The sequence below is a fragment of the Poecile atricapillus genome, chromosome 4 (assembly GCF_030490865.1).
Source record: "Poecile atricapillus isolate bPoeAtr1 chromosome 4, bPoeAtr1.hap1, whole genome shotgun sequence".
Classification (NCBI taxonomy): domain Eukaryota; kingdom Metazoa; phylum Chordata; class Aves; order Passeriformes; family Paridae; genus Poecile; species Poecile atricapillus.
Genome location: NC_081252.1, coordinates 8,221,343 through 8,365,521, shown reverse-complemented (window position 1 = coordinate 8,365,521; position 144,179 = coordinate 8,221,343). Strand labels below are relative to the sequence as shown.

General features: G+C 42.3%; 3 protein-coding genes across 3 annotated transcripts; 1 reads left to right on the top strand and 2 right to left on the bottom strand.

The window, feature by feature from the left end:
• Window positions 1-50,962: 50,962 nt before the first annotated feature.
• On the bottom strand, window positions 50,963-109,718 carry LOC131578682 (uncharacterized). Its single transcript, XM_058837707.1, has 6 exons — window positions 109,565-109,718; window positions 109,182-109,250; window positions 60,780-60,888; window positions 59,922-59,987; window positions 56,173-56,378; window positions 50,963-50,991 (listed from the first exon to the last, which is right to left on the bottom strand). The coding sequence occupies exons 1-6, from the start codon at window positions 109,716-109,718 to the stop codon at window positions 50,963-50,965; spliced, it is 633 nt and encodes a 210-aa protein (XP_058693690.1).
• Window positions 109,719-109,929: 211 nt separating this feature from the next.
• MAD2L1 (mitotic arrest deficient 2 like 1) lies at window positions 109,930-112,901 on the top strand. Its single transcript, XM_058838785.1, has 5 exons — window positions 109,930-110,031; window positions 110,226-110,372; window positions 110,460-110,580; window positions 110,912-111,015; window positions 111,482-112,901. Exons 1-5 carry the CDS (start codon window positions 109,947-109,949, stop codon window positions 111,652-111,654), a joined length of 630 nt encoding a protein of 209 aa, XP_058694768.1. The 5' UTR covers window positions 109,930-109,946; the 3' UTR covers window positions 111,655-112,901.
• A 153-nt stretch (window positions 112,902-113,054) lies between these two features.
• On the bottom strand, window positions 113,055-116,874 carry RPL7L1 (ribosomal protein L7 like 1). Its single transcript, XM_058838784.1, has 7 exons — window positions 116,720-116,874; window positions 116,428-116,536; window positions 114,679-114,842; window positions 114,380-114,517; window positions 114,029-114,138; window positions 113,655-113,867; window positions 113,055-113,395 (listed from the first exon to the last, which is right to left on the bottom strand). The coding sequence occupies exons 1-6, from the start codon at window positions 116,734-116,736 to the stop codon at window positions 113,659-113,661; spliced, it is 747 nt and encodes a 248-aa protein (XP_058694767.1). The 5' UTR covers window positions 116,737-116,874; the 3' UTR covers window positions 113,055-113,395; window positions 113,655-113,658.
• Window positions 116,875-144,179: the final 27,305 nt, after the last annotated feature.

Below are 144,179 nucleotides of genomic sequence, written 5' to 3'. Positions count from 1 at the left end.
TCACCTCTAACTGAATTATGAATTACCTTGGAACAGAAATGAAAAGTGAGTTTATGTTTTAACTTGGGGTTGGCTGCTAAAGTTTGTGCTTCCAGGTGGGAACTGTACATTACAGATTTGCTGTATTTTCCAAAGTTGTGTTTAAGGAAATAAAACAAACTGGTCATCTGGCAAATAAAAGACAAATGCAGGGTGGAGTAAGTTTATTATTTATTTTGTAGCTAAGCCTTTTTAAGGTCTTTTATTGAATCGCGTCATAAATTGTAAATTACAGAACAAAATTTCTTAACTTTGTTTGCTAAAATATGTGAGAAATTCATGAATCTTTGAAAGAGCTGAAGCTTGTAATTCTGAATGAGTTTGCTCTATTCAGTAATTGGAGCCATGTTTAAAGAAAAGGAAAATCCTTTATTTTACTGAAGAAAGGCTAAATAGAATTGAGTTGTAGCCACTACCCCCCAACCAGGCTGAGTGACTGAGAGAGTTGTTGTTTTACCTGTCTCTTCTAGGCAATGAATAAATCTTAAATAATAAATAAATCTTCTACATAATCTTCAATCACAGTCTGCCCAGGCATAGTTACAGAGTGCCAGGGCAGCCAGACAATGACCAATGCTGCTAATTATAAGTAAGCAGTTTGGTTAATTGGCAACTTCAGCACTGGTTTTGGTTTTTTCTTTTTGTCTTTTTTTTTTTTTAAATTTTATTATTTCAATTTATTTGCAGCCAATTTGCATTTCAGCTTCTTTGTTCAAGGAGTCCCCTTCCTAAGTTAGAAGCAATGACATTTGAACACTTAATTGCATAGTACCATAATACTTATACTTCATCTTTATTGAAAAAAACCAAAAACAATTCTAAGTAGAAAAATTCAACCAGTGCATTTTCTTTTCTTAGGTTTTCTTTCCAAGTGTTGCAAGGTAATGTCATAGAGAGAATTTGGTTCCTAGGCAGCCCTGTTATCAATGAGCAGGTAAGAAAATACATTAGGAACTTAGAGATATTAAATGCATCAGGAAGAAGAAAAAAAAAATTGATTATGATATTTCAACCAGAATTTTAATTCCTGGTTTTGATATTGCCAGGTAAGGTTGTAGTATTTGAAAGTTCTCTTTTGTTCTTTCCATGACTGTTTGTTTGTGTTGGACCTCACAGACTCCAAGCATTTTCATATTTCCCCCAAAACCATCAGAGCTTGTGGATATCCCGGTGGGATGGAAATTGCCTTGATGTCCCAGGGTCAAAAGCAGCGTGGCAGATGCAATGGCACATCCCCTTTGGAAAAGCAACAAGAAAGAAAAGCTGCAGGAGTTCAAGTCCCCTCAGAGCAAGCTGGTGATGGATTGGGAGCAATAGAGGAGGGATAATCCAGGGCAGTTTATTGAGACACAGGAAGGTTGGAGATGGATGACATCCCTACTTTTGCACAGTGCTCCTTCCACACATACTATTAAATCCAGACTGGAAAGGGAAGATAAAATACTGTAGGATGTGCTGAATGTGGCTTTGCACTTACTTCCAGTGCTGTCATCATGTCATTGCAGTATTGTTTTTAATTGCATCCTGTAAAAATGTTGTGTTGAAAAGATAAATCAAGTCCATCAGGTATGTGAATATGCAGGACTACTGCAGTTGGATTTGATAAAGCAATACTAAAGTTTCTCATTGTGCCAGCAAGTTGAAGACTGTCCTATTTCCACAAGAGAAAAAAAAAAGTTTCTAAAGAATGGGATGTCAAGAATAGTCTTTAAATAGTTTTCCAGTAAAAAAATATATGGATTTTACTTCTAGTCCAGAATAACATATAGTATCTGAAGAAATGGCTTGTTTTGTCAAAGATATCAAAAGAGTTTTTTGTTGCTGAGTTGTTGATTTGATTTTTCTTAGAGGTCATCCTGGCTGTTATATCCTCTCTCCCTGCTTTCCAGTCAGGTAATAATTGCATTCCACCTTCTACACAGGGTTTCCATTTCATGTCAAAATGGTGCACATTAGAATAAAAACCCTGGGAGAAGGGAGAAAGATGTAAGCTACAAACACTGAAGGTGATGCTGTCACAGAGTCAGGCCCAATATCCACTTCAGCCCTAACCTAAAACCACCAAGAGTTAAAAGTTGGGAAGAGTGTACATATTCCCAAGCAAATAGTGCTAAAAGAAAAGACTCCTAATGAAGTTCATTTGCAGTCTAGCCTCTCATGGTGGACATTACTTAAAAAGTAATAAAAATCACTTCATATTTGTAGAGAAGAGCAGAACTCATCAGCCACAGATTATTGTGCAAATTTATTTACAGTTTTAATTTCCTTCCATTTGCTAAAATAGTAGAATAATTAAGTAAAATCTTTTGAAAAAACAAATGAGAATTTTATTTTATTTTTTTTTCCCAAGGAGAAGGCATAGAGATATTGCTAATAAGGCTGCATTCCTTTGATGTCAGACCTCATGCTGCATAAACTTTATGGACCCGTCATTAGTCCTTGTCAACTCTTAGGGTCTTTTGGCTTGGGGCCAAACAATTGATATAGTGGAGAGCTTCCAGCTAAAATAACAGCCTCTGCATCTTTATCTTCCCATCCATCAGATTGTTGGTGGAAGATAGGGCTAATTTGTCACTCTACCCACTTGGAAAAGTTTGATAAATGGCTTAATTAGACTTTTTTTTTTTTTTTTTTTTTAAGAAATCACGTTTCTTGAGAACCGGAGTTTGGGAAAACAAGGGCTAAGGATTGAATTAGAAAAGGAAAATATTTTTTCTTCAGTACAGATCACAGGAAACAGAACCATTATACAATCTGGAGGAGAAGTGGAAAGAACACAGTTGTTTGGAAGGATTTTCAAGGACAAAAAAACCCAAACCACCCTAACACACAAATGTTCTGTGGGCTGTGCAGCTGCCCAAAGACTGTGGCAGACCAATCTCCACAAAAACATTCACTTGCAGAGTGCCTTTTTAAATATGTTGCCCCCCAAATTTCAATTCCTTTGTGTTCAGAGCTCTAGAAGAGATACCCAGGTACCCCTGTACCTAAAAGAACATCTGAGCAGAGAATTAACTAAGTCTGTGTGATGCTTTTCCTATCTTCCAGCAGGCCATCGACACCAAAGGGAGCTGTGCTTTCCAGGGGTGACTACACCACTCAAAGCCAGGACTTTGCTTCAAATCTCATCTCTCACTTTTGGGATAAAAAGGGGGCTGCTCCAAGGCCATGGATCAAGGACTGGGCAAGTCCAAGTCACAGTTTTGAATGTTCCTGCTCAGGACATGCTCATTTTCTTCTTTTCTTGAGGTAATTTTGTGTCTTATGAGTCAAACAACCTACATGGATTAAAATAATTGGTTGTGTTGTTTTTCAAACTTTAAGCCAGAAAAAGGGAGAGAGAAGCTGAGTAAAATTCTTCTCTTGATTGTTGTTTATCCACTGTGTTTGGATAATTATCCTTCTACTTTGCATAATTATGGCATGTATTCCTGCATGTGGATGTGTTGGTGACAGCTGCCAATCTTAACATGTTAGAGATGTCTGGGCTTTGTGTTTCTAAGCATCATTTTATGTAACTATTTCATTTGGGTCACCGAGGGAATATATTTCTCCTTTCTCTAGTCTGACATAAATTAGTAAAGCAAGAGACAAACTGCATCCTCCTTTTTTTGATAAACTGTCCAGAAATTGGATGTAATTCAGAAATAATTTTGAAACTCTTTAACCTCTGGGCAGAAATTTATAATAGTAAGGAAAAGAGAAACATTTTTCAATTAAAAAGATTTAGAATCCCTTTCTCCATAGAACACTAATCTGAAATGACACTGAGGGGTAATAGGCCTGGTATTAGTGCTTCCCCAAGGAAATGTCTTATCTTTTGTACTAAATTAATTGTGTCTTTCTCACACATCCTAAAGCTGTCATTTTGGGCAGTTCTGTGTAAGGAAGCTCATGATTTAAAGTTTCTGAGAAGAAAAGCAAAACAAAAGTGTTTAAACAATAATGACCTCTTATGCCCCGTTCTCCACAACCCGTTCTGAAGAGGATAGCCATTAACATTAAATCATTCCCATTCCTGGGAAAGTCATAGGGACAAGCTGTGGGAGCAGCCTCCGTGTGGGTCAAGTCCTGGAGGTGTGATGTGCAAGAGCACTGCAGCAAATGACAGGATAAAGTGGGGATGGGTTGGGATAACACAGAGGTCTGGCAAGGACAACATTGCAGAGTTCTGCTGTCCAGCCTTCCACTTACCAGCAGAAATGATTCCTCCTGACTCCTTGGTGGCCTCTCCAAGACCAAGTAATCTCAGTGCAAATACCACGTGGGAAGGGTGCTCTGTTCCTCCATGCCAAGGTCACAGAAACGGGACCTTGGTGACGCGGTGGCAGCTGGCGTGCCCCTGGCACAGCCTGCCAGGCTGGGTGGAGCCGGGGCTCTGGAAATGGCAGCCAGAGCTGGCAGGCCGTGCCAGGAACACGGGTTCTTGGAAACCTGAGTGCAGATACCTCACAAGCACTGGGACCTGGAGTTTGTACCTTCCCTGCAGCACTTCTTGTGAGTTGCTGACAAGTCCCCAGAAGGCTCATCTAGGCTGGCTTGGCTTGTTCTCCATTGCTGCCTTCACCCAGGCAGGAGGGCTGCCCTGGCCTCCAGCTCAGCAGGTGTTGTTTGCAGAGCCACTGTTGCCTTCTGTGCATCACCCTGCTGGTGGCATCAGCTGCCAAACGCCCTCTGTTGACTTTGGGAGATCAGAGCTCTAAGGTTGTGCTTGTCACTCTGGGGCATCTTTAATACAACAGGGAAAAAAGGATATACAAAAGCTTCCATGAGCTCTGTAATGGTGATGGCTGAACAGCTGTTCATGGACAGGATCTCCTCCCAAGACAGGAATTTCCCATATCCCTAATGAAGTGAAGATAAATTGTATTTACAGCTTTAGATCTTCACAAGGAAATCTGATTTATCTAATTGTAGAATCTAAAAGTTCAGCAAAGTGGCTGCACATTGGGGCATGAAAAGCGCACTTACAGGATTATTTTTTGCATTGAAGAGAAATCAAGCATTTTCTTCTGTATGAAGAAATGTCTTGGACATGAAGAAGAAAAGGAATATGTTAATCCCTGTGTTACTGATTTGCTATTTTAAAGTAAGTGAATATATCCAATATGTTTTACTTTATTTTAAAAGTAAGAACTGTCAGAAATAAAACTCTCTAAGTCTAGAGTAATTCTTTTTGATTTAGAGCCAGTTCTGGTTATTAATGTATTAAATGAATTCAATATGTTTTGAATTGCTTTGCCACTTGGTTTACTTGGAAACTAAAACCATTTGTAACAAAACAGACTGGTTCTAAGTCAGACCAGTGTAGAAGAGCATGTGAAACTAATGGTGCACTTCAGATCATCAAAAAACAATCTTCTGGATTAGATAAAGGACAATTATTAGAAACCAAACCTAAAACTCTTCAGGTACTTGGCGAAGAAAAATAGTTCTCTCTACACTTGCATCTTACCATTTGTAATTAAAAAAAAACCCATCTCAATTTAAAGGGAACTTAAGGGTCAGGATAAAATTCCTGCACATACTGAGCAGCCAGGAGAACTGACAAGAGTGGACTGGCACTACCTTGAGGTTTTGCATTAAGTCTGCTGTAAATCCAGATATATATAGAGTTTTCAGCCTGTCTAAGTGTGTGTGGTGGGTGATCTCACGAGGTGTTGCTTCATTTATGGGTTAGATGGTTCCCAAGAATTGAGGGAGATGAACTTGGTTTCTTCAAGCTGTCAGGTGTCCTTTTTTTTTCCCCAGTGGTTTACTACACCTAGAACAGGCTCAGATACTTTTTTAAAAGGACACTTTTAATACCTTTTGCAAAATGATTGTAAATCAGTGACTTTAGAAGAAGCTGTTACATGTAAGTAGAGATGAATAAATAGCTCCTTCCCTGTGCAAATCACTGTGCAGAAATCATCTCTTGCAGCTTCTCCTAAGATATGAAATGAAGCATGCTTTCAATACTTCACCTTACAGCAGGCTGAGTTTTATTCAAACCAAAGTCTTGAGAGTTTTATTTAGAGCCTGAGCTGAAATCTGTACTCTTAAACTCTTCATAAAATGCTTGGGAAAACTGAGTTTTCAATGCAGGTTTTCAAAATGATGCCTTCATTTTTATCCAGAGGAAAAGGTTAGACTAAACAGAAGCAAAGGGTCAGATGTATTGAAGTGTAAAAACCTGTACAAATGGATCCCAGGTGGAGTTCAGTCATGAGCAAGGGATTCAGGATTTGATCATAGGGATGACCTGTGGATGGCTTAGCCATGGACCAGGCTCACTTCTGGGAAGAATAGGTGGAATCTACCCTGAAATGGAAAAATTGCCAACCTTACACCCTCTCATGCCACGATGATGTTTGAATATCAGTTTTAGTTATGGGCAGCTCTAGAATTGGGATTTTTCAGTTAAATGGGAATTTTGTCTAAGTACATGTGTATTGTTAATGGTTTGATCATTGGGCTGTTGCCAGAGGGGAGGAAAACAACATAATGAGTATTCAAAAACTTCAGTGCTTCATCCCTCCAGTGAGGGTGACAGTAACAGATCTTATAGCTTCTCTGACCAATAGATAAAATTTCCACCTGAAATCTCTAGCCTGCTACATATTATTATAAATTAAATTAACTACATTTTCTTTTCAATACAGATTCCAGTTGTCCCTGGACTCACTAAGAATGTAAGAGGGAAACACAGTGATGAGGGGATATAAACCCAAGGGCCAGGACATAAAGCAGAGGATATGATACGTATGTACTCAAAATGGTTTATGTATGTTTGCTTTGATCTTTAAATGTAAACCTAATGCTTATCACAAGTTAGTGATTGCTTGCCAGAACCAGATTAGCCTTGCACTCTAGCATCAAACTTGAGGCAATGAGAGCAGCATGAAAAACAGCTTGGCAAAATGAAAAATAGCTTCCAAGTTGTTTAATGCCTTGGACTTTCTTGGCTTTTCTTTGCCTGTAGAACCAGAGGTGAACATATCATCCTTTCAAGTTGCTTTGATAAATCTCATTCCCTTAAGGATTAAACATCCCTGAACATTTTTATGCCTCATTGAGCTCTTTCAGAGAAACAAAAATTAATTCTTTAGCTCAACATTTATACTCATAAGACCTAATTTCCCTGGCCTGTAGTTACTGCAGCCATGGCCATTTGTGCAGTGACCACACTATTACTCTCCTGCCTGCTTTGTGCACTTAGATTTTTATGTACAGAGATTTTATGTGGCTCTGACCAGCGGGAAATGACTCAGCAGTGTCCTGCAGGGTTGACTTAGATGGGTAGACATTCAAACATGAATTTTGGATGCATTGGATGTGCGTTCTGTGTGTCCAAAATTAGGCTTAACCACTATTTACTTGACTTTGGGTATTTCAGCTGAATCCAGGCTAAGCTGCACACATAGAGACAAGAGTTAGCACCCCATAAATACTCACAAATATTTGCAAAGTCATTATTGGCACAGTTTGACTCAGCTCTCCTGAAGAAATTGGGGCTCCTGATTTATTCCTTTGGAGGGGACCTGGCAAAGGTGAACAGGGACACAGCAGATGGGGTTTTGAGTGGCTACCCTGTGGCTCCTTGGAAGGATATCTTGACCAGCCACAGTCCTTTTAGTTATCCAGCCCTCAGTCCCTGCAAAACAATTTTCTAAGGTGGCTGAGGTAAAAAAGTAAGAATTTTGTGAACAGCTCAGGTTTTATATGATGAGAGTTGCTGTGAGATGGCTGATCTGAAGCTATTCTCCATTATTCCTGTTTGCCTTTGTGACAGCCAGCTAAATCAAACCTGTATATTTACACAAGGAGCATCCCAATAAACAGTTCAGGTGCAGTATTCAGTATGTGTGTAGCAGCTTAGAGCAGGGAAACAGGTGACAAAGTTGTGAAGGTGATGCAGACTATGTAGAAGGTGACTTTTTGTCCCAGCAAACCTTTGTTAAAGAAATCACTGCTCAGGAGGAAGGAAGGAATGATCCATCCCAGCTCAGACAAAGCCTGAAGCACCTATAAATTAGTTTAATAATTCATCTTTTCCTGTGCAATCTTAAATTACATATCTTGGTAATGCTGCAGTTTGAAAGAGTGAGATGGCACAACAGGAAATCTGACCAAAAAAAAAACCAATCAAGTGAACAAGAAGAAAAGCACATTTTCTGCTTCAGATGATGACTGTTTTAGAATGAATAAGACTTGAAAAAAGGCTATCTCCTTTTTTCTTTCCTGTGTCACATAAACAGATGAGGAATTCTCTGCTTGAGGAAAAAGGCTTTCTATGTGATGCAGTACTGAGGTGCTGAGGTGCAACAAAGAGAGTCCACAGATGAGAGATACATCCCCTTTGCCTTTTATATCAGACCTGCTGTTTGACTGCCAAGCAGCCCTCCTGTGATCAGACAAATAAAATTACACCCTCATTTCCTTTAGTGACAGGGAAACTGCTAAAGGAGGTCTCTGCCACACTGAGGTTAATTGAGATGATCATCCAAATGTACAGATGTTTGTCCCAGTGTCCTCTAGTGAAGGAGGTGGGACTCTGTGATTGTGCTGTTGTGACATTTCCAGTACTCTGGACAGGGCAGGATCCATGCAAAAATGCTCTTCCTTGCACTGCAGAACTACCTCTGGCAAGGAGTGCAGAAGAGGTGGAAAATTAAAGTAGTCCGCATTTTTTATTTTTTTTTCCCAAGTTGCATGATTTGGGGATTAAAATAAGAAGTTTACATCATCTGCTATTCTGCTCAAATTAATATATGCATTTCTAACTTGTGTTATATTTTTGCATAGTATGGATCTAATTAATAATTTGCAAGCAGATAAATAATTCCAAATTAAGTTAGGCAGAGGTGACCCATAATACTCGAGTGCTTTCATATACTGGCTCCCTATTAGATTTCATGTAGTAATTTTAGAATTTAACAGTGCCAGTGACCTTATGTTTGTACTTAAGAGTTACTCCCTCCAACTTTAGAGTTATTTATTTTGACTAAAATTAATTCAATCACATTTCTTTTCCATCTATAATCAGCTCCATGTATTATATAGTAAAACTGACCTCCTAAACCTTCCCAGGTAAAAACCAGCTAACCAAAACAAACTAAGAGCAAGTAAAGGTGATTTCAATAATATAGTTTTCTGGCATTTTAATTCTTTTGCTTTCAGAATTATATTCTTGGTATTACTTAAAAAGATTGAACAAAATACTAACCAAGCTGAAAAAGTTCAGCAAAAGCAAGACTTAAGAGCAAACAGGCTGTTGAAAGCTCCATGTCTCAAATGGTTCAAGTGTCCTTTAAGAAACTTGGTTCTAGTGTTCACATACATTAGCCCCCCTATTATAACTGTATTTTGAGGGGGTGGAAAACCCACTAAATCACCATTTGGGAGCTGTATTTCCTCAGGTAACATTGGTAAGGCCCATAAAATTCCTCCTGCTTAAGCCAATGTAATCTTGTGAAATCTGTAGGCTACCATGAAGCATTTATGAAAATGTGGTGCCTGCATAGGCCTTTGTGTGGTGAATGCCAGGAGCACCACCATGTACAGGACATATTTTTAATACTGAGGAAAATGGAAAATAAACAAGCTCAGCCAGATTTGTGCCCCAGGCTTGGAATGTGAACACTGACAACCTCTCTTGGCTACATCCAGCAGTGGAGGTCAAGAAGTGCAGAGGCTGTCAGTGGCTCCTGTGTGCCCCTGGCTGCCCTCATGTCTGGCAGTCATCTTCCTGCCTCTTCTGTGTGGTAAGAAAGGATAAAATTCCAGTTTAACAGAGAAAACTGAGTTTCAGATAGACCAGCACTTCCCTCCCCCGTGGTGGAGGAGGCAGCACCAAGGAGTGAGTGATTCCACCCACAGCCCAGCCTTATCTGTCTGTTCCTCTCCCTCCCCACTGGAGGCTGAGGGAGGTGGGATGGGAGGTTAAACCAGGTGCTTCTTTTTTACATGCTTAAATTAGGAAAAATGAATCTACCTTAGCTGACTTCCCCAGCAACATGCACAATTAACAATTCCATCTGCTGGTACCCTAATTACAGATGCTGTAACAATGGCTTTTGTCCTGCTGTATGGCTATGGAAGGAAAAGACAAAGAAAATTAGGTTCAGCAGACACAAACAATAAGGGGGTGGGGTTTTGTGCTTAATTGTGGGGGTTTTTTTAACCTGTGTAAAAAAAGCAATGGGTTCCGCTTGTCCTGGAATGTTATTCTCAACCAAAGCCTAAGTTTTGAAAATTATAAGTTGTTTAGCTGTTTCTGTCTTCTAATTGCTTAATTTAGTTCAGTTGCAGCTCTAGAGTCCTTCATGAATTATATAAGGAAAAAGAAATCTTACAGCCCTGAATTGAAACCCCCTCCCTCAGTTCTGCTTCTCCTGTGGGCAGTGGTACCATTTGTACCAGAGAAATATAGTGATGAATGAAAATGTGATCCAGACTTCAGGACTGGTGACATCTCACACTGACAGTGCCCTGAGAGAACAATAGGATAGGCTGGCACATCTCCACTAACATATTAAATTAAAATAACCAGAATAAATAGCTAAAAATGCCACCACATATTAATAAGGTATCTCCAGTGAATGACTGCAATTCCCACCTCCTTGAAAAGGAGAGGTTTTGTAGCTGAGACACAATTAAATCATAGCTATCTTTTACACAGAATGAATTTTTACTGTTGAAATGACTGCCTGGGCTCCAGGCACACTGCCACCAAGGAACAGGCATTCCTTAGTTCTCTGCTGGTGCTTCAGCTCTGTCTGGCCTAACAGACAGGATGGAGTCTGGCCTGAAAAGTTATCATTATAATGTCAACATAAATAGAATTACATTTTCTCCAGCAATGGAATTAGTGCCACGAGGAAACAAAATCATTTCAGGTTTCTCCTGCTGTGTTTGCATGGGCTTGGGGTCTAACTGCCAACCAGGGAAATTCAGCCTTTGTGCTCAAATAATGCAATGCTGTGCTTTCCATTTCCAGATGAAATTACTGCTAGTGGGACTTGAGCCGTAGGAAAAGAATTTGTGTTGTTTTGGTAGTTGAGGCTGCTTTGTCTCACCACACAAAGATAGTTATTTTTACATGGCCATGCATACACAGATGCACAGCTAGAGCTTACGTGCATGTGTGTGTGTTTGTTTAGGATGTCTTTTTAGGAAGATTTGTGTGATGTGAATCATTATCATTTTTATGGAGAAGGATATGAGCCTCCAGGTACCTATTCCCTGAGTGCACTCATTTTCTAAGCTTCTGGAGGTGGGTGAGGGATCTCAGCAGTAGGCCCTGGGATGCTGCTGCCTCCATCTCCTTATTGCAGACCCAGGCAGGCCATGCTAAGGATTTCCCAACAGATCATGTGCCCACACTTTTCCTGGTGCAAGCAAGGACTGGATATAGGAAAGGGGAAGGACTTGGTTAACCGTAGACTTTTATTCTGTGTTTTAATGTACCAGTCAATAGGGGAATGGATGAATGAATCACTAGAGATTCCTGGAGCGTTTCTTGTGCATCAGGAGGTTGTTTTTTCCCTCAGCATCACAGAACACACAGGATTAGCTTAGAGTGATGGTGAGGAGCTAATTCTCCCTATAATTGTGCCTCCTGTGCCAATATCGCAGTCTTCCCAAAAATGGTCCCAAATGAGATAAAATCAACAAACTGAAGCCAATTTCTCTTACTCATAGCCTTAAGCCTTTTTTCAAAGAAATCTGAAATTATACTGCAGGATAAGTATTCCAGCTGCTGCTTCAGCAGTGTCCAACTGCAGTGATTTAGAGCACAGCCTCCATGAAAGCAATGGGAAATTTGTGCTCAGTCTCGCTTGGCCAGCTGGATTCCAAGTGCAAATCAAGCCCTGGTGCTGCCCTTATTCAGGGGTAACAGTATAAATAGGGTGAGGGTAGGCTGGAATTTTAGGTAAGATCAGAAGGGCCCTTCTGAAGCAAATTTCCTGATTTCTCCCACTTAACATGCTTTTTCCCTTTCACCTCAGGTCAGAGTGGAGGAACTGGGCTTTTGGATGAAACCAACACCAGAGAGGTACTCCAGGAGGAAGCTTCCTAAGCTCCAGGCAGTCAAGACTGGAAATTCAGCAGTCAAGATGGTAGAAAATTGAGCCACATGTATAGGGTGGATGTGGGGTTCCCACTACCAGCTGTGCTTCTGCTCCTGTTTAGCTTTCCAGTGTAGGTAGAGCCATCTGACACCCAGGTAAAATACCAGTGCATCACAGACTCTCATTTTGAGGAAACTGGAAATTTAAATAAGTAGTAGAAACCTTAAAATAATACAGTGCTCATCCCAAGTGAGGCTTTCAGCTCACCAGCAGTTTCTTTCTTCCCCTCCTCAGCTGAAGAAGCATCTCTGCTTTTGAGACTCTCCACTAACATATGCAGGCTTAAAAAAAGCCAAACCAACTCCTTTTCACTATGATTTACATTCCCAATTTGCTTATTTACTCCTAGGTAGAATTAATCTTCTCTTTAATTACTTTTATAGCAGTTAAATGCTTTTAATCTGTGGTTTAGTGATCTATTACTTACAGCTGCAGTGAACAAAATACACATAGGCTGGGGGAAACACATCCCTTGTGTAGGTGGCCACTGCAGGCCTTTTAAATTATACCCAGCCTCATTAGTTAAGGCCTAAATAGTTTTCAGGATTTGAACAAATGACATAATTGGCAACTCTTTATTGAAAGTGTAAAGAGTGTGAAGCCCAAAAAACTTGTGTCTGAAAGCTTAAGATCACAAACTTACAGGATTGTGTTTCAAACACACTCTACTGGTTTTAATCTTCCTCCTGTTTTTGTCTCATTGCAAGTGGGTCAGATTACTCAGGATAGAAGAAATTAATTCACAAACTTCTAAGATATCTGGATTTAAAGTTTTAGTTGGACCGACTTCTAGTGTGCAAAAGTGTACACTTGTATTGCTCTTCCCTCCTGAACATCTGAAGATGACAGCATTAAGGAATTCGTCCCCAGAGCATTATTATCCACTTCCAACTGATGGGGCACAAAGAGATTTGATGGCTTCTTCAATACACTGTGGTAAAGCTAGGAAAGGAATCCAGATGTCCTGGTTCCTCATCCTGTCCCTGAACCACAAACCACACGTCCCTGCCTTATTAGCGACAATCACAGCACATGAAAACAGACTATTTATATCTAAATATTTCATCTGTTCTCACTCATTATTCCCTAACTCACCAATGTAATTATGTTGGCAGGGCGACAATCTCTTTTTTCCCAGTAAGAGCAAACAGATTGTTAGGTTTTCTGCTGAGATACAAGCTGCACAAGAAGAACTCCCAAATAAATCAGATCAAAAGGACCATGTTTCCATCGAAACATCCTTGGTTAGGCAGCAGTGGGAGAGATTTCGTAACATCTTCCTTGGCTGACTCAAACAGCTGCATTAAAAGCACTGATTGAGAAAGGTTAACTTTGAAAAGAATATTAACCCAGAATAGGTTTAGCCAAAGAGAGGGAAAAAAAAAAAACAACCAAACAATAAAAAGGGGCTTTAGAAAGTTCTGGTTTTTGAATGTCATGCGATATTTAACAGTCCTCAGAGTTTGCCTAACAAGCAGCTTTGGATAGGAAAATAAGATGGTCTGTGCTAAATAAATCCAAGATTCACGATTCATAAATATCATTGCAGGTCACTTAGGTGATTACATATTCTCTGATTAGCAAAAATGATGCTTGTTCTGGTAAAACACTTGCTTCCATGTGTGGGGAATATCAGCACATCTTGGGCAGAACACAAAGCCCAAGGGAATTTCACTGCTGAAGTCAGTGACACCACGTTGCATCTGTAGAAGGCAAGCACCTCGCAGGTCTTGACAGTGCTTTTGGGCTGCCTCATGGTGAAGTGGCAGCTACACTCTGTGTCCCAGAAGCAGACATTATAGACAGATAATGTGCACAATCACAATCCTTTTCATTTCCCAGTGACATGCAGGAGCGAGGTTGTGTTTGTTAGCGTGCCCACAATACGTACACTAGTCCTGCTCAATAGGATACCACAGTTCGTTGCCACAAAGCTTCAGCTTCCTAATTCCAAGCAGACTTAGAGAAAAGGCTGAGAGCATAAAATTGATTCATAATGTTCAGGTTTCAAAAAACAATCACCAATTAACAGGAATGTTTTGGCTGGGATTTTTTCTCTGCTGACCACGTGCTCCCAAATGTAACCCTGAGAAATCTCCCCTGTAGTGGAACACGACCAGTGGTATCTGAGATCACTGGAGGGAGAAGGCAGCTAAAGAACACTGTGTTTTCTTCCCTTACTAAAAGTCAGAAACTCTCCACTGTGCATGTGCTCTTCTGTTTTCTGTTGGCCAGGGTTTGGTGACTCCCTACAGCCCCACTACGATTCTGAAACGCTCTGTTGTTTAACACCACGAGTGAAATGGGCACCATAACCTCTGTGTGGCCCTGGAGCTGCACAGGAATGATTTCCTGCTCCCTGCAAAGGAAGATGCCTTCAGATTCTGTTAAATGATAACAAATAAGGAAAAGGAGGCCTCCCCTAGTTCTAGCAATCCTATCCCTCCCACTGGGCTTTCCTAGAGGTGGCAGAGTTGAAACTCACAGGTTTTATTTTCAGAACATGGTCATTTCTCATTTTGGTATTTTAAAGTAAACAATCTTTGGTTCCCATGTATCATTCATGTAGAGAGAAGTGGGTATCCAGTGCACAGATAATCAAACATCCAGCCTGCACCAAACAACCTTCTCAAATCACTTGAGAAACTTCCCTGTTGCTGTTATCATTCTCCATCCACTTCCTCCAATTATCCAGCACTTCAAACATCATATCCCATGTTTTCCCCACAGCTGTGGGGTGAAGCAAGCAAGAGCTGTGTTCCTTCCCACTCCCCTAACAGTGCTTGCCCACAGGAGAAGAGAGGGAGCTGCACAGATGTTGCTGGTATCGCATTAATACCGAAATAACCTGTTGAAAGTAGATTTGTTTTCAAATCTTTCAGTGAGAAAAATATCAGTTTCAGACCGAAGAATTAGCAATTTTAACCTGCCTATCAAGCTCTTTCATTGTCAGCATCTGAAATCGCTATTTGTGTTTCAAGTTGCAAGTGGTAATGCTGAGGGTATTTTCACTGCTGCCAAAACATTTACATGAAACTGCTATTCAGATCAAATTATCTCGAAACTGCAAAGCGTGCGTGGATTCCAAATTATTCAACTTGGAGAGATTGTTGCATATTGAAATTACACGGTAGAAACCCACAAAATGCCACGATTGCTTCAGATTCACAGGGATGGCAAAAATAGCTCTTGAAAGAACTCTTCTCCTTAAATGCAGTACTGAAGCAGACACAGGCTTTGGCTATGTTTAAACCAGTATTCCACTACCAGAAAACCCCTTCTTTGAGGCAGGCTGGGTGGTTCTGGCTTTGGTTCCACCACCCTTCAGACACAGAGAGTTCAAAGAGAGAGGGGTGGAAGTGATGCAGCAGGAAGCTCAAGCACAGAGTGTGAAGAGCTGTGACCATTTGGGGAATGACAAACCAAAAATGTAAATTCCAAAAGTGCAGTAAACTCTCAGAAGTGCTCAGTGCTGGTAGGATCCTGTTAACTGTCTCACATTTATCTTGCAGGAATACACCAGTTGTAGAAAAGACTCCAGAATATCACCAAAAAGAGAATTGGGCAATTTGAAGTCTTTGATGAATCATCATTCCAGGTATTTTGATGCACTTTCCTTTGCATAATGTTCCAAACAAACTGCTGCTTTTCAGTCAGGATTCTGTGTTGCAATGAAAGAACAATCTGGCCACATTAAAGAGATCTCTAAGAAAAATGTGCTTCTCTCAAAGAGCCATAAAGGTAATTTTCCAAGAATCACAGGAAGGACTGTGTAATTAGCACCAGAGGTGAGGGGTCATTTCTCTCTAGCAGAGAGGGGATGGACAGATGAAAACGCTAAATTCAGAAAAATCTTAGAAATAAAACTAAAAACTCCTAGCTGCTGTCAGAAAAGAGTTGACAAAGAAAAGTGAGGGCTGTAGAAAGAGCCTCACCTGTGAGGAATATTGAGTGTGGCACTGGGGCAGGCTCCTTTGCCCTTTCAGTCACTGATAATTGGAGATTAACATCTAAAATTTGTGTGCTTTTCCCCTGCAAGTTTGTAGTTGATCTGTTCTCATTCCTTCAGTGAGATATCCTGAAAAGCAAAAAAAAAAAGCAGTAGGGTAAGACAGGTTTCCCAAATGTGGTGGGGACTGCTCAATGGGTGTTTGTCTGTAACAGGAAATAAGAGCCTGTGTGCTCTGCCACTGTGGTGTGTTTCATGGTGCCATAAAATCACAGTGATTCCAGCATTAGCCTGATCAGCAGATACTCTGCACTCGTGGCTGTCCTGTGCATAAATCAGAGATGAGGCATCCTGTTCAGAACAATCTGATACACTTCTCTGGGAAAGGGAAGAGGAATTAAAGAAAGAGCCAGATGAGGAGGAAAGAAATACTAATGATCTCTTCATCAGGGGCTGTGCTTTTTCCGCTTCTTTTAATGTGCAGGCAGTGACAGCTCTGTGAGTAAAATACCAGAAGAATGTCCGTGAGCTTCCACAGTGTACACATTTCAAAACAATTTTGTACCTGTTCTCTGTTGCATTCAGATGAAGTGGGTTTTTTCCTGAAAAGACCTAAGGATTGAGGTTTGCATGTCGTAGGAAAAAAACAGTTCTGCAATACTTCTGACATGGCACATCTGGCAGTGCTCTTCATGTCACCTGGGAGAAGAGGGGCACAAGGTTTCCCACATCATCTGCTTTCTTGCCAACCCTTGAGGCTTCCAGGAGGGAGCTATCTCTTTGTTCTCCACCTTAAAGAAAGAAAAAAAAAATCAGAATTAGTGGCTTTGGTTCAGTAGGGCATTTCAACACCTAGTTTAAAGCATCAGATGGGCTCCAGTGAGTACAGGAAGTGTGGGGGCAGTCAGAATGACACAAGCACATATGTAAATATTTTCCTGGATGAGGCTTCAAGTTGCATTTGGGAAAATATGAAGTTACATAAAGAAAAGAACACATTCATTCTTTTTTGTGTGGGGTTTTTTTTTTTGTTGTTGTTGTTCATTTGGTTGGTTTTTTTTGTTTTCCAACAGTATTTTACTGCATTTTTCTCCAAGTAGGGATGTGTGAAAAGCTGCATTATTGTAGATAAAATTTTATAAAATGGGGTAGATTAAAGATTTGGAAATTAATTTCTCAGGAGACCTTTTCCAGTCTAGACTCTCTTGACATATCCTGCCAATTTGTTTGTCTGGTCTCCCTGTGAACATAACATTTGATACTGTAGGCCATGCACAGATCTCTGATAAGCTTGCTGCTTCCTGCATCACTGTGTTCACAATTAACTTCTCAAACACAACTTTCAGTTTTTCTGTGTCACCCCCATTCTGTATTTTTCTCTCCACATGCTTTCTCCTTTTTTGCACCCTGTGCCTTCATCCCATGGGGGACCATTCTCAGCTTCCAAATCTCCTGTGAGGATGAGGATCTCTGAGCTCACACCTCCTCACCCAGTTCACCCTCTGCCTGCTGGATGCACACTGCAGAACTGGTAGGATTTGATTGTCATCTTGCTTGTTCCCTGTCCTCACCCTCTGCTAGTTTGTACTCAGGTAGGAGCCTCTGCAGGGAAAGGTGAACCTGAGGAATCAAGGGGGCTTCCACCAGAAAGATTCCAGACACAAAACTGATCTTCAGGGGGTGATGCTGACTCATTAATGGTACTTCTTGCAGTGCCTTTACTTCTTTGTAGTTAAGCACACAATGCAGCTCTGTAATTAAGCTACAGGCATAATATGAGACAAAAGTCACATATGGCCTTTTTTCCTGTTTTTAATTTTCTTTCTTGTAGTTATTACTGAGCCCACTAGATGTGAAGAACAGTTGTGCTTGAATTTTGCTATTTTACATTAATCCATAAAACTCGTGGTGTTTCCTGAAAATTTTATCTTTATTGCAAGTTAGATAAAACATTTTTTTCTGAATGCCTTCTTTAGTCCAGATATTTTGTATTGGAAAAAAAAAGCAGGAATATTTGGAATTCAAATGTAAAAATGACCTGGGAATAGGAGAAATCTACAAGCCTTGAAATTTAGGGAGACCAGGCCAGTCATCCACAAGGCAAGCTATCTCTGTTTGGAAAAGTGTCTTTACACCCTCATCTCTAAGTAGTGAATGAAGTTGAGCTCCAAGTCAATCTCCAGGCTTGCTTGGGTTGACTTTTTGTGAAGAACCTATTACAGGATGCCAGTAAACATCCATAGGGCTACTTTAATTTTCATCATTCGAATAGGCCAGCATTAAGAAACACCCTGCACATGCTTTGTCATCTCTGCCCCTCAACATCCCTGAAATGCTGTGTTCAGTCCTGGTGTTCAACCACCTGAGCACCCAAAAAAGGAAGAGCAGCTGGAATAAGCTCTGTGCCTTGGTGCTGCAGAATCAACTGGCTGGTTGAAATTTATTAGGATTCACTTTTTTGCCACAGAGGCAATAAAGCATGATTCTGTCAGGCTCAGAGAGGCTCAGAGATCTGCCTCTTACAGAAGCTGGCACTGGTCTGAAAACAAAATCCCAAAGCCCCAGAGAAAGGCATTCTTTTAGGAATAAGTGTTTCTGTACCTTGAGTTCACCAAGGGGTAGAAATGTTCACATTTTCTTTAGCAAGGATGCAATGTAGCTTGCTAGGAATTAACCTTTATGTATCCTTGTGTGCATCTAACAAGAACAAACGCTTCCCACCTTCCAGATTTCCTCTGAGAAGCTTGCTTCCTCTGGCTGCTAGCAAGTTCACAGTAAAATCAGTTTGTACTACAGATGCAGAGGAGTCTTTGTCAGGAAGAAATTCCTCCCAAACCATGGATAATCATTATCCACTCTGAATTACCTAATTATCTTTTGGGGGTTTTATTTATTGTGTGGAAAAAGGAACAAGGAGTTTTCTTGCCAGCTCCCTCAGAAGTGGCCTAAATGCCCACTGTCTGAGGGAGATCACAGGCTCAGGCCGCTGTCCCATTGTCCAGCTGGGTGCCTGCAATAGCCTGGCCCCATAAAACAGACATTTAGCTGAACAGAAGCAATTAGCCCTCCATCGTGGCCCCTGCTCACAATAGCAAAACCAGCTGATGTTCCCTTAACTTGAAACAATGGGAGGACAGGCACGGGCTGTGGAACTCTTACAAGCACAGTAACTCCTTCCAGAGGGGGACCGTGAGAAAGTGGAGCCTGTAAAGAGCCTTTCAGTGGATGAACTCCTGAACAGTCTTTTATCCGGTGAACTCATCAGTCAGCTGTCTGTGGGTGCAGCTCTCTTTAGAAAACCCCAGTTCAGCTGCAACATGCCAGTTTGTAGTGATAAACCTTCCTGCTGAATGATATTCTGTCTCAGCGCTGTGTTCACCCTGGTATGGATTTATTCAGCAGCATCTTTTCCCTCCAGCCCTCTTTCACATTCCTTACTGTGCTTGTTCCTCTTCCTAATGACCTGGGAATAGCAGTGACCACCAATGAGAGCATGGCAAGAACTGAATGTTGCTCCTAACAATGGCAGTGAGGCTTCACTTAAGATTCAGATGCTGAGAAAATTCCAGCAAAGAAGCTGGTGAGCTCAGAAATTCAGCCCTTCCATATGAATCCAGTAATTGACTTCCTTTTGACTACCTTCTCCTCCACTTTTGCCACCATCCCTAGTCACTGGATACCCAGAACTCAACTCCTGCTAGCAATAAGGCTGTGGTCAATACAACTGCTCTTTAAAGCTGTGTACAGCACTGTGCCCCTTCCCATCTGGAATGTTTTCCAAGCACCTTCAGGCAGTTGTTCATCGCTTGCAAGTACAAAACTCTTAGAAAACACAAAGCCTTTGCTAGTGGCAAGGCAAAGATACCATTAACTTTGTGAAAACAGTCCACAGTAAATAGAACCATCTACTTCATTCTGCACCTTTGGCAACAGTCCAGTGATTTGGTTTCCAGCTGATGCTGTGAATTTTCTGTAGGCACACTTTGCTTATGAGCATCGTTTCTGCTTCCCCTTGTGCTAAATTTCCCTGTAGTTTAGCAGCTTGGATACCACAGCCCCAGAGTTCTGACTTCTGCCTGGGCAGGCCTCCTGCCAGCCAGCTGCAAATGGATATTCTGTTGCTTTTGGAATCTCCTTCCTAAAACCTAATCAAATTAATTATTTAGTGATTGAGTAAGAATTTTCAGTGAATACCACAGAATGGTTTGGGTTGGAAGGGATATTTAAAGACCACCTAGTCCAGCCTCCAAGATGTGCCACTTCTGTTGCTGTTAGCATGGTTTGCATTAAAAAACTCCTTTTCTTTGTTCAGCCCCATCGTGGATCTCTTTCCACATCATGTCTACTCATGAAATCTTTTGCAAGAACTAACAGAGAAGCCATCCCTGTACAGGATACTGAGAAGACTGGCAGGACTTTTTGGTCATTGAAATGTAACTATGACATCTATCCAAAAGTGCCACTGGAGGAATGAGGAGTGAAATAGAACAAAAGCCACTACATTTATGAACAAGCAGATGGTACTTGGGTAAAACAACCAAACAGATTAACTGGTTTTATGGGTATTCTTCTTTTGCTCACCGGTAGATGGGAGCAGAGATTTCTCTACTCATGAAATTTTCAGGCTACAGAGCTTGCAGTTTTTTGTACACTGCAAGGGGCAAAAAAATAAAACCAAACAATGTCTGTATAGCTCATTCATGTGTCCACAGGGAGAAGGATATTGTTTGGTTTAGTAGCATACAGATGAGGTTTGTAATGGGAGTCAAATAGAAACCAGGAGTCAGTACTCGTATTCTTTAACATTGGAATTCTCTGGTTTGGTATCTAGAACTGGTCAGAGGGTATTGAATAAATTTACAACCCCTCATTGTTATTTCCCAGATTTTAAGTGTGTTTTGCTTGGATCCAAGCCTTTATGAAAGCAATTAAATGTGTCCTAAACTTCCATTCATTCTTCTTACAAGATCAAAGAAGAGAAGCTGTCCAGATGTAAATAGCTAAGCCTCTAACGAGATGATCAGTGAATTGTTTCTCTCTTGTGTTAGAAGCTTTTAAATTACAATATTGCACTTAGGGCACTCTGCACTTCTGACTTGTGTAGCAGGATCCCAGCATCTAACACAAGCCAGACAAATAACTTGAGCAATTAGCTTTCAGCATAGGTCCCTGCCCTCTGACCTCTGCTGTTCATCAGAGGCGAGCCAAATGCTTTGTTAAACAATATTAATCGGGCCTGGCACTCCTCTAGGGCCAGGCACATCACAAACAGTTTCTAGAAGCAAGGAGCTGTTTGCAAGAAGCAAAATCTCATGTATTTTCTGCTCAACAGGAGCCTGACTTAGCCATACTGGAGGGCAAGTGAAGCCTGATCTGTGGAAAGCTGGGAGTGGCAGTGCAGCACCTGCTCAGGTGCCACCTGTGTGACACTGTCAGGAGTCTTCCAAGCTGCCAGCGAGGGAGAGGAGGATCAGTTTGCATAGCCTGAGGTTGGTTTGGGGTTTTTTGTTAATTCTCTCTATTTCTGCATATTTGGTGCAAGCATAGTAGGAATATAAATTTAAGTGCAAGGGTTGGTGGGACAGAGTAAAGAAAACTTCTCTCCTGCCCAGTTTTGGGACATGGGCTGGTGTTTACAGCATGTCAGTACAAGCTGGAGGTGAGCTCAGTGTGAGGTGGTGCCAAGGAATACCAGAGATGTCTGCAGAGGTGGAACATGGTGCTGGGGCAGGAAGAGGGGATTTCCTCTCTGCTGCCCCTCACCCTCAACAGGTTTGGGCATCCCCTCTGTTGGGTAGCAGTGGGATGTCACCAGGGAGATGCTTTGCCTGAGCTTCTGCCTGGTCCTCAGTCAAGCCCTTTATTCCTTATTTGTTTTTCTTTCACTGATGTTCACTACCATGTTCATAATTTAGAGCTGAAACTTCCAGAGACAAGCAGGAGGTTTCATGAGAGAGGCATCCCAGCTCCTGAAGAGAGTCTCAAAAAAATGTACTTGCCTAAAGTCATTCAATCTTCTTTTGGAAGAGATTTCTACTTTATATTAAAAGTGAGTTTACCACCCTTCCTTTGAACCCAGCCTTCCAAGACATAGAAACCTTCCAAAGTCTTGATCTTGTCCCAGGGTGTGATGTTGGCTTTGAACAGCATTTCTCAGTTTTGTTTCATGTCATTTGCTTTACTCAAAGGAAAGATCTCTCCAGCTCTCTTTCATGACAAGGCTTCTCTGAAGCAAGGGTCTAAAGTGATGATTTTTAAAAAAAATTCTGGCAGTAATCCTGCAGATACCACTACTCTTAACTTGCACAGCTAGAGTAGAAGTTGTCAAAGCTCTGAAAAAAATAAATTAAAAATAAATTAAAAATAAAGAGGAAAACAAAGGCAGCTGACTGCATGCCAACTTTGGAAGTTAAAAACTCTGATTTGTAGTTTGGGTGTGTTCCAAATCTATCAAAGCCATGCCTTCATTCTATTAATAAGCTCCACTGAAAAACAATCTCCTCTATGTAAAACTGACTTTTGACTTCCTAATTTAACAGTAACAGCAGCCTTTCTGAAATGATTGTTTCTGTTAGTGATGAGTTCAAAATTAAAATTCAGACCTTATCCTGCAAGAGGGAGAAGCTTCACACACTTTTTAGACTGCTTATGGTAACCTGGAGGAGGAATACTGCTAAATCACCCAACAAAACATCAGATGAAGATGCCCTAGTGATTCAAAATTTCAGGATGCCAGTGCACCCTACCTTGTGTGCCCCTTCTGATCTGGAAGCCAGCAAAAGCCCTTGTGAAACTCGAGTGCAGAAGCTCCAGGCCCAGCCTGGGTGTTGCACTCAGGATATTGGGCTTTGACAGCCCTGTGGCATTTTGGTTTTACATAATCAGCTCTTTTTGTTATAAGCTGTGGGCTTCACATAACAGCAGTGAAAAACAATTTCAAGTGCAAGCAGCACCCTGGGTACAGACTGAGGCAGGAAACAGTCAGGAAAATCAAATATTTCTTGTAATCACCTGTGTTACAGCAATCAAGTGTTGACTGGTGTTTGCTGACAACTTGCTTTGCAGGAAAAACAAAGTGAAAGAGACAGGAAGAGAGGGGTTTTCTGTATTTCTGATAAACCTGTAGTTACAGCCCTTCAGTGACAGGTTTGCCAACAGCAAAGAGTGAGACAAATATCTGCAATCTGAAGTGTCTGGAAGCAAATTCACACATGCCTTCACTGTACTGCTTTTGTTTGCAGAACCTTTCCATCTGGATGAGTAGCAGGAACAGGAAAGCATTTGAAGCTAGGAAAACCACCATACTGCTGTCTATAAAGCACTGATAGGATTTTTATGTGGAGCCCTAAAAAGAATGACATACAGTGCTTTTCTTTTGGTTTTTGATTTTTTTTTTCTTTTTGCCAAGTCAGAGAGCTCAGATGTTTGCAAGCAAAACAAAATAAACTCAGGCATTGAAACTCCCTGAAATGTGTCTGGTGGCTGATGCCATGGCACGTCCCCCAGCACATGCATTGTGCACCCTTGGGCTGTCCTGGACACTGCTGGGACACTGCTAATGGCACCCACGGCACAAAAAGGAAGGTAATTAGCAGAGAATGATTATTGCTGCAGCTAGAAAGTAGACAAGTAATCTTTTGGGTTTCAGTCCATTGCCTCAGTGTTTTCAAACCAGCACCTAATCTTCCCAGACCCCGCTCTGTGGCTGCTCCTTTCTTCCTTTCTTTCCTTTCCCCCCTTTTTGCAGGGACTGTGGCTTATTCTGATTCATTCCATTTCTTTCTTCTCAAACAGCCACAGGGCAGGCTTGCTGTTGCCAGGGATATGGTCAATGCATGTGACATCGTGCCACCAAAAACAATCCTGTTTATTTCTGGTGTGATGCTGCTGAAATCAGTGCAGCCAGGCTGGGAGCAGGACACCTCAGAAATTTTGTGAGAAGAATTTTCCTTAAAGGAAGTGTTCTTAAAAAATAGCTCTCAGGGAGAAATGTGCAGGTTTTGCTTGTAAAGTGGTTGTTGGCAAAGGTTTCCTTGCCAAAGTCCAGTCAGAGTATCAGTGAGGGATGGTAAACACATGCCATTTTGACAAGAAATTAGTAGGCTACATAGCACTGTGGAAAATATTAGACTTTCTTCTTCGCCTGACCTCAAAGAGCCTGTTAGGAGATTAAGAATCTCCAGCTCTCAAAGGTATAGCTGTTTGACCAGAATTCAATTAATGAAGAATAATATTTTGGGAACAAGAGAAAACACCTCTGTAGCATGTGGAGCACTAGGAATAGATGGAAAGTTGCCTGTATAAACAGTTGAGCAACTCTGGGATGAATTATAGGAGCATTTATATGCATGATTGCCCATCTGTGTAAAACAAGACATGCAGTCACACACAGGAATGATGTGCAGGGCAGACCTGTGGGGCTGTTATTAACTTGCTCCAGGACGAGACCTGTCCCATCACATCCGAGTGTGACCCAAGGAAGTTGAGATAAATCTATATAAGTAATAAATAGAGGAGGAGGCCTCACTGGGAGGAAGCTCAAGGTATGCTATCTACATCTGTGTTTCTGAGTTCAGGGTTTATTTAGATTCAAGTCAGATTTTGGACTGTTACTTCTCCATTTGAAGTTTTTTTGGCAGTTCCAGGAGGGCTGAAGGCTCAGATCCAGCGGGTTCCTTCCAGCTGCACGAGCCACGGGCACTGGCAGGGTGTGGGGAGCTGCAGGACTTCAAACCAGGGATGCTGTCAGGAGCTCTGCCTTGCACAGCTCCCCTCTCAAGGACCAGCTGCAAAATATCAACAGCACCTTGCTCAGAGAACACAATTAATTAAACGAGGCCTAATTAATTAGTGTCAGGGAAGCAGATGTAGCAATTATGGCAGAAGTAAACAAATGTACATATTGTAAATTGTTCTGCAAAGGATTTGTTCTGGAATCCCTGTGGGCCTTTCACTCCTCCCCACGATGCTATTGGGAAGGCCATCAGGGAAAATGTAGAGATAAACTGCGAATTGATGAGGAACTAATGTACTTTTATAAGTTTATATCTCAGGAAAACAATCAGCAAACAGACTCCTTTATTAACCCCTTGGGACTTGGGGGTGAAACACAATCCTTATATTTAATTTCCAGATCATGCAACATCATGTGCCACAAATAAGTCAATGAGTGTGGAAAAGCAAATGTGGAGCCACACCAATCTGGTGTTTGAGTGGAGCCTTTAGACTTTGTAGAGGATCTGCACTGAATGAAATCTCTCATACCTCGTAAATATGAGTATGATCCAAGCTCAATACAACAGACACTGGAATAGTGAAACACACTTGGAAAACTCAGGTAGAAAAATTTCTGAGTTGCCTTTCAGAATTCATTCAAGATGATAAACAGGACATACTAGGCTGGTTAGGACGTAGCTGTAGAAGCAAGTGGGACTGATGTACTGGAAGAAGCAGTCAATTTATTAAGAAACCAAGAGTACTGTGTGTGAAAGAAAATGCATTGCACAGCCAGTGCCATACTGAGGGGAACAGCCCCATAGGCAGCCAGGAACAATCACTTTCTAGATCTCAACAGAGATTTTTACCCTTCTCTCTTGTGCTTTTTTTTTCTCTGCAGGTAGTGATGGCTTTGGTGCAGAGAGGATGGGACGTGCTGGGATGTACCTTAGGGTGGAGTCAGCTGACTAATTCATACTGTGAAGAAGCTGTGAAGGTGGAAAATGGAAAGTACCTCCTTGCCTTGGTGAAGAATTAAAGAATTAAGGCAGGCAGCAGCAGCCTGTGGCCAGGGCGCCACAAGAGGGAAGTTGCAGTCAGAGGCTGCTGCTCTTCCCACCTGTGGTTCCCCTTTTCCCCCAGATGATGCTGCTACAAGTCAGAAAGAGAGGCCTCCACGGCCCACGCCAGGATATCTTCTTTATTTGTTCAGGTGACAGCATTTCCTGTGCAAAGGACTGCCAAGTAGCTGCTTATGAATGCTGCTCCAAGGCTGTGGGCTGCTCCCCAGCGTGGTGAGTGCGTTGCCCTGCTTGTGTGAGATATTTGTGGATTTTGGGTTGTGTGTTATGGGCTTTGTGCTTATGTGAGTTTCTCCTTGCTTTCAAAAGCCAGGATTTAAAGGTGAATACCTCTGTTTTATGATGGTGCAGTGAGTTGCCAACTTCCTGAAGGGAATGAGTTTGGGTTCTGTTCACAAACCTTCACTTCTTTAGTGCTTGTCTCAAACAATTTTTGTTCCAGTGAGTAAATGGGCAGTGAAACAAGTAACGAGAGGAGTGAAGGTGCAAACAGAGTAGCTAGAACAAAGCTGAAAAATCATTCCAAACAAACCTACCCATGGTAAGATGTGTGAGAAGAGGAGAGGCAGCCTGTTCCTGTGCCCAGCCATAGGATGGAGAATCTGTTCAGGCAGCTGACAAGGCAGATGGATAATTAGTGCCATGGGTTAGGACCTGGGCAGGCACTGCTGGTGACCTGGCAGTTGCTTTTGGCACTTCATTTGGAAATCTCTTCCTCCTGCTTTAGGTATTGGCAGAGCAGCACGAGAACATCTTGCATTAGGGACTAGGGCAGCAACAAGAGTGCTTGACTTATTTGAATCTTAAAAGGAAAACAAAACCTTTAAAAGAATGTTTGAAATCCCCCTTTTTAATTCTCTCTCAAAGTCTGAATTCTCCCCTTTTAAATGGGACACTGGGCTCTTTTTCTTCTTTTTCTCTTTCATTAAAAAAAATATTTTTTGGTGTGCATTCTAACGCATTTTAGAGTTTTTACAAGAAGGCTCTGCCAGCTGTCAGCTTCTAGCCACAGCTACTATGATCTGAGCACCTATTCAGGCAGTGGTAACTTTACATTAAATAGTCAATGACAGGTTTTCCACAAAGAGAAAATATAAATAATATCCAATATAATATAATACTTTAATGCGCTAAAAACCAGCCAGCTCTCTGAAACATCCCATCCTATTATTGTACCTTGTTTTGTATTTTAGACAACACAGAAGAGGCAGGTGGAGTAACTAAGGTAGCTGAATGAAATGCTCTGATAACAAAGAACATTTTCTTGTTTGTAAAAAGTCATTGGTCAAATCATACGACCTCTACCTATGCAGGAATTCTGAGAGGGAGTCCAGCACCATTACTGCATTTCAGAGCCCAGACACATTTGTGGACCTTGTACCAGAAGATGTCCACAGGCATCACCTTTCCTGCCTCTTCCATTTGCCTGTCCTCGTGCCGCACCCCCGGAGCGCTGCCAGTGCCTTTCCGAACCCCTGTTCTTTTTCAGCCATCAGTGAATGACAAGTCAAAAGCAAATGGGATCAAATCTGACCAGGCAGGGCCGTGTCAAAACGAGGCCCAGCAGGGTGGTGTGGCCGCAGCCTTTGCTACCTGCCTACAGCTGAACAGGTTCCATCCTCATATCCTGTACATTGGGCTTAATTTGGCTTAATTGGCCCTGCCCTTCCAAAGAGAGGCGGTGGCGCTGATTTACTGCACTGTATAAATGTGTTTATAGCTTGGCACCAGCACACTTAGGCTCACTATTTTCCAACATGGATTTCCAATAAGCCCTTTGCTCAAATGAGTCTATTAACTTTAAAGTGCCTGAAGGTGAAACTGAATTATGGGAGGCGAGCTTCGGGGGTTGAAGCCCAAAACAGCTGGGAAAGGCTCCTGGAGTCTTCTGTTAGTACCTGTTGTGGTTGATGTTTATATTAAGGAAAAATGATGTAGAAAGTAAAAGCAAACCTGGGACACACGTGGCCTCAGCCTGAGCTGACTTTCACTTCAGCTGGCGCTCAGACCCATCCCATTCCACAGGATTATTAGAGCAGCTCCTGATTTAAGCCAGTGTGCACTCAGAACAGAACCCATTCTTTCCTCTCCTTAGGAATTTAACTTCCAAGAGTCACATTTCCCTGTTTCTGCAGTGGGGCACCACAGCCTGGGGAGAAGCTCATCTCTGACCGTGCTCCCTTTGGCAGTGAATTTCACGGCTCTGTTTGGTCTCTGGTGTTCTGCAGAGCTGGGACACGCTTCCCTCTCCTCTCTCAGCCTGGGGGGCTGCACAGAACTGTTCTTGGAGCCTCTCAGTGCTTCCCTGCTTGTTGCCAAGGGGCAGGGGATATTTCCATGTGGAACACCAATTATCATCCCTGCAGGGACAGGAAATCAGGCAGAAAGTTTTAGCGGACCCCTAAGTGCAGTCCATAATTACCTACCTGTACCTGCTCAAAGTTCCATCTCTCCAGAGAAGGAATAAGACAGATTTCTAGTTGCTAATAGCTTGACTTTATCTGGAATAAGAAAGGAACTCCTTAACACCCATAGAGGGAAAAAAAAGATTGGTAGAGAATGGAATTAAATTAGGAAAAGTAGAATTTTGGATGAATGTCAGGGATGAATAAAACTGCCATAGTAATGTCTACTAAACTGCAGAATGATCTCCCAGGGTGAGTGAGTGATGGAGCCCCACAGTGTGAGGAATTAAAACAGCATCCAGGGAAAGCCTCAGGAAATCAGTGTCTGAGGAGGCAGCGTGGCAGTGCAGGGACTGTGCCTGTGTGGGAATGTCCATTGTCTGTACACTGAACCTGTTCTTGTCCTGTAAAATCTCCTGTATTGCTCAGGCAGGTGTGATCTGCAGGGCTTTAAATCCTGCCTGCATTTAAACTATTGGGAATTTTACAGGCTAATCCAGCAGCAAGCCTCAGAGGACACCAGTGACTCTGCCTGATGCTCCCCTGTCCCATCCTCAGCACGTGATACCTTAAAAATTCTTCAGACTCACATGAGGTAGAACATGGGTATTACTGGGCATTTCTGCTTCAAGAAAAAGAAGTCTCCTTTTGCTTTTACAGTTTTTTTATCCCAAATTATATGCTGATCTAAGGAAGTATGGCTGCTCTGTCAGCTGGGAACTGCTCCCTTTCCACTCCAGTTACTTTTTGTGCCAATAAAATGTTTGTGTGACAAGTTAAAAAAATCCCTGTGCACCAAGGTCAGGGTGCAGTGTCTCTGTCTCTCTCTCTGTGGAGATCAGCTTGCATTGCCTTGCTTCTGGATGACATCCACATGAAAGACCTGCAGACATAATGAGAGGATACAGTTTTAATTAAAAATTTTAATGTGCTGTTATCACATTATTAAACAAGTTGAATTTGTGAATTTTTGCAGAGTACCCAAATTTAGGAAATAATGTTTTTTTGGTGCAGTATTTCTTGGACCTGCTGTGATGAGTAAGTACTGGATTGCACAGACAGCCATTCAGGGTAGAGACAGTTGGATTAGATGAGGGAAAATTCATGAACTTGTTTTGTGTAACACTCAGACACCTCAGACTGTGTGAGAGATTTTACCATCCAAAACAAAGGTGTGGACACGTGCTAGTCATGACCCTTTTAGCTCTTCCCTGGAAATTCTTGTTTCTGCATAAAAGAGGAAACTGGAGCAGAGAAGCAGCCAGTGAGGAAATGTTCCCTCTCCAGTCTGTTTGGAATAAGTGTGGGAAGCTGGGGGTGAACAGGGCTGGCTGAACCTGACCTAGGGCTGTGCAAGCAAATCCATCTCCTGTGGCTTGCCTCCCCCTGCACCTGGGGAACAGAACCTCTGTAGGTAAGCAGGACTGCTTCAAAGATACATGTTGGCAATTCCAGTTTTCCTTTGTCACACAGAATATAACCCAGGATCCCCTGGATTTTCTCCAGCCACTCAGACCAAGGCATTCAGTCTTGAGCTCCCTGGCACCAGTCATGAAACAGTGCTGACAGACTCTTCAAAGTCTCGTGGTTTGGGTCTGTTCAGGGGAAAAAAAAATGCCTCTTGCCACTCACCAGTTATGTTGGAGGGCTCAAAAAATAGGCATGGAAAAGCAATGGCTGTGGCTACTGTCCTGGCTCTTCACAGATGTTTCCCATTCCTCAGGTTAAACTGCTGCTACATCACAGTGCACTTCATCTTCTGGAATGAGGTTGGTGCTATTTATTTGTCATCTGTATTTTTTTCTATATTTGTTGTGTTTTTTATAGTCTGGAAAGCTTATCCCCTATAATTTTTGGTTTTACTTGACTGATTTAGTTCACATGGTAACTCCCTCCCAATATTTCCCATCGTGGCTCAGAGTGGCCGGGGGCTGCGCCAGGTGGGAGAGACAGGATCTCAGTGGAGCTCTGCAGCACAGGTTCACCAGAGATATCTGATCCAGCAGAACTCTACATCAGCCTGGGATACGAGATAAATCATTGCAATGGAAACTGAATCTTTGTATTTTCTGCCCTTGCTTTGGGTTTGTTTTCTTCTCTTTTCTTCCCTTGCAATTGTCAAGGCAGTATCTGGGAGTTTTATGAAACAAGTGTTACCCATTAAAAGCCCATTGCTGCCTGCCAGAAAGGAGAATGGCATCTTACTGAAAACAATATGTAATGGTTATTGCTGTCTTGTTGCAAGTTGTGCCCTTGAAAAATGCTAGGGATTTGTAGCAACTGATGGTGAGGAAAAGCCCAACTAAAGAGAAAATTAACTGTTGCATTATCTTTTACACAGCTTCAAACACCATCATACAAATGCCTGGCTTGTTTGGTTCACAGCTGTGTTTACAGTTGCTTCAAGGACAAGGAACAACACTTTTCAGTGATGCTTTTGTTGCCTCAGTGTTGGAGTCACAAATAATTCCTGTCTGGTTTCACGTACCGGCCTTGGAGCAGCGGAGGAGACTCCAGTCCTGCCCAGGAGAGCACGACCCCAGCCATGTGAGTAAGAGAGCCCCTGCACACAGAGCACCCCTTGGGCACTGCCAGGGGGACACTGTGCCTCCAAGGACACTTTTTAACCTTAAGTTGGCACCCTCAGCACCTGCACTGCCAGGCCAAACTGCTGATTTGCTCACAGGCTGTTAATATTTTTTAATGTTTTTGTCTTAATCTATTTTGTATTGCCTTTTATTAATTTATTTATTTTTAATTTTACCTAGTGTTAAAATTAAGATTAATACATTAAAATTAATGGATTTTTACAAATCAGATTGGAATACACAGATCTTTCCTCTTGAAAACACAGCATTAATTTCTGCACACTGAAAAGCCCTTCTCTCAGCACAGCCTGGAAGCAAAACTGGTGGCAGAACTTGTCTTTCCTAAGACTGAGCTACCATGAACAGGGGAACTGTGACTGAGAGTAGTGGCCAAAATCCCTGAGAGCCTCAGGTGTGGCAGCAGTGGATCTCCACGTGCCTCCAGCGGGAATTGGGAACCTTGGCTGAGCACAGAGCGCTGAAGGGGCCGCAGACGGAGTCTCGAGACTTCTGTGCACACGTGAGCAGTGCCTGGGAAAAGCTTGGGGTTTGCACCTTCCCCAGAGCCCTGGCAGGAGGAATTGTGCCTGGTGTCAGGCACTTTGCAGATCCCATGTTCTCCGTGGGGATCAGTGTGCTCTGACAGGGGTGGACAGCGACACAGAGCAGCCGCCGCACAGCCAGAGGGCTCTGAAGTGCTGCCAGGCTGATGGGGAGCAGCCTTAGTGCCCCTCACAATCACATTTACACTCATTCTGCATGGATGGGGACTGGTGACAATTCCCTGAATTCCAGTTGGGAAGAGAGAGTTTTGTGTTAGAAGAGGATTGTAGGGTGGAGAAGCATGGAATAGATACCAAAGCTGCACCATGGGAATTGTGGTGGAAATTCCATGTGCAATTTGGAGGCAGTCATCAACATGACGGTAAATGAAAAATTAATAATTTCTGTATCACAAAAACCACAAGGAACATAAGTTAAGATGCCCAGGATTTTCCTCAAGCTCATTTCTGATTCTTTTTGGTAAGTGTTGGTGCCCCTCTCTGGCAGCTGGCCAGAGATCATCACTTAATCCAGCTTCATTTATTCATTTCACGTAATTATGACTGTGGGCTACGATGACTGCAGAGCTGAAAGCTGCTTCTGTTTGCTGTGATTTGTCTGTAGCGTCACTGAGATGTGTTCTCTCGGGCTGAGCTGGGCTAACAGGGTCACTGGGTGGTGTCAAGCTGCATTTAGCAACAGGGAAAAGGACTTTTTGCTTTTGTAAATACTGAGGAGCCGGTCTGCACACGGAAGTGGGAAAAAGGAAGAACCGGGAAACCTGGAATAGGAGAGGCAGTGGAAATCCCAGGCAGGGACACCCTCCCTGGCAGTGGAGGGGCACAGAGACATTTCTGGGCTGGGAATTCCAGGAGCAAAGCAGAACATGGCAGTGAGAGCAGGCACTGAGAGTGATCCATGGTGAGTTCCCATGGAGCTCTGGGAAAGGGATTATGTGTGTTTTAGGAGAAACAGGGATGCCCTTACTGTGGGGTTGGTAATGGCAGGAAGTGTTGGAGCCCTTCCCAAACTCCTGTCTGGCACCAGAGAGAGCCTGGCAGTGCATCCACCTCGAGCTGAGGCACCTCCATGGCTCCTTCAGTTCTGGGGCTCTCTGTGACCTCTTCTGCCAGACAAGGAGAGCTCTGAGCCCATAAACCCTGGTGATTCCATGGCAGGAATTGAACCTCACTTAGGGCTCAGCTTTGCTATTCCAGCTTCAATATTGCTCCTTGTTTTGGGGTGTGTGTCACCCACCTGGTGTTCAGCTGCGTTGTTCTCAGAGCAGGATCAATACTGGCTGGATCCTGTTCAGCAGAGCCAGGGCTGGCACTTCTGAGGGGATGGAGCAAACACAGACTTGTCCTTTTAGTCTGGAGAGTGAAAACAAGGCAAGTTTGCCTTTGGAATTGTGGGTTTCCTTGTGCTCCTGCAACTCCCTGTCCTTCAGTTGCTCCTTTTTATCTTTACACATAAAGCAGTGTTGCCTCGTGCTCCGCAGCACAGGAAACAGAGGAGGCTCCCTGGATAAAAGCTGGGTGTTTCCTGCTGCCTCCAGTCCCGTTCTGCAGTGGATTTTCTGTGCAAACCCTTCACAAGGGCACTGAACAGGCTGCTGGTGGGAGGGATCCTTCCTGTGCTGTCCGTGGTTTGCAAACCCCTCACTCCCACTCAGATCAGCAGCTTGACTCCTGTAATTAATGGCCCCAGACAGAATTCAGTGTTGGCCTAAAACTGTTATTAGCATCCAGCTACTGGTTAAATATGTAATTTTTCAATTTCATTCAGTTCTTTCTTTCCTGCTGGTATCAACCCTCTGACTGCAGAGATTTCCCCTTGGTTTGCTCAATCAGCTCCAATCCCGTGAAGTTGGACAGGGCTGCATCAGGCCCTGAATTTACATCCCATAATTTCTCCTGAGAAGGACCAGAGGCAGTTCAGGAGCTCTGGGCACCAGACTGGAGCAGCACCTTCCATCCTCCCCTCTGCTCCTTCCCGAGCCACAGCAGGGCCACTGTCAGTGCTGACAGACAGAGGGACAGGTGCCATGGTGGGCAAGGGAATGCTGCTTTTCCCCTTCCAGGAGGGAGCATTTCCCAGACAAAACCAGCAATTCTCCCCTGCTCCCCAGGGGCTACTGCAGCCTGGAGATGCAATGGCCACGGGCTGTGGCCTGCAGGAACATTCACCACTCTGGGCAGGATTAGTGTTGAGCAGGGCACTGCTGGACTCAGAGAGGTGGGGCTGTTTTAAAAGGGGCCCTTTCAGTTCCAGGAGAAATAGATTCTATCCACAGAACCTGAGGTGTGTTGAGCTCACGCAGCAAGCAGAGCTTTTCCGTGTCAGCTCTTGTAACCCACCTTACAAACTCAGCAAGGCACAGCAATCCTCAGTGCCAAGGCTGGAATCTTCCAAGGCTGAGGTGACAGAGCTGCAGAAGCTCAGGTCCTTTTGCCAGTGGAGAGGGCTTTGTCTGCACCACTCGCTGTTTTATTGTTTTATTGCTAAACCCACCACAGTGGTTTGAGTAAAGCGGGGATTCCTTGGTGTTTGCCACTGCTGTTTCTAGAGAATGGGGTCTCCTGGGGGGCATTAGGAGTGAACTCCCTCTCTCCAGTCTTGGAAATGTTGGATCACATCTACCTTGAGCTTCTGATTCATTTTGACACCACCTTCCATATTCCTGCCTTAAAGGTCAAAGCTGCTCCTTGGCAGCAACATCTGCCAACCGCGAGTGTCGGTGCTGAGAAGAGCGACAGGCGGGACAGGTTAATGTGCTCTTCATCAACTGAGCCTGAGAGATGCTCCTGAGAAGTGACCGAGCAGCAGAGGCGCAGATGGAGGCAGAGCAAGGCACCCTGCCGGGAACTGGGCAGCACCGACAGCCCGAAGGGAATTCCTGTCCTTGTCCAAGTCACTTCAAGTGGTTTGGGTGGGGCAATGAATTCCGAGTCCTCTTCTGTGCAGTCTGTCTCAGTTACTCACAGCCTGTGTTTCGTGCTGCTTACAGAGGTGCCAAAAGCTGAAACTGTGGGGAACAGACCTTAATCTGACTCTAGAAATGGCTTTAATAATCTCTCTCTCTTTTTTTTTTTTGTTTTTTTTGGTTTTTTTTTGTTTTTACAAAATCCTAATAGACTTTGGTTTTAAACAGCCAGAGTTAATCCAAAATATGTCTCTTCAGGCCACTTTCTAGCCTTGCAGAGATCATAACACACTTTTCTTCCCCTTTTAATCTTTCTCCTTGCTGGCAAGGAAATGAAAGGAGGGAGAGATGATGTGAGAGGAGCTCAGTGAAGGGCACTGGCAGAGTTCTTTTGAGCTCTCACCTTTGAGATGAGGAGGGGCAGCATTGCCCAGCAGGCAGGAGATGGAACTGGTGGGGATGCCTTTGTGAGGAAGGTGTAAGGAATGAAGAATATCTGTAGAGGCCAAGTGAGTGCTGAGGGTGGAACCTGGAGATGCACAAAAATTCTCCCAGCCACGGGAAGAAGCGGCTTCTCACATTCCTGGGGATATCAGGGTGGCTGTAGCTGCTGTTACCATTGGCACTCTCACCCCAGGGCTCAGGCCATGGCCAGCAGTGATTTCTGCCAGGTTATGGGGATTGCTGAATGTCTCCTTTGCTGCTCAGTGATGCTCAGCAGTCTCAGTTCAAATTGTTCTGTTCAAAACAATTTTGTAGTGGGAACTATGGCCAGGGATCCTGGGATTCAGGCAGCTCTTCCTGTCACACCAAAACCCTTCCCTAAAATCACAACTGTTTGTTCCCGTGAGATCAGATTGTTACAGTGCCCACACCTGGTGAGACAATGCCCGAACAATATTTCTATTCTCAAATCCTCCAGTTCATCATTCCTGCCAGCTGGACTGGTTGGGATGTGGGAAATTCCTTAGCGATGGAGGTAATCTGCCTGACCCGCCCGGCAGCCGGGCCGGAGCATCCCTCACTGGACAATCTGCCTTGCTCCCGACACATCCCAGGCATCAGCAGCGGCTGTGGAATAAAGGGAAGCGCTGCAGCTCCGGCAGAGGTTTGGGAGCCACGCCCGGGCTGCCGGGGGAGCTGTTCCTCAGTGCCGCAGGAGGCAGCTGGAGCTGCTCAGCCAGGCAGGAGTGGGCTCCTGATCCCAATTGGGCACAATCAGAGCCTTCCTCTGAGCTCAGCAGGCTCGGGGCAGGCGCTCAGCCGCCTTTCATTGCGGACCGAGGGAAGGGCTCGGGCCTGAAAGCGCCTCCCGGTGCCGCTGGATAATCGGAACCTGGCCCAGCTGAGCCGCAGCCGGGCTCCAGCTGAGTCTCCCGGCTCTGATCCCGGGGCTTTCCCTGCAGGTTGCGCAGGCGGGGGATGGCTTTGTGCAACGGGAGCGCAGCTTCCCGGGAGCGGCTGTGCCTGCTGCCAGGGATTCCAGCAGGCTCCGTGCCTGCAGGCTTGGCCTCATCCCTGCCTGGACATGAGGATGGGAACCGGCCTTTTCCTCCTCTCCTTCCACCTCTGCTCAGCTCAGCAGCTTTCTAAGCAACTCTTCCAGTTCTTACCTTGCACACAGCAAAGAGTTGTCTGGATTGTCCCACCAGCCTTTAAATATCCTCTGAATCCCGTGTGCCCTCCTGTCAGGTGGTGCAGGGAAGAGGCAATTCCCAGGGAGGTGCAGAGCAGGAAAGATCATACACACAGGTGGGGTTTGGCTCACCTCTGTTTTACCTCACTTTGCTTTGATCCCACTACTGAAAGATCAGGACTTATCAGAAAGATCTAAATTAGCACATAGGCTGATCCAAGAGCACTGAAAAGTGGGAATAAGACACTTGAACTCCAGGAAGGGCTCTTCCCTTGTGTGCTAAGGGCAAAGAGAGCTTCAGCAGTAATTTCTGCTTTGGTGGCATTTTACAAGGTGTGTTTTCTACAGGGGAAGACTGGAAAGAAGCAGCTCCATGTTTAGATCATGTTGAGAGCTACTCGTGAGTCCTATCACCTCATTTCAGAGCTCCAGCTCCCCCAGTCGTACTGGGGGAAAGAACAAGATGAAATTGGTTTTGCCATTATCTGTGTGACAACAAGGTGTGCCATGCAAATGTCAGGAGCAGAGATGACCTCAGGCTTTGGTGTGAGAAGCAGAACAGGCTGGATTTAGGGTATCCTAATGGGATTAGTGAGACAAAATATAATACGAGCAGAGGAGCACGTGGATCCATCTAGGGATTTCTGTAATGGAAAGCTAAATATGCAAAGATCGGGCATTGGATTTAATTTATCACTTTCATCTTCCTGCTTTGGAAACCCAGTCAGTGGCACGGTCTTGGCCAGAGTTTTAAGAAGAAAACGCCATCAGGTATTATTAATCCTACCTACATACAATTGCCCAAAAGAGGGAAAGGAAAACCACGTTGTTTATCTTTGTTTTGAAGCCTGCAGCCATCGCGGCTGTTTTGCCTCACGCCCATTGGTATCGGTGGATGGGACAGTCTGGGAAATGAATACGAGAAGCTTCTGGCCATCCCTCTCTGCAGCTCAAGGAGCACAGAGCGAGTTCTCTCCGCTGGGGACCGGCCCTGTCGGCTGCCAGCGCCAGGCACAGCCGGGCGCTCCCATCCCGCTCCTTCCTCCTCCCGGCGGGGCCGGAGCGGAGCCCGCGGGTCCCGAGCGCCCGTGGGGGCCGTCCCTGCGCCGCTGCCCCGCCCCGAGCGCCGGGCCCGGAGCTCCTCCTCCGAAAGAGAGGCCAGGGCAGCGCATGGAGCACGGGCATCCCCGGGCAGCTGCCTCAGCCCGAGCTCCGGACGCGGGAGGAGCCCCTGGATCATCCCCTGCTCGGGCCGGGGCATCTTCAGCCCTTCAGTTCCGCGGGGCCGAGGAGCTCCGGGGGTGTTCCCGGTGCCTCGGGAGCGGCCGGAGCCAGGAGCGGGGTCAGGCAGTGAGCTGGAGGCGGCAGCACAGAGCGGAGCTGGGATAACGGGATGGCGCATGGCTGGGATAATAAGGGAATGCGGATTGGCTACACGTGCCTTCACTCCAGGGGAGCCTTCCAGCCTTTTTATCCCACCTGTGTTTTTTTGCTGATCTGAAGCAGTTCTCAGGGCAGAATCAGATGGGTGAGAGCTCCGTTCCCTGTCAGCACCTGTGGGGATGTCCACAGTGAAATCCACAACCCTGTGAACTGAGATTAATAAATTGAGCATTTTTCTGGTCTCAGAACCGGACTCTTGAATCCTGTGTGTTTTTTTGGTGGGGGTGAAGGTGTGGAGGGCTCAGGGACCAAGTCGTGGGTGTGGCCGGGCCGAGGGCTGTGGAACAGCGCCTTGAGCCCCGTGTTCTGGGAGTGCAAAACGAGACTCGCCCGGGCCGTGAGCACGGAGCCCAAATGCTGCATTTTGGGGCTCAGGGACGGAGCCCAAATCCTGCGAGCGAGCGCTCGGAACACGGAGCCCCGGCCCGGCGCTGTCCGGGCTCGGCCCCGGGCTCGGGGGGCGGCTTCGGGGCTGAGAGCAGCGGCCGAGCTCCGGCTGAGGCTCCTCCCGCAGCGGGACACCCGTGGGGCCTCTCGGCGGGGCCCAAGCGCCGCAGGGTGCTTATGTTCTGTCCGCCTACAGCTTTCCCTGTTTCCCTATTATTTCCCAGTTTATTTCCCCGGTTATTTCCCTGGTTATTTCCCTCTTTATTTCCCTGGTTATTTCCCAGTTTATTTCCCTGTTTATTTCCCTGTTTATTTCACTGGTTATTTCCCTGGTTATTTCCCTGGTTATTCCCTGGTTATTTTCCTGGTTATTTCCCTGGTTATTCCCTGTTTATCTCCCTGGTTATTTCCCTCTTTATTTCCCTGGTTATTTCCCTGTTTCCGCAGCCGGGGGCGGGGCCGGGCAGGTGCTCGGGGTTTGGGGCGGGCGGGGCCGGGCTCAGGTGCGCGGGGCGGGGCCGGGCAGGTGCGCGGGGCCCCAGGGCGGCTGCGCGGGGCGGGGCCGAGGGGATTTAAGGCCCGGAAGTCGCTCCCGGCGCCATTTGCTCCCCAGCGCTCGGAGGTGCCGGCACGGGCCGGGCCGGGCTCCCCGGCGGGGCCCAGGTGAGGCGCGGGAGCCTCGGCTTCCCGCCCCTGCTTCTCTCTTCCCCTTCTTTCCTCCCTTCCTTTCTCCCGCTCACCTCCGTCTCCTCCCTCCTCTCCGCAAACCCCCCTTTCCTCTCCCCCGTTGCTCTTCTCTTCCTCCCCTGCACCTGGGTCCTGTCTCTCCTCCCTGCACAGCCCGACCCTCCAGTGTATCCCTCCTCCTCCTTCCCCCTCCTCCTCCCCTCCTGAGCTCCCCTTCCCTCCTCTCCCTGCCCCATCCTGCGCACCCCGACCGCCCCCGGCCCTCCTTCCTCCCCTCTCCTTTCCCCGGGCACCCAGCCCGAGCGCCCCCCATTCCCGCTCGGCCTTTCCCAGCTGCACCTCCCTCTCGTGCTTCCCTACAAACGCCGAGCCCGCTTCTGTTCCTCTTTCCCCTTCTCCCTCCGCTCTGTGCCCCCGCTGAGCTCCGCTCCTGCTCCCTTCTGCCTCCCTCCCTCCCTGTGCGCTGTCTCTCGGCCCTGTCCCTCTGTGTCCCCGTGTCCCCTTCTCCCCTTGGTCTCTGTTTGCCCTTTGCAGAGAAGCCGCGAGGTTCGGGGCGCCGGATAATAAAGCCCCGAGGGCCGGAGCCGGCGCCCCCGGCGGGAATCCCCACACGGGGCCGGAGCCCGCGGTGCGGGTCCCCCCACGCACAACACCGCCCCACACTGCCGGGTGTCCCCACATCACACTGGGGGCTGAGGGGGGCCGGGGCTGGGAGGGGGGCTCAGGGTGGGCCCCTCCTCCGGAGGGGTCTGGGGTGGGTTAGCGAGGGTTGGGGGCCGGGGGGGTTGGGAAGGGCCCCCTCGTTAGGAGGGGGTCCCGGGTGGGGGGTGGGTCGGGGGGGCCCCCTCCGGAGGAGGGGTCCCGGGGAGGGGCGGGGGGCGGGGCCCCCTCCGGAGGGGGGGGTCCGGGGTGGGAGGGGCTGGGGGTTCCGCCCCCATAGCCCCTCCCACCCCGGCCCCTCCCCTCCGGGCGGGGCCCGGCCCGGCCCCCCCCCAGGACCCCTCCTCCGGACAGGGGCCCTGGGGGGGGAGGGGGGCGGGGTGGGTGGGGGGGAATAGGAGGGGGAGTGCGGTCGTTTGACACAAATGTGCGATTACGGTTCAGAGTGACGTGACCCCGCCTGCTGCCCCCCCCACCCACCCCGCCCCCCCCAGGGCCCCTGTCCGGAGGAGGGGTCCTGGGGAGTGGCCGGGCCGGGCCCCGCCCGGAGGGGAGGGGCCAAGGTGGGAGGGGCTTAGGGGGGCGGAACCCCCCAGCCCCTCCCACCCCGGACCCCCCCTCCGGAGGGGGCCCCGCCCCCCGCCCCTCCCCGGGACCCCTCCTCCGGAGGGGGCCCTCCCTGACCCACCCCCCACCCGGGACCCCCTCCTAACGAGGGGGCCCTTCCCAAACCCTCCCCCCCAGGACCCCCTCCAGAGGAGGGGGCCCACCCTAAACCCCCCCGCACCCCCCACCCGGGACCCCCTCCTAACGAGGGGGCCCTTCCCAAACCCCCCCGGCCCCCCAACCCTCGCTACCCCACCCCAGGACCCCTCCGGAGGAGGGACCCACCCTGAGCCCCCCTCCCAGCCCCGGCCCCCCTCAGCCCCCAGTGTGATGTGGGGACACCCGGCAGTGTGGGGCGGTGTTGTGCGTGGGGGGACCCGCACCGCGGGCTCCGGCCCCGTGTGGGGATTCCCGCCGGGGGCGCCGGCTCCGGCCCTCGGGGCTTTATTATCCGGCGCCCCGAACCTCGCGGCTTCTCTGCAAAGGGCAAACAGAGACCAAGGGGAGAAGGGGACACGGGGACACAGAGGGACAGGGCCCAGAGACAGCGCACAGGGAGGGAGGCAGAAGGGAGCAGGAGCGGAGCTCAGCGGGGGCACAGAGCGGAGGGAGAAGGGGAAAGAGGAACAGAAGCGGGCTCGGCGTTTGTAGGGAAGCACGAGAGGGAGGTGCAGCTGGGAAAGGCCGAGCGGGAATGGGGGGCGCTCGGGCTGGGTGCCCGGGGGAAGGAGAGGGGAGGAAGGAGGGCTGGGGGCGGTCGGGGTGCGCAGGATGGGGCAGGGAGAGGAGGGAAGGGGAGCTCAGGAGGGGAGAAGGAGCGAGGGGAGAAGGAGCGGGGGGGGAGGAGGAGGGATACACTGGAGGGTCGGGCTGTGCAGGGAGGAGAGACAGGACCCAGGTGCAGGGGAGGAAGAGAAGAGCAACGGGGGAGAGGAAAGGGGGGTTTGCGGAGAGGAGGGAGGAGACGGAGGTGAGCGGGAGAAAGGAAGGGAGGAAAGAAGGGGAAGAGAGAAGCAGGGGCGGGAAGCCGAGGCTCCCGCGCCTCACCTGGGCCCCGCCGGGGAGCCCGGCCCGGCCCGTGCCGGCACCTCCGAGCGCTGGGGAGCAAATGGCGCCGGGAGCGACTTCCGGGCCTTAAATCCCCTCGGCCCCGCCCCGCGCAGCCGCCCTGGGGCCCCGCGCACCTGCCCGGCCCCGCCCCGCGCACCTGAGCCCGGCCCCGCCCGCCCCAAACCCCGAGCACCTGCCCGGCCCCGCCCCGGCCCTTGGCCCGCCCCTGTCCCATCCCGACCCGCCCCGGTCCCGCCCCTGTCCCTGTCCCGCCCCCATCTCATCCCTGTCCCATCCCGCCCCTGTCCCATCCCTGTTCCATCCCGCCCCTCTCCCATCCCGACCCGCCCCGGTCCCGCCCCTGTCCCGCAGTGTCCCGCCTCTATCCCGACCCGCCCCTGTCCCATCCCTGTCCCATCCCGCCCCTGTCCCATCCCGACCCGCCCCGGTCCCGCCCCTATCCCGCAGTGTCCCGCCTCTATCCCGACCCGCCCCTGTCCCATCCCTGTCCCGCCCCTGTCCCGCCCCGCGGGTGCCGCTGTCCCGGGGGTCTCGCTCGGGATCCCCGCTCGGCGCTGTGCGGGCCCCGGCCCGGCCCGGGCGCTCTCGGCGGGGCCGCTCCGAGCCCGGGGCGCTGCGGCGGGGCCGGGCCGGGAGCCGGAGGTTCGCGCCCGGCTCCCGCTCCGGCCGCTCGGGGCCCCGGGCACGGTCCCGCTCCGGCCGCGGGGAGCCGGGGCTCTGCCGGTGCCGGGGCAGCCCCCGGGGCCCCGAGCGGAGCCCGACGCGCCGGGCCGGGCTCTGCCCCTGGCCCCGAACGCGGCGTTCGGGCTCCGCTCTCAGCCCCAAACGCGGCTCCGCCGCCGGCCCCAGAGGCAGCTCCGAGTCGCCGGCTCCGAGCTCTCCGTGGGGCCGGGCCAAAGGCGGCCCTTAGAGCTGAGCGGCTGCGACTGACGCTGCCCGAACGAGCCCGCTCTGAACACCAAAGCACCGCAGCTGGCGTTTACTTCAAGCCCCCCGAACACAGCCCTTGGTTTCTGTGAGCCCAAAAGTGGATCAAGTGCGTCTGGTTCTGAGTCCCTGAAACGTAACAGTGATTTGGGTCTCTGAAAGCACAAAACTGCCTGATTCGGTCTCAGTTCCAAGGCCTCAAACCCAGCACTGAGTCCGGTTCTGGGCCCCTCAAACCCAGTGCCCGGGATGATTACAATTCATTATTTGTGTATCTCTTCCTCTAATTGCTAAAGTAGGAGGGAAGATCGAACAGGTCTTCTTTAACAGATTTTCTCACTTCAAAATCTACACAGAAATTACAGTTTACATGTCCCTTTGTCTTCTGAAGTATTTATTAATTCTTCTAATATATTTCCTTTTTCACATTACTGATTTGAACAGAGCAAACTCAGTATTTTCCATTTGACCTCAAGAAGTAAAGAAATATGTTTTAATGTAGAAATATTTTCTGAGTAAATTAGTGAATTACTAATAATTGAATTAGTGAAACACAGATTGGTGTTTGCCCACCTCCTCCTGCCATTCCCTCACGGGGAGCAGTGGCTGGTGCTGCTGGATCTTTCCTGGAGCGGGGCTGGGGTGATGATTAAACAGGGAATTGGCACCGGTGCTGCTCCCCGAGACTTCAGTGCTGCATGGTTTGGGCAAGATGGGAACCTGGCTTCCAGACGCCTGGAATTTAGGAAGCCTTTGGCAAGATGAGAGGCCAGTACATGCACGTGTTCCAAAAAGGAGGCTGTGAGGAATTTGTCCATGCCCTCCCACTGGTGAGACATTTCTTGGGCGCTGGGGGTTGTTACAGCACAGCCTGGAAACAAAGCTGGTGGCAGAACTTGTCTTTCCTAAGACTGAGCTACCATGAACAGGGGAACTGTGACTGAGAGTAGTGGCCAAAATCCCTGAGAGCCTCAGGTGTGGCAGCAGTGGATCTCCACGTGCCTCCAACCGGGAATTGGGAACCTTGGCTGAGCACAGAGCGCTGAAGGGGCCGCAGACGGAGCCTCGAGACTTCTGTGCACACGTGAGCAGTGCCTGGGAAAAGCTTGGGGTTTGCACCTTCCCCAGAGCCCTGGCAGGAGGAATTGTGCCTGGTGTCAGGCACTTTGCAGATCCCATGTTCTCCGTGGGGATCAGTGTGCTCTGACAGGGGTGGACAGCGACACAGAGCAGCCGCCGCACAGCCAGAGGGCTCTGAAGTGCTGCCAGGCTGATGGGGAGCAGCCTTAGTGCCCCTCACAATCACATTTACACTCATTCTGCATGGATGGGGACTGGTGACAATTCCCTGAATTCCAGTTGGGAAGAGAGAGTTTTGTGTCCTTTTATTTTCAGTGCTGTGGGTGTGCCTGCCCTGCTGACACGCCTTAGATCCATCCCAGTCCCTTCCATTTCAGTTCCAGGTGAGGAAAGCTAAAGTAGCAACACTGCTCTTTTTCTTTGCTATGCTTTGGGCTTAGTCTTACCAAGCTGGGCTTAGTTTCTGTATTCATTTCACTGCTTTCATAAAACTGACTTGGCAAGTTTGGATGACTGATAAGGAATGAACTTTTCTCACCCACAACTGCTCTGATATGATTTTTTAAAATCCCTTCGGACTGAACAAATGCAGAAGATATTACTGACAATTTTCAAATGAGATAATAAATCTCAGTAAGGTTTTTCATATATACATACTCACTAAGTCAGAGTTTTATCTGAACATAATCTAAATGCTCTGAAAATTTCCAGAGGCCTCACAAGTATGAAAATACTTTTCTCAAAGTCACAGGAGGATTAAGAGTGAGAGACAAAAAGACATTACCAAGAAGAACAATAATTTAAAAAAAAAAAAAAAAGAACCAAGTTATTTCAGTGTAAGCACCTTAAATAATTGGCATCTGTCCCAAAATCTTGTAAAACAATTGTAGCACTCTGCAATAATGTCTGATGGGTTACAGTATCCTGCAAGATCAGACATCCCCAGGGAATGTTAACAAGACCTTCAGTGTAGCAATGCAGTGCTGCCCCCTCAGAGAACAAAGGAAAGCTCTTGGGAAATAATTAAAGAACATTTTGGGCAGCTTGGGATGCAAACACAGACTTTTCAGGTTATGCAGAAATCAACTGGAAAGCCACAGAACACCACCAAAATGGGCTAAAGGAGACTGTTTGTCCAAATGGGCCTAAAAGGAAAAGGCTGGGAAGGAGAGAGGACAGGAAGGTTTCTGAGTAGCTGTGCTTCCCCAATTAACTCTCCTCTCTGTCCTAATTTTTTATTTTTGTACTCTGATGATGGAGACAAAACTAACCAATCTTCATATTAATCCTGAATCCTTTTCCTCCATCTGGAAAACTGACACCAATTATGACTTTAGCTTCATACTTGACTTACTCAGAATTTTGTTAGAGAACAACATTTGCATATTCAAATCTGGTTTTTCCACCATTTTCACTGGTCTGTGCCTATGTTTTGTGTCAAGCAAAGCTTTTCCTGTGTTACCTTTCAATGGTGTCACAAATAGTAGGGTCTCCTCCTTATGTTGACCTTATTTGGTTAACTCAATACTTCCAACTCTTCTTCATCTCTCGCTACTTTTTGATTCAGGAAGAAAATTTACTGAAAAGAATAACAAAGAAAATCAAGCACTTTAAAATTGATCACTTAATTGTTGATGCCTATTTAACAAAGCCATCTTTGGGTTATTTTGGTAACATGGTAGATTTAGGAGATAGCTGACCTTCAATGGGGCATTTCTGGCTAAAAAAACAAAGTCAAATCAAGACTTGAAAAATTAGGACACAAACTACAGGGAGGAGCCAAGTCACAAAGTCTCTTTCTCATACAGCCATAATTCACTAAGGGAGTGTTTGAACATTTCCACGACTGCAAGAGTTTGGACAGAAGGAATGAGGAAGGAAATGCATTTTACCATTTAGCCCATACACGGTGGTCTCCTCCTATTCAAAGATGCAAGGTGTGAAGTACCTACAGTCCAAGGCATAAAAAAGAGACAGGCATTTAAATCCCTTTTATCACCTTTTTTTGCATTTTTGATGTTTAAAACAGTATTGTTTAATGACACGGTATTTTCCCTAAGGTACCTGAGTCCCTCATTACTGCTGAAGCCATTTGAAGGGATTATTCAATTTTTACATAATTTCTGCAGCACAATGAGGAAATCCCACAATGGCTGCATGAGCATTCTTGCCTTTGCTTGTGGTTTGGGATGCAGCAAGTTTCCTGGACCGTGGTGAGAGAAAATCCTGTGCTGAAGGTGTAAGCCAGCAATGGATCAGTAAATAGCTGCTCCTCTGAAGATCAGCTCATTAAGAAGCAGCCATCTGAATGAAATAAGGTCCTGGGGAGTCTGTGCCACCACACATGCCAAAAAGAGAGGCATGAAACCTCGTTATGTGCCATGACCAAGCCAGAGGAATTTCTACCTAGGCAGGATCTGTGGTTAATATTCTGCTCTTGTGCTTTGCCCACTGAAGCCCTGAAGTGCTTTTGTTTATGGTGTGGTTCTCATTCAGCACATTTCCATGTGAGTAACTGCGAGTGGCTCTGTCACCCCGGGCACAGAACGGAGCCCAGCTGAAATGCCAGAGGCTGCAGCTTTCTTTGTGATGTGAAGAAAACCAAAGGGAAAAAAAAATCACAACTTTTTTCTTTTTTTTTTCTGTGACAAAAGCCTCAACAATAGTTTCCTTATTCAATAGAATGGTGTTGTATGGATATATTACAGCTGGTCAAAAGACTCCAAGATTATTTTGCTTTTAATTAGCTTTTCTGTACTGTTAATTCTGTTAGCCATAAATAGCTAAATGACACAGTATTTGTGGAACTTAGCAATAGCCAGCAATATTCACAGCTTAATTAAATAATTCACATGCCAATCTCCAGTCATGATGCAAAAAGACCAAAAGACAAATTAAATAATCACAGCTTCCTTGGCCAATTTCTTGGAAAAGAGAAGCAGGGCCTGTTGAGACATATGGCAAACAATGTTTTCTGCAAAACAGCAAACTAAAAGACATCGCTACTCCCACGTGGTGGGAGGCACGATGCATTTCCAAATCACACTCTCACCATGAGCAGCTCAGTGTAACTGAGCACTTGCACCAGTGTTTGAACAGGGAATTCATCTGCCATGAACTGAAAGGGAAGGGGGGAAGGCAGGAGAGGACATGAAAAATCACAAATTTAAATCGCAATTTCCCAAGCAATATTTTTTTATTGTTTGGAAATTTGTGAAATGTGACAAATAAAGTGATTGAGAATGCCCAATGCACTGAGATCTGTCTCTGCCAACACGCTGGAATTAACTTCAGTTCAGTTAGGCACCCATGCCAGCAGGAGTGAGGTGTGAAGACAGAGATTCAGTTGCTATAAATCTGCCAGGATTTCGGTTTTTTTCCTTACATCATGATTTCATTATCTAATCACCCTGTTGTGATACACGCACACTGCATGCAAAAAAATATGTGCAGCACAGAAATCCAAAAGGTCATTATATATTGCTTGACATTGTGTTTAGCAGACATTATTCCTCAAGTGAACAACTTCAAATAACAATAGTTTTCTCTTGCCAGGTTCTCTGTCACAGGGATGTTATTTATCCTGGTGTCACACAAGCAGCCTCGTGTGGGGAAATCCACCGGTGGCAGCACAGTGATAAGTGTGTCATTTATTCATCTTTTTCTATTGCATACTTGAAGAAGTTAAACCCAAACAAAACTGCCAAGATATGATATTCCTTGAGAGAAGGAACATGGTTTATGTGTCTCAGCTTTGCCAAAAAGCTCTGGACACCAATGCTTCAGTTTGTGAATAAAGATGTGCACAAACACTGCCTCAAGCAGGGCAAAGACCACCCTTGGGCAGAAGTGTTTTGGAGCTGCAGTGGTGAAAGGATGGGGGGTGTGTGCTTTGTTTTGCAGAACATTTGGGTGTGTATTACAGGCCTGTCTAAACAGAATTGGTGTGTCTGATGGCTGATCCAATGTTCCAAGGAGGTCCTCTATTCAGAACTTGTTTTCCTTCCCACTTACCCTACTTTGTGTATTGTGCTAGATTAGACTGGTTTCGTAAGCTGCAGTTACTGTCCATCTGGATATGTTTTGAGGCTCTATAAACTTTTAACAACTGTGAAGGGGGAAAATACTGAAGTATGCAGCCAGTCTGAAGTGGTTATCTTGGGCTTTAACCTACTGTTGCCAGCAAGGCACAAAACACCCTTCACAGGCCATGTAAAACTTATTTCATTTGTACCTTACTAACACAGCAAAAGGCATTCTCTTATAAGAGATTATCTCTTTGTTTCCATAATCTCTTCATGAATGAAAACTGTTGTAATATTAAAATCACACTAACATGTCCCTACACATTCAATAATGATTCAGAACATGTATAACTGAAAAAGATATTGGTTTATGCTTGCACCTGTCTTACTGCTTGCTATTCAACAAGGAGATTTTATACTTTTATATATATTTTTAGTAAAAAGATTTATTTTCATGCTATTCATTATGGAATGCCAATCAGTTTTCAAAACATTTGTGTGTGCTTGTCATGTTTTTTCCATGTTTAAAAAGCCTTATTTTCCATGTTGTCCCAGACTACATTCCCTGGCCATCTTTACCTCCTCCTCGCTCTGTGATGGCAGATGATGACACACATCTGGCTGGGAACAAACACAGATCTGCTCAGGGGCACACCCTGAGCCTGTGCAGGCCTTTTAAGGCCAGGAAAGTTTGGGGTGGTCATCCTTAAGTGCTGACACAGGCAGGTGCTTGTGTCAGGCTCAAAGGGATCCAGGGCTTTGGGACTGTGTCTCTCTAAGCCACCACCTGCATGCCATGGGATAAGGCACAGCTGATTTCCCTCAAGAAAGACCAAACTGTCTTGTTCTGATCTATGGGGCAGTTAGATACCACCAGCCTCAGAAAAAAATAATGCCTGGGCTGAGAACAGGGCTCTTGGCACAGCACCTGAAGCTGTGCTTGCAACTCCAAGTGTGATTTAAGTCTCTGGCTCATCCAAGCCTTCTGGTACTTCATCCCTTGGCTATCCCAGACAGGCTGATAAATTCTGTTCTTTGCCATTTGTAAGAGAGCACTAAACCATGTTGAGCAGGAGAAAATCTCTTCTGCTGGGAGAGAGGGGAAAAAGTTACTGCAAGATCATCATAAGGCAGAGATGCTGTTGAAACAGCAAAGGATTTTCCTGAAGGTTCTTAGTACCCATCTGCAATACATTTTTATGAGGGTTTGGATGAAATAGAAGCCTGGGCTAACCAGCAGGTTAGTGGTTTGGAAAGCTGCACGGCACAGTTATGGGCAAATCCTCGCTTTATCCATCCTGACAGGTTCTGCCATACTATTTATTTTTCTAATGCAACAATATAAACCACTCTAAGTCATCAGCATTCCCACAGTTTTCCAAAGTATTTTTGTGTCTGCCAAAGGTTCTCAGTGGACCTCTAGGATGCTACATAAGCTCCTTTAATGGAGCATGTAGTGCTGAGCTGTGCTCTGCTCCAGCATTCCTGCTCAGAGGAGGAGGTAAAAGGAATGAGGTGATCCCAAGAGTTATGGCTTAAGGAGCATATTAAAGACCACCTCTAGTGATAAAAATGTCTTAAAACATGAAAGCAAAGCCAAGCAGCACTTTACTTAAACAAAAGCTTTTTTTCCTTCCACTGTCCACTTAAAAGAATTCTTTTTGAGGATCCCAGAGTGAAGCAAGATACCATCAGGACACTGAAATCTATGCCCTACTCCTGAGGCCCATGCTCCAGCTGAAAATAGCTCAAGTGTAACTCGTGCTGGCCACATGTCCCCCCCTGTGCCTGGCTGTTCAGCTTTCCTTCTGGGTAACTCTTTCCCTTCTTTTCCTCAACTGTGGTGGAGCACTTCCAAAAGATGTTAAAAAATGGAACAGAATTCAGATTATTTTGTGCGAATTCTATTTCTCTCTGGGAGTTGAAGTTATGCCTTTACAAGCCAACACCATGACAGAAGTCCTGACAATAAGAGGTGGAGTCTCAGATCCCAGGGCTGCCCACGCCATCCCACAGCGATGCTGCAGTGCTCCTGGGCTGCCCTGCTTTGCTGAATTGCAGGAGATCAAAGCTCCAGCCCTGCTGAGGGATCTGAAGCACAACAGGCCCTTTACAGATCATCTCAAGGGCTCCTGAGAGCAGGAGGAAACCAAATGACAGATGCTGGATTGAGGAGGGCCTGACCTGAGGATAGAAGGGGTGCAGTAATGTCCATCCTGAACCTGGTGCTGTGCAGCAGCTTCCCTGATGTGCTTGGTCACCAGGTGAACCACTGTGAGCAAACCTCACAGATCTTCTGCCTGCACCACCTAGAGCAAAGCTTGGGGTTCTGTTAAACCCCTGAACCCTCCCCTGAAACCCTTCCTTTCCATTAATTAATGAGTATTTTCCTCCTTGCTACACTCACTGATAAACTTGCCATATTTCTGTCCACTCTCCTTTCTTTGGTGCTCCTATTTGTTGTTTCCAAAAGCAAAAAGCATTCAATTTTCTAGATCTAAAACATTTCTTAAATTATAGGTTTTCTTCTTTGAAAAAGAAGATTTTCTTGAGAAAATCAAAGTTAATGCATGAGTTTACTTTGTTTGGCTTTGTTGTGAGGGAAGGAATGGTCTGGCTGCAGAGTTGGTATTTTTCAGAGGGCATTGGATGGGCATATCAGTCACATTTTTGCTTTTCCTTCTTTGAAGGAAAGATAAAATTAGCTAATGAGTTGTAGGGTTTCTCTCAGCAATGGCCTCTTTATGCTTGTTGTTAAAACCAGTGTAGGCAATAATATCCACAAACATTATTAAGGAAAAATGTTTTAATGTCCTTTTCTCAGAGACATTACCTGGATCTTTTCAGTGGAGGAAAAACAGCCGAGCTAAATTTGGAATTTCTCTAAATTAAGAAAGAGGCTGTCAGAGTCTCTTCTCAAGAGAACATATGAGGATTTATTCCCAATATATCATGTCCCAGCTGAACCCAGCCTTGGTATCCCATTGGGCTGGAGAAGCTCTTGAACTTACAAGACTTAACACCAATGCTCCAATGGCACTTGAGTGTGGAGAGAAGAAACAGCCTAATCTGATTTCAAGTAAACCAAACAGTGAACAGAGGTAGGAAAGCTCATCATGATGAAGAAAAGAAATGAAGGTAACTCTACTCACCATTTCAGGATCATGTACAAAGTTCTAAACATTAATGAAAGTAGCTGAATTGAAATACAGTATGCCACTTAAATATTCTACCTGAAATTGGAAAATACCAGGCTATGAGCTGATAACAGGATCAGTTGAAAGACACACCAGGGCAGGAGACCAACTCTTGTTATGCAGACAAGGAAGGACTTGTATGTGAGCTCTGGAAAGCTGTGGGAACTGAGCAGTGGGCTGTGCAGTCAAGTAGATGGCCAAGAAAAATGGAAAGGAGCTGAAAAACAGAAAGGATAAAAATAATCCTTCTAGTAAAGTTACTCATCTCCTAGTCAGGATGACAAGGCTATTAAGGAATGGATTTGGAAACAGTGGCAGCAGAAATCAAAAAGTCTGGTGTATTTGTAACAAAGGCACACAGATATTTTACTCTGACTTGGCTATGAATTGTACAGATAAGGAAAGTGCAATCAGAAGTTTTTGAGAGATTTACAAAGTAGAGAGATTACAAAGTAGCCCTCTGTCTAAAGTGTTCATATGAGTGAAGGAAAGGCAGAGGGGATTTGGAAGTGGATGGAAGTTGTTTATAACACAAGCATTAAAGATAGAATGCTTTTGTTTTGTTGGCATTCAGAAAAGACATCTGAATAACCTGTCATCTCCACCAGTTGTTCCAGCAAACTTTCCCAAGGAAGCTGTGTGTGACTGGCCTCTGAAACAACTGCTGAGTTACAATGCCACGAGTAACATGGAATTGCTGTCTGCTCTTGTTCCCTGGCACGGTCAGCATTTTCACTCAAGTCAGATTGTAGTTGACATGGCTCGTGCTTTCAGCTCTAGGAATCCTCTCTCTGGCCTTTTGAATTGGCCAAGGGATTCCCTGGATAAATACACTTACAGGATTTTGTGTCAAAGGATCTTCTAGTTCTGTTTCAAAAGGTCAGGGTATCTTCAGTTTGGTTGATTTCCCTGAACAGAGAAGGAACACAACAGTAAAGAAAAATCCCACTTCTCCAAGCCCACAGGCTGGCTCATATCTGAGGTGCCAATGTCATTAGGCTTCCAGACTGACACAGCAGCTTGGGAGGAGAGAAAGGATTTTGTGTCCTTGACGTGTTTTATGGTACCATCAGACCCAGCAGAGCTCACCACTCTGAACCTGCTGTCGTTCATTTCCACAGGCACATCTAAGCACCTTGATTTTTAAGTTCTAAAGCAACGTATATCCATAACAGGAAAGAGAAAAAAACCCCAAAAGTCAGAGAAATAAATTCAGAGTCTTAATAAAACAATCAGAAGTATAGCAGAAAGAATAAAGAAACTTTGGAAATGATTTATGGCTGTAATGGATCACTCTCTAGGTCTTCACAGAAAGAAAATATCCACATTACCTCAGCTTTCATAGTCCTATTCCCAGTGACTGAAGATGAGGAACTTTTAAATGTATGTTTAAGACTAAAAATGGTTATAAAAGATCAGAGGCTTTCAAAACTCACTGTGTACCAGGTCTAGTGAGTGTAATGCCAAGAAAAACACATGAAATCTGATCTGACAGTTTCATAATTTTCCTTTGTTCAAGGAGATCCCTGTGCAATGACAACATACAGTAATGTGCCAGGACTAAAAGAAAGAGTTAGTGGAAAAGACTCAGAGGTAAGGACCACTAGGTTTCTCACTGGTAAAATATATATATATATATATATAAAGAAGAATTAACTGCATTAAGAAATCCCAGGGAGCATGGTTTAGATTAAAGGACACTCTTTTCAACCAGGCCACTGGAAGGTTGATGTAGCACTGCTCATGCAGATGTTTGGAAAGCATTCCATAAATTTTACTTTTGGAGAGGGCTTCTAAAGGCTGTTGCTTCTCCACTGCCCTGTGCCACCTCTAATTTATCTTTAGCCTAAAACAGAGAAAAAAAAATAAAAATAGAAACAACAGCTTCTTGTTAAATAGGAGGGGGTCTTTTTAAAGAAAAGCAGTAAAACATAAGATGTTATAGTCCAAATCCCATAGATCCTGTATCTATAGTAGGCTGGCAGCTCTCCTTTTACCTACATACAATAAAAATGAAGTAAAAGCAAATCTGTCAAAACTCAGCAGGTTTAATGCAGTCCCTTGGTTCATACTGGCTGCATGTGAACAGTGCACAGAGCAATAAATTGCTATACTGAAATCTTGGGAGTTCAGACCTGCTGGTGTGGTTTATCTTTAAAAGTTTGTTTCTATGTTATGCTCTGGCTATTGATTTTTAGCAGACAGTGCACCTGGCAGCTGTTCTTCAGCCCAACTCAGATATATTCCAAGCTGGACCATGTTCCCTTAAAAATTAAGCACACAAAAAGGTTACTTAAGTAAGATCTCAAGTAAGGGAGTTTGGGCCAAATTCTGAGCCAATGCTCTGAAGTTCTGTCAATTAGTTTTGCAATTTTATCGTTCAATTCTGACTTTCCAATGATGAGGAGCTTTGAGTGTCTTCAAGTCAAGGGGCAAGAGCTCCATCTTCTTTCTAACAAAAACAAACCTGCTGAGTGTTGCCAGTTCAGCACTGAAAATGACAACCCTGCTCTACTTATTCCTTTTTATTACATATTTACCTTTTTATTTTCATTACATATTACTTATGTTCTGTCTACTACATTTTCCTGCAAGAGAAGAGAAATGCTCAGTGTTGCTGTTTCCCTGCCTGCTCCCCCTCTCTGACTTCCTGCATTTTTGTGTATCTTTTCTGATTATCTCTCAAATACTTTCTCATTGTCTTCAAAAGGTGTTACCTCATGGCAATAGCCAAGGAAACAATTTCTGCTTTGCACATTTCATTGTTGCAAGTGCAAGATGTGATGAGGGATGGCTCTTGTCTTAATGAAAGACAGTGAAGGTTCCATTGACTTCACTGGGGGTCAAAGCTTCACCCTTGGGGTCCTATTGGAGAAATGGGAAGGAATTTCCATTTTCACAAAGAATTTGCAATCCTTAATTGTGTTGAAACCTCAAATATTTTCTTTGCAGGGCAAAGTTCATCTCTTATTTCAGATGAATGTAGTGGCTGAGCATCATCTACTGCTGGAAAATCTTTGAAAGTTACTTAAAACTAAGGCATAAAAGAGAAGCAGGGTGGGAAAGGCTTGTTTGCTATCAAACACCAACACAAACCAAGATGGGCTTTTTGTCTGTGCCCTTCCCCCTTTTTGTTCACACACTCCTCTTCACCCTCCAGACAGCCTTAGAATACTAATTTTTCTAATCACTTGGAGAATGAAAACTATTATAGAAATCAACTAAAATATTATTTTAAGCCTTGTTTCATGAGACTGGATCCACACTACAAATAAAATCTGGATCCTTCTCTTCTTAACATTCAAAAAAGTTATTTCCCTATACACCCTATACAACTTGTCACTTTACAATTCAAAGCAAATACTTGAAACCATTCTCAAAAAAGGATGTTTATACAAACTGGCAGGTGGGATTTATGAGGAAAAAGACATTTAAATAAATGTCTATTTGTCTCTTTTCACAGATATTTAGGATTTCTCTTCACATAGCAGCAGATGATGTGGATGCATGGAAAGAATCAGTGCAATGCTACTGTAATGATAAAGATTTGATTATTAAATGTTACTCTTTGTTGGGGGTTCCACCACTTTCTGAACTTTTAAGGGATTCAATTATTCTCTTTTCCTTGAGGGTAAAATATGCATGTAACCCTCAGTTAGCACTAAGAACAATGAGCAAACCTTCACACATCAGATGTGACTATGTGCTTTTGTCTATCCTAATGGTTCGAGAGAAAAATCTTAATAAATCAACGTGAGATTTCTTTTTATTTTCCTTTTTTTTTTTCCTTATTCTTTTTCTTACATCTTGTTGTCTTGATTATATAAAAAACAATAGGGGGCTGTCAATCTGTTTTCTTTTCAGGTCTTCTCTGTCTCTTTCTAAATTAGTTACAGCCTGCTTTTTGTAGCTTTATAGCCAGCCTGACTCAATTTAATTACCATGACTTGTGTGGCTTAAAGATAAATAGTTTTATTCAGCCTGCCTACTTTTGTATAAGTTTTCCCTTTCACACATCTCTCTATATTTTGGCATTCAGAATTCTTGTCCTCTGTTCTTCAGTAGGTTAACACAAGGTTGGTTTATGGCATTGTCCTTATTTTGACAAAAAGGCTTTTGATGCCTTTAGTCCCTACTTTGCTCTGAGTCTGGGGGCTTTTGTGGGACACAAATGAACATTGACTGGGGCTCAGGAGCATGAGATGTAAAATACAGCCCTGTGTCCATCACCAGGGAGAAATCCTCAGAGCTTGTACTGCTACTATCCAAGATTTTTTCTTATTTTAGGAAAATACTTCAGAAAACAAAGCTTGAGACCGCCCTGACATAAGTGGCTGGAAGATCTCCAGTAGCATAACTCTGTAGCATGAAAATGCCTTCAAGCTGAGAACACAAATGCTTTACACAGAGATGTCCCGTGAGGTCTACACAGATCCCTGAGGTTCTTGTCAAGATCACTGACAAATCCTTCTACCACTGGAAAGGTGTGCAACCAGCAACCAGCTTATAAACTCCAAAATCCTACCTAAAAGAAGGGATCATCATGTTCCTTCCTCTCTGTCAAAATGGAGAAAGGTTGACCAGAAAACCCTGAGTGATACTAAATCGTTTTTAAAAAAATCAGATTTTGGTTCTGCTACATTCCTGTAATCACTGCATTTTATTTAACTTTTTTTAAATCTCACATACAACACTGGGATGGATGTACAAATACCATCTCCATATAAATACATTGTGCTTTGCCTATGAACACTAAATACATTTTGCAGTAGTTTAAAAATAATTCTTTTGAGGCTTATTGCAGTTCTTAATACAAATGTAGATACAAAATTTGAAGTGTCATTTCTTGTATCTGTGTGTCATCATAATGCTGCTTAGAAGAGCCTCAAGCCCTTTTTTAAAAAGGCATCTACTTGGGTTTAAAGAGTATATTTGAGGTCATTAGCAAAGAAAATTGCCAGCACTAATTCTGACCTACCACTGGTTTGAACAAAAAGAAAAATCTGAAACTTAAAAGGAAACCCAACAATTAATTGTGTTTTATGAATATGTGTGCAAAATCGTTGTTACAATCAAATAAAATGCTGATATGTGCCAGACACCTTGAAGTTGCTCTCCTGTGTATAATTCTCCTGAGCTGGATTTAAATTCATTTCTCAGCACTTTGCCTCTTCCCACCCTTGTTAATTAACTAACAAAAGCAATTTATACCAGCCACACCATAAGCAAACAGTAAAATAAAAACACTTTCAAGCCTTTGCTTCACCCTATTGGACATCTTTACCTATAATCACAATAATGTTCTATTAAATAAAATCATATGCATAAAATTTTATCTCAATATATAAAATATTTTGTTTTCAAGTGCAATATTCAAATGCCTTGCTTCAGTATTGTTGGTCTATTTATCTGATGGCAATATTCCACAGAACTTACATGAAACTAACCTGAATAGCTGTAAAGCTCCCAGGAAGCTGATTTTCTTCAGAACAGATTATGACATTTCTTTAGGCCCAGAAAAAAAAAACCAAATCCAAACCTTTCATATAAATTTTTCAAGAAATATTGAAATCCTCAGAAAAATCACAGTTAACACATTTTGAGAAAATTCAAAACCTGAGGGCTTGAGGGTGTATTTCTCATACAAACAGCTTCATCTGCAAAGGAAAAATTTCAAGACATCCAGTTGGAATGGCAGTTCAACCAGGCTTTCTCACTGTCCTTTTAATATTTAATACTTAATTGGAAGTTTTCCTTGGCTGAACTGCTGTATAACTCACAAATACAAACAGACCAGTGTCTGACAGCTGAGGCAGCTGCTATCCTTGCTTTTAGCCCTACCTGCTTCCCATGTGCCACTGCCTGCATGGAAGGAAAAGATGAGACAGGGAAGCACTTCCTGAATGGCTCAGGCTCAGTTTACCATGCTAACTTACACCCACAGTCTGGTAATTAAAAAAAAATTAACACACTGTAAAATAAAGAAAGCACCAGGAGTGGATATGAACAGCAGAAACAGATGAACATAAAATAGGACAGGAAATTTGTGTGGGATGTGGAATCTGTGCTGAAGGACTCAAATGAGAGTACCTGGGCTCCTTGAGAAGATCTGAAAAAGGCAGAATGTTCCTGGCAACAGTGATTGGTCATTTCTGTACTTCTTTCTAGGAAGATGTAAATCTCCATACTTCATGTGTCCAGAGTATTTTGACTCTAAATGCTTCACAAAAGGCTGCCAGGATGAGAGTACAAGGGTCCTTGACTTCATTTCATGTCTATAGGTAGTTTCATATTGCCTAAAAGTAAGAAAAGAGCAACCCTGGATGAACTTTAGAAAATTTCATTCCTTATTTACATATTTGTCTTTGTTACACCCTGTACAAAAATTATGTCATAATGAGATACGCCACGAGGGGAAAAAAAAAAGCACAGATCAGTTCACTGGTCTGAACATGGATCAAACACCAACTGCACCTGGCAAAAGAACACATCTGATCATTACTGCAGCCAGATTCCAGGAAATAAAGGACAGAGTATGGCACAGATTCCACTGCTCTCATCATGCACAGAAAACAGCTGATATTTTGAGGTTCTGAGGTTATAACATGTGGCTCTTCTAAAGAGCAGACTGCAACCTTGTTGAGGGGTTTGTTTTGTTTCCCAGCTGCAATCTGACATCTGACAAATTACATGTGAACATTTGGAAGTCATATTGTTCATCATGCATTACATATAATTGCTTGAACTTTTTACAGTGTGCAGTCATTAAAATGACTTCCACATTAATGGAGCACTTAAGAGAACCCTCACCCACATGTGACCCAGTGAAGAGAAGTGTCTAACTCTGCAAGCACTTTGTCCTTTAGCAGAGTGATGCACAAGTGCCCTCTTTAAATCTGGGTGATGTTTGCAGTGGGTAGGAAGCAGGCCACCCTGTGATCTACAGACACATAAACATGCACCAGGATCAATTGTTTCTGGCACAGATTTACTTCACTCAAGATTCTCTGAGCAGCAAGGAGACATGTGATATTTGAAACAGTAGGCACCAGCCAATTAGGCTGTGACAGATAAGAACCTTTCCTTAATTTGTGCTGTAGGGTTTCTATATGGTCTGTTCCTTCGATGGTTTCATGTTCCCCTCTGACTTCACTGAAATCCACTTTTTATCAGCTGGGATAAGAGGAGAGGGAAGGAAGGAGGGAGGGGAAGGAAGGAGGGAAGGGAAGGGAGGGAAGGAAGGAGGGAAGGGAGGAGGGAGGGAAGGAAGGAGGGAGGGAGGAAGGGAAGGAAGGAGGGAAGGGGGGGATGGAGGGAGGGAGGAAGGGAGGGAGGGAGGGAGGGAGGAAGGGAAGGAAGGGAGGGAGGGAGGAAGGGAGGGAGGGAGGGAGGGAGGGAGGGAGGGAGGGAGGGAGGGAGGGAGGGAGGGAGGGAGGGAGGGAGGGAGGGAGGAAGGAAGGAAGGGAGGAAGGGAGGAAGGGAGGAAGGGAGGAAGGGAGGAAGGGAGGAAGGAAGGAAGGAAGGAAGGAAGGAAGGAAGGAAGGAAGGAAGGAAGGAAGGAAGGAAGGAAGGAAGGAAGGAAGGAAGGAAGGAAGGAAGGAAGGAAGGAAGGAAGGAAGGAAGGAAGGAAGGAAGGAAGGAAGGAAGGAAGGAAGGAAGGAAGGAAGGAAGGAAGGAAGGAAGGAAGGAAGGAAGGAAGGAAGGAAGGAAGGAAGGAAGGAAGGAAGGAAGGAAGGAAGGAAGGAAGGAAGGAAGGAAGGAAGGAAGGAAGGAAGGGAAGGAAGGAAGGGAAGGAAGGAAAGGAAGGAAAGGAAGGAAAGGAAGGAAAGGAAGGAAAGGAAGGAAAGGAAGGAAAGGAAGGAAAGGAAGGAAAGGAAGGAAAGGAAGGAAGGAAAGGAAGGAAAGGAAGGAAAGGAAGGAAAGGAAGGAAGGGCTTTTGTAGTTCTATTCCTCAAAAAAACCCAATCTGTGAACAAGGAAAGTAACTATTATCCATACAAGTGTACCTTTTTGAAGCATCACGGGGGATTCAACCATTAATATCTAACAGCAGCAAGACTCAAGTAGGCTGCTTTGGAAATCTGCCTTGCCATAGTTGTGCAGAAAGAGTTCATCGAAAAATAGTCAAGAAAAGTTTAGAAAATCTCCCCCATCATGAATACCTTGCATTGATTTTTTTATCTGTGCATTACTACCTTCCAAAGTTAAGAAAAATAAAATTCTTCTAAGCCAACATCTCCAGTGTGACTAGAGACCTGTGGGGAGTGCTAGGTTGTTGAGATGGGAATGTTTTAGTTCATGTTCCAGCTAGAGGAACTTATAAAATTTTAAACTGCTACTTGAATTATTCCACTACATCAGCAAAAGCAGCACCTCACACTTTTCTCAGTAATAATTTCACAACATGAACCTCAATTTTCATTTATGCCCCCAGAATTATTTCCATGGGGTTTTCCCTTCAATCCTGTGGCTCTGCATTAAAAGAAAAGGCCAGAAAGGCTTCATTCCACTGATGGAAGTGGAATATTCTGAGCGGCAGATGGAACAGCTCCTGAAACAACTCAGTCCATGGTAAAGGCAGTCATTCAAGAAAGGTTATAGGAAATACTAGAAAAAATGTTATAGGAAGCAAGAACTACCTTCTCATATACATCTACCTTAAATTAAAAATTGAAAGGCCTGGCAAAAGAAAAAAAAAAAGAAAGAAAAAAATTTTACAGTTCTTTTAAGTATAACATAGAAATGATTTTTGCGGCCTTACAGGAGGGATTTTTTTCTTTCTTCTTCTTGTTAACTTGATTTATTTTAATGTACCCTCAGAAGCTGCAGTCAAACTTCACACAAAAATTACTTCCAACAAAAGAGGTTCATACTTCTGGACAGAAAACAAGAAAGACTCAGATCCAAATTCCTCCTTTACTTCCGTGACCTAGGGCAATTACTGCTGCCTTTTAAAGTCTGCGTGCTTCTCCTGTCCCTGGTGATTGTTATTAATACAGGTTAGGGAAAGTGGTGATAAAGATCAATTCCCAACCTCGAAAAGAAACATTAACTGCTTCTTTCATGTCTTCCATAGCAAGGGAGCAGCTACAGTTTCAAATGATCCCCAGATGTTTACTACTCCTGGAACTCAAAAGCAGTGTAGGTTTTCTCCAGAGCCATGTTGGGTATTTCTGGTTATCCTGCAGACTTCAACCCCTTGTCCTCAGAAGAAAATGCAAAGGACAAAAAGAAAGCTTGTGCAGTGTAGAAGTCCCCAAGGAAAAATAAACCAAGGATGGTCTCTTACTATTGGCCAGCTTAAGCTGTGCCTCTGCACACTAATGCAAGGAATTCCTGCAGAGATGGGTATGGGAACACTACAGGTTTGTCACTTGATTACAGAGAGATTTCATGATTCCAGTAAAAGTAAAATGGCTGGGATCTCTCATAAAAACGATGCTGTTTTTCTGGTGCTTGACAGCAGTGTTTTCCTATTCCTTCTGACTCAGAGCTTGGACACAGAATAGTCCACCTAAATTTGCAAACATGATAGCTAACAGAAAAATGAAAAAAAGATTTTCTCCTTAGATAATAAAGGATTAAGAATAATACGAACAATTATCATTCTATTTCTCTTTCCTTCGCACTTTGTCCTAATTAATCCCCTGATGATGTGAAGACTTACCTTTACTAAAACTTAGTCCCACTGGAAGCAATTAATAGTGATAAAAACAGGCACTTTCCAAGAGCTTTAAACATTTTTTTTATCTCAAGAGCCCAACAATTTTGTCATTATTATAACCAGGTAAGGAAAGACAGAAGAAGAACATGCCATACAGGACATTAAAGTACTTCACCTTCTTGGTCTGCTGCGTTCCTTTCTCCTCTCATCTTCTGAGGAACGTTGGGCAAAAGATTTAGTGCTGCATGAACAGCAGAGATGGAGAAAAAATTACTCCAAACCATGGCAGGATTCAAATCCAATTTCTTACAGGTGCTACAGTGTGTATGACTTAGAGAAAGAATGTAATGAAAACCAAAAGCCTCTGATCCTCATTTCAGGACAGTTATTCTGATTGAGCACTCAGGTAACTGAGCTGGGCTCCTTTTCTTAATGAATGAGAAGATGCCAATATGACCTCACTGGATCAGCCCACATGGAAATGAAACATTTACATGTATTGGTACAGTTCTTCTTTCATGCCAAATAGGCAGGCCTCAAATTGACTTCTCTGCTCACGTGCTATGCTCAGAATTAACTAAGTTGTTCAGTCTCTGCAGGATCACAATCAAAATACTCTCTGAAAGGTATTTTAAACAGAGGATGGAATTATTTGACCCTATTTCTTTTGCTGATAATTGAGAAGGTGGTAGGATGGCCTTGTAGACAAAAACGTGCTCCTGGAACGAACAGCAGCTTTTGAGTAAGATCAGGTTAATGCAGCACAGTTCTCCCAGTCAGTGCCCTGGCTCAACATGAAGCTGCTCTTTATTCTACTGCAAAAATATGAAACATCTATTTCTGAACAGAACAGCACCTAGCTCACACCTGAAACATTTTCAGCTGCTAGCATCTAAGTGCTGATGAGTGTTACTAGTCTGTTAATTCTTGGGTACTATTAGCCATAAATTTGTTCAAATTGAACTGAAAATTCACTTATTGAATTACTCCTGACTACATACAATCTTACTTTTATCAAAGTCATCTTACTTACTGATCTATTTCACCCAGCTTATCAAAAACAGGTGGAAAGGGCTCTGAAATGCAAACACCACAGCCAGATGTCTTCCAATGTAAAGAGGCCAATCTTCCTGCTGGGAAAGCTGAAAGAGACAATAAAGTGCATCACTGAATCTCTATTTACCAGGGAAAGGCACATCTATAAGTCTTAAGTAAGTACAAATTGGAATCTCTCTTCCATAGCCCTGAAATGTGAAAGAGACACTAGAACTGTGCTGATAATTTGGCATTGTGCTTTGCTGAGAGAAAATGGTAGAACAGCTCGAAAGCAACTCAATAATTCCCACACTGTTTTTTCCACTTGCAATTCACTTTATTTCAGGTTTTCTTTCACCTTTCTGTTTTAGCACTTTAAGAAATTTTTATCTTACAGATTACCCTTTCTTTCCCTCCTTTTTTTGCAATCCAGCAATTGTTTCCCTCCCATTTCACACTAGGGGAAGTTAATTTTCACAATTTGCTATGTGGTTATAGAGGAGAAACATGAAAACACATGGAAAATATACATAGAACAATTTAAAAGGTAATTTTTTTAACTTTAAGAATTGTAGAACTATTTTCATCTGAAAATCAGTTTCTTTGATAGGGATCCTGCTTCCAAGAGAAATTCTATTGTTAATTAATGAAATTTTGCTCTAAAATACCAATCAATTATAATTAAACACAGCACCACTTGGTTACTTGCAACAGCAACGATTTCCCAAATCCTCCTGGGGTAAGTTGTCTTAAAAGCAAAAAGGACTTAAGAGTTTACAGAGCTCTTGTGTAGCTAGTGAGGACATCCAGGGAAGCACAACAGAAACAAGTTTCCAGCTGCACACCTCCCTGGGATTATCTGGCCAGTAAAAGCCACAGCCAGGGATGCACAGTCCCTTTCTGCCCTGACAGCATTAACACATCGTGGTTCTTTGCAGGGATTAAGATACAAGGACTTCATTCACTCTTCAAAAATAGATAAAAGCACACCTTAACTGGCCATGACAAGAATGAGACTTAACCGCATGCATAGAATTCAAAGGGGATTTAGAGACTTCCCAGAAATGGACCAGTTGTCGAAAAAGCATCCTTCTGTTTGCCCATCACCAGGAAAGATAGCTACAACTCTAAGATACCAAATTGTGCAGACTGTGGGGCTTCTTAAATATTCTTTCATGTCCAAGATTATTCCTGTATCATTTTTAGGTGTTATTTTTGTACAGATTAGCTTGTGTTTTCCATCTGAATTCTCAATGAGACTGCAGCAGCAGTGTAACCTCGACCTTTTTATTTTCCTTCCTTTTTAATTTTTTTTTACTACTTAGCATAGATTTTAAGATAGGAAATGAAGACAATCCCTAGTGGTGCACACTTTAGCTGGGATGTAGTTCCCCTAAAGTCAGCCAGAGAGCCCACTTCCTCAAAGCAAAATAATCCTTTGGGTAAATATCCTGGGATCTGTAAAATCCATGGTTTCTAAAATCCATCTCCTTTACTCCATCAAAGAGGGCTATGAGGATTATGCATCTGGGAAGTTACAAAGAGCACTCCACTGTAGGTAGTTAAACAGCCCAAACTCTTCCCTCCTGCAGCCTACAAAAGCAGTGGGTTTCACCTGCAGCATCAGCTGGGGAACTGGGGAGCAGATCCTGGGGACATTTCATGCAGCAGGACAGAATTCAGTAACAGCCTTTAGCATTCAAGTGACACCTCATCCCTTTGAAACACTGAGGTTTGCTGGCACAGTCTGACTGCTTCCATTTGGTCACACACAGTGGCAGAGGAGCTGAGCCCACAAATGGCTCCATTGTGTGACCCAATCACACAGCTGCCCCCAGAATACAAACAGGGGACAAGTGTAGATGCTGTCCTGAGACAAACCAAAGCCAGCTCAAACAGGTGGACCAAAGTCCAGGTGTAATATGCTCCCTTTCCACCTTCCCCACATTTCCTGTTCTTCAGCATCCATTGAAGCCTTAAGGATGAAGGACACAGTTTAAGAGTGAAGAATTAGGTTTTGTGTCCTTCAGATAATGCAAATGGGAGAGCTGACTGTTTGCAGGCAGATACATTTTTATTTCATCTGTGATAACTGCATCTCAACAAACACCACCTGATTTAACAACCTCCTTAAAATGCAGATTTCTGAAATAGGGATGAGGAAGAGCTGAAAGAGCATATTATTGTTTCTGTTTCATTCTTCCTGCAATGTTCTGGATACAAAGCCCCTTCCCTGCGCTTCAGCACGCTCTCTTACAAGGTGAAGATTTGACTTTCCTAAAATATTGTTCACCTCTGAAGCTGACCAGGAATGAAGGAATGAAGCCCTGTCTGGTGGAATCTGCAGATGAAGTCAGTGTGACCAGTGGCCACAAGGACACAACCTGTGCCCTGCACAAGTGCAGTCAGCCAGGACAGCGAGCCAATTGGGTAAACAGAAAAATGTGTGTGGTGCAGATGGGCAAGAGGATTGCAAAATAAAATACACAGGCTTTAACAGGAAGCAGAAAAGCAGAAAGCTTAGCTTGCCCTTACACAATTCAAGCTACATTTGCCAGTGAACATGCTTTCAACTAATAGTGATCTCCACTGACCACATTTTACATGAAATTGGAGAATAATCAGGTTTTTTGTTAGAAATGAATACATGAAGTGCTTTGCAGGACCTCATACAATCTACTGTAACACTCTTGGCTTACTGAACACTTTGAAACACAAACTGAGCATTTCAGCAGAAGTTAACCCAGCTCAAGAGCCCTTGAAATCGGCTTTTATTCATCACCCATAGATTATCTACTCTCATGGCTACTCCTCCTTTTCTGCACTGTTATTATTATTATTCATGATTTGGCAGCAGCCAAGAAATTCCTCTGGGTTTCAGTGATGAAGTGCCTCATTTGGACTAATTGTTTCATTTACCGTAAAAGAACAAAGAAATATGTCAAAGCACATTTACTCTTTTGAGGCCACTTTTGGATATCTGTTGCCAGTCATTAAGATTTTTGGAACTGAAGACTGAAAATTCCAGAAGTATTTTAAATCAGAGCAGCACATGGGAGACAAGGTGAAAAGAGCATCAAAGCTGTTGCATTTCACCTGGATGTCACTAATTTTCCCAGATTGATTGCCTTGGCAGATCTCAGATACCAACACGGGTTGTACATCTTGGGTTGTAAGAATGTGGTTCAGGTTAAGCATACTCTGTTTGGCACCCCCCAAAAACTGAAAATCATTATTTTAATGTGTATTTTTCCTTGGGCTGTGCCTGGATTGGTATTCATTTACACTGACTGCTCTCCAGTCTCCCACCCCAGTGCCTGTGTGGCTAACAAATTAAACCTTTAGTACCCAGAGAATGTAATGTAATCTTTTTATTGCAAATTTTTATGGCATTACTTCCTTACTATATCAGTACTCAAGAACAATGTTTAGAGCCATTTGAATTCAACAATTTGCATCTTTCTGGAGACTATACAGCTGTTAAGGGAATACAAAAGAGACCTCTGTCATTCTTTAAGCTGAGCTTCTTGTCTCATTGGAAAGCCACCTGGGATGCTAATTCTGTGATATATTATAAGCTTTTGTGCAAGAATGAAGTGAGTTTGTTAGCTGCTACAGATTATTAACCATGAGACAAGTAGAAAAAATAAATTTTCACCCTTTTAGTATTTACCAAATTTATGACTTATTTGCTGTCTGTCAAACTGATATTTAAAACCAGAGGACACTTGAATTTTAAATGGCATTATTCTGAGAATTTGCCTGTTACAATAAGGAGTAGACGAGTTCATTTGGTATTTTTCTTGCAGAGCATAAAATAAACAGTATTTTGTGTCATGTCCTTGGGCTTAGTTGTATAAATATTGCTCTTTACCTTGAAGCCAAACAGATTCTAGTTTTTCCCTTAATACTTGAAGAAACCTGTGGAAAAGCCTTCATATTGTCAGTTCTGTTTTCTCCTGGGAATTCACAGTCAAAGTGTCTTTCACAAACCACCCAGACTGTAAAAAAGACTGGAGCTCCAGCTCATGGTGCATGGAGCAAAGGGGATTTTGACACTCTAAGGTAACTGCAATGGAGTTGTCCAGGCTTTCTCCAGTGCCCACAAGAGCAGGTGAGGTGAGTCCCTGTCTTGCAAGGGTTAAGAAACAAAAACAAAAAGCTGATACTGAGCTACTGATGATGGCAGAACCAAAAAGAAACTCAAGTACTTAAGTATAAAATCATCATTCCATCAGCAGCCTAGCATTCTAGGCCTCTCCCTGATTCTAGGCCTGCTAGCCAGTCTAAAGATTTCTCCACAGGGCAGGAAAAAGATTATTGAGCACATAAATCATCATCTGCCCCCAGAGTACACCCCAAAGTCTATTTATTGCAAAGGGAGTCCTGTGAAGGCAGATCCTATAACACCATGATTTCAAAAGGTATTTACCAAAAGCCCATGGCTGAAGTCCAGGAGTGCAGTTCAAGCCCACATGCACAGGCACCTGCCAGGCACTGATTCCCCATGCCAAGCAATCCATCCAGAGCAGCGAGCTCTTGCTCCAAAACAACAAGATCTTTGCAACCTGGTAACCTCCTCCCCCACATCCCTCCATCTGTCCTCCCTTCTCCCATTTCATATTGCCAGAGGCAAGGAAATATTCCACTTTTCACTGTAACTTCTCTAGCTTTATGATTTCCCCCAGTTTTCTATCATCAGGTTTTCTCAAGGCAGCTCCCTCAGATCAACCACCATTTTCTGACCAAGAAAGAACCTGAGGCTCTAGTAAAACATGATTGTCCTATCTCAAAACCTTGCTGAGCATAGGTTTCTGCTTTTATTTATTATTCCCATTACTCCAAGAGTTTCAAGCAAGCAATTTCTAGTACTCTGGTACCCTTTGTGCAACTTTTGCTCCAAGTCAACAGGTTTTGTTTCTTTACCAATTTTAGACTCTCTTTAAGCCTCTTTGGTTTTTTGTCTTTCCAGGCAAATTAATAGATCCCCCTCACTAGAGTTTGTCAATATTTTTGTTTTCCTTTTTTTTGTGTCTTCTGTACAGCCTAATGTAACTTTTTCTAAAAAAATCTTTTTTGTTTCTTTTTTCTCTCTCTGATTCTGCTGCACTTCTGTATTTTTCTTTCCTCCTGGATTTTTCAGTCTCCTCTGAGCTGAGCTCCTTGGGGATACTCCTTCATGGGAATCCTGCTTATCACAGTCCTCCGGGTCAGGACAGAAACTCCAAAGCCTGTTAGGATCTTGCTCCTTGTGTTTATTAGGATGTTATCACAAAGCTTGGCAGGTCTCTCCAGACTTTCTGCACAAGTTCAATTCACTGCAATCTGGCTCATTTTCTTCTGATGGTACAGAATGGCCTTGTGGCTCACTTTGGCTTTGAAAGCACAAAATGGCCCTGAACTATGCAGTTCTTTTATCTTTATACTCATTCTTATCCAATTAACAATAGATACATGTATTATTTTTCTTAATGACCCAATGACCCATCACCTGTGTGCTGCACTGCAGCATCTTCTGTCCAATCACTTACTATTACCCAAAAACCTCTAGGAGAAGAACATGAAGAAGAAAGAAGGAAAAGAAACAACACCCTAAATCCTCCATTTTGTCTTCTGCTTTCTAAACTAACTTAAACTCTAAATTTTAACTTTTTCACCCAGTTACTTAAGAAAATTCTCTAATCTACACACTCACGTTTTCAGCTTTTCTATCTAACTTTAACAGTTGTTTGCTCATGAATTTCATGTTGTATGAAATTCAGTGTTTTTCTAAATCTTAGAACTAAGTATCAGAAACAAGGGCACACACTCTGTGTCTCATATTCCAACACCTAACTCTTAAAGTGGTGTCCCCTGGCTTGATGACATACTGTAGCTTCCTCCACATGGCATTTGCAATGCTTTGATCATTCTCTGCCCTTGTCATTTTGTTCCTCCACTGGGAAAAATAAACCAACACAGAAACCTTCCACTCTAGGTAAAGGGGCCTCCTTGGAGACACTGCCTGTCACGTTCAGTTTTACATTTGGCCTTGTTATTGACAATGAATGTTGGCTACTTGTGGAAAGTGGGGACATAATTCTCACCATAAAACATTTACCAGAGTAAACTCAACCCTGCAAACAAATTGATGCATACAAGGGGAACAATATAAAAGCTACCAGCAGGGCACAGGTTTATTTTATGCAGATGTACAGTTTGCAAATTATGGGACTCAACAGCACTCAAGTTTCCAATAACTTCTCTTTTTTGCTTGACCAATTTTGTTCATTACTTATAGGTCCCTGCAGAATTCTGAGCTGTTATTACAAACATATACATTACAGAAGGAACACGGCCTGACATTCATAGCTGTTTAATAAGGTTTTCATCAGCTGCTTTTACTGACATTTTTCATTTCTCTTAAGCCCTGCTTTTAATGTCTCAGTCTTCATTTGATACCATGAAACAAAAGAAGTGGAATATTACATGGAATGTGTTTGTGGCTGAATATCAAAAGAATCACCCAATGCATTGAAGCATGAAGGCTCTGTAGGCAATTTCCATTCCTGTTTGCATATGCAATCTAGACTGGAAATGCTTTGCTCTTTTCCTATATCAGATCAACCCCATCAAAAAAAAAAAAATCTCAAAGAATTGAAAAGAATTGAAAAGAATACTGAGATACATATCTAACATTCAAAAATAAGCATGCCTGTTTGCATCAAGAATTTGGTGAAATTTTCCAAGAACTGCACTTGTGAAACTGTCTACCTCAAGCTGATGTTCAAAAATCACCCATCTCAAAGAACATGAGCCAAAGCAAAGATTCCCTTTATCACTGAGGAGTGATTGTAAAGTTCTAAACTTTTATTATTTGAGCTAAATAAAGTTGGCAAAGAGATACCAAGATGCCAATAAAGGGAGGGTCTGATGGCTAATTAAGGTCCATTAGGATCTGAAGCAAGTTTCTTCTGGCTCAAGGGCACAGCTCTGGTTCATACAAGCACATTTTAGGTGGGGCTACATTTACAAAAGAGGGGTCTGTGCCCAAAATCAAATTGTTTGTTATGACCCAACCATAAAAACCTTAAAAAAAATAGGAGGAAAAAGCCCTGCTAATATTCTTAACTCACAGGTCAATACTGGTGGTGTCTCTACATCCCCGTCAGCCAAGCTTTCCCAGCAGAAAAGAGGTTGAAACAAGATCCAGTGCATTTTTTCTAGGTATTTTTCTACTTTGGTGGGGTGTAACTCTTCAACATGAGACACCTCATGATATGAAGGGGTGAAAGAGAGTGAAACTTCACAGCCTGTGGTTAAAAGAGGTGAAAAGAAAGTTTTCCTATGGATGCAATCCTGCCGTGATTACACTTCTGTTCACTTCAGTGGATTTCTATCAATGGCCATTCTTATTACACCTCTCTTTTCCTTAGCTCACAGCTTAGCTCTGCTGCTTGGAGTTGGCTTTGTCCCAGCTACACTTTACCTCCAGCAGCTGTGATGAATGAAGGACTCAGACACACAGCCAGCCCCCTTTCCTGAATTTGGGACACACTACAACATTCTGAACAAATATGGTTTCTTTTTTGGATCCCCATAAAGATCAGCAGGCACCATGAAACCTGAGCTGCTTTTGTTCAGCTCTGATACCCAGCACTGCCAGAAGAGGGTTATGCTGAAGTGTCCTGGACAGCTTTACAGATTGAAAATGCCAGTGCCACCACACCTCAGAAGAATTTCAGAAGCTGACTGCTGATACAATAAATCTGAAGATATATCCAACAACAGCGCAGAACAAAAAACAAAGCTGTGAAGGGCAGGGAGGAAGCTGGGAGAAAAAAAATACCAGGTAGGCTAAGAAGTTTGGAGTTGGTGTTCAGTATTAGAAACATTGCCTAATTGCTTTACCAAGACCTCTGCATTCATAGGTCATGCAGGATGCTCCAGAGAGTCTGTCAGCCAAAACAATTCCCCAATGCCCTGATACCTCCAGCCTGGCAAGTAACCCTGCTGCCTACAGATATTCCTTTTAACATCTGGGGGGTGATGATGATGCTGTCCATACAAATACCCACCAGACTTCCTAAGTCACACCCAGTGGCACATCATTGCTTTGGGGCCCAGTACCAGTGTGTAATCAGAAATAAATGCAGCTGGTAAAATATCCGTCACTCAACAATCCAACTAGATTGTCACAAAGAGATGACTAAAACAAGGCCCAGATTCCTGCTTTGATGGTCACTTACTCAGAAAAAGAAATTCTGAGCCTCTTTAGCCTCTGTTAATATAGGTATTAACAATTTGATCCCAGATTTTATCTGTCTGTAAAATGGAGCTCACATAGTTTCTAGGAGTGTTCAGTGATGGTATTTGATGTCACTTTGCTCATTTGTCAGAAGGAGCAGTAATTTTGTTATTGAATTTTAATTTGCCATGGTATCTATGTAAGACTGTGCCAATTGCCAGGTTTTGTATATGTGCTAAAACAGTTCTGCTCCTACAGTCAGGTCCAAGTCTTATTAAAATTAAATGGGTCTTTTGAGCATGTTTTGAGTCACCTCTGATTATTTTAAGCTTTTGTTTGTATCACCAGACAAAAACACCCCCTTAACCTAAAAATAGTCAAGAAATATATAATAATTACTTTTTAAAAACCTGCAAATTACAGTGACATTTAACAGTTTTCCAGAGCTGCAATTTGACAAGTATGTAATTACATCTGACCAGTGATAATCACAGACACAAATAAAATAAGGCACACTGAGGCTGACCTTTCTTAATTGAACTTCACAATTAATTATCCTTTTTCTGTATATTATTTACAATCAAGAAACAATCTGTAATCAATTCTATGATTCTATCCTATTTTGTAAATGTTTCTTAGTTGTTTAGTCTGAAGGGACTGCTCACTTCTCATCACCTTCACTCCTGCCACGAAGCACAATCCATAACCAGGTGGGAAACCTGGGAGATCTGAGATGGTTTCAGTCCCCTGGACTTCAGACCACGGCTCCCATCTCTTGTGATGAGAATGACAACACTAAGCTTTCCCCTTTAGCTCATGCAGAAACAATGGATGTGGTTCATGCCTGAAAACAGTGAAATATATACAAATATATAGCCGAATATATACAAAGTGCTACCTACAATTCCATGGGAACAGTTATTAAGGCAAGCTATGATGGAACAACTATCTCCAAGAAGAACTTCCACTTCTAATGGAGAAGTATAACCTGCCTCCCTAATTTGTTTTCCCCACAGAGCTTTGTTTTCCACCCCCAGCTTTATTTTAGCAATTGATGAAGTCATTATAAGTCTTTCTATTGATTTCAGTAGCCTCCCATAGAAGACTCCAGCCCTGCCTCTGGCAGCTGCTTTCAGTTCTAGTGGCGAAAAGGAATTTGTTAGTTGTGCAGCATTACATATTAATTTATACCACCAGGTCTGACAGTCTGCCTGGGAGGCAGAAAGGCTGTAATTTAATATTTGAAGGTATATTATGGTCATTAAGTGATATGTGTACATTACCTGACTGTAGACTGTAGCGCAGTATAAAGTAATGAGAAATAAAGGAATGCTGGTAACCACACAGTAACAAAATATTCTCACATCCACAGGTGCCCCCTGAGAATTGTTACCTCATGCCCTGCCTGATACAAGTCCACCAACAGTGGGTTTTGCTGTCCAACTGTTTGCTGTTTGACTCACCTGGAATTAGCTAACGCTTCCAAGTGAAGCCAAGAAATGTTAACATTTTAAAGAGCTCAGCGATACAATAAATCCTTATATTGGATTTACAGTATTGGTATCACATTTATCTTTAGTATCTGTGATGTTTTTCCACATGAGGTATGAAAAGTGACTGAAAGGTTACAATTGTACCCTAGAACATGCCTATACCACAACTAAAACCTCTTTTTCCTCCTCTAATCACAAAGCTAAAATGACTTTGTCTTCTGTATCAATCCACCAATACCTCATGATCATCATGAGGTATTAAAATTATATTCTGTAATAAGCAAATTGGCACACCACATTAAAAAAAAACCTACTGAAATGACACAAAAGTAAATGCAAGAACAGAAGATTCTTATAACTTATAAATAGAATATAAATTATATTATAATACTATATTAAATGATAAATATTATAAATTATAAATAGATTGCCATTCCTATTGGATATCAAACATATGACTTTCACAGCATGTTTATTCCTTCTTTAGTGTATGCTCCTTAGGATAGATGTTTTCTTACGGCAGCAAGTTCTGTAAAAATTTGCACACCATAAATTTAGACAAAATCACCAGAAAAGATGCCTAGGCCTAAAATCTATTAAGCACAAAGGAATATTTAGATTCAAGATGCTTTGGATCAATACATGAGTGAAAACCACCTTTTGTAAATAAACATTTTAGAAAAGTAATGTCATGAAAAAGAAAATAGGAATATTCTGTGATTTATTTCCTTCCTTATATTATTCACCTTCCACATTATATATATATGTAATCTATACAGACATATGTATACATCCAGAACCTTTTCTGCAAGAGGGACTTCATATTGAGAACTGAGGCATCACAGCTTTCTCAGCATCCTTCACACTCTTCCCTGTTTTGCTATTGCCTCCAACAACCTATTTCTGTCCATTTTTATGAGACCAACTGATCCAAACGCACCTCTTGCTAACACCACATCTTTACAAATGCATTATAGTGATTCTGAAATTCCTGATTCCTCTTTGACTGAGATCCAGGGTTTCCAATGGCATGTCTACATTCTCACATCAGAAGAAGAGACTTCTCCTTGGATCTGCTTAGGCTTCATGTATCAAAAGCAAACATCTGGCAGCACCCTGGAAATTGTATTCCACCTTACAAAAATTAAATGTTTTTTTTCTACAGTGTCAGTGGGAACCCACATTTTTAACAGCTTTGTGCTCCACTGGCCCTCAAGAAGAAAGTGTCCAGGTTTTAGCAATAAGTACAATTAATTTATATTCCCTAATTATGATTTCCATAATTCCTGAAATAATACACCTCAGTGTAGGCTTAAAAGCATGTGCCATAGAAAGCATTTAACCTTCACCTGTATTATTTATCATCCACATGACTGAATGCATGGAACAGAGGAGCACCAATGAAAAACTATTAAACAAATAATCCTCTAACCACCTACATGTATAATTATTTACATTGTAATAACTTTATGCAAACTTAAGTACTGCCATTCTTACACAAGTCTTCAAATCTCTGCATGTGGGTTCTGAAGATTCTCTGACCCTCACAGGCAATTTTATTAAGCAGTGAGAATTTTCAGACCTTCTCCTCAAAATAAAACTATAAAATCAAACCAAATAACAGAAGCAAAAGTCAGTAGAACACTAAGACTAGAGTCTAAATATTACAGAATTATTTCCATTTTTCCCTGGCTGTTTTTGCTTGGAGTTTTTTATTATTATTTGAAGATATTTCAGCTGGTGTAAATTCGAATTTATCCTTTTCAGTCTGAAGCAGAACAAGACATTACCTACTCAACAACAACAACAACTAAGAAGCCTCTCCAGTGTCAGGGTTTATCTGCCGGTTATCACGGAGAGCCGTGATGCTGATGGAATGTGAGTGCAGATGCTGCCACTTTGACCACATTGCCTTTCCAAACCTTGCCCCAAATGGAAACAAAAACCACTTGTGACATCAGAAACCCGATTAATTGAGAGTGGCATTCTGAGCCTGCTGCTGGTGACCCAATGACTGGGAGTTGCCCTGGAGGTTTAAAGTCTCGTGTCCTTCCCAGGGTGGCAGTCACAGATCCAACAAACCCGTCCAGTTAAATTACATTAGCCTGCTACTGTTTACAACTGTGGGCATCACACAGGGCCTGCCCATTGTTTGGCACAGACAAGCACAATCAGCCCTGGCATCTGAAGCTGCTGAGGGATTGCCAGCCCCTGGTGCAGATGGTGGCAGCTTGACAGTGCTAATTACCGATGACATTAATGATGAGGTAACCTGTCTCTCTTCAGCTAATAAACAGATGGAATATGTTTCCTATTCATTTTTTTTCCCAGATAACAAATTGTTTCTTAGATAACAAATTGTAGCTTTAATGATGGAGAGCAACAAAACCAAATTATCTGTTCTTTGGAAAAATTTGTTTTCCGCTAATTGCTCTAAACAATCAATAAGAGAATTACAACTGGCATCCCCCACTGAGAACAGAAGCAGAGGAGTCAAAGTCAATTAGCTTCCTGCAGCACGATGCACTCAGATGGAAAGTCATTACAACAGAGTGTAAAAGTCAAACTACAAAGTGTGCAGCTTCAGGAACAAAGCAGGCTCAGACAGAAAGTCTAACAGAGGGCTTTTAGTAACTGTGAATTGTTCATGTGCCACTGCAGTTTCCAGTTTTCCTTCAGATGCTTCCAAGAAAGGATGAAAGACAAGGTAAGAGGGCATCCTTGGATCTTGGGAGCCCAGGAAGGCTGTAAGTCTTTAGAAGTCATGACCAAGAACCATCTATTCTACAGAATAAAAGGAGCAGATAATCAGCTCTGTTTTCTGTCTCAGAACAAAAATAATAAATGTGGAAAAGCCAAGAACTCTGTGGGGGCTAGTGAAATTTTCTACAGGTGGCAGTGTTAGGTTTACAGGTGGACTCAGTGATGTTAGAGGTCTTTTACAACCTAAATGATTCTAGGACCACCCGTATCAGGAAAAAATTCAAGCACGTAAGACTGACCAGTTCTGCTGGAATGAGTCCTCACTGCTCTTTTATTTCATTTGCCTCAAAAGCCTGGAGTTTTATATGTAGTTTTACTTTTTAGACATGATTCACACATTATTTGGTAGTTTTAGTGCATTCAATTAGAAAGTAACATTTTAACACACTTTGTGCTGGACATAACTCACTTTGGACTATAAGTCCCCAATATTTTACAGCAATTCCTTGTACACTACAGTGAAAAAACTTATATTTTGCCCTTGAAAACTGAAATCATAGAGCTCTACATGAGCCCCTGACTGATTTAACTTCTCTGCTGGGCCGAGTTCCTCACTATTAGTAAGGAGTGGCTTTGGTACAAGCGGTTCCAATGACAGCATTTGCCTCCCCCAGGCCTTTCCATCAGGACACTTCCCTGCACAATTTCTCTACAGCAATGTCTCTAATTTTACAGAGGGTAAAAATTGCTGGCCACCCAAGATCTTAATTAACTGAGCAATCTTTTCAGCAGTGAGGTACTGCTGTATTTGAAAACACATTATCTCCTCACTTTATGCAGTGGCACACAAAGGAGTCCACTCACTTTTTCATGCATGTACAATTGCAAAGGCATCCAAAAGTTCTGTTTAAGGCCACCTACCACTCCTTTTCCAAGAGTTATCAGAGACAACACAGCCAGCCCATTGAGAAGTGAATAACAATGAATGGCTGTTCAGGGCTAGGAAAGGTTTACACACATCCTCACAGCTCCCCTTATTCAGAGCTGGTAAATAAGGACAGCGTACAAGCCCTACAGCCACTCATTCAGCACCGTGTTGTGACTCCCTCTGTTTATTTCCACTTGCCTTGAGCAAGTCAAGTTCTAGTGACCTTTTTTTGGCCACTATATATAAAACTGGTGTGCATGACCTCAGTACAAAGCATTACATACCTTGTACAAATCAGATAGTACAGTCTGTTGACCATCAAATTCCTTGACTGGGCTTATGGTGCTTTGTCTACACACTGATGACTAACTAAGTTTTGTTGAAAGAGAAAACAAACATTTTGTTTTGTTTTGTTGCAAAACACTACTAATTCAGTGGCTATTCTGCTGCAAAGCAGAAAAGGAATGAAAAAAATTACCATATTTAACAGTTCTCAGCTCTTCTCCTTGGCCAGGATTCTTGTGGAACGAAGGCAACATTCCTCCATGGCTGTATGCATAACAACAGTAAGTTAAGCCACCTGTAGAAGAAGGTCTATTTTCCTCTGCAAAAGAGAGCATGTGGTGCTTGGAACGGAAACTTGATACAGGAGGAAACATCTCTCATATAGACTCTTGTTTACAAAGCCACTGACAAAATTTTAAATATTGCTCCAAATGCCTTGCTTACTTTTCCAGCAGAAATGTTTTTTTCCTGTGCTAACACAAGACAGATTTCAATGGAATGCCGGCTGAGTGCTAACATTTGCTCTTTACAACATATCCCTCTACAGATGAGACCAAATTCTGCTTTCCTTCTCATTTTGGCAACTACTGTATAAGTAATTAGCTGCACTGTGTCGTTCTAAATCACAAGTTTTGCTTATAATTTTTAGCATTTATCTTATGTTAGCTTTTCTTCCTTAACGCTGGAATCTTCATATTTTATTTACAGATACACAGGGCGGGTATCCAACAAAACTTACAGCAGTTCTCACCGTGCAACTTTTGTTCTTCCTTCACACACCTGAAGTGGTAACACACATGAAAGGAAATCTTCCCTCACACTTTTTGCTCATCTGGGTCACCTGAAATGCGCTGTGCAAAACGCAATTCCTGCAAAGAGAACCCCAGTTCATCCCTCTTGCTGCATTCTGCTTCACACTTGGCTATGCACACAATGTGGTAATTGCTTTTGCTTGACTTGTTCAAACAGCCATTTTCATGATGTGACAGCCAGGGCACTAATATATTTATGCCCTTTGTAATCGGCCAGCACTGCTTGCAATTAGGTGCAAAGTTAATTAAGTGCAATACATCTAATAAGTGCCTGCCAGGAACTGTAAAGTCTGATTTAGTGCATGAACTGTCAAGGTGTCAGAACAGTGTGCTAAAAAATAAGTTGCTAACAGAGAAACAATCCTGCCACAAGCCACAGAAAGGCACAGTGACAGTGAGTGAGCTGAGGAAAGGAAAAGCCAAGTCAAAACTTTGGATTTCCAACAATGGGACATGACCCACCTGCATGCTGATAAGTTGTACCATGCTTAATGGAGCGATAAATTGAAGTATTCTTTTATTTACCAGCCCCTGTCTTCTCTTATAGACAACCCTTCCTTCAAAAGCTATACATATATGGCACAGAACTTTTTAAAGTCTGGAAATAATAGTAAAAGAACATATTCTATTTTTTAATAATGCATAGAAAGGGTTATAAGAGGATCTCATTTCATGTTCACAGAGCTAGTTTTGTCTGTTTCTTTTACTGCACAAAACACAGCTTTTCCTCTACTGAACCTAAGAGAATATTTCATCTTCTTCTTCCTTTAACTTTGATTTGCTCACAGGTTCCCTATACCTCCATCACCATTTGGTATGAGCTGCAAAATGTTTTTTTCCTCACATTAAGCATTCAGGAAGAATTCAGCTGCAGAAGAAAAGTGTAGCTAGTCAGCAGGGGCAGAAATAAAAAGCCAGCAAGCAAAGGACACAAATTCTCGACAGAGAATAATGCAGGACGAGCTGTACATCAGGTCAGAAGTTCCAGGGAGCACAACTGATGAGTTGCACATGTACCACAACAGCACAAGGTACCTGCAGAGCTCAGTAATAATTTATTAACACTCACATAGATGGCTGAAGCTCACAAAATTTCCTGTAAGATAGGAAGAAGGACAGCACAGGGAATGTTCTGAAGCTCTTTTAGGCCAGCAGATACAAATAAATTGATGGAATTTGTACTTGCAGAGGATAGCTCACAAACCTGCAGAGACCACTGAAGTCCAAGGACCACATTTCTACCTCTAAAGCAGTCCCCAGTTAAGCTCTCTTTTTAAAATACCTGACAGAAATCCATGTCAGAGAAGTCAGTCTTGGTGGTTTGTTATTATGAACTGATATCTGATCAGGGAAATTATGGCTCTGGATTGACATGAAATTAATAATGCTTGTTGTGTGGTGCCCAATGACAAAGGTAAATGCTAATAGCTCTGAATTCCTAATGAATGCTAAAGTACTCTTCTGAGCTTTGATTAGTGCTTGTGTTGTGCAATTATGCTCTTCTAAAATTGCTGTGAATTACCATCATGATATTATTATTCTCATATTTTCTATTCCTCTGAAATTCTCAAAATTTCCTGCAGCTAAAAATGGATTTCATTTGCATTATCACAAGCTTTGCTTGTTTAATGAAAAATAATTCCATGCAGACTCTCATGTTAAATTGTCCATTTAAAATTTTCCTGTTATCTAGATTATGTTGAAGTGTCCTTTCTTTCATTTATCATTTGCCTCTATTATCACAGTCACTGCCCTCACTTCATGCTACATTTCAGAGAGAAAGAAAAAATGAAAGATATTTTTACTCATATCCTCATCTTTTGCCTGGAAGCCCTTTCCTCTGTATGTTCTCCCTTTTCCCTAAAATTCCTTATTTGGAAAGCTTAAAATGAAAAGGAAAAAAAAATAAAAAAAGAAAAGAAAAAGCTTACTTGTCAGGAAAATATGGTGACTATGTTAAAAATCCAATTTTGTTGGTTTTTGATTGCACTAGGGTCTGCAGAAGACTTGCATGCCCAAGTGAGTACAGTACCAGAACCAGCAAAATCCACTCAACAGCCAAGTTGCAAAAACTGTGGGAAATGTGGGTTTGTAAGAGCATGAAGAGGCCTCAGAGGTGTTGAGTTGAATAATTTTTAAAAAACACCAGACAGACATGACCTTCAAAATTTAAAAGTATGAAAGTGTCCCACAATATAAAGAAGTCATCTAATATTTGAAATATCTCTTCCTACATCTATCACCACTGCATGAAGTATGTGTATGTTTAAGTAGGTGGACAAAAGGAGACAGAAACAGCATCTGTACTTCAAAAATTAATCCACATTAACTTTTTCTTGGTTTACATTTAATTTCTATTCTATTTCATATTCTATTTGTATTCTATTAATTTCATTTCTATTGCAACAAAAATGGAAAAATCTTTTGACCTTTGCAGTTTTGATAGTTTCAAGAACTGATATTTATTTTTTTCAGTCTCTCACCATCATTTTGCTGCCTGCAAATTAAAAACATTCATTGCAATATTTCTGCTAAGAGTGAATCAGTTATTTTTCAAGTAGATTATGACCAATTTTCTGATGTATTGAGAAATGATGGACTAGAAGATAGCTAGATAACTAAATTTATATTGTGTTTCAGTACATACACAATATTTACTTATTTTTGTCTCTCTTATTTCTTTCCAACTGCTTCCATTTTCACCTCATATATGCATCTGAATTTCCTCTCACATACACACAATTCTCCTCCTTCACAAAGTGTTAATAGAACACGTGTGGTCACGATTTCACACTTGCAATATTCAAATAGCTTCCAAGTTAGTCAGAGGAAGTTTGACTGTGTCCATATGTACATTTCAACAGATGAAAGCCTGGATCAGATGAAGAAAAACAATCTTTTTTAAAAAACAAACAAAAAAAATCTTATATGAGGTTATTTATGCCTTAATGATTTTTTAAAAAAAAAAATTCACCATGGATAAAAACAAATGGAAATACTTCATCTTTAACTTTATCATGATGTGGGGAAAATTGAGCCCACATTGAGCATCTGTAGATTGCATCTTTCAAGGCAGTGCTGCACCAGGAGGATTTTGTAAGGACAGCTATAGAATGTGGGCTGTCAAAGCAGGGATGTGCACTCCTGATACCACAGCTTCTTTTCCTCTGTCAGCATCACCAACCTGTTCCCATTGCTTCCTATGTGGATCACCATCCCAGTGAGCTGTGTAGATGTCCTGATGGTGATGCACCATCACCTCTGACCCTGCCATAAATCCCAGTTCTGTGTCCAAGGCAATAGGCATGGCCCTGACACTGATCTCTTGCACACTCAAGTCACACTGAATTAAGCAGGGCTGTTATTTTTAGGTACCCCAAACAAAGGCCCATAAACAAACAAGATAGAACAAGACAGGGATCAGGGATGGGGCACTGCCCTTGCCAGTGAGCCAACCTTCTGCAACTGGAGCCACAGTAAACAGAAATCATTAGAGAAGCTCCCAGACACACTTCATGGAAACTTCCACTCTGCCACCCACATGCTCACTGCCCAGTCTTACCCTTTATGTGGGAGGGTCAGCACAGACTCTACTCGTTTCAAAATGTTTCTTTCATATTAGAGATCAGCTTCAAGGGCCTAGGAGAGGAGCTAATCCTACACACATGTGTCTCTGGTGAGATGGCAACTGTCCCTGGCCAAGGAATTAACACCCCTTTTAAAGTTATCCTCTTTATGCTGAGCTTCCAGCAAACAAATCAAATCCAGCATTTAGCAACTGCATGTTTCACATCACCAAAAGCCCTTTCAGACCTTGAAGCTGTACACACTGTCTGCTGGAATGACCCCAGGCACTCTGTGACAATTGAATTATAAGCAGTGACACCCTCTTTCCCACCCCATTGCACTGAGTTACCTCCACAGAGAGGACTCCACATGCTTTCATGCAGCCAGCAATGTGCTGGACAACAGCAGGAACATATTATTAAATACTTCTTTTATCTTCACTTACAATAGCTGCAGATTTAACCAGCCAGCAAATATTTTCCATTAGAGTATTGCAGCCACGAGGTTCCAAGCCTTGGAGACCAAAGGGGTCTTAGGTGGCTGTAAATCTCCAATCACTTTTATCTAGTCCAAACCATTTTATCCACAAAACCTTGAAGAAAACACCCAGCCACAAGGCACAGCGCAGGATGAAATGCACACAGTCATCTGGGCTGCTCTGTTCCCTGCTAGACCTCCAAGATATCACAGGTTTAGCTGCCGACCCTTCACTACAGTTTAGATTTTGTTTGAGGATGTCAGAAATATTCCCTGAGACTGGACAGAACTGCAGCCAGTGAGCTGGGTGGTCCTCTGCAGTCTGAGGCCTTCTGGGCTCTCAGGAAGTGATTGTGCTAATCCATCACTGAACTCAGTGGCCTGAGCAGCCATATCACCTCACTGCTGCTGCAGTGTGGAGGAGTTCTCCTTCTGGATGAACTGGACTGACATTGAGACTGGATCCTGCCAGTAAATAAATAGTTGTCTGGGTTTTTTTTAAATTACCTTTGTATTACTTTGTGCAGTATGCAGGAAGCACTTCACTTCCTTCCCTGGATGTCTGCAGAGAATGGAAGAGCGGCCTGAATGCAGAGATGTGAAAAAATTACAGAGTGCTGAATCCAAACCTCTTCGAACATGGAAGTGGTCAGACGGGTTCATATCCATTAGCACACGGCTATTCTATTTATAAATTCTTTTAAATCTACCTGGCTATGGCTAATGAAGTGACTCTGAAGTGCTTTGTGGATAACTCACAAGATTTGCGAGAAGGAGTTCTAGTCCAGGATCTGCTGCTTAGCTCATGAACAGCAGGATTAATAAATTTCTTCCCCTGGTTACTATTTCCAACTGCAGAGTACAAAGTTATTTAAGCATAAGAAGATGTAAAAAAAAAAAAAAAGTCATTATTATAGGATCCCTTTATTTTCAAACTCCACTAAACTGCAGGAAGGTTTAAAATCTGTGTTGCTGTAATCAAAAACCACAATTTGCTGTAGTCAAAACCACAATTTGTTTGAACTAGGATGGTTCTACCTGTCACCAACTAAACCATACTATGAAGCTGTGACCAAACAGCAGCTACATAAAAGCCTGGAGGGATGCACAAATTGTCACTGGCTAGAAAGATACCAAAACATTTTGTAGTTGCATACAGCTCTCATACTTGAACAACCAGGGACTATAAGGAGTAATACACACAGCTTCAATTGCCTGAATCAAATGGCTGTGAAGTCAGGAAGAAGCTCCTGACTGGTTATTTGAATAACCCTTTTAGTGGGAGTCAGACACACAGCACATACCATCGTGGCTGACTGTCCCACGTTCAGGCTGGCAGGTGATAAGAACCTGCAGACAACCCAAGTTCTGCTGGAGATGGTGGCCCCAGCTGCCTGCTGACAGAATGGCAGAGGAGTCACACATTTGTTAATCAGCTCCCAGGCTGCAGTGCCAATCACAGGCTATGATAAACTAGGCCTGTCACTTAATTGCATTGCAAAGTGGACAACTGAAGAATCTCATCAGTCCCAGATAAAAATTGTAGTTAGCAATCCATAAATCCCTTTGTCCTATCCTGAAGGCAATATGCAGCAACATTTTGGAGTCTCTGAAATTATCTTTACCAGTGATGACAGATGAGATCCTGCTGAGCTTAAGCCACCGGCCACGTGGCTAGGACACTGCAGGAATACTGTGCCAGGATATGTGAGCAGGACTGAAGATGCTGCAAGCTTGAAGGTGTTTGCCTGTCCTGCATCACATTAACCCAGCCCAAATATTGGAAAGCAGAAGCTCACAGCCTTACACACAACCCAAGGTTACACAAATAAACAATCAGCATCACACGGCTGACCAAGCCAGCACACTGATCGTCTCCCTCTGAGAAATACCTGCAAGTAAATGAGTGCTAAAAACACTTAAGGTCCTCCACAAAATTAGTAATGATCTTCCCACGTGGAAAAATCCTAGGTAGTTATTTGATCTCACCTTCAAATAGTTGTATAGTTTAATAAAAAAAGCTTTTTGCCTTAATGTAGCTATCGAACAGAACCAATATGAAACTTGCTGTGTACTACTGCATCCCAACCTGCATTTGCATCAGTTGGGATCTTCAAACACTAACATGGAGTGAGCTGGAATGGGTGAGGGTTTCTTCCATCAGTTTGATTTTTTACAATTCGTATTTCCCTCTGTTTCCTGCAGCAAGTGCTCTCTCGCGTAAAATGTGCAGATATCACATAAGGCAGATTCAGGACCAGCTTATTCCTACACTGTGACATTGCAGCTCTTGGCTTGCTAAGCTTAGCTCCTATCAACCATTTAAAGATGAAACCAAGCATCTGAAATTTATTAATGAAATTCAAAACCAGAGCTTTCTAACACAAAAGCATATCTTTTTCTTGCCAACACACTAACAGCATTTTTAGGACATTTGTTAATGACATTTGAACACGGGTGGCAAGGCCAGCGAGCGCCTTTGAGAGGCACGAGAGGTTACTTTGACTCTGGCACCACCTACTGACCTGGCAATAAAAGCGCCCGGACTACCGCAGCAAGGAAGACCTCATAAATCAAGGAAATACACCCCGATTTCTTCTTGCTGTGTGAATATTTCTATTTTTTCATCAGCAAGACAGCTTTAACTTACATCCTCGAAAAATATTTTCTTAGCTTCTCATTACTGTTGACATTGATCAGAGCGCAATGATATAATGTAATGGGATCTTCCCAGTCTGTAAGATAACCAGTACAAATAAACAAAAAGCTGCTTGCACTGACTTTGCAAGCAATTCTTCAGCACACAGACACCGAGGAGGAACGAGCTGTTTAGTGTAACTGCCAGGAATGTACTTAGCTGGGAAAAACACATTAAAATCTGAAGGCAAAAATAAAACCTCACACAAAGGTTTAGTTTAGAAAACAGTTTTCTTATTCTTGTCTTCCTAAATATTTCCTCTTCTCTTTCTAGACAGAAAATATTCTCCATGCATTAACAAGAAAACCATAACTGATATGGGAATGTATTTTTTAATCAATATTTAGGCTAAAAATATTTCTTTTTAAGAACAAGTGGCAACTTTTTATCTGGATTTTAAGGTTACTGAAAAGCATCAAAGTTGAGTTTCATAATTTTTTGCCACTATTGAAAATCAACTATTCAAACAGAAAACATTTGTACTAAATATATTTCTTTAAAATATTTAAATCTACTCCTAAATGTTGTGTAATTTTCAGAGTTATGTGGAAAATATTTTGCCTTTGTCTGTATGAATGTACTGACCTCACTTAATAGGGAAACAGAATTTAAACTTCAATCAAAATGCATAAGGACAAGTAGGGGTTACAGCAAATTGCAAAGATGAAGACAGAGGCTGGTAAGTAAAAACTGCTGCAGAATAATAAGAATTGATCACCTGTAGCTCTGGGGAATGAAATGAAGACAGTGAATACTGTCTTAAGCCTGCTGGACATTCAGAAGAAGAGAACTGTCATGCTTGCAGGGCCCACTGATTAATGCTTGGCTTTAGTGTAACATAAGATTTATTGCTTTTTGCCTTAAGTGGGTAATTGAATAATCCCTCTAAAAAGCAATAATTTTCCCATGAAGTTCATAAAGTTAATACACTTCAAATCTCCAAAGAAAAGAAACAGCTACACATTTACCTGTGGAAATCACTGGACATAAATCATCATGCACAAATGTGACTTCATAGAAGTTTGTTATTACAGTGTTTTACAGGGAAGTATAAATAAATTATTTTAAAATAGTGCCTGTGTACACCCAGCAGGACTGGCTGAAAGAACACTGATTCCTGATCTCCCATATTTTTATATCATAGTAACTTCATTGGATCACTGAATTCTCACTTTATATAGACTAAAATAAAATTGAAGCTCAAATTAGCCTGACTCAAAATCTAGTTGTTAGTCTTATGGGAGAACAAGTTCCACATATACTGCTTAAACTCTTGAAATCAATGGGAAAACAGAGAAAAGGAAAGAAAATTCTTATTGACTGGTGGTGTGTTTGGGGTTTATAGGCCATATCCTGTAAAATGCATGTAAGGCTCAGACAATGATCCAAGGAAGTAGCACTCTGTCATCAGGAGTCACCCGCAGATGGGGGATGAAATCTTTGTGCTCCACAGTGCAGATGACCAGAATTAAGATCCTGTCAGACCAGAGGAAAAAGCAAGGTGTCCTTTTCTAGTTTGTCCTACTTAAACCAGGTAGAAGGGGCTCCAAGAATGACTGTACTCCATGGGAATAGATTGATAAGTGTACAAAGCTGCAGGTTAGATTAGCACACCAAAGGTATGTCGCTTAATTTACACAAAAAAAAGAAACTGATAAAAAAAACAAAATTTGAAAGCAGCACTTGGAAGCAATGTGGTGTCAGAAATTCTGCCTCAGATGATTATAACAATAAAGGAACCTGAACTCATAATGTCTTTCGAAACCACACAAAGTGAGCTGAAATATCCTCAAATCTACTACCACCAAACCTACCCAAATCCTCAAGATTATGTACTTAGAAAGTATCACCTCTAAAGCATCAACCGCACTCTAGACATTCTCTTGGGAAAGCACTGAACAGATACCGGGTTTGGAGAAGAAGAAAACATCAGACACTTAGACTGCCACACTTGAGGACACCTGCTACAACATTCTTAATCTTGAGCACTACAACAAAGGTAGTGAAACATTTCGAGCTTCAGTTTCAACAGAAACATTGACCTCTGAGCTTGCATTTTCTCTGTAGGCGCTAGGTAATAGTGGAGTTCAGAGGTGCAGAATTACCCACACCAACCCAATCGTGACCACAACCATTCCAACTCAGCTCCTCAGTGAATGCAAACCACTAAGTTCTGGAGTCATGCTGATGGCTCCAGCCACAACAGATCAGAACCTGGACTCCAGGTTTTCATATCCCTTTTCAACCTCTGCGTTCCACCTGGCCGTGACAAGAAAATGGCCTTCTTGCTACGGCATGCACCTTACACTCCCCATATTACCCTCAGAGGGTTACAGCTGAGAAAACTGTGATTTCTTTTGCACTAATGAAACGATTCTCAGGCTGGACTGCAGGGATAGAATGCATTTCAGACATTCTTCTTCTCTGAATTAATGCACATGGGGCTACTAATGTAGTACTGCTGACATCAGCCATCTTTTTTGATGTGCACTTCAGGTTAAATGGCTTCACAAGGAACACCAATGGAAACATTGGAATTCTCTATTCATAGTTTTAAATTTCACTTTGAACCATCTGGCAATCTCAGCCAGGTATGAAGTAAATTATGGGCCTCCAATAAATTTTCAGGACATTCTCTACTACTCGACACTAGATAAAAAGCACATTTTAAAAATATGATATAGACATCTTGAATTTGAAAGCAATGTTATCAGAACATATAAAGTAAGACAATGAAAGAGGGAGGGCACATTTTAGTACTGATGTGTACTTAGAAAGAATTATCATATTTCATCCTTCAACCAGTTTTAGCATGGTACTGCCTTGGGAATTCTGTGCTAAGAAAAAGGCCAGATGGGACAACATATTGGCCCAACAGCTCTTAAGGAGTAAAGGGATTTGGGTTTGCTCCTATTAGAGTAGATTAATGGCATATCAGAATGGCTATGAGAAACAAGGGAATTGTTGGCTGAAGAAAAGTTACTCAGTCTTGAAAGCAAGCAAGCAGGCAGTGTTGGCTGCCAGTGAAGCAGTCCTCAGTATAAGGCATTAAACAAGTGATTTCCTTTGTTATGGTTTAGGAATTTACAGTTCGTACCCATGTTGGTCTGAAACATGATAAATATTGATTTGTGTTTCCATAAAAAGCCTGTAGTAATTCCTAAAGGAGGAGGAGAATTGCTTGGATAAAGGGTTATGCCATATTCTTCAAGGCTGCCAGTGACCTGGACATGATGGGATGTGAAGTACTTGGGATGCCAAATTTGTGTTGTTCATTAACCAAAACATATTCTTTGGTGTCAAATTTAGGAATTGTGTTAATGCAGCACCGTATGTAGGAAGCTCCATTCCAGATAGCACAGCAAATACTAACAGGGAAAAACTGGAAAGGGGAAGTCCAAGACCTATAAGCAAATTGCAGGGGGGGCCAGTGGATGGAAGTTTGGAATGGCTCAAATATTTTGAGGGGTGAGGAAGGGGATTGAAAACTGGGAGTAATGCGAGATAGCAAATCTTGCCAAAATATTTATGTCTCTGACCTAGGCAGGTTAGATCTTCAGATGAGAATCTGGTTTGCAACCAGGGGCAGCTAATAAAAAGTAAAATTTATGGCTTTCTCATCGTAAACACTGCCCCAGATGTTCAAGCACAAAGTACATAGGTTCACCACCGAACCAAATGCAAGGAAGAAGATCAATTAAACAACATCAGAGTATCCTTTTACTGGTAAAGGCAGAGTATTTGTCTAAAGAGCAAACAGTATATGGTATCTCAAGTGGCCCCTTAAAACTCTCACCATAAAGTTATTGATGATGTTAATATGAGAATTGCAATATGAAGACCAAAGACTACATTTTTTACCCCTCTTCTTTACAAGGGGAGAAATAGAGCAAGTCTTGAAACCTGGACAGGCCTGCTAGTGTTCCTGAAAGGTTATGAGAAGTTCATTTAATAAGAGGAAAACCCTAAAACATGAAACAGACTCATGATGTCCTTTTATTTGATCAGACATACTGCCACATGGACTTTGATACTCCAGCAATAAGCTATCTTCTGAATTTCTGCACAAAGAGTGACACTGCAATTACTGTACCTGTGACCTCAGTGCTGTATACCACACAATCCTTGGCTTCACCCTAAAAGCTGATTTTGAGGCAGACATTGCTGTGTTACATTTTATTTTCACACAGACATTGCTATATTATATATTATGTATAAATATGATTAATCACTGTGCACTCTTCATATTCTACAGCCAAAAGCATCCAGAGCTGTAACTGCTGAAATGCCAGATTTCCCTTGCTGCTTGCTGAGCAAGTCCAAAGAGCCTCAATCTTAGCTGAAAATGCCTGTTTTCAGCTGCAAATAAGCTTTCTGCTATGATTCATAAAGTTTAGGGCTCAATGCATGATTATGCTAATCCTCATGATAAATCAGCAATAAACTTGCAACCAGTGAAAAGGTGAGTGGTCCCTGCAAACACTGAAAGACTAGAATAGGTTGGCAAATGTTTTTTGTGGTCCAAGCTTTCAATTTTTTTTTTTAATATTTACCAGAAGAGTTTTCTGTCTTTTTCAGTGCAGAGGCTTAGGACACCTTCATTACACTCTACATAAAACTCAGCCTTCCCTGCTACTTCTTATTAGCCACATTAGAGAATTTTTGCTACCAAATATTCAGAGATCATGGATAATACACAGATTAGGCACATCTTGCCTCTAGTAAATTTAGGAGAACACCACATGCCTGGTTCTCCTAGATGGCTTTGGCTGACAATCTAATAAAAAAGAAAATTGCCTTCTTATTCCCTGAGAGAGACTTTAAGAGTGTATCTATGGGGGAAACAGTTTTGGAAGCACGTAAAAATTAGAAATTTTGGTTCTGCTTTGCAAAGGAAATAAATAGAAGTACTTGCCATCTGCTGAAAAGCTGGAAATAAGCAGATTGAAAAGAATGAGAAGACTTATCTAAGATTCTTCAAAGCCAAGTTAGAAGACCAAAGGATGGAGAAGGCTGAGCAAGGCATGCAATGATGAACAGCACTCTGTGGTAGTTGTGTGAGACCCCAACTTTTGTACCATTTCTGTCATTTAACATTACAGATTATATGAAAAACATTTCAGTTGCTAACAATCAGTCCTATGAGTGCCCACATGCATGATGTCTCCATCATTTCTGTCTCACAGTGCTCTCATGATCCATAAAAAGGAATGCCAAAACATTTAGGACAGGAAGCCTGATTAATTGTTTATTCCAGGCTGCTCTCCTGTATCTACTGGTGTTCAACCCATGAGAAAATCACCTCTGGTCAGACCAAAGGTCCACAGCTAGCTGAGGAAAACAAGGTATTTGGGGATTTAGCTTTCCCATGAGATGCCCTCTCAGTCACTCAAAAACTGCCTGCTGGCATCTACTCAGGTGCCTCTCTTATTGGAACAAGTGTATTCAAAGTGGAGCTCATTTCTGTGGGACACACAAAAAAGGATGGCACAATGGGGATTTAAAGACAGCTGAAGCCCACAAAGAAGCTGAGCTATAATCCTTGTGCTAAGGGTTTCCAGTAGTCCACCACACTGGATTTACTCATAAAATGCTTTCTTCATTCACTCTGAGTTTCAGCCTCTCCTTTAAACAGCACTTTAAAAAGCGGTGTCTTACTTGAACAGCCCACGTTTCTGGATCAAAATTTACTGCTCTTCCTCGAAGAACACCATTCTTTGTAATGTCACTTGTAACAACTGCACTTTTAGGCTAATATAAATGTAGTCCAAATTTCACTTCCTTTCACATTCCATTTTTGCTGAAGTGAAGTAGATGAGACAAATACAGAAACTTCAGTGGGAATAGTCTTGTGCAGATGGAGGAAACCCAAATGTGCTTAGTAGGGCAGGTCTTGGTCAGAGTCAAAAGAGTCCAAAGGACAGATGTGTTGTTTGTTAATCCTTCAGGAAACCCTTGTGATTAGGAACTCCTAGATCTCCAAAAGGCCAGCCAACTAAAAACCATACACTCTGCTCCAGCACTCAGAGTACACCATTTGGGAGAATAATAGGATTGCTTGGCCAGAAATAAGAAAGAACAATGTAAATAAGGTTATTATACATAAAAATCAGAGTGCATGCCCTGGAGGATGGGGAGATTTCAGTTCAATAAATCAACGAGGAAGATCTGGCATAGTTCATTGTCCAACTGGCTTAGAAATTTAACAAGAATACTAGAGCAGTCATTTCTTTAAGAAGCTTAAGGAAAAAACAGAGGTAGATTCAAGCCAATGTATTAAAACACTATGAAAGGCAAGTGAAAGCCATTAGGAAAGAACCTGAAAGCAATTCACTGTGACCCCCAGAGAATATCAGTACAAGGGTGGAGGAAAACCAGAGAGTACCCAATGAGAGCTAACAAATAAAAGCATAAAGTCATGTGGAATACAGAAAGCATTCAGATTGTACTAATTTTTTTCATGGATGAAAATAAATATCCCAATTTTCTATAATTCCAGCATTGTAATTTCTATAATATTTGTGATACCCTATACTACATTTAATCAACAACACTATTTTAAAACTTTTTTCTTACTAATAATTATTTGTATTACTGAGGAGACTCCAGTTCACAAAAAATAACACAGCTGCTGCCTCCAAATATGAACAAATACATAACAGTACCATAAAAAAAGAAAATAGTCAACAGTACAATGAATTATTTCAGCACACCATCTACATACTTGCTTTCAATATTTCTGTAGATCTCATGTACAAGGAAGAAACACCAGAGGGTGAAGCCTCTCCAGGGCCATTGCTAATTCATGGGGAGCACCTTCTCAGCATGAAGGACATGTTAGAAAAAAGTACAAGATGTTTCTTTGGAAATCTCTGGGGGAGTCAGTTCATGGAAGCAGCAGAGCAGCTCGCAGGGCAACTGCAGCAGAGGAGAGGAGCGGAGCTGCTGAGCCAAGCTGAGGGTTCATTCAAAACCAGAAATTCATGGAGAACAACAAGGATTTCAGTTTGGACTAAAAGAGACACTGAGTGCCCTTGTTGAGAGATTACCCAGGGCTAAGTCATAGAAGCAAAAGAAGAGGAAATCAGGGGCACAAAACCCTGCAGAAAAGGAGAAGGGAACTGGAGAGGATCTGCTTATGATGTGCTGAAGGAACAAACAGGAAAGTAGAAGACAAATCAGGATAAGACAGAGGCAGGGCAGCCAGACCAGACCTGGTCTCATGCAGACAGTGCAGTTGGATGGGTCAAAGGGAATGAGCAGGAACTGCCCAGAGAGACCAGGAATGCTGGATGGAGCTTCAGCCACGCTGAGTTATGACATAGCCACCAACAAATACTTGGCTCAGATAAGTACCATATTTAAGTATTGGAACTCAGTGGAAAAGAATGGCACAGTACAGCAAAATCATCTCTTCCTTGTTATTCCTAGGTATAAGGACAGAGTACTGAACAGCTTTATGGCCCATCTGTGAGGGAACACAGCAACTGAAATGATACATGGACAGTAGGACCCTGGTTTCAAAAATAAATTAGTAATACTAATGTTCTCATTATGCATACTCACCATCCTGAATGATTACATATTCATCACATCATTTTCTTGGTTTGATTCTTCCAGACAAGCAAGATTAAAATATCACCATCTAGTATGTTATAGCCTTCTACAGCTAAAATCTTCCCACCTCATTGGACCCAAGAGTTATAAGAAGTAGGGAGATAAAGTCAAATTCTGTTGTTTACTTCTCATAGAGGAAACAATTCATAACTCTACCTCCACCTTCACCCACGCTTGGTCCAAGGGCAGCTGTCATTCCAGCAGCAGTGGCAGCACACTCCTGAACACTTATGAAAATCACTCTTATGAAAAATGTACCCTTTTTATGATGGCAATTTTTTTTCAAACACCACTGAGGGTTTTGAACAGAATAACAGTTACACCAGCAGCATAACACAAAATAAAAACCACCCCTGTGCTGATAGTTACAAAATGACATCAGCTAACACATCACTTGGTAACTTTTCATTACTTCTGAAGATGCAGAAAAGATTTGAAGAGATACAAGCTATGCAACTCAACTTCGCATCTGACACTTAGCAAATGTGAGACTCGGTTTTGACCCGAGGGAAATTGGAATTTCACACACAAATGGCTGCCCAGAGCAAATAATCAACTTGCCCACAGTCAGATCTGATGTGGGAGGTCCCTCTCCAGATAAAATCATGAATAATCCCAAAATTAACAGAAGGATGTTTTCATTTACTTATCCACATTCTGACACTCCGTTTTTTATAACATAAGTGCAGAAGTTATTTTAAGAAAGGAAGTAAAAGTTACTAGGGGTCTATCAAGAATTACACAAGAATGCAAAATATTTTGATCACAGGATTAATTCCTTGCCAATTAATTTCAACATTTAGGTCTTCATCATTTCAGGTGTAGCCTGAATTAATAATACATGTTTAAGAAAGAAACTCATTTCAGATAAGTATTATCTGCCAAGAAAGTGCACTTATAAAATATTCTTTAGCGTGCAAAAGAAATATTAGATTTCCATGAACTCATTCTTATGTTCTTACTAACAACTGTGGTGGACAGCAAGTAATAACAGAGACAGGCCAGCACAGCAGTAAAATATGTGAACACATCAATTTATAAAAACCAGCATTTGGTTATTATTGTTGGTTTTGAGGAGCAGTCTTGCCAGCTGTCACAAAATGCATAAACAGTTCATAATCTGTAATAGTTCCTCGGACAGCTGCAAGACCATAAGGAACCAACTTTTATTCCTCAAATGAAACATGTTATTTCAGTCCAAAATGGACAGATATTTTAGAAAACATATTCCAAAAATAAAGCAGAAAATCAAGACTTTTTTTAAAAGACTTGTGGGGTTCCAACCAGATAAAACTCAAGTTAAAATGCTTATTATCACTCACTACTTTCCAGAACCCCTCCAGCTTCCTGTCTTCTCATAACTGTGTTATGCAGCACATGAAGGGCCCTAACAGCCATGGCATGAAGAAGGAAATAAAAAAACAAACACAGGAAAATCACATAAATATTCAGACTATGCAATGTAGCTGTAGAGTTGGTGTTTTCCTTTGCAAGAGCTTGTGCAAACATTCTGCTCAATTTCATATCTGTGGGAGTTTGCATCCCCCACATCCAATTTTCAAAAGCAAACTCTCACAAACCCTTATTCTCATAATAAACATCTCCAGCTATATCTCACCTAAATTTTCCACGGTGCTGAGTTTAATAAAAGCTGGATTTAGCACCTCTATTTAGACAAGAATTGTTAAACAGTTTCTTGTAAAGAATCCTTTTTTTCCATCTGCACTAGGAGAGGCACAGAATTGGGTGTCTTAGGATTCTTTGCATGACTATAGAAAATGAGATAGTTTCTAACACAAGGAAACTTAAAGATAAGTTTAGTGATTACAGCATATAAACCCATTTTTTTACAAGGGAAAAACCCCACTTGTTTGTACCTTCTACGTGTAGTATCAAATGGAACAGTTAAGAAAAAATACAACACAATGTTCAGAAATATTTTGTTTCTGTAAGTTCTAGGATTGAAAGTTTTCTAGCATTATTATGAAATTTAAGTAGCAAGAGCTTATTTATGAAAGTATGCACGTCGCAGAAAACAGTTCCATGCCAAGTATCTCTGTTGGAACATTTGCATTCACATTTGAACAATGCTTTAGCTCCTGGTGTTCCAGCTTTTTAAGTATGGTAGAAAACACTAGATTGTGTTTCTTTTACCAGAAACTTTGATAACAGAGTCCTGTCATTCATCCTTGCTGAAGTTTGCACTGACCTAGGCTGATCTGGAAGGCCATCTGGAAATTACCAGTGATTAATTAGCTGCGAGCCTAATGATGTGAAGAGGGCAGATGGAAGAAAGCAGCATTTCATTGCTCCCAGCCCTGCAAGCCCTACCAGCCCAATGCCCAATCCATGTCAAGGTCCCAGTCTCTTTCCAGGAAGATTGAGAAAGATTCAGATTCAGGAATTCTCCAGAGTAATTGTCTTTCCTCAGCTGCTTTTTCTCCCAGCTCTGTTCACAACATTATCAATGGTAACAAACAATGTGTAAGAACCACAATGGAAGGGAGCTGCAACAGTGTTTTCACCAGAAGTCCTGCCTTCCTATCCAGAGAACTCAGACAAAACCATCTTGGTTTTACATTTATCACTTCTAGACATACTCCCAAAAGAAAAAAATGCAGTATTATAAACCCTTTCTTTTTATTTTTTTTTTTTTCCTAATGGAATAAGAACATTTGTTTATCCCTCCTGGCTCCTGTGCTCACACACCAGATTCACTTGTCCATGCCACAAACACATATTTACTGCCCAGGACTTTCTGGACAAGTCTTTTACCAATATCCTGGTCTTACAAGCATCATAACTACAAAGAAGTTTTGATAAAAGTTTTGATAAAGAAGCAGTTTTAGACTGAGAAGGGGGGAAAGCAACTCAGCTTTACCTCCCCACTGAGCCTTCCCCTGGCCCTCTCTCCATACACTCCAAGTGGGAAGGACAAGATGAAATTAATACCATTCTCATTATGCAAAAAGAAAATTATTCCATCATTCTCTCATTATTGTCAGCGACATATACTTAAAAATTAAGACAGATAAGCAAAGAAGTATCAGCTTTGATGAATAGCTTTTCCTGCACAAACAGCATCACAGCACAACAGCTTACATTTAAGTCTCACTTCTTTCAGATTTATGTATTTAATCCATATGCATGAGCATCACTGGAAACTGCATTTCCACAGGTTTTCCAAAAAAAGTGACCATAACTAATGACTTATGATTAGCTTAAGATCAACAACATCAAATGCTGGCCAGAAGATTGCTGACTAAGAGAGGGACGAAGAATTACACTACATTTATTATTAATGTTGAGACAGAATTTAAGACAGAAGTTCTTCAATAAATGTTTACAAATATTTCATTTTACTTGGATTAAAATGATATTTTGGTCCATATTAAAATATAAGGCTCACTACCCATTCCTCAAATTATTTTTCTCTTTAGAGTAACCTTTAGATTACTTGAGAGGCCCTGTTTTGAAACATCAAACTCCTAACTAGGAACACAAAAAAAGCTATCTGATGTCTGCTCAAAGAAATCCCTCCTTCCATGCTGAAACCTGAAAATAGAGTCAACCACCAGCTATATTGCTTTGTCATATTTGCTGCTATCAGCTATGCAATTTTAATCTTGTCAAACAGCACAGTGACTAGCTGTTTTAAACTGAATTTTAAATATTCCAGGAGCAGCCCAAACTTAGATTAAATCATTATATCTAGTTTCTAAAACCTTTGCAGCTCATCACTATTTTCCAAGTGGATAAGCATAAGGATCTTTTTTTCCCAATGGAATAAATGACATACAGACCCAAATCTGAGTCCATACATTAAAATACTTCAAGCTCATAACTTTTCCATTACAAGGTGAGAAGTTCAAGGCTTTTGCAATTAGTTAACAGTAATATATGTGTATGCAAAATGTTGTTTATTTTTCACTCCTGTTCTTCTTTCCTCTTCTTCCTTCTCCAAACACTTTCAGTGCTTGACACGCTGAGCTCCCCAGGTTAGGCTGCTTTTGATTTGTGAGGAGAGCTACAATAGTTAATTACAGAGCATGGTCTTCTATGCCTCAAACATTTTGCATTTATAGGCTCCTGATATAGTCCAGAGCAAGAGGCTAACCCACATTTAATTTGTCCAACACGTTTCTGGTTAAAGTTCCATCAAATGGGTGACTGGAATCCCTGTGATTCAGCTGGAAAAGTCACTTTGAAGGAGGCGTTTATTAGCAACATTTGCCTCAGCCACAACAGGAGGCCCTGAGGGCCTGGCCAAAATCAGTGGTTGCTTATAACACTCAGACCCAGCCATTCCCCAGGGGCTGAAGTGTCAATAATAGGTTAGATATTACTCAGAATTGATTTTACAGCAGGTATAAAATTAAAGCAGTTTCTGAAAGCAGAGGAGGCCTGGGCTTTGCAATGCCCTCAGGGGCGGCCTCACAGCCCCCAGCCCCATGAGATCGGAGCCCACCGCGCTCTGCAGTTCCAGCACAGCCTGCAGCTCCTTCCTCCAGGAACAGGGCACACAACACAACAGAGGCCTTGGCTCTCTCCTGTCCTCATGTCTGCTACAGCAATTCTGGCAAGTGATGTATCTTGTATCTCTCAGTGGCCCAAGGTTTGCAAGAAAATTTAGTGCGTGTGTGGTTTTGACTGCAGAATCTCAAAGCAGAATATCATTAGCTCACAGTCCTTTTGAGAGAAATATTCAGTAGTTAATTCTGAAAGGCTCTCACATTAAAATATTTTCAGCAGCGGTGTGAAGGAACATGTTAGGTAGCCTGTAACTACATATATTTATTTCTCTCTTTGTACAGAAGTCCCTCTTGTTCGGGACAACTGTTATTATCCTTTCCTGGTTATTTCATTGTCCCTGGAAAATTCAATGAATATTGTCCTCAAAAATTTTCTTGTTCAAATGTTTCATGAAACTAGAGCTCCTCACTGACAAACACCTCTAAAATTTAGCCTCGGTCTTGAAATGCTACAGGCACTTTGGAGCTGAAGCCTCAGCAAAACTCTGATACAGATCTTTTCTGAAAACAGACTGGCTCATAAACCACTGAACACTGCCCAAAAAAGTGAAACATTTTTACATTTTCCCCTTCTTGTAATTGGGTACAAATTCACTAGTCCAACTGCACTTACACCCAGCAATATCAGGTCTAAGTGTCATCCACTCTATGTAAAACCTTGAATGTCTGAAACTTATTTTCAATTTTTTTTTTCTTTTGAGGGAATTGTGTGGATTCTCTTCTTTAGATTTTATTTTCCATCTTTATTCCCTTCTGTCTTTGCTTCCTTTACAGCTTCCTTCTACATTCTTTGCTTTTGTCAGTGTTTCCATCTCCATTCAATACTTCTTCATGGCCGCTTTTGCACAAGGCTTCAAAAATTATTTTTAAGCACGTTAAAAACAAAAAACTTTAGTCTCATTGTGGAAACACTGTATTTAAAAAAAAAAAAAAACAAAACAGACTTAATCTAGAAAAGATGGTACATGATTTTTTTTTTCCCCTGCCTTACTTTTCTCTCTGGGTGCGAGTGGAAAGCTCAGTGCTCAAAGGAGGATCTAGAAACTGCATGGACTGATGGACCCTGGACCTGCCCACTCCTGTTTTCATGCAGCCCAGGACAGAGTTGACTTTCCAGGCTGTGAATGCACACTGTTGGCTCATGTCCTACTTTTCACCCATTCTTTCCAAGAGTGAAGGAAAAGCTGGGCACTCTCTTCATGCATATTTGGGAGTCCCAGGGATAAGAACACTAATACCAAATCTCTGTCATCCAGCACTATTCCGCACACCTTGATGTGGCTTTTCTTCTCATACTATGCTTGTGTAAGGAAAAGGCATCTTGTACTTTCTCTGCTTGTGAGTTGCAAACTAATTTTTAAATCTTTGTGCCAAATGTGCTCTTATTCAGTAGCAGGGACCATTCTCAGAGTGTTGATAAATTACCCACATTTTATATTCACCCTCATTCTCCTCCCTAAGCTGCCACTGAACTATGAATTGCTGGAAGGGGGGACCTTGATAAATTTTCCTCACTGTCAGGACTAGGCAAATTTTGAGGAAACAGTGCTGGTGTAAATATACACCTGACTTTAGTGCTGCAGTGCTCAACTGGCTTAAGAGTTGGAAGTGAAAAATGGCTAATTTCAGTTTCACACTTATGATACAAGTATCCTCCTCCTACCATACACTGAATGCAAAATAAAGATGTCCCAACTTTCCCCTTCACTCCCCAGTGCCTGTCCTCTACATTAAAGACACAGTCCTGATGGGACCATGATTTGATTTACATCATCACAGAAACAATACATTCAATAGTTATTGGAGATGATTTTTGCCGTGTCCTTGGCGCGCTGCTTTCTGATGAAGTGAGCACAACACTCACAGCTGCTTGAATAATCTGTGGAAATGCTGTGTGAACCATGTGGTAAGGGCTGATGGAAAAAAAAGAGACCAGAGGAATCTTCTGATTCTGGTAATTGCCAGCACCAAGCTGGAATAATGTAATTAAAAATGTGTGATGCTACATGGGTCCAGACAGAGCAGTGCGAAATTTAATGTGCCACAAGAAATGCTGAACTTCAGTAGGTGAAGCTTCCAACAATCATGTGACATTTCTAAGAAAATAATTTACCAATACAACCCATGATAAGGTGAAACTGCCTGGGTTTCCATGTTGGATTTTTAAAAAATGTACCCATTTAAAGAGATTTTCCCACTTTTATGAGATGAAGCTGCTAGCTTGCTCCCTGGGATTAGGATGTCTGATTAACAAATCACATATGACACATTTCATTTTCATAGCTATCCCTGAATTATAGCTTTGTAGCCAATTTTTAAGTATCTCTAAATATGATATGAGCTGTTTTTCAGTCTAATAATCTAGCTAGGTATATGAAAGCAGTTTGGAGTGTTTTGGCTGAAGGAGAAAAACTAAAAACATTTTTTAATTATGTAAAACCAGTGTATTCAGATGCACTCTAAACTAGCATTTTAAATTATTAATGCCAAGACTCAGGCGCAGCTTTTCAAGCTTTCAGTTTGATTTCAAATATGTCTTTTGTTTTGTTGGGTTTGTTTTGTTCTGTTCTTTTTAAATAGGAGCAGGTAGCAGTGCTGAGTTCTGGTATTAATTACACATGGAAACAGAAAACCTGAAGTAGACCTGGTAGCACTTTAAGAATCCAGCTATTGTGAATTCATCTGGAATTCATTGGGCTACCCCAGGCCATAATAAATTCATGCTGTATTAGCAGTAACATCATATGTACACTAATAGATGTTCTACTGAGATCAGTATTATTTAATTGACTCAAAGGATTACTTTAAGATCAGTTTTCTTCTAACTGTATTTTTAACATGGTTTTCTCCTGAAGCACAGCTTCCCACAAGACAAAATTATGACATCAGAAGAAAAACATGCGTAAGAAAATACACAAAATCAAACTAATTATTTTCTCCTCAGGAAAGATACAAAGAGCATTAGAATCATAGAGTGTATCCCCCATGTAAACAAATCCATGTGTTTATTTATAATTTTATCTGTGGGAAAAAAACTATCCAAAAGTGAACATATGCAGATTCAAGAGAGGTTTTAAGGTGCAACTTAGTAAAAGTGATGTCAGCTTACTTAAACTGAAAAAATTATGCAAACAATCTGTTTGTAAAGAAGTACTGAGAGGTATCACCTGCACATTTCTGCTTTGTCATGCACACCAAATAAAAGAGCACAACATGCAGAAGACTTCACTGGTAATCGTTGCATGACTGGGAAATGGTAATTAATGGAAAAACAGTAACTTGGGTACTTTGGGTTGGGAAGATGTTCTTAACTGTTCGCTGTGTCTTGTGAACTGCATGGAAACACTGATGTGACTGGTGCTACCCCTTAGCAACTCATTGTCCTGGTCACACAAAAGTTTGTATTGCCCTCCTGGGTTAGCTGCTAAGATGGGCAGGCTGGTCAGCCCTCCAGGCTCAGATCCATTTAAAAGAATTATTTCTCATCACTTGATGAGGAAAAAACCCAGCTCTTCCTGGGTGTGCTGGTTGGGCATCACTGAATAAAGCACAAAAAGTAAAAACAAAGTTTTTATGCCGACCTCAGTGATGTCCTGAGCCAATGGTATGCCAGAGCAGCACTGAAATGCAACCACAGACAAGGACACGTGGCTAAAAGGAGACCTTGCCTCCTGACAAGAGTGTGTGGGCACACAATTAAAAGCACATGATAGAACTTTGTTGGCACAAATCTTGCAATTCCAACTCATATTTTTACTTACTCTCCTCTGGATATGCTGAAGAAAAGAAGGCATTTCTGTTTTCCCCCTACTTTGAAAATAGCTTGGCTTTTCTAATTTTTTCCTCTAAAGAAAGAAATCACTGCAGGGAAGTGGAAAAAAAAACAAACCCAAAAGAGATAAAAAGAGAATACCTGGATTTGGCAATTCTACTTTTCTCAGACAGTATATTCCACCCATGGACAGCAAGCCTTGGAAACCATCAACATTCCTTAAGTCAAACAGCTGCACTTTCTTATCCTTTTATTCCAGATTATCATCTTCCCTGATTCTATCAATCAGCTGCAGAAACAGCTCTTAGCAGAGTTCAGGGCTGTGCTCACAAAATAAATAGTCTGAAGACCAAAATCAGGATTCAGAAAAGCTGCTCTCTTGGGAAGCAGGAGTTACACACTCATGTATCATGCATATATCCATCACTGAGCCATCTCTCACAAGAACTTTAAAGCTCTGCCAGCCCCTTTCAAACATTTTTATCAAAGCAGCAGAGGTCAAAAAGATGTTAAATTTCTACAGTTTTCACGAACAGGGAGAAAACTTACTAATGTCCATGTGGAGAGGGAATGGTGTCTCCCAATCCTCAGCAGACATTAGATAATTTACACAGGGGTTATTATTAATGTCCTAAACAGACGAAAAGGTTGAAGGAGGTTTGCAGCTTAGCAGACCTCACTTAATCCATTTCTAAGCCATTTTAATTGTCCTGTGGATTTTTTAGAATCCATTTCCAACTGTCTCATTTCTCATTCCTTTTCTCTGTCCAGATTACCTGGCAACACTTCCAAGAAAGCAGCTCTTACTATTTCAGTATCACCTCTTTCACAGTGACTTTCACATAATCAGAATGTACAGCAACATACCTGCATTTAAGGGAAGTGTAACAGCAATGAATGCTGTGGCTTTACACTAATCACCCACAATATTTCTACACACAGAAACCTGCAAAAAAGGCTCAAGTGTCCCCTGGGATAGACTTTGTGTAAAAATGGGTACTTTGGAACTTAGAGACAATCTGGTTTTTAGAGCGAGTTTTTAAAATGCCAGTTAGAGCTAATGGCAATGAGAATGATCGTCATTGAGACTTCCTTGATATGGTTACTACTATAATTCAGTTTTTCATAGCAAAACAGCAAAATGGACATTAAAAGTGAGCAAACAGTGAAAGAATCCCAACTTGCTGGAATTCAATTTTTTTCCAGCAATCTCAGCCCTTGTGTAAGAGTTGTGAAGGCACTGGGGATTAATTAAACAGCGTAAGAAAGATATATTGAACATATGGACAAAACAGAGCTACAGAACTTGCTAGTATTTACCAAATAATCATTCACACAGGGAAAGGAGATCTCCTTTGTGGAGCACATGTGGAAAAGACCCTTGTTCCAATGCCCTCCCAAGGCACATCAACAGCCAGGGAACAGCACAGCTTCCCTTTGAAGGCAAATACACACACTCAGGAGATTCAATGAGCTGGAGGGGCAGAAACGATGGAGTAGCCACCAATCCAACGCTATCAGGAGATTTTCACATCTCTGCACACCAAGAAATGTGCAGTGAAGAGATCCTTGAAGCAAGTCTAACACATTCCCATGCATCAAAGGGTCATGCAGTACTGTTAGCTCTGGACCCCAGCTGCAGTGATCCTGTACAGATCCCCAAGGCTGTTCTGGGACATGTTTTTGTTTGGAAACCAGCTATTGGCATGCAATGGAAACAGACTGCATTTTGTGGGCAGCTAGAGTGCGGCTGTTGCAATTATATGTGTAAGAGCACCTGAGTAATTTAGTGTAAAATACATACATTCATTAAAGTATCCAGTTTGGAGAAGTTTTTGAAAAGAGAAGCCTCATGTTACATCCTCTACTCTTGTTGCTTCTGGTGAGTTATTGACAGACATTTGGCTCCACAGGTATCGGGCCAAAGCCTTTTCCCATTTTTATGAATGTATCCTGATTTCATGGTTTAACTAAGTGAGCTTGCCTAGCTGAACATTCCCATAGGGGAAGCACCATTCCTGAAGACACTCTGATGTGGGTTTTGTTGATAAAGTAGGGCGGAAGGCTTTCACTGCTTCATAAGCACATGCAAAATTGTGTTGGCTGCATTAACTTACCCAAGTGTACAGAAAAGAGACTTAGACAATGTTCAAGTCCCAAACCTCACTGACAGCCAGTTTCACACACCATTATAAAACCAGTTAGGATTCTTGCCACTGCTGAGACACTACAAAGGTGAGGAGTTCTGTTCAGGATTTTGCTTTCTTAGACACAAACAACCAAAGATGTCTTCATTTTACCAAGATGCCAAACTTGTCATCACCAGGTGCTGGAAGCAGCAGAACCACTGTGCTGTCACTGACAGAGAAAAGGTCACTGAGCCTGTCTCCAAAGGAAAAAACTAAAGCAGATGGATCAGGCAGGCTTTAGTCTTCTACGGACCCCTGAGGTTTCCCATTCTGCCAAATTTCATGAGAAAATGAAGGGACTTGGAGGTTTTCTGTGGTGTGTAGGAGAAGGCTGGGGCTGTGAATGCTTTAATGCTGCCAAGACAATGAGATTGCTTAGTCCCAGAGCCTTCATGGCCAAAGCCAAAGCCTATAAGGTGCCCATGGTGCAGAAAGCCCAAAGAAAAAAACTTCATGTTGTAGAACAGTGAAGACACTAAATTAAACCACCAAATTGATTTGCCAGGATTTTGATGCATCCTCGTCAAAGAAAAAAAACTGCTCAGTAAAATTCTTTCTCCAAAGCTTTCCTGACACATTTTTATTAATGGTCTGGGTGATGGGGCAGGGTGTACCCTCAGGAAGTTCGATAATAAAAAACGGAGGAGCAGCTGATGCACCAGGAAGCCATGCTGCCATCCAGAGGGAACTCGACCACCTGAAGAAATGGGCTGACAGGAATTTCATCAGCTTCCACAAGGAAATGTGCAAAATCCTGCACTTGAGGAATAAAAAAGCACGACATGCTGGAGGCCAAGTAGCCAGAAAGCAGCTTTCTAGAAAAGGATCTGGACACCAGGTTGGACATGAGGCAACACTCAGTCTCCTATGAAGAAAGGCCAAGAGAGCTGGGACAGTTTAACCTGGAAATCTCCATCCCTGAAGATATTCAAAAACCACGTGGACCCATTCCTGGGAAATCTGCTCTAGATTATCCTACTTGAGCAGGAGGGGTTGGACAAGAAAACCTCCTGAGGTGCCTTCAAACCTCAACCATTCTTTGTTTCTGTATCTCCTTCAAAGTGCTGGAAATAAAATGTGTTATGAATAAGCACATGTTGAGTACATGTGTAACCTTCTCCCTTCTATTTCTTGGAAAAGGCATCATGGAAAAGGAAACCACCAGAGTAAGTGTGTGTGTGTAGATACATATATATATATATATATGAATAAAAATATATGATCTCTATATATATCAATATATAAATATAAAACTTTGTATGAGAAAACAATGGGAGAGCATGTAACACAGTAAACACAAATGGAATATTTAAAACTTGACTTGCCTGTGACTATTCCACTCCCACACAGCATGTAAATTTACAAATTTCCTACTTCCTTACATGATCCTTGTTTTTCATGTTCCTCAGATATGGAAAGATTCTGATAATTTATAAAATCAGCCAGCAAGCCAATGCAAATTTTAGTATATACATGATTTAGACCTGCTTTTAGTTCAATTGACATTTTGCTTATTTAAAACACAAAAACTGGCCACTGAGGAAAAAGCACTCACTTTTAACAGGATCATGGAAATATTAGCAACAGCAGCCCATAAATCACTAAAAATGATTTTTAGATTCTCAGAGAATGAACAGCCAGTGTGTCAAACAGAATGGAGGTTTGATGGAGAAGGAATGTGTTTTTCTGGGAACAATTATTTTGCTTCACCAAAACGAGTCCTGTTATAAAGGGCAGTCCTATTCCAACATAAGCATGATTTTTAGTGTTCCAGTTAATAATACAATAAGCCAAATATAAGAAAATTCATTCTCAGGCATATAAGCGAGTAACAGCACCTTTACCAAATTAAAAAAAAACAAAAAACAACAGAAAAAGACTGATCCCACAAAATTTCACTTTAGAGCTGTTAAAGGTACGGATAATTTCATGCTACAAATCTCAAGGGGAAATAAGGGAGACATGCAGTTCTAATGTCACACTCCCAGACCATGCCCTTCTCCACTCAAAGAGTGAGAAAAGAAAGAGGGAAAAGGGTCATACAGGCTTGAGTAGGAACTGAGACTGCCTATTCTAGAAACACCAAGAGTGATTTAACACAGCAGAAATACTCTGTATAAAGAAAAACTAAGGTAGCACTACATAGGTCAGTATTTTGTTTCAGACTAGCTTTTATCCAAATCCAGCCATAGTAACTTGCAGTCACTATTACTAAATACTGAATAGTTACTGAAAAGTGGTTCAGGAGCCCCCAGCAAATCAGAACTAAGTTTTCCAAAATGCTTCTGAAGCCACATCAAGAGTTGGATGTGAAGGTGAAAGGTGTGCACACAAACACAAGTCAGCTCAGACATCAACTGCTCTGAATCTAGCAAAGAAGGTACAGCTGGGTTTTTTGAGCCTTTAACATATTAAAAGTTGGCTAAATCATCCCAACTCACAATTCATCATCTTAAGAGACGGGGCCTTTTTTTCAAGTAACTTAATTCTTTGCCAAAATCTTCTGAAGGTCTCAAAATCCCGCAGAGACAGTAGTTTCCCATTTGTGATTTCTCCATGCTACTCTCAGATCAGTAATTTTCCAGTTCTAGTTGTGCTCAGCAGCTGTACAATTCAGTTTATACTGAACAACTCTCTCAAGCAGGGTGGCTGATGAGCATTGCCCAAACACCACAATCTTTTACAAACCCATGTCATTTCTGGTACCATGACTACTGCAACCCCACCTTGAAGTACATGAAACCGAAGAACTGAATTTGTTACTGCATGTTCTGAGGTGTTACACAAAACTTTTACTTTTACATTACAGCACTTACCTACCATTAGATCATGTCCTTTGGATTTACAGGACCCTGTTTAATGTTGGAGAATATCTATGTAACATGTCTGCTACAGGTTTTTGTTTCAGTCTAGGTTCAGTTTTGCTACTATCAGAGTTTTTTAAAATATTTTTTCTTATTTTTTACAAAACTGGAGCTGAAACTGGAAATGGAAATGATCATGTGCATGTCCTCTGCCATCTGCAGCGAATTTAGGTGGATTCTTTTTCTCTCTTTATGAATAACAGTGCAATTTGTTTGGTAAATATAATGCAAAGTCGCCAAGGGTAACGTGTAAAAACCTGCAGGTCAGCACAGATTGGCTGGCCAAAACGTGCCCAAGGCCAGAGCAAGGTTAAGGCTGCCATGGAGAGGAAATCTAAACACCATCAGAGTAATGCAAACCTCGTGTGTGGCAGTAACTGGAGCCAGCCAAGCACAGCGAGATGGAGCTTTTGGAAGGGAGAGTTTCAGCAATGGAGCCATGCTGGTGAGGCAAAGAGCTGCTCAGGAGGGTGCAGGGCATTCTACCCTACAAACTAGCACAGGCAGACTAGGTATGTCACCCTGCAGCATTTTAGATTATTTTGGTAATTATAACAGGAGACAAATACCCCTCATTTCTTACAACCATCCAGGGCAATGCATCTTTGTTACCATTTCCCACTAATATTGTTCTGTGGGTTTTTAACACAATTTACAACGAAAATGTTATTGTGACTATCAATAAAAAGAAATATTAGAAAAGGTTCTCTGTCACAAGTTTAATTCAGAGCAAGAGACCCCACTGTTTAAATTTTATTGGTGTTGAAAATCTTATGCAAAGTGAAAATGCATGGAAAATAAAGTAAAAGAAACACAAAATAATTTGACAGCTGGACTGTGCTTCTGCACTCTCTTTGCCAGGATTGACCATTAAGGCTCAATCTCTTCCTCTTCCCTGCTGTCTCCAAATAGATTTTCAACTCCCTTCTGTTCTGGGGCACAGTTTCAACAGATGGAATGAGGAATGCTGCCCAGCCAAACTAGCTTAAAGCGTGGTGACAACACTTCCCTGGGCATGGGAGATGAGGGTTTGGATTTCCTCTGGATGTAAATGTTACTGAACCTCAGTTTTCTCTGTGTTGGATGACTGTTGTCATATCAGAGTGTTAAAGTGAGTGTGAGTTCTGTCACCACTGTCAAAATTCTACCAAAAACAAACAAAAAACAAACAAAAAACCACAAAAAAAACCCAGACTCCACTCTTGAAAGTAAAAGGATGTCAGTGCACAAGGCATCTCCACGGTAGAAGCTGCAGAAACTCAATGTAGATGAGCTTGCAGGACTATTAAATCCTTTTGTGGAAATTTGAAGTCTACATCTAAACTGATTAGCAGAAGCTCATACAAAGTCCCAGGCAAGCGAGGATGGAAAAGGAGAGTGCTGACCCCCAGCTAACACAAGGGAATTTTCCTCAGTAGCCAGAGTGACCTGACCCTTAAGGTAAGAATCTACCCGTGGTCTACCTTCCACTGACTGTCAGATTACAACCGAGGAGTAGCTTACCTTGAGCAATAATGCCACATTTTCACTCAAATCAGATTTGAAGGAAGACTGTAAGGAGCAATTAGCATCAAAGTGCTACTCACATTACCAAGCCATCTGGTTTCCATTTTTACACTCCTAGCAATGTCACATCACGAGGTTTGGGTGAGACCCCCCTGTGCAAGAGGCACAGGTAACTGCTTGGAAACTGAATTTTGAGATTGGACTTGCAAATGTTGTTACACCCTTCTCTAGTTTTTCTCCTAAAAATTTTGCCAGTGTTGACTGACAGCAAGCAGCGAATCAGATGTCCTTCTGGGTTCATGGATGACTGAGAAAATCAAATGCATTTGTTCAAACTGTATCAACAAATCCTTCCTTCACTTTTCCCATGTGATGCAGAATTGTATAAAGCTTTGGTTTGTACCTGATACTTCCCACACCTACCTCAACGCTGTCCCTGTGCAAAGACAGCTTCTTTAATGGGTGCTAAGCCATCAGTGCTAGTAATCAGATACTGCTCTGATTTCCAGATAAAGATTTTTAACAGTTCCATGTTACTTCCAGACTGCTCATGTTTGTTTGTGAACCAGCAGAGCAGATCAGGCACACAGAAAGTTTAGGAGTCAGGCATCTGTCTCCAGGCTATGGGATGACACTTCCCAAGGAAGCAGTGTGCACTGAGAAATGCAGGTATGAGGTGGAGAGGAAGTGCTCAGGGTACAGTCCCAGCCCAAGTGGCCTGCGTGCCTCATGAAATATTTTAGCTCATCTCACTATTAGGACTCATTGGTGACAATTTGCTCTTTTTTTTTTTTTTTAAAAAAAAAGGTATACATAAATTTCTCTAAACACATGGAAAAGGATGTTTTTCTTGAAATAAATTATGTTCACTGAAGAATTCCTACAACCACACAGGAATAAATATACTTAGAAAGTCATTCTTTGCCGTTTTCTTAAACTGTCCAATACTTTGGAGAACGAATTTGAGTATTTTTATGCCTGTTCTCAGTAATGATTATCATTCTAACAACAGGACACCTAACTTGTTTGAAGAGCTAACCACGGAAAAAAATGCCTAAAGACTCTAATTTTCAAGTGGAAATAAAGGAATTATTAATATTTTTTCCTCAAATATTTCTAATGCAAATAACATGCTTTTCACAATGTATTTCCCTCTTCAGTCATCACAATTCTCAGGCATTATGTAAGCTGCACTGGATTCCTTGCTACACAGTTAATTGAAGAAGCCAATCATGGTTATACATCAGAAGTGACACAATGAGAAAGCAGTCACAAAGCAACAATTCCCATCTAACATGCTGCAACCACACAACAGAATCCAATCAAAATTCCCTATGGTACTACCAAGGCATATTTACTGTGCTACCAATCTTCAGGATCCTTTTCTCCTCAGTTTCTGATGACCCACCAAAACTCTCTGCTGATACACCTATAAATGATAATTCAGTGTTCCAGGGTACTTAAGAAGGCTCATTTTTAATTTAAAGCTAAACTGCCAGCTTAGTAAATTTAATCTACCTGAGAACCCCCCAGTTTTCCACTGATTTATAAACAGTAAAACTTCAGATGTGACAGGAGCTAAACTGAACCGGATTAACATCCACCTTTCAAACTATCAACCTTCAGGCTGGGGATTAAGTAATGAAGGGGATTAAGTTGTAAGGAGCAGGATTCAGTGGATTTCACATACCTGTTACCAGTGTAACATGACATCATCCAGCACTAAGGGGTTCTCAAGGCACTAAAAAGCTCAATAAAGTCCTGTTCTTCCCAATTCTGAAAAAGGATTCCCATACTCACATGAAATGTTTGAAGATACTTATTCCTCTGTTAAATTATCTTTAATGCAACAGCAACCAAAGGAAAACACGAAAACTGGGCATTAAGTATTCCCTTCATTCTGGAACAATGATTTTAAAACGAGAAAAAGATGTAAAACTAGTAAAGTACCTAACAGTAAAACCAACTCGCTGTGCTTCCAGCCAAACCTGAAGGGGTGCAGATAACGCGTGTGCCTGCTGCCATCTCCTGGTAGTTCGGAGGTAAAACCGTCACAAATATTAACTTTTTTGCCTTCAGAAAAATGTCAGGTCTTCTAAGGAAGACCTTCCCCCAAAACCGAAAATATACTATTTAACATTCAACAGAAGGAGCTTTCAAAACTCTCAATATCGAAAAGAATTTATTTCCCTGTACAAGGCAGCCACTACCTGGACATAGCTACTTTCAAGCTAAATGGAGTTCTAATATTGGCTTAAGTAAAGAAACATCAAAGCTCCTTCATTTTCTAAAAGAAATAAGTACTCACCAGAGTTATTCTAATTTCAAAACACATTCAGAAAATTAACTGTAAAAATTTCCACATGGCATTGAAAACCAAAGGAATTCCCTTTGGGAAGCCTGCTCATCTTATCTAAAGTTATAGTGCAGATTATCAGCCCATAGTGGCTCATTTTAATATCCATTTCTTTTCATGAATACTTAAAGTTCAAGACAATCTTTCACTGTTGCACTACTCTCATTGCCTTTGGTGAAGGGCAGAGCATTGCTATTTGTAATAATATTCCGTGTTTTATGCTTTCAGAATAGGATTAGCCAACTTGGACAGAAATTTTGTTTTGACAGCTGTCAGGAGGCACCTGTACTCATCCTGCAAACTTTAGTGCTCCAAAGACTGTTGAAACTTTCATTTCACGTGCTATTTTGCTATGCTGGAGGGAAGAGACCTGTCCACATCCTCCTGAAGGTTAAAAAATAATTAAATAATAGGAACGAACTCTACAAGTGGATTATGTCTTCTAAGTGTGCTGAATGACTATGGGAATGTGACCTGGCTTGCCTTAAAAAAAAAATGAAGGCATACCAGTGATTTGGATTGCCCATAGTTCGCTGACAACTGCCATGGGGAAACAATCATTAAATGTTGCAGAAAAGCCAAGCTAAATACAGAACATTTCCCTTTACAGAACAAGAATCAAAAAGGTTGTGTCATAACAACAAGCTGTAATTGAGAAACTGAACAATGACTGAAGAGTTGTAAGAGACCTAAATTAAATCCAACTGAGATTTCATATTCCTTATGAAAATGAAGGTTTTATCAGGGAAGGGATAATTAAAGCAAGGATAGCCAACTCCTGGTGTGCCAGAATGTGTAATTTAGCCTGTCATTCTGGTTCGTGAGAGTCCCTGGGAGCTGGGCAGGAAGCAGCCAGTCACAAATCAGCCACTCACCCACAGCAGAGCTGCAGAGCCCTCCTCCTGCTGGACATTCCCTAACCACAAACCACGGGGCACTAAGGAGGGTGCTCAGGAACACGAGGAAGGACTTGTGTGCATGTCCCCATCACCCCTGGCTGGGCCACGGTCAGGTGGGAATTAGGGTTAGATACAGCACAGATCATAAGCATAGATGCTTAGATACAGCACAGACAAAATGCAAAGGCTTTGGAGACTTTTTATGGGAGAGAAGGGAGCACATGAGGGCAGAAAGTGGTGCTAATCCCAGCACCAGGGAGGGAAAAGCGACCCAAAACTCTGAAATGGCAGGTGCAGGAAGCTTCGAGTTCTAACAGAGGTCACCAGCCACTCTTGGTGCCTGCCAGGTGAATCTTGTTGGAAGTAAAGAAGCGATTAAGTGTGTAACTGATAAGCATATGCAACTGTGTGTGTGCAAACCATCCAAACTGAGACACAGTGAAATTATCTCTGTAAAACAAGAAACACCTGCATTCCTTTCTTCTGTCTGATTTTAACAGGAAAACAGCTAGAGGAGAAATATGCTAAATAATAATCGAAAGCTCTTCTATTCTTGCCTGGTCTCACGCTTGCAAGATCTTTTATTTATCACAAAAATGAGCAGCTCTCCAAAAGCAAAATGGACAAGAAGCCAAGTGTAGAAAAAACCCCAGAGGACTGAGACCATTTTGGGATAAATAAGTAAGAGCACCATAGTACATAGTGTTTTAAGCAAAACAGCTGATATTCACAGCAATCCAATTTCTAGAAGTTAGGCTTTGGATGAAAAATGCTTCCATTATCACAGCCTTGGAAACATGCCACTCTTTACTTAGAAAATATTTCATTCAGACTTATGTATAACACAATCACTAGTGAATAAAGTCCAGAATAAATTTCCCCTGGTAAAATTAAATTATTCAGACTCTTTCAGAACTTCAGCACATGACTTCCGGACAATACCATTTGTTTTAATCACAGCAGCCTGAACCCTGAGGCAAACCATACTTCCTCTTGGATCAAAACTGGAACCAAGAGAAAGCCCAAGCTTTGAGAAAGCCAAGCTTTTGAGAACAAGTGTTTTATTACAATAAAATAAGCAATCACACCATCAATTCACTCTCTTAGCAGCTGGCCCACTGTACTGTGTAATGACCACATGTTTTTTATCCTCAATATAAACATTTCTGTTTTGAATGCAACTTGATTTTAATACTGTTCAATTTGTTTCTTTCGAGGGCAATATGGGTATCTAACACAGGTACGCTCTAAATGATAGTATCAAATAATGCTTTGGAAAAATCACATTCAGGGAATGATTTCATTTGCAGCTCTTCTGTGTCCAGAAAATCCATTCATTTTCGTTTTCTTGCCTGGAACTGATTTTATCAGCTAATTAGCTTGCCACCTTATTACTATTCCAGCAGACTGTAAATTCCCCTCTTCATATGACTAACATATTTCAACATTTACTTGTTTTGCTCAGCCTCTCTTACCTGTTAACCTCTGCCAGAGCTTCCTCCAGGTGATGGCCACTGCTACTTGCAGCATCTTCCTTGGTCTCCCTGCAGTAACAGGACTGAAGTTATTTGACCTTCAGCAAGGGAAGCAGCAAATTCCCTTCACCAAGGCAGCCCAGTAACCCAAATGCCTCTTAACCTCCTTTTTCTTTTTTCTTTTTTTATTTTTTTTTATTTTCTGGAGTTATTATGGATTGAAGGAAAAATTGCTTATCTTGCTTTCCCACGTTCTCCCCACCTGCCTCTTCGCAGTGCTTGCAGCATTTTATTTGCATTTGGAACAGCTACCGCATGACTTACGCCATGACTTACAACAAATCATAAGTGAAGCATTTGTTCAACTCATACCTGGAAAGTACCATTTTTAGGTTCACAAGGTCGAATGCACCTAGGCAAAGGCTGACACCCAACTTCCCACAGCATTCCCAGGGCAGAGCCCCTCACTCGCTCCGCGCTGCCCTCAGCCCCGCCCACAGACGCATCAGCACCGGGAGCGGACGGGGAGTTGAACATGGCCGGAAAAAAAAACAACTTTTTTTTCCCACCGGGCAGCCAGGAGAGCCCGCGGCCCGTTTGCCATGGATAAGGGGCACAGGGAATCGCCATTCCCAGAGGGAAGGCCGCTGGGGGCTGCGCCTGAGGCGGCGCGCGCCACCCTCAGCGCGGCCGCGCGGCCGGGGAGGGGCGGGGCCGGGCGGGGGCGGGGCCGGATTCGAACCGGGCGGCGGGGAAGCGGCGGCCATGGCGGCGCAGCAGCAGCAGCTCGGCCGGGAGCACCAGGGCATCACCCTGCGCGGCAGCGCCGAGCTCGTGGCCGAGTTCTTCTGTGAGGGGGCCGCGGGGGGACCTCGGGGAGCGCGCTGCGAGAGAGAGAGAGAGGGAGGGAGGGAGGGAGAGAAGCAGGGTGGGAGGGAAGGCGAGGGAGCGGGAGGCCGCGTCTTGTGGGGCGACATGGCCGCCGGGCGGGGCGTGGGGGGGAGGTGGTACACATCCCTTTCCATCCCCGCCCAAATCGCGCAGCCTATGGGATCAACAGCATCCTGTACCAGCGGGGCATCTACCCCCCCGAGACCTTCACCCGCGTGCAGAAGTACGGGCTCACCCTGCTGGTCACCACGGACCCCGAGCTGGCCAACTACCTCAACAATGTGACGGAGCAGATGAAAGGTGCGCGCCGGCGGCGGGGCCCTCCCTGTCCCCGCTGTCCCTGCCGCTGCTTGCCGCGCTCCAAGTGACCGCCGCGCCTTCTTGCAGAGTGGCTGTACAAGTGCATCGTGCAGCGCCTGGTGGTGGTCATCTCCAGCATCGAGAGCAGCGAGGTCCTGGAGCGCTGGCAGTTCGACATCGAGTGTGACAAAACTGCGAAGGATGACAAGTGAGTACCGCGGCCCCTGCACTCCCCATCTTCCCTATCCCGAGTACCGCTGCAGGAACAGGAGCAATGGACTTGCTCCTTCAGCCCTTTCTCAGCGCCCTGCCCTCTGTTTGTCTGCAAACCAGTCATTGTACGATTGAACACACAAACAAAAACATCAATAAAGGGAGACCAGCTATCACTTAACTTTTCTAAGGACTTAAAAATGTCCCTTTCTACTCTAAAAATACTGTAGCAAACCGTCTACCAGAGCTTAACAAAGAGAACTGTGTTTAGAGGGAACTGTCAGCAAAGTAGCAGTTTTTTCTCTTACCAGAGTTCTCTTTTCCAGCGGACCACGAGAGAAGTCTCAGAAGGCAATTCAGGATGAAATTCGCTCTGTCATCAGACAAATAACTGCCACAGTAACCTTCCTGCCACTCTTGGAATCTGCCTGTGAGTATTCCAGACTGCTCTAAAGAAATCAAACACTTTTGAAAAACCTCAGTAACTTTCCAACTTTAGAAAATATTTTCTGGTTTTCTGAGGCTTTTTTAGTTATTACACCTTGTGTACCATAACATTTGTGAGGCAGAACTTCGTTAGACTGAAATCAGGACAGAACTCGAGCTGGCTTAACAAACTCGGGGAAGTTTGTATGTATGCCCTAAGAAATGCAAGTTTTTGTGAATAATTTGTTCATATGAAGTGTTACACAGAGCTCAGCTCCACAGCATTGTAACATGTTTGAAAAAAATATTTACAACACCTGAGAAAAAAAAATGATTTCACATAAATATAACTTGTTTTAACTATTTTTTTCATATAACTTCTGAAAACCTTGGTCCTTGGCTCAGGTTCTGGAAGATGTACTCCAAACCTGCCATCTCCTTATGGTGAATTTGTTCTCCCTTGCTCCCAGGTGCCTTTGACTTGCTGATATACACAGATAAAGATTTGGCAGTGCCAGAAAAGTGGGAAGAGTCAGGACCACAGTTCATAGCCAATTCAGAAGAGGTCCGGCTGCGTTCCTTCACCACCACAATCCACAAAGTCAACACCTCAGTGGCTTACAAGAAGGATTCTGTTCCCTAAGATGCAGGGACAAGTTTTGTGTGTGTAAATATCCTGTCACCTTGTATAGTTTCTGTTCATCATGCAGCTAAGCCATGAACACATCATTACTGTCCTCTTGATGAAGTGTGACACAGTGACAAAATGCCTGTCTGTGATAATGTGACACTAGACTAAGCTGGCATCATTTTTAAAGAGATTTTAAAAAAAGGTATTCATGGTCATAGTTCAATTCTTACTGTATGAGCTAAACTAATGGTGTGTTAAACCACTGCCTCTGCTAGAAAAACTGCCTAAATCTAGGATTAGCTGCTAGAATTGTGTTCAGATCCTGTAATTTTATATTCTGAAATTATTTTAAAACTGCATTCTGTTAGCAGTCTTAAGTTCTCTGTAGCAACAAAAAAAACCCTCATTTCTGGGGTGCCAATTCTCATGTTAAAAGCCTGGGTTGTTTTATTACCAGAAATAACCCTAAAACAAATCAACCAAGCAATTTTTTTACCTCTCTACAATGGCAGCAGCTGTTTATCAGGAAAACTTTAAATAAACAAAGCCATGTATTTTAATGACCACTGGGCTCTAGTTCTGGGGATAGAGTTGTTCCGTGTACATCTGTAGTGTCTGTCCAGCATTTTCTGTTTGTATTCTTGTTTTACAGAATAAAGCTTTGAGTTTTATAGTGTTCTCTAATTCAGAGTCTGCAGTCCTTCGCATTTCAGATGGGTTTATGAATGCTACATCCTAGTCTAGAACTGTCACACAAGTTTAACACCCAAAAGGCATCCTCCTTGTGTTGTTACTTAACTGTTTCCTTCCTGAGTCCAAGTGGTGTGGAGTCCATGTGACACCATTCGTGGATTAACAGCTTGCCCCCAAGTAAGTCTTCAAATAACAATTTAAACAGCCACAGTGAAGCAATGACTTAAGCACACTGCCTTCTGTATTTGTTAAACAGCATTCAGCTCTTCATGTGCTCTTACCCAATTTTGTATAACAAGAAATTAGGGATTTAAAACACTGGAAGGAACTTTCACTCTGCCATGTTGTTTTTTTCACTTCCTTCACTAAATTCATTCCAGACAGAGTGTTTAACTCCGTTTTTTCCACCCTTCTTCAGTGATGTAGGACTTTCTGTTATAATAATATAATTTCAAAAGTTTATTTAAAAAAAATCAAGTACATATACCCCACACCATGACTGTATTACAACCTTTTTGAGCTTTCCTATTTCCAGGAAAAAATTTTCTCCACCAGTCCCAATCTAGCAGAAGTTAAAAAAAAGGCAGTCCTCTAAATGAGGAGCACCAACCCCGTAATTTTTTAAAATAAATACAATCTAGGTACTTAAAAAGTTACATTGTTCACTGTTAGGCTTTGTGCTGCAGTAACAGAAGAACACCTTGGTGTTTTCTTTTGCCTGTCAGCAGAACTGTGACTGCACTACCCCTCACCCCTAGAAGCAGATGCGCTTCCAAGAGTGAAGTCTCCAGTAGTGAGCACAAAAACACTTATTTTACAGAGATGCAAAAGTCAAATTGCCCCAAGAAGCTCACTCTTGTAGCAAAGAGAATTTATCTTCTTCTTTAAGAAGGGCCAGCCCAAAATCCATCTCCACTATCATCTCTGTATTTCTTCCTTTATAGAGGCACCAGCAGTCAAGAGAAGTTGCATATAGATCATTGCATGCAGATTATGTCCATGGAAAGGTACATGTGAAATGGAACAGGTGAAGTCTTGATCCTGAAGTTTTCACAAAAACCTGCAGAATAGGGAAGAAAATAAACAAGAAAGTTGTATTGTTTCCCAGGAACCAAGCCTTCATGGAGGTGTCCAACAGCATGGGCTGATTCCTAACGGGACCCATTCTCTTGATTAGTTTTCCCTACTCTGAGGTCACGTTTGTAGAGTGACAATCAAAACCAAGGGAGCCCCCCCATCATCTTCAGTGTCAGTCTGGCTGTCCTTAGGAAAGGGAATGAAGGGTAAGCCTCAGAATTAACCCAGCAGGCGCTGCTCACCTGACTAGTTGAGCTGACGGATGAGCCGGTTGATTTCATCACCTCTGTAGCCAGGCTTGCCCATCTCCTTGAGGAAACCCACTCTGTTCCGCGACGCGTGGCGAGCCACCGACAGATGGAACGGCCACAGAAAGCTGGTTACTCTTTTGAAATACTTCCCCGTTGAGTAGATTTCATGAATAAGGTCTTCCAGGCAAATGATACCACAGCCCCCTGCATGAGAAAAAGGAATAGAGATGTCTGACTGTATCATTTTCCTTCACACTGCTCCAGAATTGCCAGTCTCAGGATTTTGTGTCTCCCCACCCTTTCGGATCAGACTGTAAATTCTCAACACCTAAATCTTTCCTCAATTTTCTCACCCTCTTCCTCACCTAAATGTTCCTCTATCAGCATGTTGTCTGTCAGAGGCACCCTCTTTTTCTTGATCTTGGCCTGGCCCCGTTTCAGGATGAGCTCTCGTACAGATTTCAGGTTAGGCTGCCTGTGCAGAAACAAAAATCAGATTCTTTAACAGAGAGACACAATGCAGAGGGAAGCCCCATCCCACTTCCTTGTGCAGAGGTGGGAAAGTAACCAAGTTACATCAAGAACAACGAGAAAAGGGACAATAACAAGTTTCAGATATAAAGCTGACTAAGTTTTGACCGTTACTGGACAAGTAATGGATCTGTAACATCAGCTGGAGAATCCAGTGACCCCCAAGTCACAGGAGGAGTACGTACCCCCACGCCACGTAAGGCTCCACGGTCCGCAGCATCTTCAGCGTCAGCGGGCTCAGCTTCACGAACATCCCAGTGTAATTCTTCTTCAGCCGCAGCAACTCCATCACTTTTTTCACCCTCTTAGTCACTCCCTTAATACTGAGGAAAAAAATACTTCTTAGTAACCACATTTCTGTCATAGAGCAACAAAAGGCCTCAGATCATCGGCAAGGAGACGTGTCTGGGTTGATCCCACTGCCTTGGCGTAGAAACGACACAACAAAGGGTAGCAACAATAAGGAGTAGGGGAAGGTTCTTACTCCACAATCCTCACGACGAAGGCCAGTTTGCTCTCCTGAGGTGCCACTGCCTGCCCAGGCCTCTGCTCCATGCGCCTCAGCCGGACGTCATCGCGGCGTTTGCGCCACGAGTCACGAACAAAGGTCTCCAGGCGCCTGAACTGGATCTGTTTCCCCTTCTGCTGCTACAGAGAAAAGGAAAACAAAGTGTCATCCATCCCAACAGTCTCAGAAGCTTACATCTGAAAGGGCAAATGAAATGCAGAAGTAGTGAACAATCTTCATTTAGCTTTCAAAACATAAGAAAATAAATTTGATTATCTAAGCCCAAGTGAGACAGAACTGAGGGACAACACACAAATTTACACAAAACTATTATTTATGAACAGCAAACAAAGAGTTTTTCCCCAGGAAAAATATAAATTAGGGAAAACAGAGCAAGACCCAGGATAATTCTAGGCACAGCTACACACACAGCTCAGCAATGGCTGGGAAAGCCAGAAACAATGTGTGGGCAAAACAGATGCTGTAATGTAACTAAAAATTACCCTCCACAGAAAATAACTGCATTTAAAGTCCTTTTCTATACAGGCACACACTCAAAAAAAAAAAATAATTCAAACATTCAAGTAACTATTAAGCATTGCTCATTTAAACAGAGAACACCTGGCTCATCTGATAAAATGTCTGTTCATCATTACTAGAAAATATAAAGCCCCTTTTTCAAATTAAACAGATGTTTAAATGACTCTCCTTAGCTTAGGAAAAAGTACATCCAAAAAGTCATAGTGTTTTCATATACAAACAGGACTTGAAAATGCACAGCATTACACAAATATATTTAAGATACTCTACTGGTTAAATTAGCAGGCCATTTTAAATTAAAAAATCAGTAGTTGTGTGTCTTCTGTTCTATTTCACCTTGTGAATCACCAATGAAACTGGTTTGAATTTTCTAAGCAGGCAGACCTAATCAAAGTCTCATCAGTAAGGCCCTTCTTAGAACGAGAATCTTAAGGAGTGGCCATTTAACATTATTGCTCACGCTTTCACCTTGGAAACACAGCAAGCCACTGATGCTTTTAAAAAAGTAAACACAGGATCAAAAATGGCAGGAGTTTTGCACATAATCCCACAAAATTCACTGGGAAAGCTTTAAGACAGACACCTACTGTATCAGCTGGGGTACAGCAGAACAGGTCTCAGACTGGGAATCAGAAAGGTTTGCTGTGCTCTGCCAGTCTGGAACTGCACAGTGCACACACCGTTGTGTCTGCACTTGGACACCTGCCATCCCCACAGGCAGAAAAAGGCTTTAGCATGACCTGTGCTGCTCCAACAGATAAATAACTCTAAATGCACCCTCCAAAAAGCACTGTTTCCATGCAGGGTTACAACACAAAAGTGGTTTCAGACAGGGAAATCCAGGGCAGCAAAAGACAACTCAGCAGCGCTGCAGTTTCCCACATGTGGCCGCACGCACCTGACTATCACTGATCCAACACAAACAATACACAGTCTTCCATATATTTCCGTTTCGGTGTAATAACCTGTAAAACTCTGTCCTCTTTACAAGGCTCAGAGACACACGGAGATGTTGAGGCACTCAAGCTCCCCTCGGAAGCCGAAGACGATCCCTGCCCACCCGCGGCGCTCACTGAGGGCCCGGACCACCCGGATTATTTCCTAGGAACTCCAAGCAATCGCGATTTCCTCCGGAGGAGGACAAGCTGGGGCTGCAGGACCAGGCTCTGTCGGGAGCCGCCGTACCTTGCGCTTGTTGAGCAGCGCCTGCTTGGCCTGGGTGGCCTTGATGGCCAGGTACGCCTTCCTCTTCTTCAGCAAGTTCTCCGGTACCAGCGGGATCCGCCGCCTCGGCCTGTGGGCGGGACAACCCAGTCACAACACGGTCACAAGCCGGTCACAAGCCGGTCACAAGCCGGTCACAAGCCGGTCGCATGCCGGTCGTATCCCGCATCCCGCCGCCTCCGTGGCCGCCCTCAGCCCGCGGATGGCAGCGGATCCCGCATCCCCTCCCTTCCTCCCTCCCCGCCACACTCACTCCTCCAGCTCCGCCATCTTGCCGGGCCGCTACCGCGCATGCGCGGGGATGAGGCGGGGCCGTGGCCGCTTCCCCTCAGGAGCTGCTCGCCTTCCCGGGAATCGCCGAGTGCCGGGAAGCGCCGGGCCGGGCGAGGCTCCGCGCTCTCCCGGCCGGGGCTCCGCGCTCTCCCGGCCGGGGCTCCGCGCTCTCCCGGCCGGGGCTCCGCGCTCTCCCGGCCGGGGCTCCGCGCTCTCCCGGCCGGGGCTCCGCGCTCTCCCGGCCGGGGCTCCGCGCTCTCCCGGCCGGGGCTCCGCGCTCTCCCGGCCGAGGCTCCGCGCTCTCCCGGCCGAGGCTCCGCGCTCTCCCGGGGGTACCACACGCGGCGAGCCGGGGAGAGGAGCGGGCAGGGGGACGGGGCGGTGTGAGAGCCGCGCCACCCGCAGGTGGTGCCAGAGGCTCAGGCTGAGCTGGCCGGTGCCGGGGTTGTGTTCCTGGGGCGCTCGCTGCAGCGGGGAGGCCGCAGTGGCGCTGCAGCGGTAACGGGGTTTCACTGCTCGCCTCGCTGGTGCTGCAAACCTTTACTACACTCTAAATGAGCCCGCTAAGGTTTTGACACCCAAAATATGAAAATACATGTTTAGGAACTTGATCCAAAAATGCCGGGAAGAATACGGCCCTCGGTGAGCAAACCCCCGACTGGTTTTTTTTTTTGTTTTGTTTTGTTTTGTTTTGTTTTGTTTTGTTTTTGATAGGAGACACAAAGCAACAAGGTTATTATATTATAAATAATCTGAAACTTTTTCCGTAATTACACAAATTTCACCCCGACTTATAAAACCGGCTGGAATCCCTGGTAGCTCAGAACAGAGCAAGTGACCCATTTAAATCTACGAACGAACTCGCTTTGTTTAACAGAAGGGAAATGCAAACAGGCTCTCGGGTGTTCCATTATTAACAGCAAGGAAACAATAAGTAAATAAATATTTGAAGCGCTGTTGCCATGAAAAATGTCTCCCAGCCCAGCAACATTTCTAGGCTGACTCGTTAAACTTTAACCAGTGGTTATATTGTTCTAATGAACAATATTTTTAATATATATATATATATATATATGTAAATTATACTATATATAACAATATAAATTTATAAGAATATAAATTTGAATTCAAAATGTTCCTGTTTGCAGGGATACCCAAGAAAAATGTTCCCACTTTCCTAGACAGCAGCCCGCTGTACACCGGCCTTCAGCACTCCGAATTCCTGCATGCAAAATTTTAAGGCTCCGATTCCAAATGCCAGGTCAGGAGATGAGGTGGGATGCCAGAAGTCCATGAAACTTCTTGCCTCATTTTCTCATTCCATGGGTATAAAACCCCATTAAATTAATTTCAAATCCCACAAAATCTTGATTCATGCTGTGTGCAGTCTCAAAACAGCAAAAGGGTTTGAAGTCCATCACTCTCATCATCGAACTATGCCCCAGTCTGAAATGTCTATAAGAAATTCCTAATAATGAGAGCCAAAGAAAATCTTGGGAATATATTAATAAGGAAATATTATTAATTATAATATTATATTTAATAAATACAATTTAATAAATTTATAATCGGTGATCTTAAGTTATGCTTATTCTCAGATCTTTTAAGGAAAAAGTTTTTATGATTTGGAAAGATGCCCAGGAACTACTCCATACACACACTCAAACCAATAATTAATAGAGAGAAAAGCTGGGTGATTCAAGACTTTCTTTCATGAAAATAGAAATCGTATGGAGATAGACTAATATTTCATAAAAATATTTCTGAAAAACACTGTGGATAGATGCTTGGGTTTATTCTTTTCAAAATAAGCTTCCTTAAGATGGGCATTTTTGTCAGAAATCCTGCACATTCCCTACAAAAGGAGCAACTTGGGTATAATGAAGACATGGATGAGACTAATGCAGGTGTGTATCCTCAGTTAGTAGCACCTAATATGTCAAATTGAAAAGGTTAAAACAAAAAACTTGTCTTTGTGTCTCCCTGGAAAAAAAACTGAGCGGGGCAAACCCATTCATTCTTTAGTGCTACTCATTTACCAGCATCAATGGAAAATATTCCAGTTTCAAAAGCTCAATTTTACAGTAACTATTGTGAATAATTCCCTGGAAGAAAAGCAGACTACTAATAAAGCCTTGGCACTGTTCACAATTATTGTCCCTGGAAATTATATCTGGAGGTTCAAGTTATGAATATTAAATTACAAATTTATATCATGTCAGAATGTTCTGACATTTTCTATAAGAGTGGTGGTACCTATGTACAAGTTTCCAAAGTGAAACATTTGTAAGAATTAAAATGTAAATTGATTTTGTTTTACCTCTAATGCACTTGTAAAGGCCTGGCTAGTGAACCTGAAATTACAATAAACAGCAATGAAAATAATTTCTTTTTCTGTCTTGTCTATAAGAGAGTGCACATAGCAACTGCAATTTGAGTGTATAACAAATTTAAGTGTATCTTTAAAGAAAAGTGGAGGTAAAAATAGGCATCATTATACGTGGTCTCCACAGGTCTCCATGACCTCTCTTCTCCTTCCACAGGGAAGAAAACTTGCATTTTATTTGGGAGAAAGACCCATTCAGTTATGTCTGAGATGAAAGACAGTGAGAACAGAATAGGAGTCTTTCCCACACTCGGTAATGGGAATCCTACCTCTTGCTAGATGACTTTTTAATTGAACCTTCGAGATAAGTATGCCATTTTGGTGGTGGAAGCATATCAATAAGTACACCACAGCATAAACTATTAATAAAAATACTACAGACTGGGGAGCCATAAAAAGAGATGGAATGGAATAACATAAATAGAAAGTTCATCACATCAGTGTAGACAACTTAATAGGAGTTACTTTGTTCAGACAGATAATGCTCTCTGTCCTAAACATCAGTGATTCTGATACAGTGGTGATGGGTGGTGGACAATAACTGTTATTCTTTTTTTTAAAAAAAATAAAGCATTTAATTATTTTTATTTTATGTCTCTGGTTACTGACCCAGCTACGTAAAATGCTTTTGCAAGTTCAGTTTGGGAGAGTAGGGAAACAACAGGCAGCAGTTGTTTCAGCAGAAACAGGAATCAGAAAAGGATTAAAACACCCTAAGTGAGAAGTGACCTGCAGTAAATACTATAAAATCACAGCAGAGTAGTTTCACTGGTTTGTAGCAGGGTTGAGCCCTGAAGGAAGCTGTGGCCCTGAGTGCTGTGACAGAGCAATAGGGCTATAAAGGTCCTCTCACATTTTTTCCCTGTTAACTTCTGCAGGGAAAGTTCTGATTGGAATATTTTATTTTGGTTGCAATTATTAGTAACAACTGCCCAGTCAAGATAAAGCTACAGAGCATCAGTATTTGGCCAGGAAATACCAGAGCCCGAGGGATCTGTGGATACCTGTGGCTTTATCCCAGGAAAGGGGCTATGTCCCTACACACAGCTGAAACAAAGGAAGGGAGTTACAGCATTCTCCTCATGGCACAGCAGATGTTACAAGGCTGAGTGCAGAAATACAGCAGATAAAATCAGTAAATAAAAGTGCAGCAATGATTCACAAATTTTATATGAAATGATCGGCTCAAGGCGAAATAATAAGCATGGGAGTAGGATTTTGTAATTATTATAAATGGATAAAAACATCAGCTTAATGCTTAGAACAACAGAACAGTGATTGAAAATTATGAGAGAAGGGGTAAAGAACAAAGCAGAAACTGATTCCACAGTGTAGCCTCTCACACCCACATTTTGGATGCTCCAGCTTTGGTCAGTCATCATTCTTCCATCTGTCCATCCGACACCTCCACCCATCTTCCCCCAAGACAGACTTGGAGAAGGTTCAGAGAAAGAAGATCAAACACAGGGAATAGTTTCCATCTGTGGAGCAGTTCCATAGACTGGACCTGCCAGCTGGGAGAAAGGTGTCTGATGGAAGATAAAACAGTCGGTAAAATGATAAATGCCGGGATAATTGCTCCCTCTTTCTTTCAGCACAAGAGGAAAGGAACCTCAGGTAAAGGTAGCAGGAGGCAGGTTCACAGCAAATAATGTGCTTTTTTCAGCAGAGGTACTTGTATTGAAGACCCAGACCTCTTAGCCACCACAGGAGTTATACATTCCAGCCATGCATCCCCAGCCACGTCCCTCCCTCCCCTGTGGGTCTGTCCTTTCTGCTAGCTCAGCTCTAATCTTTCCAATCAACTGAGATCTATCCCATTTTGTATTTGTCCTTGCTATTATAGCACAATATCAGAAAAGGCAGACAGAAATCAGTTTCTTTGCCTGCATACAAAAGGCTTCATTTAATCTGAATGCATGCCCTTCTCCCCTGTTCAGCTGCACTGCATCCCGTTTTCCTGCCTTTGAAGTCCATTCTTTCCAGTCTTTAAAGAGCTTTGGATAAATGAATCCTGTTCCTGCAGTGAGCTATTATCACTGTCTAAAAGCTAGAAGGATGAGGCAAATTTGCCAAAAAACCTGAGGAGAGGTGGAGTAAGTGAGAAGGGAATTAAGGAGCTGTGTAACTCTGGATAGCACTGCCCAGACCACAGCTGTGGAGAGCACCTACAGCAAGCCAAGCCCAGTTGCTTGGTTCCAGCAGCTTGGAGCATCCCTGTCCAGAAGTAACAGTGATCAATCAGCTGACAGACTGATACTGCAGGGGCACTCCATCACCTGGAGAAATCGGATATGAGATGAAGGGAATGCGTCAACAGGAATAAAACACAGAAATCCAAAGCAACTGTGCTGCTCCTCCTGCTGTGCTCAGCAAGACTTGATTCTTCCCTGAGAGTTTTCCATAACCCCTGGTGGGATCAAGGCCTTTCTAAATCAGATTCTGTGTTCTCACATCACCTGAGTTTCTGACTCAAGAGACTTCCTTAGGAAGAGCTCCTAAAGAAAAACCAGGTCCTGTTTCTAAAGCAGGATAACAAGCCTGTCTTGCTAGTTCCAGTTTTTTATACACATAATAATTATACTGTAATTTTTTTTTTATATATTGTATAGAAAAAGATTCATTATCTTTTTTTCCTGTTTTTTAATAGTAAGAATAAGCTCCTGTCAGTACACAAACCCAATAGTGAAAGAAATCAGTCAGGTATGCTTCAAACAAATGTTAATTATCAAAATTATCAAGTAATTGTCAAAATGTTAATTCTCAAAACAGTGTCTCCCACCTTGGCATCTGACACACTGCAGTTGTAGCTGAAAAATGCTGGCAAACACATGTTATTTTTTTCTTTAAGCCAATTTTGTCAAGGCACTGCCTAATGTAAGAGTTGGTGCTATGTGACGAGGCAGAGCTGATTAGGCAGGTAGGTTTTATCAAGGAAGAAAAGGCTCTTAAATCTGCAGCAGAGGGAAGAACCTGACCTACTTTGTGTATATCCTGGTGCTTTCATTTCAGGTGTTTTCACAGTCTTCCTAAATTCTCCATATGGCCAATGTAGAAAGGCTTTGTGTATTTTCACAGTGCTTAATTTAATTGCTTTAACTCAGCTCTTAGTAACTCCCTGTCAAAGAAAAATCATTCCTCACAAGCTTTTAGACAGGAGTTGGAAATGAATACCTTCAAACTCACTGCATTCCCAAATCTCAAAATCTCTATTCCGAAACACTTTAATATGAAGAAAGAATGGGAAATGATGGCTTCTCCGTCCCTCTTTCTCTCCAGGTCCAGACTGGCTCCCTTTCTGGGAGATAAGCTTGAATGAAAACACCTTATCTGCAGGATTCAGCATAAAGATAACAAGGTGCAGTGTAATGGATTGACAAAATGCACGATGTGATCCTACTCCTGGTGTCAGGAGGAACGTGGAGCAGGAAGAGGTGCCCGTTCTGAGGCTGGGGCTGGAGCTCAGCTCCAGGGATTTCCCACAGCTGTTTCCAGCTCCTGGCACTTTCCTCTCCTTCCCTTTGTACCCTGATTTCTATGTGGAAAAAGTGGACATGCAGGGCAGGAAAAAGCCAGGAATGATTCCTGCCCCATCCTAGTGAGGCCTAAAAACTGCAGACTACATTGCAGCACAGTATAGCCTGGGATGTGCTGTAGCCCCAGGATTGCATTTTGATCCAGATAAGGATTTAATTCAAAGAGGTCACTTCTTCATGGATTCTTCAAAACTTGGAAGGCACTGCTGGAATTCAACCCTGTTATCTCTTTGTAATGATCTGAAGACACCTGGATTTAGTGGTATTTTATTATTATTATTATGGATCACCCACCAGATGGTTTCAATAAAAACACTCGAGATGATGAATAGCGCATGAATTCCTGACACCACTTTCAAGTTTTGCTTTTCTGAATTTGCATTGTGGAAGTGCTCCCTTGGGCATGTGTTTTTTTGTTGCTGATTCTCTTCTCCAGTTTACAAGACACCACATCTACAAGCTGCTTTCTGAATAATCACTTCTGCCTTTGAGGTCTGGACACCTCTGCCAGCACACACGGGCTACTTTCACCGCTTTCTCTTTCTACAAACAGAAATTCACTGGGAAATTAATGTAAGGTTTTCCATATGGAGCTAAAAGGGAAATTCAGGGGATTTAGTAGAACAAATGGAAATATTTTTTTCTTCATTCACCCTAATTAAAATTAATATCACTTTGGCTCCAACTAACCCCAGTGACTGTAAGGAAATGAGTAGCTCAAAGCAGCAGCTCGCTGAGCTGAGATGCTGCTGCACATATGGTCTGTGTGATCACGGACTGTTCCTGAGAAGAGCCCAGATGGGTTACAGCAAGCATGCAACAGAGACAGCCATGCTTTAGCCTCACTTGTTGCTGTTATTAACTTGTTTCTCAGTTTCACTCTACTCCTAACTATGAGATACTTGTCTATCGTCTATTTTCACCTTACGCATAGTCTCTTCAGCTTGACTGTAATTTCTCAGTGCCTTCTTGCAGCCTCTCTTTTAATGACACAAGTTTTATTATACAAAGAAGCCTGACCAAGAACTGTGCATCTTTAACAGACTTCTCCAAACTTATCACACCCTTATAGCAGCAGTGGCATTAAAATCTCACAGTCCTTTGGAAAACTGCCAATAAAACTTTTCTTCATGTTATTCCCTAAGTGGTCACTAAGAGTGTTTCACATAAACATATACAACAGGAAACATTCTTCCTGTTCTTTTTTAAACTCAATTTTGAATCAAAATATCTGATCTGTATGCTTGATAAGTTCTGTGGCTGCTGCTCATAAGGTGTGAAATACTCTATTTCATCCCTTCCAAATTCTATTAAAATCTAGTGCTTAAGTTACTGTTCCCCTGCGCTTAACCCATTTTAATAAGTTTTAGATGCTTATTTGGTTTCTAAAATTTTATCATCCATCTCCTAAATCTCTTTCCTTGCTTTAGCATACCCTTTGGAAGACACATGCCCAGAATATATTAAGGAAAATAATTACCACTGGTGCAAATATAAGTTTTGCTTTGTTAGTAATTCATTTTATGTCTGCAGTTCTAATGCTGGTGTTGGGTAGAAATTAAGCATGGTATCTTTAGGTTTATTCATGAAGAATAAGAATATCAGTCTATTGCAAGCCAGCACACTTTTGCACCTAAAAAATCCCAGTGGCTTCTTATAGTTTTGTATTTGTGGTATCAGAGCACTTCTAGAGATTTCAAACTGCATTGACCAGAGAGACTGAATCAGAAATTCCACCACTCCTCTAGAGCTCCCCCTCCTTCCAGAAGTGCATTTTCAGCTGAAATAGCAGCTTTGGCCACATGTTCTGACAGTGTGTATTTTGTTACTTTCTGTCATCAAGTACTGGATCTTTATTATGCTGACTGTAAAACAGGATAAAAAATAGGACTATGCTAAATCTTAGTTTATATAACACTAATTTAATAGGGAGCAATTAAAGCACAGCTAAAATAGAAACGTGCCCTTTAGCCCAAAACTTAATTTCAGCTGAACTCATGTTCTTTCCAACATAACAGGAGGCCCATGCTAATTCTGTAAAAATGAACTTTTTAAGTTACACTTACTTATTAGTAGCATTTTCATTAGGACTGACAAGGAAAAAAAAAAAAAAAAGAGGAAAGAAAAAGCTTAAGCAAAAATCTTTAAGCAAAAATATTCCCACAGATATATTACTTGCCTAGGAAATTATTCACTTTTAAAAGGCTATTTCTTATTGGGATAGTCATAATTCTTTGTGATCTTTCCTTTATTCGTTTTGGTTGTTTCAAACATGTTGCTTTTGAGAAACTTAGTCTTTTGATTTCACTGAAATCTGAGTTAAGCAGTAAATTCTCTCTTCTTGGGAGAGAATTTACAGGGTAATAGGTGCTGTAGTTTGTGTTAAATTAAGTGTATGCAACACAGGTGATGATCAGCATGACAGCTGAACACAAAGATCCCATCTCCACACGTGGGCAGTGAAATCCCAGCCTGTAATGAACAAATTTATTGCATACAGTAAGTAAATATTTGTTGTACCAAGTCTCATAGTTGCTCCTCTATTATTTTTTCCCAATCTCATTAAAACTGGATTATGGCTTAATATTGCTTTATTGTCTTCACTTTGCCTGCACAGCAGCACAGCAAGACTGTTAATTGAGATTTTGAAACACTTTCACATTGACACAGATGAGAAGGACCCTCAATTCTTGTGGAGGTAGGACAAGAGAAGAAATAGATGACCACAGAAGCCTGGCAAATAGGAAATGATCCTTAGCTTCCACAGTGGGACTGAAAATTCAAAAAAGGACCAGGGAAGTGTGGAAGAAGCAGAAATGCATCTTCACTTACCAAATGTTACTGCACCAACTCAAGGAATCTTTGCAACAAAATAGGCACTGTTAAAAGAGCTGTGTTTCCCCAGAAAAGGTCTCCACTTCTCTGAATGACTCAAGGATTCGCTTGCAAAACCTCCTGTGGTGACCAGTTCTGTGCACTTTATCACCAGCTGTAGGAATTTCCCATAATTATGCTCTGCAGGTAAATTACCATCAGCGTAACAAACACATCCAGACATTAAACATGACCTGAGAGGCATCTGGGATCTTTGAAGAGACAGAAAATGTAATGTGATTAGAGTTGTTCTGAAGATAGCTATGAAAGAAGTTCCTGTTTGAGAGGATTTTGCCCACATGTCTTCCCAAGAATAATACCAAACAATAACTGACATTTCTGCAGGGTCTTTGGAGCAAGGAGCTTACAGAACAGAAGTGGAACTGCTTCCACCCCAATTTTTTTAATGTTTTATGATCAGGGCCTCAAAGTCAATGCTCCAGCATGAAGCTGTGCCTCTTGATGGGGCAGGATGGTCCTGGCATTCACGTCATCTGTGGAAAAAGCTGGGAAGACTCTGCCAGACAGACAAGATGCCCATGATCATTCACCCACTATGAAATAATCCAAATCCCTTGGTGCTGGTGCAGGGAGACCTGCTTCACCTCCTGTGCTTTTCACACAGGAGTTAAAGGCCATAAGAGCAAGACTCAAACCCAGCTTCTTCCTCTATCTCTTCCCAGAAACCAAATTTCAAGTCTGAGCACGCTCCTGTGGACTCAGTTTGAGAGCAAATTAATTACAGGCACAGTGGAAACATGAGCAATTTAAAATCCTCTCACTTTATGTGTTTGTGTCCTCTGGTCTGAATTTCCTGAGAGAAAATGGACAATTAAAACAGCACAGAATTCCTTAGGAAGTGCAAGCAGCCGACACATGGCTGTGAGGAGGCAGACAGAAGGAATAATTGAAAGGACTAACAGGGAGCACCATATGCTCACAATTTGGATATGGCCACAGGCAGCACAGAGCATGCAGCCAGACCAGTAAGGGCCACAGGTACCAGCAGTTCCAGGAACCAAAAGAATAAATCCCTAAAGAAAGAGTAGCTATATCTAGGACATGGGCATCACTCAATGAAGGATCTGGACAGATGAGTCCTAGAGGATTTTGCTGTATATGTGCAAGATATTTCTGCAAATCCAGCTGTGTGTGGCTGGGGACGAATCAGGGATTGTCTGCAGTGCAGTTTTGAAGCTAGAACACCCCATTTTTGGCACATTGACAATGAAGACATGTATCTTGCTCTCATGCTGTGACAGGGAGTGAAGGACTGTTTATCTGTGGGCAGCATTTATCTGTGAGGACCCTGCCAGCTCAGCTTTTAGGGTTCCATGAGAGCTGGAAAGATGGTCTTGTTAGGGCAAATTCCTCATGGGAAAGGAATCTTCTTCCAGGTGCTGCCCAGACACACCAAGGCTGTTCACAGCCTGGCCTGGAAAAGAAGATTAGGGCTCTTTCCAACTGGCTTGCATGTTCTTTTATCTTATCATAAATATAGAAACAACATACTTGAAGAAATAAACTTAATTAAAGAAAGCCAGAGGAGATGTATTTACTGTTAGCATGTCCATTTACTCAGAGATAAGTGGTTAAACTCTTCCCAAAATATCTGAACAGCAAAGATGAAGCTGCTTTTGTGACAGCAAAGAAGTGGGACTTGACTCTTCTGGATACTGACTTCTCTTCTCTGAGCTCATAGCCAAGAACTGACACTGGGAGAGCCTAAGCCCTGACTGTACAGCAGAGGTAAAGCCCTGCTTACCCACTATATAAGGAATAGATCTCCAGGCCTGCAATCTCAGCAAAAGGAGGAAGACATATTAATAAACTACTATAAATACAGAAGTGTTTATGGGACATGTTATATAACATTCCTCCTCGAGCTTTGTGCCTTCCCCTGCGCTGACAAACACCACAAAATGTTTTATCTTTCTGCCTCTTTATATTAAAGGGAATCTAATTTTAAAAACAGAAACTGGGCCACTATCTAATGATTTAAAGCTATAAATTAGCATTCATATGAGCCAAGAGTTTACATCGTGTTCTATTTCCTGTTTCTATCCTACCCAAAGAATATTATGCATTTTTTTTCTATTTGCAGACTAATGCTGGAAGCAGGAGTAGTTCCACAATTTCAGAATGCATTTAAGAGAGAAAAAAACGTATGTTTCAAATGCGTTAATTGGAAGTTAAGGAAGGAAGGAAATTAAGCTTAACTAATTTTTATGATGGTTGAGGTAATAGATGGTGTCTGCTTCTCTTTGCAAAAAAATGTCAAGTAGAAAGCCTACGATCCTAAAAGATGTGAACAGCTGCTAACCAAAAAGAGGCCAAAAGTTGCAGTGGAATGAAGTATTTTCTTAATATTTTGTAAGGAAGACAGTCTGACTTTGCCTGCTTAACATGAGGAGATGATATTAGATCCCCTTACAATCTTCAAGAAGAAAGAAAATGCAAAATACGAACCTCATCCCAACCCATGCAGAAGAGTGAACGCAGCAATGATGCTGCTGTCTCAAACACATCCAAATTCCATGATAAATATAAGACAATAACACATATGTTTTAGTACATCAAAGGTTTTTTGCCATTTTCTCCAGAAAGAGGTGTGTTTTGATAACTAGAATTCCTACCTCTGGGCTTTAGGGACAGTTTGTGTAAATAGTCTGATTTATTGTTGCTGGGTCCTCTGCTGGAAAGGAAGAGAGGACCAGCCACGTAGGAAGTAGCTGACAAAACGCTCGTGCTGTGGGAGTGCATCCCTGGAGTACATGCATGGGAGGGAGCCAGCTTTGTAGCACTGTGAGAGGTTCAGCTGGCAGCACACCAGGAACATTTTGCTCCCAGCTCGGAGTGAGCATGGGAAGAGGTTGGAAAATAGAGCACCTTCACAATATGTCATTTCTCATTGTAACTAAAAGCTGTCATGGCTTGAGGGAAGAATGTAGGGGAAAAAATGGAGCAGGAAAGAAAGCATATGGAAAACACAGAAGGAAAGAGTGTGGAAGCATGGAAGAAAAAACAAGAAAAGGGGGTTAGAGTAGGTGGGAAAATTAGAAGAGAATTAATAGGAGAAAAGAAAAAGGAAGAGGAAAGGAGAAAAAGAGCAAAGACTGGAAGTGGAGTGGATCCAAGACTTTGGAAGTGACCATCTCTGGGGCTCAGCAGGGCTGCTTGCAGGGGCAAGACTTTATCTGGCCAACTCAAAGGCCTGCCTGAGGTCATTTTCACCCACCCAAGCCTTGTGGTAGGTTTTGCTGCCCACACGTGTCAGGGGCTCCATACAAGGAGCTCCCTGAAGGGGAATGTGTCAGGGCTGGGGCAGGGTCTCAGCCAGGAGGGGACACACAGCCATTTGCACCTGTGTTTTACAGGTTATTTCCACTGTGCACAATAACCCTACCCTTTCACAGACAGCACAAATGCTAATTTGCGCTGTTACTCCCAATCTACTCTGCCTTTGGTTTCCCTGGTTTTGGTAGGACTCATCTCTCCATTTCTTCAGTGTGTACCTTTCCTTTCCTTACCATCCCTCTTTCATAGCTTGGAAAACTCAGCTTTAGGTTTGAAAGCAGAGCAGCTCCCCAATATCTAGTGGAAGCACAGTCTCTCCTCCACAGGGTGTGGGGAGCACTGGTTCCCAGTATAAGCCCAGTCCAACAGGATGGGCAGGGAAAGCTGAGCTGGAGGCAGCAGCGGTGCCGGGCGTCTGGCTCAAGTGCAGAGCCAGCCAAGGACAAATCCATCTTGTGATTGCACTCAAGGCTTCAAAATCTGCTTTTGTTTCCACAAGGAATTAAAACAAACTCTTCCAAACATTTCTATCACACAGAATTGTGTTGAAACATCTGTTTTCTAGCTGAAGATATTTTTTATTACTCCCTTAGTTTGGATATGACCAAGGACTCTGTCCTAGATCCTTCCAATTAAATATTTTGTTGTGAAAGACCATGGATGTTTTAACTGACCTCTTTCTTAGGTTACTGCTCAGATATGATACATACAGAATACCCAGTAAGTAATTAAAAATTCTCTTTGTCTCTATTAGGTATTTGCCTACAAATAAACTATCTTACACTCCCTCAATAATGAAAAATGCAAAGGAAGATGCCATATATTAAATTGTTAATTGAAAAATAATTGGGTTGATGCATAATTAAAGGATACTTCACAAGCTCCAATTTCTTTATTCAAGGAAGAAAGGAAACCTGAAACATGTTTCAAACTCTATTTCACAAGGGTTAACTTGATTCTTGGCAATGAGACTGAAAATTATTTCAGATTCAAAGAAAAGCCGGGTTAGGAGAAAAAGAACCAACTTGCAGGAAATGCAGCTTTTGGTGTGAGGCCTGAGCATGTTGTCTTCTGAACTGCTGAAAACATTCCACTTAGGAAAGGGATACTTGGTTTTGGGGTTGCAGCCAGCACCAAAAATATGGAAACTGGAGGTTCAGTGGTGGTACAAAAATAGGTTTCACGCTAATTATTTTTTTTCACTTATGTTTCACCTATAGAAGTAATTTAGCTTTGTAAAAACCTTTTTTAAAGGGGTCTGTTTAGGCATTCGCTGTTAAAACCACCAATATGAACCTACTTATTTTTATCACTGGTTTAGTTCAAGCAACATAAAAAAATTATTATATTTCAGATTTGTAAGCTCTCCAAATGGGAAGCTGCTACATTATGATGGAAGTTATTTTGAAATGTTAAAAAAATATATAGCTAAGGATTGCGAATCTTAATAACTAGTGAACTTAATAGAAAAGCAGTGAACTGAAGACTCTTGCTTTTTCTTATTGAGGACCCTGAACTTTAAATTTCCCCTCATCTGTGGAAGTCTTTGGAGTCCAGTAGGGATTCTAAGGATAAACACAGTGAACATTTTGTCTTTGCTGTTTTCTCAGAAGTAGAGAACATAACTTTGGAGAAAGCGTTACTCTCTTCTGTGATCTGCCAAGTCATCAAGGAACAATATTAAACATTTCCCAGAGGAAAACAGATTTCAAGTCCATTAATTTGGACAAACTGTCGTTTTGTCTTCTTGATGTCAAATCTCGTGTAGGAACTTGATTTCAAGAATGGCCTTTTGTGGAACCTGCTCAAGGAGTTGGAATTTGAGCTGAACAGAAAGAAAATGTTTAAAAGCTTTATGTAAATATTCTTTGTGTAGCCTATTTCCAAACACCTATCCATACAGCTTTTGTTGGGCTTTAGAGCCAAGCTGAGCTCACACAGTGCTGGGCAGTTCCTCCTTGCCCTCATGTAGAGGCATGGAGCCAATGGAAAAGAGGGAGGAAACCAGCAGGAAAATCAAATGTCAGGCTTGCTTCTTCCCCTCCGTGGCCAACTGACTCCACACAAATATCTCTTAGTGTTACCTCTCCACATCCACCATTCCTAGTGCTTCAGCTGGGAAGTGTCACAGCAGCAAACAGCACAAACCAGCACCCCTAAGATATGACCTGTGCTTTTGGAATACCGGAGAACTCAGGAGTGCAACAAGGCCATTCCTGAAGTCTTGGCTGAAAATGGTTTCACTGAGTGCTGGATTCACGATGCCCTTGCTGGACCTGCAGTGAGATAACTCAAGTGGAAAAGGGAGTCTGGGCTTTGCCCCAGAATCAGAGAAGCACTGGGAAAAGTCCCTTCCCCACAGGGGCACAGAAGTCACACACCCAGACCTGTTGCTTTCTTCCTGCAGTGTCCCTCTTGGGACTGCATGACTGCCTCAAGCTTAAATCCCTTGCCTGCCCCACACAATATTCCTGGCAAAACCGTCCTTCTCAGGGGCGAGTGTGATAGGAAAATAGATCAGAGATTGATTTTGATGTTCTAGCCTGAGTAAAATTGGAAGGTTTTTAAAAAACAACAACATAAAAGGCATTTAAATGAAATAGGCAGCATGTCTACAGGTCAAATTTCTACCTAGATCTCACTTTCAGAAAAAGATTGTTCAGAACAAAAGGCTGTTGTTTCTCTCTTGTGTGCACTCCCGTTACTGAAAAAGCCCAAGACAAAATTTCCAGGCCCTAGTGCCTAAACTCATAAATGAGCAGTCTGGCCCCTATAGGAGATTGCAGGAATTTGCCAGTAACCCCAGGCAGGAGCAGTGACCCCACTGAGAGGCTGCAGCTCCAGGTGCCCCACACGAGGCTGGCACAGACCCACACCCACTGCCAGGGCACCCCTGCCCCAAAGCCCCAGCTCGGAGCAGGATGGTGCCATTTGTTTTGGCTGGAAAGGAAGCTGAAAAGAAAGAGCCTAAGAGATGTCAGAAATTAATAACTTCTCAGATCAAGGCTCCAACCAGTTCAAAAAGCTTTTCTGCTGACAGTAGGTTGTTTTCAGTGCGAAGAATGAAGTATTTATCTTTATCCTTTGAAGCTGTGCCATTCATACCAATAAAGACACAAGAATCCTGAAAGGGATACTTACTAAAACAAAATGCCTGTTCAAAAATAATATATTTTTCTGTTTGAAACCACATTGTACACAGAGATACTTTGGAGCGTTTTAAAGACAAAAGCAAGAAAAAGAAAGAAAAAAATTAAAAACCTTTCTTTTCCTATGCACCAAGCAGTAATAAAAAATAGAAAAGTTATGTCAAAGTGAACCACTAAATGAGTACGCTTTCTGTAAATCAAGCCAATACAAATTTCATAAAACTTTCCTTGTTAGAGGTACAAACCATCCACTAAAAGAATAACATTGTCAGGCCATAATATTATCATTTGCACTGCTCCAGCTGAATGTGAAGTTGCCTATTGCATTGAAACAACAATATCAGGTATCACAAAGCCGTGTCCAGCTCCATGACAGCACACTCCATGAAGGCAGCCTGACTCTGGGAGGTGAAATCTTAATTACAGAGGTACTGCTGAGGTAATATTTTCTTCCAAGCATTAGGTTACTGGTGCACTGAAATTATTAAAAGGGCATCAACAAAAGTGAATATCGGTTTACTATGGTTTCCTAACAAAAATAATAATTAATCCTTGCACACAATGCTTATATGTGGAAATTTAACTTGGTCATTCACACACAGCATTTAGGAATGGGTTAGCCATTGCAATAATTACTTTGTCCTCACCTTTTGCTTAGTGTCTGCTAGATAGCAGCATATTAAAAATGGTTCAGGTTATGGATGTTAAGATCAAGATCAACAAACAAACCAAGACTCATTACTAAATTCCCACAGTGCTTTTATCGTCAAATTTCAGAGTCAACAGATTTGTGAGCATCTGGCAGCTGCACAAGTGACAAATCATGACACAAAGCCTTAGCTGATATCACATGAAGCTGACACTCCAGGGCATGGTGAAGGTCACAGTGGCAATTTTTCAGGAGTGCAACTCTAGTGGTTTTCTGTCATATTTATATATTTGGAATGTTAAGATAAAGGAAGAGAATGCTGAGGTTGTTCTTGAGCATAAAAGATAAAGCATTTTCAGGGACCACTCTCTACCTGCTTTGTAATTCCCAGAGAGGTCACAGAGGTTATCACAGGTCTCTGCCTTGTGCCAAAAACTACCAGCTTGTTACTGCACTTAATCTGTAGGATTAAGGACATTTTTATGAAGTGACCCATGTTCACACTGCTCCCAGATGTGCAGTGGCAGGTTCTTACCAGAGTGAGTGATGTCTGCGTCCACCCGACCGAATCAATCTTTCTTCAGAACTGCACTGACTTCGGGCCATGTTTTGAGAAGAGCCTCATATCCAAGAACTCTCATTTCAAGCACCTAAACAAAAGCATTTTATGAGGTTCATGACAAAGACACAGTTACTCACTTTTAGAATTAGCTTGAACAGGGATCCACCTTGAATCCCAGTCCCAGTTTCATTAACCAATCATGAAAATAAGGATGCATCTAGAGATTTCCCACGTCTCATCCTGAAGTTTTCTCCTCCTGTCTGCTGCTGTCATTCCTCGTTTATGCAAGGACAGAAGCTCCCTGCTTCTGTGCCTTAAGGCATTCAGTCATATATCAAAGCCTTTCTTTCCTTTTTCAGCCAAAAGAACTCTTGAAAGACACCACCATGGGAATCAAAGTAGGGCAGCAGATAACTTGAGGTTGTATCCTAATGTTCCAAGGCCACTGTTTGTAAGCTTGACATTAAAAGATACAGTAAAACTTATCATAAATAGCTGCAGATGATCCACTGCCTCACTAAAGCCTATAGTACTTGCAAACATTTGAATGCTGGATAATTTCTTTTGCAAACCTTTTTTAATTATTTGAAGAGCTTCTATTAACTCCATAATTTAGGTTTTGTGAACTAATAAACTCTTAAAAGGAAAGGAGGAAAAAAAAAATCTAAGAAAATACAAAAGTCACGGACAAATGAGCTTGAAAATGTGTCAAACTGTAGAAAGGAATGCAGTGCAAAAGTAATTTACTCTTTGCACTGGGGTCTAAAGATTAATATTTCAAATATGTACGAGTGGAGCATTCCACAATGGAAACTATCCACATCCACAGGGTGGTGTTTGTCCTAGAGTAACACATGGAAAGGTTAATTCCTACTGTGTTTGTATGGAACAGATTGAACACAAGCTGTTGGAGGAGAACAACAAGTTTGAAGGATTTTTCTTCTTCAGCTGCTTCTAAAACATATCAGCTGCTGGGGTTGTTGTGTTTTATTAGGACTTTCTGATTTATGCCTTCAGAATGAACCCATTACTTTTGCAAAAATGCAATAATGTGCCAGCTCCTTTGAGCAAGAGAAGTCTGCAGCATGAGCAGGAGAGGAAGCCGTGAAAAAAACCCCAAATCTGAATTCAGCTGGTTTCTTATGCAAGGCCACAGGCCACAGCTATTTTCTATTAAACAAGAGAAGAGGAAAACTCGGGTCTGTAATGAGCATTATTTTAGAGAAACGAGTTTTCTAGCTGTTCCAAGGAAATATAAGGGCTGAGGATAATTGATGTCCTGATGTCCTCATGTCCACAGAGATTCACCTGTGCTTGAAGGTAAATACAGCCTCAAAGGCAACTGGACAGCAGGCCACTAATCTTCCCCTGCCCACACCTTTGGATCCCAGGAGTGTGGGGTGCTACCAGCAGAAATATCCAGAGCCTGCATTTCTCCACAGGGTGATGAGGTTTTCATATGCTCTGTGGAAACCTCAGTAAATGGAACTCCCTCTTACCCTCTTCATCCATCCCCACAGAGCAGCACAAAGCCTTTACTGTGGCTGCATTGCTGTTTTAGTCTGTCAAAAAAGCCCAAGAGCTTTCAGATGTTCCTTGGCACATTTTCTTTGTAGACTAAATTACATGATAATTTATGATGTAAACTGATGCAGAGAAACCTCATTATCTGAGGTGTGTCAGGATCCAATATAAATATCAAAGCGTAGAAGCCCTTGCCTTGTTTGTGGTATCTTAGTGATATCTTTAATAAGGTCTCCTCAAAAAGCCTGAAACTCAAACCCACGCCCCACAACACAAAGGACACATAGAAAAGACACTGCAAGGGACTTTGTCATCAATTAATTTCCATGCTAATTTACAGTAAATTTGCTTACTGGAAGCAAGGAGAGGATGCATCGGTACAGGTATGTTACAAGTGCTGAGGCAAAATCTGTTGTTCACCATCATTTGAAGTGATGGGACTAAGGCTTCCTAGAGGAGCACACGTGGAAAAAGAAAGTTTACCCTTCAGAAAGATCTTTTTTTCATAGGCAGAGAACACTCTGGCACAGGGGTCATTTTTGAAGCAACCTTGCCATGCCCTCCAAGAGGCACACAGGGCCCCTCCACCACCACCCTGCTGTGATTTCTCTCCAGGTGCCACAGCTGGGCACCAAAGTTCCCAGTGCCTGCAGTGTTCCCTCTGGATCACCTTGCTCCTTGCTTCTCCCAGCCTGTGGCCAGGGCAGTGCAGAGGAGAGAGCCCTGAAAAGTGAGACCAGCCTTGTCCTGCTCACCATCTGTTGGTGGATGAAGCTGTAACTCGATCGGCTTTCAAACAGGGGCCATCTGCAATTCAAGCCTGGCAGCACCCCGAATGCATCAGCAAAGGTGCCTATTTGCAACTCAAACAGATTTTCAGAGCTTTTTATTTTTCCTAGAGACTGGATTGTTTGCCCTTTGGTTTTTTTTAATTTTTATTTTATTTTATTTTATTTTATTTTATTTTATTTTATTTTATTTTATTTTATTTTATTTTATTTGACAGTTCCTTGTGTCACAAGGCAGGACATGGAAGTGTGAGAAATTTTGTTGGAGCTAGAGCGGAAAGTGGCTTTTATCAAATTTTTCTTCTACTGTATTTACTTCTGACTAGCTTTTAATGTTGAAAATTAACTTAATTTGAAAAAATCCATTGCCCTCCTGCTGCAGGGAATAGCAGTAATCAAAGAGTTTATCTTTTGGAAGCAGTAAATTCAGATCAAGTGGGGCAGCAGAGATTGGTTAACTTGTGATTTGACCTTTGAAAAGTACGATTTTTTTTTAGCAACAGAGATGGTTTCACAGAACAAATCTCTAAATCTGTATGAAATTTCACATAGAGGTTCAAAAAATTCAGTTCCAAGGATAGAGATTCCCAGTCATTATCACAATCCACCTAGAGCAAACATGAGCAAAATGGAATCTAATGTGACTCATGAAACCAGGATTTCTACCATGACCTCTCCCACACACCAGGGAGCAGCAGCAGCACAGGGAAAGGAGGCAGGAACATCCCACTCTGCCAGGTGCCAGTTTCCTCAGGGCCAGTTCTCTGCAGCAAAGAACCCACTTGGTAGGGTCTCAGCTCATCAGCTCGCTCCAAAAATACCAGGGGAAGCAACAAAATTCCTCTGATTTTCAGACAGGATCTCTTTTGAATCCTTTACTTCCAGTGGAGAAATCCTAGTCAAATATGCCGAAGTATGACACTTGACTGGCAACATAATCCACTGGCCAAGTCTCTCCTCATGGATCTCCTGGAGAGATTTAGCTCACAGCAGCACCTGATGGCCTCAGGTGAATAGTAAGTGTATTATCCCCTCATTCAATACCTGGTTTGATGGCCAAAAGTGAATTTGTTTAAATTTGTTTAAGATTTTTAAGTCCTGGCAGAGGGTCTGCTTAAGACCTTAATCACCTCATGGAAATCTAAGTAGAAATTCATTAAACAAAACCCAATATATAATAATCATTAGCATTCATCAGCGACTTCAAAGAGAAAATATTTTAAGAAACAGTCAAAATAGCTGTGGGTGGAGTAAGTAGAGGATTTTGGGACAAAAGAGAAAGAGAGAATCATGCTTGTTTTTTTTATATTCCCACGAGAACCTTCTCCCTTGGTAAAGATACCCAGATTAATACGTGTTATAGAGGGGTGGAAATACAGAGCTTCGGAGCTCGCTACACCAAACAAATTCTGGAAGAGCCTCAGCCCCGTGTTTCATATGGACAGTGAATGCTCCAACTCATCCAAAATCTGCAGACAAGTGAAGACTGGAGGAAACAACACTGCACTTACACATTTACTGGTGGAATGAGTAGAACTGAATATTAATGCTGATAAACTCTTTTTTTAGGCTTCTTTATCTGTGCCCAAGGAAACATCAGGGGGGAACTTCTGGTTAGAAAACTAGGCCAGAACTAAAGCAGCTTTTCAGTTTGCAGTAGATGCAGGAACAGATTTGATCAAATTGCTCCTTTTGGAATATTACACAGGATATATTTTACTTTTGTGAGCTGCTTGTATTATAATCAGTTTGCCCCTGGATTATCTTTTAGCATGTATAATGTCTCACAGAGTGAAGCTTCCTCCTTTCCCCCAGACATGATTGCATCTCCCAGAGTTTATATCAAGGCTAGCAACGTCATCTAGATTAAACTGGAAATAAGAAAAGTGCCTTGAAAAGATGCAAGTCTATAATTCCAAATTAGCAAGTCTCTAATGAAGGGAAACATTTCCCTGTGGGTAGATAGCTGCATGTGATCCTACAATTGCCTTTCCTACATTTTCCAGAGTATTTGTTACTTGTCACCACCATCTTCAGTAACGTGGCTTGTGTTCAGCAAGACAATGCACTTATTTCACTGTAAAAACATATTAATCCTCTATACTTTCATTATGCAAGTGAGTTAAGAACAATTAATATTTTTTTTTTCTTTTTCCCAGAAAGGTTCACTGCAGTTCATTTACCTTAAGCAACACATTAATTTTACCATGACAGGGAAGGACTGTAGTCACTTGGCACCAGGGAGTGCACGGTGCCAGCCTTGTTCCCACTCTGAAGCCCTGCTGACTGATTAGGTGACTTCAGCAAGTCTCTGAGGTTTTACTAAATTTCAAATATATTCATATTTCCTTGACCAAGGGATTTGCTCTTTCTCTGGAGGTTTCCAATTTTAGATGGCTCTGTAACACTTCTCAAATATTCTCCAAGAAAAACAGGGCTGTCACTCAGAGAGGGAAGTTTCTAGGTCCATGGAGCACTGCTGAGCTGAGGAAGACTTGTGATTCCACGGAACAAATGACATGGCATGGCATGGTGAGCATTTCATTGGCATAAAAATCATCCTGCTAAAGGAAAGCGCTGTGGTTAGCTCAAAGAAAGCTTTGAGTGCTTTCATATAGCATCTGTCTTTTCAATAAATCAAGCAGATCTTTATAGGATTCCCTCTGTAGACCTGTTATGGAGGAGAAGCAGCTCCTGCCTTAAGTTAAATAACTGAAAATGGTGAAGATTCAGAGCCCCTCAAATATTTCAGCATTTTGTGTTGCTTTGTGACTTAAGGAAGTCTCTTCTGATTAAATAATTGAATTGTAGGGGCAGATTCTTCATCCAAGGTCTCTCAATCAATTGCCAAATAGGTGTAAGAATTCCATTTTTCACAGGTAAGCTAATGAGGTTATCCAACTGTATTTGTACACACACATCCACTGGCACACAAAGGTGGAGAATTTGGGTGAATGAACTCAGAAAGGGAAAGAATGATAAGCAGGTTCACCTTTGGCTATTTAGAACTGAAATCTTTGGTCTTCTGTCATCATTAGTCCACAAAAACATGATTTAAAATTGCAACCAATACACGGAATGAAACGGACTCATATGAAAGAGCAATTAGAACTTGGTTAGTTTATTTTCAACACACACCATGTCTCTACCTCCCTTCTTCAGGGATCAGAAATACCAAAATAGACTGAGAAGCACTTCTTCCACTATTCCTTTCCTGGCTGAAACCAGGAAACACTGGAAATCTCAAAGGAAAGACCTTTTCCAACAGCAAACCTTTAGGTACACTTCAAGTAAGTGGAGAGTTTTGGATAATGACATGTCCCTTGGCAAGATTTCCCTAGCAACTCGTTGAACTATACCCTGTTTCTGATCACTGATGAATACAGCTTATTTTTGCTTTCATCTAGGTGAGCATTTCTTCCTTTTCTCTAAGTTTCTCAGAAAACACAATAGTCAGAAAAACTTGAGAGACCGAGGAGCCCAGGACTCCTGAAAATGGGATTTAGGTGTTTGATAATTGATTTTTTAATGAAAATCCCAAGCACTCAAAGATTAACTTTTAAAGGTTTTTATCTTTTCTGCATGCAGATCAGTGCCTAGTATGGTATTCAGAAAATGGCTAGGTAACTAAACTCCTTCAGAAATGTTTTTCTTGCTGGTTAATTTGTTCTGAAGTCACAAGGAAATCTTCTGAAAAGTTATTTATATCAATAGCTATCACACCACTGAAGTCATCCGACCTAATCATCCCCAGAGAGCTGCAACAATGGGAATTATAAATAGCAAAAATATCCTGGATATCATCTCCACTATTTTAAAAACATTGTTTTCATCGAGAACAGTAAGTAAGGAGAAATCTCAGGACATAAAGTATCAGAATACGTGCACATTTGTCACTGCCAAGAGGTCTTTCCAAAGGCCAGGTACTTTTCCCTGAGCTAAAGCCATTTAATGCTGCAAAGGTGTCACAATGGTCTGTACATTCTCTGCCTGGCTCCTGGTTTCTCTCTTATCATATTATGAAAGGGGAGAACTGAAATTGTGTTGATAGATAGCCTGGAAATGCAATAGATTAGACAAGATAACAAAAAGCACTGTCCTAGCATGTGGATAAAAGGAAAACTGCACTCAAGTAGTTTATTTTGAGTCCGTTTGCAGATGGATTCATTTTGCTGTCTTCTGCATTGCATTTTAAGGTGTCCAGGACAGACTGAGCTCTACAAGGTCTCTGTTTTATAACCTAGATCCCCACACAGCACTAATCCAAACTGCCTTAGATAATAGAATATGCATTATTTTAATAATTTAAGCATGTCTTTATTTTGGTGGAGTTACACACTTGCCCTCTGTGATGAATACTGCCTGAGAAAAGCTGGGATCTTGGACCCTTTTCACTGTTTTGATAGTATTCAGAAGATCCTCCAAATCCAGTTTAAACCAAGCAAAGACCTCCATACATATAGTTCCTCATATTATTGCATAAAGTTTCTAATGCAGACAAAAATCAGAGTGGTCAGATGAAGTTAGGCATGGAGAAAGCCCTAATTCCATAATGTGTGAAAAGTTATAAAGCCAAATTTCAAGTATCCAGGTTGAAATTTCTTCTTCTTTGAATTGGCAATTTTTTAAAAAAAAAATTTTTTTTTTTTTTTTTTTAAGTTTGGTAGAAAATAGTTCAGCCCTTTTTGGAACAAACTTAGTGAGAGGTGGTGGTTTTGCCAACATTCATATTTTTCATCTGTTTTCTGAAGAGCCATAGTGATTTATAAGAGGAGCTTGAAATTTGGCAGTGAGACAACCCTCAAGTTAGAATGGTATCTTTGTCTCCAGGAAAATCCATTCCTAATCAGCTATGTTAGAAGTTACAAAAAAAATCCCAGTTGGTATTTACAAAGCAAAAAGACTGCTTTTTTTTTTTGGAGTGTTTCAAATGGGAGTGTGCAAGCCCTGAGCCTGCTGAGCCTCTTGTCCTGGGCAAGTACTACACATCTGTAGGCACAGCTCAGGGCAGGTTTATCTTAAACAGAGTTCTTGTTTTCTTACAGCAAAGCTCTGACATCAACAAAAAAGGCATAACAGAGGAGTTGACAGGGAAGGAAAAGCTAATTAGGAATTAGTTGGGTATTAGAGACTCCTAACATTATTAGACAGCATTAGAGCCTTTGAAACTCAGCCTGCACCATAATAATTTCCCTAGAATTTAAGGGCTTATTCTCCAGTTGTTCTAACTCAGCTCTATTAATATCACTGGAGTTACATTAGTTTGCCCTGACTAATATCCTTTAGTTATGCAGACAAGCAAATAAAATCACTTTAGCTGTTTTTTCAAAGTCATTCCCAAACATCATCTGAAAGGTTCCCTCAGTACAAAAAACAAACCCCAAACACAAGACCCCGATGCAGCCCTGACCTGGCTGCACATTCCATATTGGGGGTCAATAGGAGTTTCACAAGGATACCCTCGGTCACTGCTTCCTCACAGCCACTTCGGAGGGAGGGGAAGAAAGGGTTTGAAAAACATTCCAGATTTCAGCTGAGTTTTTGTAGCTGTGCAGACCCAGAAGCCACTGAAATATCCAGAGGGACAGCCTCAGCAAGCCTGTGACCTTCTATGACAAACTGGACTGTGGCATTTCAGAAGGGATTTAGCTGGGATTGTTAAAAATGTGCCAAAAAGAGAACTGCTTCTTGGATTTTTTCAATCAAGTAGCACTATATTTGGACTGGAAACAGCCTGTGGATGAGCAGGAATAACCATTAGAAGGCAAGTGAAAAGTTTCAAGCAGATACTACAGACAAGGAAGAAACAAGTCGAACGTATCTGGGCAAGTTTCCATACTGACTGAAGCAACACTTTTTCCCATGACATCAGACTCAAAACAAACAATATATTATAGTCCATATGTTGGTTAAGGAAAGCCCAAGCCGTGCAGAGCCATGCACCAGCCTTCAGAACGGCGACTGAACAAAAGCTGGATCACTTGCAAGCCATGGGAGTTAATCAAACAAACACAAAGCCCCAGGTTTTCAGGATAAGGCGCCTGGGTCAGACTTCTCAGCACGATGAGGTTGTGAATCCCGAGGTAAGACTGAAAGCAAACTGCCTGGATCAAAGCTATGCAGTCTGACTAGATGACAAGGGCAATAAGTAAACAGGGCTTTGAATATTCAGCAGCCAAAAGGCTCAGAAAAGTGTAAAGTTGCTTGCAGATAACGTGCTCGGAGAACCTGGAGTTCTCTACCTACCTGAGGTCATACGGCATTTGCATGAGAAATTTGGACTTTGGAATGGTTTGCAGTCAGAGTTCAGAAGAGCTTTTGGCAGGTTAAACATGTTCCCAGTAAGATGATGCTGAGGATAAACATGCAAGAGAAATATATAAATGCTGTTTTCACAAGAACAGCGCTGCTTTCTTAGAACTGCCTGTATTTTAGGGAGGAAGGCTAGAATGCAGTCCTGATGGGATGCCAATACAATCCATCGAGAGCAGTTAGTAAATCACACAGCTTAGCAACTGAAAAGGACACGGGACATTTTCAAATTCGAAATAAAAACAGAACCATGTTCCACAGGAAAAAGGTACTTGTTTAGCACATATTGATGCTGTTTAGAAAAGGATTGGGAGTTTAACTCTTACTGGAAAATGGCCTATTAACAAAATAATTACTGCATACAGCTGAATTCACTGAGATATTTTATCAAACCTTGAATTATCTGATCCATTGATCCTCTGTAATAAGGAACAGGAGGGAACCTTTGATCTTTCTCACATAATTTAATAAGTCATAATTAGAAAAGAGCCTTTTTAAATGAGGACAAATTTGACTAGGAGGATAACTAGGCAAGTTGTAAAACTTTAATTGTGTTTTAACAAAATTATCTAAGCTCATAGGTTTAATAGTCACAACAAATCAGGAAATAAAATGCTGCATTATTGTCACTGGTAGATTAAAGTGGCAGAACCTAGATTTATAGAAATATAAACCCAAAAGAGCATTTCTTTTGTTTGCACAGTACTGAACACATTCACAAATCCAAGAAGAAATGCCTTGTTCCTTAGTCAGACTTGGAAAAATGAAATTCACTTAATGATTTTTTTTTTCCTATTTTAAATTATGCATATAGTTAAAATAGTTGTTTTCTAGTTTTGCACATCCATTTTTATCCCCTTGTACTGTTTCCCAGTGCTTCAATCCAGGAATGACTTCTTTTAGTGTCAAACCACACAGTGAAAGTCTCAGCTAAAAAACCCATTTATGTAAACAAATTTGGCAACCACAATTCTTCGTCACTCAGTTTGGATCTCTGCAGCCATTTCAAGATAGATCCTTGTCCACAGGGATCTTTAGACAACAGTAGAATAAATTCATCTCAGGTATTGTCAAGAAAAGAAGCACTGAAATGTTTTGCTTCCAAATATCAGCAGCCTCTGGAGACAGCCACTACAGCAAGCTGTTATTGTCAGGAAGATCCAAGACCCTCAGAATTAGTGATTAGCTCCCACAGCTCTGTGGGCTTCACTGTACATCTGCCACAGTTATGTGGAACACACAGACATCTAAACATTGCATCTTCCTGCCAACTGAGGTGTGTTAACATCTGCCTGCTGCTGCTGCACTGATCAGCAGTGCCTAAATCCTAAGGGAACACTTAACAGCTTTCTTCACGGATCTCGCAGTTCTGCTTTGAGGGAAGCAATGGTGACATATTGGCCAAACTTGTTGCATAAAGGGTTTTGAAGTGGAAGTATTGCACATCTTTATAAGATTGCCTGGATTTTAAATATATAATTTGGCCTCTAGGTCCAGTCTGAAATCACTGGTATGGTAATTAAGGACCTGCCATTGTTCCATACTCACTTGGAAGTTACTCAGGGTATAATGCACATCAATGCTTCTTCACAACTCCAAACAAAAAAAAGTAACAACATTGGGTGTTTAACAGCTTACCTTAAGACATAGTTAACAGCAACTTGGCTTTCACTCATGACATCCATCCTGTAGGTTTGTGAAATTCTAGAAGGAAAAAAAAGTAAAATAATCAGGTATCCTTAACTAATCCTTAGGAAGTCATTCCTGTGAAACTGTGGGAAACAAATGTGGGTAGTCTGACAATTATCAGCCACAAAAGTTATATTTTAGCCCTTGCCCTCAATTTTAAGCTGCTGCTGTACATTCCCCTCAGTGTGAAGAAAGAAGGGAGCTCAGCAAGACTCGACTGGGAAGAAACATTCTGCTCCTGGTGACAGGGACTTGTGAGCAAGACTGAGAGGTCAGTTGTGTTTTCAAGTGCTACACTTCTGGTCTTAGTTCCTGATGTACGGACAAGGGATGCAAAGGTAGAGACAGAAATGATGCAGTTTAACCTTGAACTTACTGCACCCATTCCATAAGAAAAATCTACTTTTCTAATCTATTGTATGATTAAATTATTAGGATCTTGATTAGGGTCTGTATAAAGCACCGATCACTGTTACAAACACTTTGCAGGAGCTTTCTCTGTGTTCTTATTCCAAACTCAGGCAAGTAATCTCTGCTCATTTAACAGTAGATAGCTTCAATCATAGCAAGAACCTTTTTCATTATTAATCAGCACAAATTACACCAGTATTTGTTGAACTGGATGCATGTAAAACATCTCTGTGACTTTGTTTTGCTTTCAGTAGTTACACCAC

Excerpts from the sequence above, each read along its gene's own strand:
- LOC131578682 (XM_058837707.1), bottom strand. The coding sequence starts at position 109,718 with ATGTTCAACTCCCCGTCCGCTCCCGGTGCTGATGCGTCTGTGGGCGGG. Across the intron at positions 60,889-109,181 it reads GCTCTGGCAGAGGTTAACAG|CTTTCCCAGCAGGAAGATTG; the intron begins GTAAGAGAGGCT and ends TGTCTCTTTCAG. Across the intron at positions 59,988-60,779 it reads AAGCTGGGTGAAATAGATCA|CACTAAATCTTTTGCCCAAC; the intron begins GTAAGTAAGATG and ends CTGTTCATGCAG.
- MAD2L1 (XM_058838785.1), top strand. The coding sequence starts at position 109,947 with ATGGCGGCGCAGCAGCAGCAGCTCGGCCGGGAGCACCAGGGCATCACC. Across the intron at positions 110,581-110,911 it reads AAAACTGCGAAGGATGACAA|CGGACCACGAGAGAAGTCTC; the intron begins GTGAGTACCGCG and ends TCTCTTTTCCAG. Across the intron at positions 111,016-111,481 it reads GCCACTCTTGGAATCTGCCT|GTGCCTTTGACTTGCTGATA; the intron begins GTGAGTATTCCA and ends CCTTGCTCCCAG.
- RPL7L1 (XM_058838784.1), bottom strand. Across the intron at positions 114,518-114,678 it reads TTCGTCGTGAGGATTGTGGA|TATTAAGGGAGTGACTAAGA; the intron begins GTAAGAACCTTC and ends TTTTTTCCTCAG. Across the intron at positions 114,139-114,379 it reads GAGCCTTACGTGGCGTGGGG|GCAGCCTAACCTGAAATCTG; the intron begins GTACGTACTCCT and ends GTTTCTGCACAG.